This window comes from Pleurodeles waltl, chromosome 3_1 (genome assembly GCF_031143425.1).
Source record: "Pleurodeles waltl isolate 20211129_DDA chromosome 3_1, aPleWal1.hap1.20221129, whole genome shotgun sequence".
Classification (NCBI taxonomy): domain Eukaryota; kingdom Metazoa; phylum Chordata; class Amphibia; order Caudata; family Salamandridae; genus Pleurodeles; species Pleurodeles waltl.
The window spans coordinates 1,687,688,377-1,687,832,555 of NC_090440.1; the positions used below are offsets into that span (position 1 = coordinate 1,687,688,377).

The window sequence follows — 144,179 nt, forward strand, 5'->3', positions numbered from 1 at the left end:
TTTATTGATAATATTTCAGTCATGAATGAATATTCACTAGGCTTTAAATGTAGTAGAGGTGGATCCAATCAGAGAGCACCAAAGTCCATATAAAGTCTATGCCAACCCAAATCCAAGTCATTAGCTCAACAATATACATGTATTCCACACAGGGTTGTGCACTGGCAGATCTGGTAACAGAGGATGGTTACGATTGGATCCAATCAGTAGTGACAAAACCAGTTGGTCATGGAACTAATTACTGTACCTTTATGGTTCAGATGGTTTTTTCCCTAAAGATTCAAATTGACCCAGTCCCAACCCGATCCTGGTACCGGGAGATGGGGTGGCTCAAGAAGGACGATGTCAATATCAATAGGGATTTGCATGCATGCAAAGAATTAATTAACAGTGAAGAAGTGTGTGGTGGGAGTTGTAGTGGGTGCAATGTGGCGAATACAGTGGACACATTTTAAAAATAATTATTATGTGGCTTTAGCGGTCTGATTTGTATAAGTGATATTCATTGCATTTTTGATGATATTCTTTGGGTTTTGAAGTTGACAAATGTATGAGTTGTTATAGATCTTATATAAGAGCTGAAGCAAGGTACCTCAAGTTACAGTATGGAATTGTTGAACATGTCTGCTAGGTTAGGTGTCCTGGAGGTGCTATTACTTGCACCAAGACAGGAACGTAACTTTTCATTTGTATTTACATACTAATTTTACTGAGTAGCTGTTCATTCCTTTCTGCATGAGTATGAGCGCACTGAATACAGTGACCTACATTGGTCGAAGGTATACCATTGTGTAAAAGGAGGGAGTATTTTTGCTATTGTAGAAACTTCTGTTTAATTGGTGCAGGCAAACAAGGAATCATCATAAAAAGTGGTTCAGGATGTCTGACCAGATTCGAACATTGTATGACTAGGGTGCCAAATTGTTATAGGGTAAACTTTGACAGAGATGCACTAGTATTGGTGGACGGATTGTGAAAAAAGAGGAAGACGTAAATAGAGAGCAGAAGTCTCGCTCAGAAGGCACACCAGGTAGGCAAGTGGCAGCCAAGAAAGGGTTACACAAGTGCATGTGAGTTAGCCAATGGCACGAATATATGTCCAAAGACGAAGAATTACGATTTCCACTGAGCAGGAGTTTCCATATTCCTAGAATAGAAAATTTGAGGAGGAGGGTGTCTGATTTAAAACCTCAGCCGTGAGCCACACAATTTGAATCCCTAAATCTTTGGGAGCAATTGGCAAGCAAGAAGAAAAAGAAAAACATTTAATCAAAAATATGCCGTAGAGCTCGTGCTTAGAGAACTGCGCAGGACAAGGAAATGCAGAAAAAATGGAGGGAGGTAGTAAATGAGACACTCAGAGTCTATTCTTTGATAGAAAGCAAAGAGATAAAAAAGGAGACACCTCAGAAGGAGACAGAAACTAAGAAGCTGGGGATCCAGGTTTAGGTCTCAGCATTGGCTCAACAGTCTTTGATTCTGGGTAAATCACTCAACCTCCCGCTCAGTTAATGTATATATAAAAGGAAAGCATGTACAAATAAAGAGCTTACCTTCAAAACTGGACATTTACATTCTCCTCTGCAACTTCTAGTAAATTAACTTGAAAGTTCCACAGCATGCCACCTCTCCTTAATGAGAGAGCACGCCTGCACACACCGAGCAGCAGAGCAACCCTGTTGCAGCACTTCCGATTGGAGCACAACAGCTGGTCTTTTCCTGCTTGGGAGGAGGTGGGAGGGATGGATGCAGCAATAAAATGCAAGCAGCTATGGGCCTAAAGCACCCACAGTGTAACACGAGAAGGAATTAGAAAAACAAATAGTTCCCCAAAGGAACAGATAAAGAACCAAAGTGTAAAGATACAGTATTTGGTCCCTGCTCCGTGGGAGGAATGTAAGGCAAAAAGAGGGCCAAAGAGGAAGGATTGACCACCAGCAGGAAGGATTTTTAAAGGATACTGAAACAAACAAATGAAAAGCAGTGGGCGGGATGTAAGCCCACAAAGAAGTATATGCTAAAGTATATACACCAGGTCTTAGAGACTTGACCTAAAAATGGGGTGCCCTCCACTCACAACTGTTCAAACAAGAAAAACAACTCCATTCACAAGACCCCTAGAATAGTCATATAGTATAAGCCCTTCAAACACTTCTGAAATAAGGGCTCTTACTAATATATTTGCATTCATTCCACATGGGGGGTGTCTAATTTAGGGCAGAAGCAATGGTCATCACCCTAGCAAAGGGACACACATGCCCCAGTACACACGGTAAGAGACAATCAATGTCATACAAAAAGGACCACCTTGCTCCCGGGTCCAGCAGGCCTGATTTTACATCAACAAAAAAGGAGAAGGATGCAACACAGTGGAGGACCTGGGACTGGCTTTCTGTGTGCAGAATGTGTATGGTTGCCTGGTAGACAAAATAATCAAGGGTGTTTTACATATATTGGAGAGGCTTATGTGAGGCACAACTATCAAACTGTACATTGATGAGACAATTGGGCAAACAGCCCTCAGTCGCCATGGGTGCCTTTCCTTCAGCTGTTGGTAGAAGAAACGTTCTAGAGACTAGAACAAATTAGAGGTGTTGGGTCTACTCTGAGAGTGACACTAATGGTTTTCACCACAAAGGCAAAACAGCCAAAGGGGCATTAGGGTATGTACTAATATTAGGTTTCCCAATAAAGTCAAAGAGACACTTGACACCCATCACGAATGACATAATTGCTGCTCTCAATGGACTGTAAAGGTTCTCCAAGATGGTCCTGAATGTGGGATACCACCTGCTGCTGCTAGATAACGCAAGCAGGTATATCTCTATGTTTTCCACCCACTAAGGCTTCAAGATATCGCAACGTCTTAACTTTTGAATATTCTCAACTACCAAGGTATTTCAGAAAGCCATCAGGGAGCCATTAGCTGGTGGGTAGGGCACAGTAAATATCAGTGACAACATTCTGATATAGTCAACTACAATAGAGAATCTCCACCACCACCTGAGGTCAATGCTAACTAGGCTAGCAGAGCATGGGCTCACCCTTCAGAAGAAGAAGTGTTCATTCATTGAAAATCAGATTGAATTTTTGGGTATGTGTTCTCAAAACATGGCCTTAGAGTTACTGCTGCAGGGAAGAAGATATGAAGAATGCCAACAACCCTCAGAATACCACAGAAGCGATAAGCTTCTTAGGTATGGCTACGTACTGTGGTCTGTGTGCCAAGTTGGCTGTCATCTCTGAAACCTTGAGGCTTTATGAAAGTGAACACCTGATGAAACTAGAATACCCCAGCAGAGATGGCATTCAGGGAGATCAGGAACGCACTACTCAAGGACTCTACAATTGCATATTTCACCCCTGAAAGAAACACTGAACTCATTGTAAACACCAGCCCAGTTTAACTGAGGGACAATGGCGACACAAGAAACAGAAAGACATAGTGTGGCCACCTATTGCATATGCAAACAGGGCTCTGACAGTCATCAAGGCCCACTACGCACAAATAGAGTGGAAGAGCTGGCAATCAAGTGTGGCTGTCACCATTTCCCCATTACCTTTATAGGATGGAATTTTGAGTGGTAACAGACCATCAGCCGCTCCTGTTGATGGGCTCCACTTGACAGCCTCTCACCACGAAAAGAAAGATGGGCAGTACAACTTCAAAAGTGTTATTACACAGTGGTTTACAGATCAGGAACTGGCAACCAAGCGGATTGCCTGTCTAATCACCCTCAACCGATGGAAGGTGGAGTGATGAGGGCAGACAAGGATATAGAATACTTTTTTAGGCTAGTAACAAAAGGGGCCTGTCTGAAAGCAATAACCCTGAAAGAGATCTAGGCAGCATCGAGGCCATGTGACAACATGAATTGAAAATGTTCTTTACTGAGTCCAAGAGATAGGGGCAGACAGATAGGCTGATAATGACACAGTGGTGAAGAGTAAGACATGAGCACAGCACCACATGGTATGGCCTTCTCCAGCGAGGATGACACATTGTAGTGCCACATCCATTGAGGAAGTAGGTAAATAAGCTTAAGCATCAAAGGCTTAGACAAAACTAGGGCCTGACTAGGGGGAAAACTATGGTTCCCTGGGATGAGTAGTGCCGTAGAGGAGATCCTGAAGACTTGCCATGCCTGCCAGATAACCAGGGGACCTCCATGCCTGCTGCCTTCATACTAGAAGAACCATGCCGAACACCATGGACAAAGATCACTATTGGCATTGGCAGCTTCCCAGATACCTTAATGACAGTGGTAACGATGGATGGGCATTTAAAGTACCTGGTAGTTTAAACAGTTTTGGAGAAGACATTTCCAACATTTCAGCTGCCTTTAGAGACCTTAGCAGACAATGAACTCTTCTTTCAAGGAAAAGAGTTCAAAGAATATCTGGACCTTCTGGGTTTCGGCATAGGAAGATAATGTGACAGTGTCTGCAAGGAAATGGTGAAGCGTCCAGCACCTCTGGATTCATAAAACTAGGTGTGGGCAGAATCCGCTGGCAGAACTGGTGCAGTTTAGCAACTCGGCATTACTCTTGTAACGTGGAGATCCAGGCAATTTCTGAAAATCACCATGTGGCAAAAAAAATTCCCTCAAGGCTCCAGAAATGCAAGTGTGAGCGAGTAATGGCAACCCACAGTGTGATTTTATAATGTGGGCAGTCAGGGCTATCACTGTCAGAGGGCTGCTTCTCAAGTATACTTGGAGCCACGCGAATATATTTTCTACTCAAGCAGCAGCAAAATCGGCTTAAATGGCCATGTGCTCTTGCACACTGCCTGGTGCCATTCGCTCTGATTTTCTGTCCCTAAATTGATGCATGAGCAGCGCTACGGGCACATTTTCCACCCGCGGGTGGAATTCCAAGGCATCTGGCTGAGTTTATATGTAACTCTGCATACTTCCGTGGAGTAAAACTCTGCGAGTTCCGCACACCATTAGCAAAGACACACATGACCAAGCGAGGAAAGCCTGAAGGGCTCGTTCCTCAGCTTCAAGTGGGGGCCTGGTCCTTATTGGAGACTGATATCTAGGATGTTACATTTTGGACATTGTTCGAAAGTAGGCAATGGACCACTGAAAAATAAAAGGAATTATGATATCTGCAGTGGGGGGAGGAGAGAGGCTGGCATGGAACATCTCATGGTTTAAGAAAGTGTAGGGAGCTGAAGTTAGAGAAGAAGATGGGGAAGATTCACTAAACATTCCAGGAATGTCAATGACCACCTATGAATCAGAGAAAGGGTCTATGGGGACCCTGGGGCCAATGGGAACACAGATAAGAGAAAGTGAGGAACATCGAGGACCTATGAGGAAGCGAACGTGCTACGAAGGCAGAGATATGACTTAAGACCAAACCTTGCTCCAAACCAGACTCTACGAGATTACGTTTGTCATCTCAGACTAGAGAGTACAGATCTGCTCATTTGTGACCAATGATTCAAGTAAATTGGTGAGGGATGCAGGGAGCCTCAGTTGCCCGGCCCCATCATGTAGGAGAAACACGCACCCCTGAGGCATCACACGGCCGGGGAGTTACAGGGGAAGTGAATCGCTCCAGGTCACTCCCAGAATAGTACTACACTACACCCTGTAGTACTTATTGCGCACCGCTACTCCCATCACTGCGCGTATGTCACCCTTATTCCTCCCCTCCCATCCTATTTTCTTTCTTCTCCCTCCCTTCTCCTCGCGCCCACCTCTGTCTCACTCCCTCTTCTCGACGTCCTTCCCTCTTTTCCAACCGCCTAACACCCCTCACCCCCCCCCCGCCCCCCCACATACCCCCCAGCACCCGGTGGCTCCACCCTAACCCTCGCCCCTTCTTCTCTCCATCCTTCCCAATCTCCTCCCTGCTGCCGACCTCTCCCCCTGGGGTACTCTCCTCCCTCTCGCCTCTCCTCCCTCCGTTCCTCCCTCTTCCTTCTCCAGGTCCGAGGCTCGGCAGACGAAGTTAGTCCTGCCCTGCGTCTGTGAGCCCCAGACCCAGCCTCAGCTCTCTCCTATCCCCTGCCTGTGCTGTCCCTCAGCCCCATGCCAAGCTGGTGACAGCTTGAAAATGTCCCGGAAAGACTTGGTGTTGACGGTGCTGCAGCTCTGCCTGCTCTGCCAGGGCACCCTAGCTCAGCAGAGACCAGGCGGCCAGAAGCCGGAGGGGCAGCAGCCGGTGGGACCCTTTCAGCCCGGAACCGGGGGAGGAACCTCCATTGTCAGCCCCAGCAAGGGGTTCCAAGGTAAGAGCGGCACTGCCTGGCGCAGAGGTTGAGGGTCTAAAGAAGGGCCCCACAGGGCAGAAGCAGTTGAGAGGGCACCAGGTGGGCGGGGCACTCTAACATATATTGTAACCCGCAAGGGTGGGGTCCGTCAAGAGAATAGCACCACTCCAATCAACAACCCTGAGTTCTTCTTTCAGGGTACCCCATACCCCCCATCCCATGGTACCTAGGCCAAGTGTTCTCCTTTGTAGGACATGAGTCCCCAGAAGGTGGGGGCACCGCCACTGAAGAGTACCTCCTTCCCCGGACTGCCATGCCCGAGCCTGACCCCAGACAAGTCACCCCATGCCTGCAGTCATCCTCCGGGATATAGTGTAATAGGAGCGGAGCTTTCTGTGGACAAATGCTGAATACAGCCTTTACATGAGCAATTCTCGCAGACCTTCTTGGAAGGACTGTTGTCAGTATTTGGGAGAGTACCCGTACCTATCACAAGAACTGCTATTGGTTTATCGGGACAGTGCCGGCAGGTAGCAGGTTTTCTACCCTTTTAATGGGACTGCAGCAGCAATGTTCTGTTGGGGTGAATGTTTTCATGGGGCAGCACTAACACTTTCAACAGGACTGTAGTGTTTAATGTGATAACATACCTGATAAGAGTCCGATATATTTGAATGGGGAATTACAATGTCAGCTCAGCAGCGCTGTTACATCAGCTTTAGTTACTCTGCTATGCGGCTCGAGGTTACAGCGCTTCGCAGCAGGGCTTGCCTGCACTTAACGTGCAGTTCAGCACTTCCCAGAAGAACTGGGCCGGCACTTTTCGAGAGAGATCCTGCATTCTGGGGGTTAGTGTCTTTCTCATGTCCAACAGGATTGCAAACGACCAGTACAGCTGAAAGTGTAAGTGGGTGAACTCTTGCCCAGCAGGGGGCGCATGAGGCGTGCTTAGGGCATACTGTGAAAGGTGGGTGAACTCTTGTCCAGCAGGGGGCGCGCGAGGCGCGCTCAGAGGTTAATTCTTTACAGTTACTTCTACGCTAGTAGTACCACTGTAATTCAATGTGTGCCTCTCCCCAACCCTGGCCACAGTAAGCCAGTAGAAGTGATCAAGAGCTTTCGCCGCTCCATTTCCACCCCCCCCCCCCTTTAATGTTTCAAGGGGCGCTGTAAGCCCGTCCGCAGGTACTGCCTGTCTGCTCTGTCTCTCCACCGAGCTCGGCTCTGACTCTGTTTCATTCTCACATTTCTTCTTTAATGATTCACGACGTACCAGATTTCGGGAATGCTGAATATTGGGGAGCAGGGCAGTGCCAATTGCCCCGAGAGGCGCGAGGTGAAGACCCCACCCCCTCCTGCATTGCTCACTCAGAAGCACCGCCGCCCCTTGCATCACACGCACCACACCTGGCTCCGCACCCACTTCACGCCACCCTTTCCATCTGCGCAATTCTGGCACGTTATCCCCAGAGTGTTACGTGTTATCCCCTCGGCATGTCACTGCTGTCACGGTGCATGTTCCAGCTCTTTGCATGTCGCATGCTGGGCTTGTTACACCCATGGCATGTCGTGTGGCATGGCATGTTACACTATCTTTGGCCCACCAAGCGTGCAGTGCGCCTTGCAGCCAGTCACCGACGTCTAAGATCAGAAAGAGCACATGGTAGTAATAGTATGTAGTATGACTGCGGTGTGGTTGCGTGCACTCCATTGGCAGTGCTCGGTTGTGCAGCTGTCGTGCTGTTCTTCACATGACTGTACTGCTGTGCTGTGCATTCTACCTTTGTAAAGGGCATTGTGGAGTGCTGTGTTGGATAGACCGCCACGTGCTGGATGTTGTACCGATGCAGTGAAGTGCTGTACACCCTATACATCATGTTCTGCACCTTATCATATAGTTGCAGTGCTGCACTATATGCCGTATCCATACGGTACTGCACAGTTCCGTACAAGTGCAGTGGCGTGCCGTATTGCATGCCAGGTGGTGGTAGGACTGTACTGCACGTGGATTAGCATAGATGCAGTGTTGCGATGTATGTCGTGTGGGAAGAACAGTTATATATTGCTTCTCCATGGTACTGTATGTCGTATCGATGCACGTTCTATGGATGCAAAGTGTGTGATACACCCATAGTGCTGTGCTGCTTGTCATACAGCCACAACTAAACAATGCTGTATGCAGTTGATTAGCAGTTTCTCACTGCCTTATAAGTGTAGTGCTCTCCTGTACCTCAAAAAGATGCAGTGTGTATACGTGGCAGAGCCGTTGTGCATGTCGTATAGATGTGAGTGATGTACTGAATGGTGTATCGAATAGATGCTGTGCTGCATCACACGAAAACCCGGCTTTGCGCAGTAGTGCGCAATGTGTCTTATAAGTGTAGTATTGTACAGGCGTGCCGTGCTGCGATGTATGCCGTAAAAGTGCAGTGTCGTACTGTATGTCGTATTGATGTGTTGTTCGCACTGGTGTGTATGTCCTGAAACTCCTCTCCTGTTTGAAGTCCCTAAAACAAGATACAAAAGCTGTGAAAAAGAGGGCGTGATATTCGCTCAGAATTAGATCACATCAAGTTCAGGGGGGAAAAAACTGTCCACATCCTCAGCAGACAATCGTTTTAACGAACTTTCAAAGAATTTTCTTCTACAGCGCCTAGAAACTATACGAAAGTGACTGTGGCGTTTCACAAACACTCCTTAGATAATAATAACGGTGCCGTGCTGTGTGCTGTTCAGAGGTAGTTCCTCACTAGATGCCGCTGGAAGGTTGTGCTGTATTGTGTGCCTAGGGAGGTTGTGTTTGTTCCTTGGATGGAGTGAAATGCTGTACGTTGTGTGGGTGCAGTGCTAATGTCGCATAAACATGAAGTGATTATGTGGCCCATACAACTACAACGTAATGCAGCATGGTGTGCTGGTGTAATCCTTTGTGTGTTTTGTCTTACTGCACCCCTGCTAAATGTTGTGTAGTGAGAGGGCGTTGCTGCCTCTTGTACAGCTGCTGGGCTCTGCTGACTGGTGTGTGGGTTGTGCATCTTCTTTAGGATAAGGTGTAACGTTATGTCTTGAATTATTCTTTGGGGTTTCTTACAGTGAGTTTTGACAGGTGTGGTGCAGCGGTGTAATTCGCAGACAAGGCCGTGAAGCATGTTGTCTATTTTCAGGGTATGCACAATGCATTCGGTGCAATGCAAAAACAGGGCTCAGTTGCATGCACTACACAGTAGAATGGCACGTTTGTGTGGTTGCTGTGATGCATGCAGATACTCTGGTTCATGGTGTGATGGGGCCCGTTGCATGTTATATGATGGTGTTGGTCTTGTAGTATTGTCATGTGTCTGTGCTGTTTAGAAATGATGTGACATTTGTAAACACACAATCCAGCAACCGAAGATGACGGTGCAGTGTTGCTAGCAGGACACCGTCACTGGACGAGTTATTGGGATCTCTGTGTACTTACAACTCTCAGCATGGAGGAGATTCTCAGGTCGAAGAAGGAGATTCATTCACAGACTGAATCTCAGGACCTCCACAGAATCACCTCATCAATCACGTCTGCTTCCTCGCCTCTATCTGCCCATCACTTCATTACTCCACCTCACCCTATTCCTCTCCTCCCCTTCCCGCCTGGCTAACTCCAACTCCCTGGACCCCTCCTTGATGGGCCGGCCGGCCTTCCTTCCTTCCACTCTCCCTCCCCCCCTGCACACTTCCTCATCGCCCCACTTTCCCTTATTTCCTTCCTCCTTCCCTTCATCCACCTCGGTTCTTTTAATACCTTATTTCCTTCCTTCTTATGCCCGCTCACTTCTACCCATTTTTCCTTCCCGTCTTCTCTCCGCCTTTCACCCCTCTCCTCCTTTTCCCCATCGCTTCTCTCCGACCCCTCTGTGTCCATCTCTTTATTTCCTCCCTCTCTCAGGAGCCCCTCTGTGCCTTTCTGTCACCACTTTCCCTCTTCTTTTCTTCCTCCATCCTTCCATCCTTCCTGTTCCCCTCTCTTTTCATACTTCTTCTATCGTTCCTTCCATCCTGCTTTCCTTTATTCCTTTCTCTCCTGTCTTTCTTCCCTTTCCTCCTTCTTCCCACCTTTTCTCTTCTCCGATTCCATCCCTACTAACCCCTTGTGAGCACCTCTTCCTTGCTCATAACCCTGTGTGTTATCCTTTTTCAATCCCCCGCTTTTTTCCCTGTTCCCATCCTGCCTTCCTTCCTCCCCCTTCGCCATTCCATTTCTTGCTGAGCCACGCATCCTCTTTCCAGTGCTCCCTGAACCTCTGCCCCCGCAGGGCGGCTTACACCACCGGTACCCAACTGACTGAGTTCCCATGTCCCCTACATATGAACACGGAGGCCTAGTCCTGGATCCGGAGCTGGCATTCAATCCCCTTTGCCTCCGAACGGTGCTGGAGAATACCTCATACTCTGAGTCGAAGTCGAGTTTCACGAGTGTCCGAGACACCTCTGGCAACTGCAGGTCGCATTTGGGCTTAGACTCTACGTCAGGATAATGATTTATGGCTATATCTTGCCATGTGCTGTTTCATGAACTGTATTGTATCGCTGTGTTGTTCAGTTTGATGTGCGATTCTGAAGTGTTGTACTGCAACAGACAGCCAAAGGCTTTATGAACGAAAAGGTACCTTCTCGATTGGCCACCATCTTCTTCATGCTCCCAAAAGCCCCCGAAATGGCTAAAAACAATGCAAATGTGGAAACACCATCACACTATATGTAGTTCTGCACAGGTGCGTTGGGAGACACCATTTATTTAAATGTGCTGTGACCCTCCTATCCTGCGCCCACCTGAGGTTGTCTGCTGTATTGTGTTGAATTATATTCATGACGGCCACCATCTCCAGGTCACGTGACCACTTGCAGCCAATTATATTTTTGAGAGATGAGTAAAGTGAAAGTTTCTTCAGCTGTATCACCAGACCCTATGATATTATCAAACTTAAATCCAAGTTAAAGGTCAAACCACCCTGGCCTTTAGGGCTGGTGTCAGCAAGGGGGGAAGTCACTCAGTGGAACATCCCATAGAGGACCAAGGATGACTGACGTGACCTGAAGATGCGTGAGCAGCCGGGCTAAATTAACAAACTCCCTTCTGTTGTATTGTGTGTACTGACTCTGTGTTGCTATGTTGTGGCAATGTCATCTGTTGCAATGTATTATTGTTATATTTTTTCTCAAGTTGTTGATTGCTACCATTGAGGAATTGTGTGTTGTCTCTTTTAGACTGCCCTGTGGACCTCTTCTTTGTTCTGGATACTTCAGAGAGTGTCGCTCTGAGAGTGAAACCATTTGGCAACCTTGTCAAACAAGTGAAGGATTTCACTAAGAGCTTCATCGACCAGTTAACCTCCAGGTAAAGGCCACGTGTACATTAGCATCTCAGCTACCTCTTATTTGGAAGAGGTACAGCATTCTAGAAGATCGAGGCAACACGGGACGCTCTAACATTGCAACAAAAGTGAGATAGGATAAACCAACCCTGAGCGCTAATCCAGATTATAGCCATATACTGAAACATAATCTAAACATAATCCTACCTTCAACCCTTTTATGTCTACAATGCTGACCTGAAACATAGTCATAACTGAAAGCCTAACCGTCTCCCTCAATCTAAGCCTCACTTCAAACCTCAGATTAACCCAAAGCCTTACCCTAACCCTGTCATAAATCCAGACCGAAACCTAATCCTCTATCTAACACTAATCCTAACCATAACCCGCCAGCCTTGAGAGGAGGAATCACTAGCATAAAAGAGACCCCAGGCAATCTTGGGAAGATGTCCATGAGGAAGTGCAAACACGTATACAGTATTAGAAGATTATCTGCTCTCAAAGCTAGAATGCTTCAAAAATCCTTGTAAATCCTCACAAAGATGGGGCCCAGTTCTACTCCTGAACAGCTGACTGGATGCTCTCTTTACTCAAATTATGGCCACTAAGATAATGATGAGCATGGTTACTTCTCATGGAACTAACTTGGGGGTCTTTATTTGAAAATAATGGATTGCAAGCGCTATTATGATGCAATACATAATGTTAACCAATATGTGAATGAATTGAGTGGCCCATTTCTGCTAATGTTTCTACTGCCATGAGACTCTTATTTTGAAACATTTCGGAGAGACAATAATGATTTTATGAACCATACTTATAAACAAAAAGCAAGTCCACAAAACAGAAATATTTAATAAATGTGCCACTAAATGGATTTGAAATGAGGTATAGAAAGAAGATACAGAAGTTTATTGATGTGATTCACAAAGATTGCTAATCGAATCATAAGCAGACAAATACCAAAAGAGATAGTCTCCCCCAAATTTTTTCTAACAGTAGTTTGAGTAACAAGGGAATACGTTTGATCAATGAGACAAAGCCTGACTGATAAATGGAAATAAAAGAGTTGTGATCCTTATCTTTTCTTTCTTTCTTTTTTTAATAAAAATCAGTTTTATTCATGAATTTTCCTAATTTTGGATCTTGATTTTAATAACTTAATAAAAACAATTCTTGACAAACAAGTAGCCCTCACATGACAACAATGTCTGATGAAAATTAGGGACAGAAGTTGAACATGCATTTCTATGTTCATTATTTTTCCTCCAGCATCTGGACATTTATTCCATAACAAATGGACAGATACTGCATAATGTTCCAGGGGTAGAGGAAGGGGTAAGGGCACAAATAAATCAGGCAGTTTAAATAAGATTAAGTCAATTTTCTTGGTGGAAGAGATGATCTTCAAGCATGTACGATAATATCGAAATGTTGTCTCCAGATTAGGAGGCATTGGTAGGGAGTTGTAGAGGGGTGAGCCACAAGACTGAAATCCTCTTCTCTTCAGCCATTTGAGTCTCCACTCAATTAATGAGCGGTGGGCCCGGAAAGTCAGCGTTATGTATTTTGTTGGTTGAGATAGGTGTGACAGTTTAGAAAAGTGATCTGGAACATCAGTGTATAGTATCTTATGGATTGTTTGGTAGGGCGATCCAAATAAATTCTAATATAGTGGTCAACGAGCACCAAACTGTAAGGACAACACCAGTTGGAAAGCTTAGGCACAATAGTGAAAGAATTCCACGGAATTGGCAGGATACAAAAAAAACAGATGTTTCCATATTGTTTATTTGTGTTACGTGAGATTGGTCTTTGCTGAAGATTGATCCAGGTTTTAAAGCTCACTTCAGGGAGCTTCATGGGCTCCCAGCATATAAATGCATTCCAATGGGAGCACAATGGGATCTTCTTCTGTTTAATTTGACTAAGACATATCCACTTGTTAATAATTCCATATGGGAAAGTCATTATTTTGCCAAATGAGTATTTGCTCCATCCTTATTTTCTAGTATTGAGTAGGAGCGGCTCCTCCTCTAAGGTGGAGGTGCTTCGCCCCGCTGGATTTCCTAAAATGGAAAAATAAAATAAAAATAACGTACTTGTTGTAAGGGACGGGGCAGGGCTGGGCTGGAGGGAGAGGGCCGGAGGAGGGCTATATGCACACAAAGTGTGCATGTCTGTTTGGCCAGCCGTGTTGAGTCGTTAAATTAAAACGCCATTATTTTTTGCTGAAGTTTAAATAAAAAATCACACCTAAAGTAAAAATAAATATTTTTTATGTGTTAATAATTTCTTTAGAATTAATTAAAAGCTATTTAATTATAATTTATTTCAGATTGTTACATGAACATTGAAATTAATAAATGTTATTAAAATATGTTAACTAGAATAAAAACAAGTTTTGATTTCAGATAATTTTGTAAATATAAATCAAAACTGTTGATAGTTTACTTATGTTAAATAATTTACTTAAATCCCACATTATTTCCTACTGTTTTATTTTAAGTCCCTACCACCATTATTTTCTATGGAATGGTGTTGCAGTATCAGTGGTTGGCCATGTGTGGTGCTGGACATAATACTGTTCTGTTTTCGCAGTGGTAACTTTACACTGGTAAACGTAGCTCCTTCCTGTTTCAGGAGGAAAATACATATAAATCTACATGTTTGATTAGCTTTACATCTGTATTTTTTCAATAGCCCAAAGTAGTAAAGCGTAAGATTAAATTTACTAGTAGTAAACCTACACATGTAGATTTTCCTTTGTGAATAGGCCCTTGAGTGTGGCCAATAATGTGCCTTGTGGATAACAAATAGCATTCAAGGACATTGCACGTGATTTCAGTGAAGTCGAAGAGGAAGGGACTGAGTTTAAAATGAGTGATGTTATAGGATAAGACTGACAATCGAAAATCCTCAATTCACGAGAAAGCTCCCGGTTGAGTGAGGAAGTGAGGAATAATCTACATTTCAAAATGTGTGCTGTGTATCTGAATATATATATATATATATATATATATATATATATATATATATATATATATATATATATATTCCATAGGAAGAATGTTTTTTTTATTTTACCAATTACTGTGATGCAGCTTGCTGAAGCTTCTCGAAATTTCCAAAGCGTATACTTTAGTCAGTTCAGCTGTTGTCTTTAAAGTTTTGGGGTGATCTGTCAAGCAGGGGCAGTGAAAAGGCAGGGTTTAAAAATGCATTTTTCCCATACATTTTCCCACAGGGATTATGAACATGACTCCAGCCCAAACCACTGGGCAGAAATGCACCAAATTTGACTGAAAGCTACCTCTTGGTCCAGAAAGCATACTTTTTGTGATTTGGTGTAAATCAGTTGAGTAGGTTTTGAGCTATTAGAGTTTAAAAAATATAGGTGTCTAGGGATGGGGATCCTCCATGGATCCAACTGTCCCCAGGCTGATATCTGATTGGCTGACAACAATTCAACAAGGAAGAGTTGGCAGCCATTTTGGGACATGGCTTCAGACTAGTCCCACAAAAAAAGATTGAAAAAAAGATCAGGGTCCGTGGTAGAGACATCCTGAGCCCTTAGGCTTGGTACAGGGGTCCCCAAGGGATCTCGCCAGGGCTTAAAATCATTTATATTTAAAAATTTAGTAAAAATCTGTGACTGCATCCACAGATTTTTCTGAGATTTATTTTTAAAAAAGCATGGTCTCCTGTGCCCTTCTTTTCATTTGCCCCTTGGTGGGCCCCTGCAGCCCTGGGACCACCACCTCCCCGGGGCTGAAATAAAATAAGATAGGGTCCGTCACAAACCCCTGGGTCCGGGGACCACCACCTCCCTGGCCTAAATAGATACAATGGAGTGGGGCCAGGCAGCCCTCCCTCATGGAGCCAATAATGGCGTTTCATAGCACCACCCCTCAGGGCCAGCTCCTGCTATGTCCTGGGGTGCCCACCACCGAGACATAGCTGTTTGCTTTTGCTTGTGGGAGCTGACAGCTTCCAACAAGCAAAAGCAAACACCCCTGTTCCAGTGGGCGAGAGCTGTCAAAGTGCTTGAGCCCTCTGGAAGCAGATATTTCATCTCTTTCCCTGCCCACAATGATGCAGGCAGGGAAAGAGATAAAACATTTGGTCTTGCACAAAGAGAGCTGTATGTTTAGCAGCTCCCTGTGTGCAATAGCAATGCCAGCTCCTGCAGGAGGTCCGGAGCTGGCAGGGGCTGCGGGGGCCTTGAGGCTTCTCCCTGTAGTCCCATTCCACACTGGGTGCCTTGGGAGCACCCAGGAGACATGGCCAGGCCCCAGGGGATGGGGTCCCAGGGCCATAATCTGCCTGGGAGGTGGGGCCACATGGCGCCCTCCCATATTCAATGAAAGCCAGGCCCTAGGGGATGTGGTCCCAAGGCCGCAATCAGCCCAGGGAAGGGGGCCAAGTGGCCCCCCTGCCCTATTCATTGAAAGCCAGGCCCCATGAGATGGGGTCCCCGGTGCCGAGATTGGCTCAGGGAAGGGGGGGCACATGGCCCCTTCTCCATTAAGCACTTTTTCTTAGCGATTCCTTATTTAAAAAACAATCTGAAATACTTTGTGGAGGTGAATGCATCGGTGATCTAATGGTGTGCAATCTGTATGTGACTGTAACAAGTGGGTTCTTTCTTGTCTTCCCTTGGAGAGACAGAGTCCATGGTTCTCCATTTACATTACTACGACTATGCAAATGTGCAAATCACCTGGAAGATGCACCCGCTTGGCCCAGTACTGTCCACCTTACTAGTATGCATATGTCGTTCCGTCCTTTTGCCAGGATGATGGACAGCTTAACTGTGGACTCTTGTTGGACAAAAGGGCACGTGAGGTTCCTAGGGCACTAGTTATAGTTATTTGAGGTAACCAGAACTATAACTGCTGAAGTTCTATGGTTTTATGTGAGTAAACTCAGCTCCTAACTATAATGTCCCTGTAACCTTTGATTTTTAAGTGAATTAATATATGTAGATGTATATGTATTGGTATATGTATATCTATATAATATTCTTTAGTGTTCATAGCTGCATGTCTGCTTACCTTGAAGATACATACATATCTCCATGATAAAGAGATGTCCATTTAAGTATAGCAAAATGATACTTACCTATACTCACTTGTTATCATAATATCTTTTTAGTTAATCGCAATATCTTTCATAGTACAATATTTAGGCAGGTGAATATTAAAACCTTAATATTCTGATAGTGATCCAGGTAAGAGGCAAGACATTTTACAGAAATGTAGGATTCTGGAGTTTTTTTCAGAAGTGGAGTAGTGGCATGTGTAAGCTTCTGAGTAACAACTGTTGATGGTAGGGAAACACCGAAAAACTTGCTGATGACAGGCACCTAGGCCACTTTGTGTAGTTTAACGATTTTTGCAAGACTTTGTTAGTGAAACATGCAGTTCTACGTTGTGCATGGTCTTGTGAGGTATCATCAGTGATGGGTGAAATCTTGCCTACTGTAATGCAACTATACACTGATGTTCTGGGGTGAGGCAGTTTAGAAATATGTAAGAAGTGGCAAAGTGACTTTGCAAGAGAAGAAGGATATCAAATCATCACACACATGCTTTGAAGGTGTTACCTAAATGACTTCTGGTAATAATGTGAAAACATCTTGATAGACACATTAAAATTCTTTGCATGCATTATAGTAGGATATGTGAGAATGAATACAAGACTTTTATCCTCAGAGCTGGGTCAATTTGAGAGCTTCAGTCATGGATACTGTTGCAAATTTGTCAGAAGGATTGAACAAAGTCTTACAACATCTTTCAAGGGCCATAGCATTTTCTTTCACGAGTCAAAGCTAATTTGTGTATCATTTATTGTTAACTGATTTGTCTTACCTGGGGTACCCTTTATCAAAGGAACACTCAGATGAAGGGTGGTGATAATGGTCATACTGGCTGCTGTATTGGTTTATGTTTATGTTTAAGGTGGGTCTTATTACGTTCACACTGTGTTTTACGTCCAGCCATTATACTAGGTTTGTATCTCACAACTTTCTTTCTTGTTCTTCTTTCATGTCATGTTCCAAATGAGATGTTTACCTCATGATGTTTGTATTGGGTTCTGTAGGTCATCGTATTTATTCTCAGAGTAGTATCTTGTGATATCCATTAGAATGTCTTTGTATAGTGTTGTGTCGTTGTTTTGTAGCTCACCATGTCAATGATGGGACTTTTATATCATCAATATGTCAATTGTGAGTATTGTGCCTTCTCATTTTCATACTACTGTTGCACCATATCACGTTAACAGTGGATATTGCATCACATTATGTTAACTCTGGGTCTTGTGATTCCATTGTGGGCCTTGTATCTTATCTTTTTCACCCTGGTAATTGTGTGTAGTTATGTTTTTATTAGGTCTTGTTTACACTTGGTCTTGTATCTGCATGTGCCCTGTGTTTTTATCACTCTTTGAATTTTCTGGGTCTTACATACCATCCAATTCTGACTGGGTTTCTATCATCTAAGTCATACAGGTCTCTGTCTCTTATGGAATTAAAACTGATTCATGAATCTTATTGTATTAATACTGAGTCACGTTTTGGGTGTATGCTCATATTCAGCATTGCAATATAGCGTGTTCACAGGGACTTCTGCAAATGCCTATTTTCTCCTGTAATACATATTTTCTGTGTACTTTTAATGATTATTCTAGTTATTGTACTACACCCTTGTTGATACTGGGCTCTCAATAAGAAAAGTTATATATCCTGAAATTGGTATAGGGTCTTTTATCTAGTGATTCATGCGTTAAATGTTTCTGCGGATAGCCCTGAAACCCTGCAGCAGGAAGTAACACCGGTCTGTGGCTGCCATTGAAGGAAACCTTTCCTAAGGGACTAAAGTATTGGTGGATCCCAGTACCTCTGACTCTGGTTCCTCTATTGAATTCCATGTGACATTTTACCTCTTTTTGATGAAGTAACCTTTGATCTTTGTACTCTCTTGTTTGCCAATCACCAAACCTGATTCTTCATTGAAAAGCTAGTAAAGCCTACTCCCTGTCTCATGTTTAAAGATCATGTATCCTCTCCTTTTAGATCTTCATTGGAGTGATAATTAGTAAGCAAATGCTTTGCAGAATTGATCTGAAATCGTTTTTGAAGAGTGAGCAAAATCGAAATTATTTTTCTTCATTTACCATCAAGTAGCCCCTGATTAAATGTGTTGGATGAAGAGGTAAACTCTGGTTGTAATTTTAGGGGTGGATATCTCCTAACCATGGTCTGGAGTAGTAGTCTCTAATATTCTTCTTTTTTTAGCAAAAGGTAGCCTCCCTTGGATTTCCCCGATCCCATGTCTTTGTTAAAATGAAGGTACTCTCTATCCTCAGTTCATTGTAAAAGTGTAGGTTACCTCTGACTCCAGTTTCTTGTTGAATCATATGTATCATATAGGCCTGTTTTTTTGAGTAATGGTGGATATCCCTTACCTTTGTCTCTTGCTGTTCAACGAGAGGTGACCTATGATCCGTGTTGACTATGTAGTGAAACCCATTATCTGACTTTTATTAATTGATGAATGGCAAGCAGGCTTACTTCATGTTTTTATTGAATGGCAGGTATTACCGATGTGATCGTAATCTGGTGTGGAACGCAGGAGCTCTGCACTACAGTGATGAGGTGATACTGATCCAGGGTCTGACCCGTATGCCCGATGGACAGAGTGACTTGAAGAGGAGAGTGGAAGATGTCAACTACATTGGGAAAGGCACTCACACAGACTGTGCCATCAGGCGAGGCATTGAGGAAATCTTGATTGGGTCAGTATTGCCAATCCAAGCAGTTTCATTACAGGCGTAGTGAGAAGAAAACTGAGAGATTGGAGCAAAACAAGTAGCATACAGAGAAGAATAGAGACTGGACCGGGTAGGGTAGAAACTTGTGCAAAAGGGAAAGGAGGCACAATAAGACGTGGGTGACTGACCAGTAATAGTATGAAGAATAGGAGTAGAGAGTTAAGGGCGGAGGGGTCAGTCATAGGAATATTTGAGTGATGGTGCAAAAGGAAGATAAAGAGAGGATCAGAAAGGCATATAAAAAGTGTGTACAATAGATATGTTTTTATATGTATGCAAATGTGAAAGTGTGAAGAGTAATGTTTAGAATGAAGATATACATGTGGTGTAACAAGAGAGACAAAAGAGGTTGGACATAACATAAAAGAAGACAAGATTAAGGCTGAATATGAACTTAATCAAGGGAAAGGCTGAATAGAGAGATAAAACAAGGAGGTGGAGATATAATAGGATGAGAATAATAGAGACCAAGAGAGAGAGGGGCATTAGGCAAAGGGTGAGGGGGTGGATGGAATAAAGGGAGAAGACATAAGCAAACAAAAATGTGTTGGTAAAGTATAAGTAACTGATTATTTACTGTCCTAGAGGTTCACACATGAGGGAAAACAAGTACCTGATCGTAGTGACAGACGGACACCCCTTGGAGGGCTACAAAGAGCCATGTGGAGGGCTGGAAGATGCTGCCAATGAAGCCAAATTCCTGGGCATTAGAGTCTTTTCAGTGGCTATTTCACCAAATCACCTGGTAGGGTCCATGAGGCAATGTATATCCAATATTAGTGTGAATTTTTAATTTAATTTAAAACTATTGCAGGGTCTGCTATTAACTCCTGTGGTACTTCATGGACCACAGGTACTATTACTGACCCTGTGGGTCTCCAAGTAAGACTCCAAACTGTGTACTTTTTGTGTGACAGCAAAATAGGTACCTAATAGTAATATTTAACAGTAATTCTTGTACTGCCTCCCCTGCTGACGGACCAAACATGCACCAAGTGTTCTGGTACTAATGTTGGAGAAGCTCCATGGAATACCAGCCTAGTAGGTGACTCCAGAGGGAGGATCTCCACTCAGAAGACTGACCCCAGTAGTGTACATTGATGCACTAATTGCAACGCCACTGCTTTTACTTTACGCTAAAGAACTTCTCATGACACCGGATTTAAGTTTGCCAACCGTCTAAGGGGGTTATTTAAAGATTGGAGTATTCAGGCCATCTGTCAAACATGCCTGGACACCCCGTCTGTCCTATTTAGACTGTGTACATTGAATGCTGTTTAAATATGGTAGATTGGAGGGTTACCCAATGTCTGGAGGATGTCCTGCATCCCCCTCATTCTAAATAACTCCAAAATAATTCAACCCTGGTGGCTTTGTGTGAGACATTCATGGGAGACACCAGTCCTTGCTATTATTCCTAAATAGCATTGTGCTGCACCTGTCCTAAAACTGACACCTTTCTAAAAAGCTCACTCACATGCTAGTGTGCCTCACTTCTCTCTGTGTTTAAACTATTGCAGGACTCCCGCCTAAGTGTCATTGCAACTGATCACAATCATCGGCGCAACTTTACAGCCACAAGCTCATCCGGACTGTCAAAGGATGACATGCAGTATACAATCAACAACATTATTGACACTATTGTAAGTATCTCTGATCATCTCTATGGGTCGCTTTTACTCTTTTCATACTCTTGCCATCTCACAGTCACATTCATTCCCACTTCTGACCCATCCTTCCTTATACTCTTATTTCCTTTTCAAGTTCGACCATTCCTCATTCCAAATCTAGTCTCTTCATGACCTCTTACTTGATTTGCTCCTTTCTTGGCCATCCTTTCTTTCATGTTTTCCTCTACCCTTACTTCCAGATTTGTTCTCCTTTTCCTTCCCTTCTTCCTTACATACTTCTTTTCCCGTGGTCTTTGCTTTGCTCTACCTTTCAACCCCTTATTTTCATACCGACTACTTCACTTTGAAGGTATTCTTGAGTACCATAGGCCTCTAGTCTGTTTTAAAAGTATTGCTTACATTAAGATCCAATCTCATTTGATAGTCAGCACAGAGACTCATACATCTGTAATCTTTCTGTTTGTAACTTTTGTACTCTTTGCTTCCTTGAAAAATGCACTAAGATATTGTTTTCTATTTATTTATTGTAGAAAACTAATGTGGAACAAGTGGTAAGTTTCTCTGATTATTAAAGCGTATGATTTACTTGAGTATTCCTCCATCCCATAACTTATATCATAATGATGGGTTATAGATGTGCATGCAACCATCTCTTCCTTAACTTTCAAGAAAACTATGTAGCAGATATGTCTATGAAAAGATTTTGGGATTCTCCTACTAAGAAGAGGAATCCAGATGTGAGACCATGCCTTTATGGACTGGTCGTGTTTGGGGTGCCATTGCTTAGGGTTTGCTTGGCAATACCAATACTTAAACAGTGCTTGTTCTACTCCTTAGAGTCTGGCAAAGCTTGGAAGTGGCATTCGTTAGATTGGTTCGATTATGAGTGTCATCACTTACAGGATGTCTCTCTGTTTGTGTGTCAGCCCTAACAGTGGGTTTCTGTTTGGTGCTGCAGTGTTTCGATAGTGGAACTAATTGGGAATGTGATTATTTGGAAAATGTTTCTTTGTACACGTTATTCTCCTTTGACATCCATTGTTTTCACAGTGGTTCGTTGTACAGATGGCATTACATGTTAGGTGATTACGTTTGGTTGTGTTATTCCTTAGTAAAGTTTTATTCTGAAGTGTCATTCCATACTGTTAGGTTCTGGTGTTGACTTCAGTTGAGCAACATTGGCCTATTGGAGTCTGATCCATGTCTTATATTCAGAAAAAATAACCAAATCAATGTTGTAGAATTATACGCACATTTATCTTCGGTTATCTTCAAAATTGGACACATAGCATGGTTACCCATACCTCCATGGACCAGTACCCGCTGCATTCTGCCTTAAAAGAGTCATTCCATTTGGGTGTTTTGTACTTTAGAAAAAGATTCAAGTTGGGAGTGTCATTGGTTAGGGACTGGTCCTAGTTGGTATTGCTCAACGGAAATAGCTGGCAGGTTTGTTGGATTCACCATTTGTTGAAGATTATGTTTACCCGCTCTCCTTCTATCCCATCACAATAATTCTCCCTTGTAAGATTTCTGATTGTAAAATATCATCATTAAGAGCTTTCTTTTTTTTCTTCCCTAATTCTAGTGCTGCTCCTTTGAGTGTCAGGTAATTAACTAAAGTCTTGTCAAATATCTGTGCAACAGAAATGTTCCAAATCAGCACTATTTGTTGATTTCTGTTTTAGTACGTTCCATGTGCTTGCATTTGCTGGTATGTGTGTGGTAGCGATGTATGTGTATTTAAGTATATTTGTCTTTTATTTGTATATTGTGTCTTAGAAGTTTTATTGACACAGTATCTCTGGGTATGAGGGTTGCAGTGATCTAATTTACTGACAGAAGCACCAGCGTTTTTTGCACATATTGTTCATATGTGTTTCACTGTTTAGAGCTAAAGGGTAGTGGTGAAGCTCCCCATCTCCTTTCATTTGTTTCCAACATGGACTACTTTGGGAACAGAGTGGACGCACACTGAGAGGCAGGGCCAGTAAATATTACCCATATCCTCTGCTGAATATATTATCTCCAATCCTGTCTTTTACCCACACCACACGCTTATTCAGAGTAGTGAAGCGCATTCCTTCATTAGCAAAGGTAAGTTATTTTGGATGGTGATACCACACCAGCTTAAGAGTATACTACAGGGTCTAGTATTTACTGGGTGCAGTATTACCTCACCAGAATGGGACATAACAGGATAGTATTGCATTTTCCCCGTCCAAGGTACCAATGCAGAATGTTGCAGTTTTGCCCAGCGCACATTTGGCCAGATTTCAGCTGCCGAAGTCTGGGCAAGGAAAAGCTGCTGTATGTGCAAATATTATGCCCAATGTAATCCCGTTTCAGGTGAAACCTCCTTTTTGTACTGAGTCATAATTACAAAATAGCCTGAGAACCTTAGTGGGCCCTATGAACCCAAGATAGACATTGGTGTAATTGATGCCACTGAGTCTGAGCACCCAGAAGAGGGCCAGAACCTCCTTATGTTCTGAAAGATTGTAATTTGTAAACATTACAGCACAAATGCTATCTATTAAGAAACATTTACCAATTGGAAAGTTTTACAAGATATTTCATCTGTGGATCCTGAGAGCGTCATCATAGATTTTTTTGATTTAAGTGGCGAACTCAATAAAATACAGTCCTCTACCCCCAAAGTGTGTAGGTTAGGAGATATGTGTGTGCATGTGTCACATGTCAGCCTGTTCGTATGTGCTTATCTGTAAATGATTTTGGGCCTCTTTGAACATGTACTATTCTTGTCTATACACACTAGGAGCCTATCTGTTTGCATGTAAGCTTGCCTATGTGTACACAGAGCATGTACATTTCTGTCAATATATTTTGAACTTGTTTGGTTCACATGGGATATCTGTTTGTACAAATTGTCTGCATGTTCCTAGGTAACCAACAATCGTAGAATATGACATGGCTTATTTTTTATTTTCATATGTGGGAACAACTTAGTTTGCTTACATTTTACCATTTTCCTCTAAGACTATCCACATGTCCTTCTATAGACTTTGGTCATGTAATCTTACATATTGCGGCATGTGTAAATGATGTCCAAGTTGTAATTGCTGTTTTTAATGTTTTTCAGCCTGCTAGAGGTCCTCCTGGCCCTCCGGGAGATCCAGGCTATGAGGTGAGTGATTTATATGTCTGGGCCAAACGTAAAACTTACATTTGACACTATCAGAGCATATGGCCACCTTGAGAGCTTCCTAACATCTTTCCAACAGGCTGTTTATGTTAATAACACTTTCACTTTGAGACAAAGTGAGAACCCAATACTAAATCATAATTGAATTTCAATACTCGACATTCGTTCTTCACGAAATTTGCTTAATAATTGAACCATTCCTATTATACTTAAAGAATTGAAGTGGCCACAAAAGGCTCAATTTTAAAAGGACAAATTCCAAAATCTGACACAATACAAAGATTTTTTAAAGAGGCATCTTTTATCGATTAATGTTTTCCAGAGTTTTCCAGACCACGTATAATCTGTCCTAACTGTATCAGAGTGCTTCTAATTCACGATAGAGAACCCTCATAATTATATATTGTACATCTTTCCCACAATAAATCTCCCTACCAATGATATGTTTCTCCCAATCATGAGAGCATTCCTATCTCACTTAATATTTCTTAAACAATAAAAAATCTTCACCATTCGAGTACCTATTTTGCTAACAATGATTAATGTACCAAAAGAGCAGATTTTTTCTGGTAAATGTATATTAACCCGGAGGCTGTGCTTTGCCATATATACCTGTCTTTGCAGTGAGTTTACCATTCCATGGCAGATTCTCCATTTATGATTGATAAAACACAAGTCATGCTAAATCTCTCTGAATTATAAAAGGTCAACCTAGTCATATTAATTTCTTATCTTAAATGCTTCTTGCACATGCTACATATCAATTAAGCAATTGGAAATCTCTTCTAACAATTAAGACTCCCTTATATAGAATGTAAGACTTACCCTAGAAGATTTGTGGGCCATTTCTCCATTAAGAAATTATCTAATTAATGTCAATATGTTCTTGCCATTACCATGCAAAATACTGCCCTGCAAATGGGCCTTAAATGTAAACAGTGGTCATTCATCCTAACCATTTGACATTTTTGGTGTCTAAAAAAAACAATCACTGAGAATAATGATATTTCCCTTTAATCTAGTGTATGCAGAACGAAGAACCCTTGGATTCACCTTTTATTATGTATAATGCCCCATTCCACCCAAATGGTTATTCCACATTCATGAGAAATGTCTACTAGCTATGTGCCACTTGTAAGGTTTAATATTGACTAAATGTTTCATATGTTTCTGAAGCATGGGCAATCTTACTAATTATATATTGAGTATGGAATATTTACTAACCACGGGTGAGGTTTCTTGCTATCTATTGCCATATTCTATGAATCATCCCTTGATCTATATATCAAACCAAACAATTGCTCATTGGCCCCTCAAATGTTCAATTCTCCTTTACCATGGGAAAGCTAACATAACCAAGGGCAATCCTTCAAAGTATTCTCTATTGTTGGGAACCATCGAAAAGATCTCCTAATCAGGCAAAATCCATTTCACCCCAGTCAGATTTTCCTTAACAGTGAGAAATTTAGGCTAGATATTGAAAACGCATTGGCTAGATATTCTCTAAATACAAGATATATCTTCTCATTGCCTTTTCTTGCAAATACATATTGGCGATATTAATAATTACTTAATAAGAATCTACAAAGAATGTTTTTATTTGAATATTTCCAAGTTAGGTTCATATCTAGGAATAGTTGCTCTTGTCTATCCTGCTGAATATAATCAATATTGAATTAATCAGACAGTTCCTCTAACCAATAACCATGATCAACCTTTCTTAACCATAAAACGTTTCTCATATGCTTAATAAGTAAGTCCTAAAATAGGGATACATTTACTCTAATTCAGAGGGATCTCCCTCACCCTTGTATATCTCGTGTACCAAGGTAGATAATTGAGGAAGGCAAACTATCTCCTTTTGATAAACCTTTTAAAATTCAGAAAGATGCCTTTGTAATGGGAGAGCCCAATAAATCCTTGACAGTCAAAACATGCCCAAATGTGGAGAGGCCAAAACTGTCATGTTTAGCATGGGAACATAATTTTTACTAGGGGATGTGAACAAATCACTGCAGATCTCTTATCTACTCATAATGCAAAACTCCCCAAAATGTCATTTAAGGCTCATGAGATATGTCTGAGCCACAAGAGAGCATACTGCAAAGTGCAAACCTGTAGAAACAGCTTTCAAGTGTTTTTGGTCTGTCAAAGTGTATGTATGTGTGGGTCAGTCACTGCAGCTACATCTGTTTAAGCTTTATTAATAATTCTCTTCTAGGGTGAAACAGGAAAGACTGGTCTACCAGGAGAGAGAGGCATACCAGGAGACCCTGTGAGTATCACCACAACTGAAAATATAATGAACTAGAATCCATGCAAGACAATAGATGTGGCCAATTTGATAACATAGCATAACATGGTTTTCAAAGCTAGCTGTAGATTGAAAAGTAAAAACCTATTTATCATATGCTGTGTACATATGTGCTGTATTGTTTTGATGAGAAATATATCTGAATATTTATACAATAGTGATAAGAATAACCAGCAGCAAAGATGTTCCCCTACAGGGGACTTTAGTGTGTTATCAGCCATGTTACCAGTCCCTGTTGATCCTGAGTTGTACAACATTTAAATGGAAGGGCCTGTAATGCATAATATTTTGGTATCATTCTCACCTCAAATTACTATTTTTTTCTTTACTTATCCCACCTTTTCTTTTGACATCTCTCCTGTCTTTGCTCATACGGGTCTGTGTTAAGCAAATCAGCAAAGTGTTTTTGTGTTTTGACATTGTTCATTTCTTTTAGCGAACACTCTTAAAAGGTTATTCTGTGGCCCAAACAATTTAAGAAAGGTAGCACAGGTTGGCATGGAACTCTAGATGCTTGCTCTCTTAAGATGAAAAATCTTGCTCTCCCTACATGAGTTTATGCTTATCTGCAGTGGCAGAGAGCTCACAAAATATTTTGCATATGTTTGTATGTCGATGATAGGGGAAGCAGTAGCATAACTGCACAGGAAACATTAAAAAACAACTCTTTGTGATGTAGACAGCTCTTTTTTCCAGTTCATGGCACCTTAGGAGGGGAAGTTGCAGTTGCAGCACAGAGAGGTTGAGATTAGCCTAAACTGTAAAGCATTGAATATTTGCCCCTAGTTCACAGCAGTGCCAGCAGTCATTTTTATCAAAGATGCACCTTGTAGTGAAGGTTTATCAACACTGAAGGTCCCACTATTCAGACCTGCATTTTCCCTGTCCCAATACCTCAGTATCCTTTACCTCTACTGTACCTCTTGCATGACATTATTCTTAAATTCTTACATTACAGGGAGGAACTGCTGAGCAAGTGATCAGTAGCTCTACTGTCTATTATGAGTACAAAGAGATTTATATAATGCTATCACTTCACCCTAACTTTCTGTAGACACAGCATATATTTGGCACTTAACATTATCAGGATTCTGACCAACATCTTGTGTTTTTATAGGGAAGACAAGGAGACATCGGACCTGTTGGTTACCAAGGACCAAAGGTGAGTTCTAATCAATTTATTCTATTCCTGATATGTCATTGTATAGTATTGCAGTGTGTGAGATTCATGTATAACATTCTCTTTCTTTTACTATTATTCATTTATAGGGAGACAGAGGTGGTCGAGGTGAAAAGGTGTGTATTTATTTTGTCTTCTAAATGATGCATTTCTGTACAAAGCATGCTACAAGCAATCAATTAAATGTTGGCTTGTCAAGACAGTGTAGGAAGCAACAGATCATGCTATGGAAATCCATCATTGCTGCATCATATATCCGTTATTGCCTGGTGCACCGATGTAAGCACAGTCTCTTTTTACCCCTGAGTTGTAGATGAAGGAAGGAACAATTACAGATGCATGCTTTGCACTCCAAACATCAAGCACTTACCAAAGACACATGACATTTTTTCCAGACACTGTACACTTGTATTAGAAAATTGAACCTGACTATAAATGTCACAACCTCACAGTTGATACATGAAGATCACAGAGACATGGTACACCGAATCATAACGGGAGTTACCTAATCTAAATAACATAGGCTAAAATGGATAGTTAGTGCCCCGTGCAAGCTCTGAAAGCTCCTCTTATGTATCTGCTGTAAATGCCTCCCCAGACATAGGATTTCCACCTTATATGTGAGATATATTTACAAGACACCTGCTTAAGATTCTATATGTCATCCCTAGACAGGAGAGGCTTGCTCTAAATATGTTACCCTACTTAAATGTGGGATGCCTATCACAACCTTGGGTGCAAACAAACAGCCCTACATAAAAGATGTCCATGCTAGACGAGAGAAGCCATTTCCAGATATGAGCAATGCCCTCAAGATACAGGGTCATATCTTGTGAAAGACAGCCTCATAATCCTGACCTGACATCATCATTTTAGTTGCAAGACATTATTGCCACATAGATAACACTCTTTTGTTTCATTCTACAGGGAGGACGAGGATCAAAGGGTTCAAAGGTAAGTACTGGGGTGAACATATAGTTTGGGAATTGATATGGAATGTAAAAAATACATTCTAGAAATATTTAACAGTAGAGTACTTTAAATTAGCAGGGATATGCCATAGATGTGGGTGACTTTATTGGGAGTGGGTCTGTTTAAAGTGTGTGCTGGGGTGGATGACACAGTTACCCTAACTGCAGCATGGAATTCAATTCAATTGTAATAATTTTTGTTCAAGTAAGTTTACATGCCTTCTCTTTTGTTACAGGGGGAAAAGGGTCGCAGGGGCATTGATGGAATTGATGGACTGAAGGTGAGTTGTGTAAAAAAAACTTTATAGTGTGGAATTCACAGTCCTGCACTTAGTTCAACCCTCTTCAATCTAGACTACTTTCAGACCCACCTCGTCCCTCAACATGTAATCTTTAGTCATCAGAGTGACCACAAACTAACCTCATGTTCTCTGAACCTCTAATTCTACTACCACCATCAACCTAATTCTCAAAAACCCTGTCTCCATGCAGCATTGAAATCATCCACTTACTCTTCAATACCACTGTCTCCCAACTTCCAATTTTATGGTACACTTAATCTCCAACTCTATTAAATCTCCAACCCCACCCTAAACACAACATGCTTCCCCACTCTCATCCGCTCTGCATTACCATCTACCACCAAACCTACAGTTTACGTTGTGCCTAATCTCCGAATTCATTTATCCCCACTTTCTAATTTCACCCTCCTCTTTCCTATTTCCTCCCTCTCCACACCTTCAATCACAGTCTAACTTCAGCCTCTAAATCTGAACCTCTAACTTTCAATCTTTTAATTTCCCTAACATTTCATTTGAATCTTCCCCAAACCTACAATTTTAACTTCCTCTCCTCACCTTACAAATAAAACATCTTTTTACAATGCAATTCCATCATCCACGCAAATTCTGGATGGTAAGATTACACCATCTGCTCAACATCTCTATCCCTTCCTCTACTGGCCATTGTAGTCATTGGCCCAACTTCTTGAATTATATGGCTCCAATACAAGTGATGGATGACTGGTGTCTGCAGTAACTACATCTTATTCCTACAAAGAATTCTGGTGCCTGTGGTGAATGATTCTAGTCTTTTACATTACTTGGACTATATGGCTCTAACTGTATCTGTTCTTTTGCAGGGAGAAGTGGGATTTCCTGGGCTGTCTGGTTGCAAAGGATCTCCTGGATTTGATGTAAGTGTTTTGGATACAATGACGTAAAGATGGAGGGCTAAGAAACAGTGCAGTCCATGAGGGTCTGGGATAGAACCTTATCCAGCTGAGGAGTTGGTGATCAGAGATTTAATTTTAGCTAAGCCATTTGCCATTAAAAAGTTTAATGTTAATTCAAAGAATCTGTTTTTAATACCTTCCTGAAGCAAACAACATTGTCTTCAGTGGTCCACCTCTAGTGGTAGTACTAGTCTAAGTTAACATCAAATATCTGTTTTTACCTAGTAAATCTACTATGGGGCCTATCTTTGTCTAAGACTCACCTTGGAGAAGTGCCTGTAGCCTAGAACTATATACTCTGAGATCCAGGTCCATTGACTAAAACTTTCCTTGAGGATCTTACTTTTTTAATGAATACAGAGCCTTTCCACTGAGATTTATCTGTAGTTGATGAGAACTCAACCTTGTTCTAACAATACTCTGCTCAGTGATGTGCCTGTAGTTTTGAAGATGATACTGGTGTCAGGGGCAACCATTAGCATTCAATCCGGGTAGGGGTCAAGGGTGAAATGAGCATTTTTCTTTAGGTTCTAAGGATAAATGCTGGGGCCTGTATAATATTTTTCAGAGGGGGTCAGTGTAACATCTAAGAGGATTTTGAGTAGTGTTGCCTCCAGCCAGACGCAAGAGTCCTTCAGTGTACCATTACTGGCCAGGGAGGGCGTATTAAGCGAGCTGCCTCTTGAACAAAGCTTGTGTAATAAGATATTCTTCTGACTCAAGGAAGCCCTTGGGAATCTTACCTATAGTGCACAAGACTGTCTCTGGCATGATAGATTTAATACTCTGACATTTTGAGTAAAAAGGATTACCACCAGGCAATGGATAGATTTGTGGAAAAGAAACAATATATAACAGGAATGTTCCTAAAAAAAGATATGAAAACCCCAGAGGAATTTGACAAGACAGGTATTTCATTAATGAGGAAATAACATATGTGGCAGTAATCTTGCCAAAGGCGGGAGGTGTGTTGATTATGAGACAGATGTATTCATAATGGGCAACTCACTCAAGTTGTCAGCAAGACAGACTTCTAGATAACATCGGAAGGCTATGTGTATGTGTGGATAGCTGAGAAAGGCTGTTAAAGAAGTAATAGTTCTTTGGATGAGACGTAGCGAAAGGACTGGGCAGGGCAAGCTGAGGTACTTCCTTGTGTAACACAGGGTGCTGTCAGGAAGCACAAACATCTAGTATATTAATGACATAATCAATGACAAATATCTCACCAAAGATTAACCTCTTATGTTAACAGGGGGAGGCCGGCCCACCTGGCCCAAAAGGGGACCCCGGATTATATGGACCAAAAGGAGCAAAGGTAAGCCATTGAGGTTGCGTTCTCGACATTCTTAGGTTTTAGGTCTCATATGTGGACCCTATAATGAAATCTTTGATTCTTTTAATACAACCAAGACATGGGAAACAACAATGTTTCTGCAAATTAACTTTAGAACAATAGTTTCAGACGTCTGGTAGTTGCATCATAGAAGGCAATGAGTAGACTTACATTTAACTATCACCATAATAAGGATGCAAGTGCTAGAAAAGCTGTTAAGAAAAGTGTTTGAGTTTTGTTAGTCAGAATGGCTGATATCAGAATATTACACCTGTTCGAGGTGTTCTACCACAATAATTAGTTTTTAATATCGACCTTTCACAATATCAATTGCAGAACATTGTCTCGCACTATATAATCAGGATAAGTATACGTAGATAAGCATATATTTACTATCCCTAGCTCTAAATTGACATACCTTGACAATACATATATCTTCAAAGTACTACCTAGATATAGAATTAGCAATAATAAATCTATTCTTCTCTACATATAATACCTTAACAGTATAGTGTAGGCAATATTCTTGCTTGATTGTGTTGCAAAGGCATTATTTTATCACGCGATATTATGACATACAAGCTCGTTTGAACAAGAGGCGCCTTTCAAACATTTCTAGCTGTCAGAACTAGACATCAGACAGTGCACATGTATGTTATAACAGAGGTTAATAACATTCATGTATGAGTCAAACATATTACAACACATTAACATTAAATGTCTTTATGTTGTACAGTATTAACTAAAGGAAATACAGAACTGATGTGAGCAGCAACTAGAGGGATTTAGCAAGAAAAAGCAGGGAGTGCTACTACAGATCAGGGAAAGTGGTGAAGAGTGTCACTACTGAAAATATTATTGCAAGTGATAACTACAGCAGGTTCATTATGAGTGCACTCACTGTGTAGCACTCTTGTATGTTCTGTTAATGTTCTGGTTTCTCAGTGGTCTGGATCCTCTGTATTGCTCCTATCCTTTCTTAGTATGTTGTGGTGTGCAGAGTGTTTTAAGTATTTTAATGGGTTTGGCTGGAACCTGTATCCAGAGCATTTGTCAGGGGTTTACTGTGTTTAAAATCCTGGGTTTTGTGTTGGGTGTCCCTGATGTTCTTGCCCTTAGTGTTTTCCTGGGGCTTTGAGTGAATCATGTTATTTTTTGCTACTGCATATGGAGACTTCTTGGATGTGCTATTTTCAGGCCCCAGAATTAACTCATAAAATCTTACCCCTTTATTTGTATGCAGGGAGAATCAGGGGCAAATGGAGGCCCAGGCCGAGTTGGGAGCAACGGAAACCCTGGAGATAAGGTAAGAAAGAGGTCCTGCATTGAAGGGAAACACTGTTTTATTGGTAACAAGCCTTGTGTTGTTTCTGCTGCCCCGTAGTGAAAATCCATTGAAAACTTGGGTGAATAGGAGGCTTTGTTATCTGAAATGGAAAGCCATGTGGTACACATCTGGGCCTCCATTGCTAGAGCCAGCTGGCCATTGTCTTTAAATCATGAGTATCTAAATTATATGTCATATGCTTGCCCGTAAACAACCTCCCAATTGAACTTTGAGGACTATAGAACACATGTGAAGAGTATCAAAGAACTGAGGCCCAGATTTTACAATTGTTTTACTGAATGTAGGGTAGGATCCACATTTACCGTGATGCATTGCTTAGAAGGAAAACAGTGCAGTGCCATACCCACACAGACTGACCTGTTGCAGGTGTCATCCTTTGTGCTAGTGATCCAACAGGCTGCCTTGCTCAACACATAGCTTTGCACCATGGTGCAGAAATGACAGAATGTTGTCTAGAATAGGATTTGTACAGGAGACACACCTTTTGAGTACACATTACTGTGAGGAGACAAGCTCAGAAGGTTCCTCACGTTGGCTGTGTGCTGTTCATTGCAGCACACATGCAGTCGCCGTTTAATCCTTTTTTTTAAGTAGGTGTTAGTTTTTTATGCAAAGCCTAGTCTGGCTATCTTAGTAGATTAAGCTTGATTGTGTTGATTGGCCTCGTTAACACCTCTTTAATACAAGGTGATGCAAAGCAGTGTCTGTACCTTGGAAGGTTCACATTGCAGTGATAGACACCTTTTGCACTGGATAGTAAGTAGCATGTGTCACGACCCCAGCATGGATTGCAGTCCTCGGAAATGCCAGTAAATAACTGCATGACAGACAAACACCTGAGATCAGGATCTGTGTTTTACTCCTCAATGCTAATTAACTGCTCTATGGCAGCCAGTATCCTTGCAGAGGAGAGACTAAATGGTTACAACTTTATACAAGTCCTTATCTGTGTGGCATTTAGAGGCACAGCTTGGATTGATGGTGGTGCGATGTTCTCGCACTTTGTAGTTTACTTCTATACACTATCTTTCCCTTGGTGTTGTAATGTTTAGACAATTGCACTTGGTGTGACCAATAATTCAGAATTTATATATCATGTTTTAGGACAGCACCCATACTTAGATTCACATTTCATAATGTGAAATCAACATATTAATCTATTTCCTCTTGCAATGTTGCATCTGCCAGTTTCAAGTTTTGCTTTCTAATAGTAATTCTTGAACAAGTACATCTGCCATTAGCATGGCCCCTTGTATGTTTAATTGCCTTTAATTTGGTGATGTTCAGTTTACATGTTGAGGGATGACACATTGCTTTATTTATGGAATTACATACCATGGCGCTTGGACAAAAATGTTGGCATAAGTGCATTTCAGATGCACTACTGAGTTTGGTAATTTTATGTGTTGTGTGGTCTCTCCCGTAATACTAAAGTGTCCCAGAGGTGTCAAAATGGGTGTAAATGCCAGTTGCACCTCTGGGGATCTTTTTAGTAATAAAGCCCCAGGTGACTATAATTGGTTATGCCTCAAGCTCTCCCTAGACTGGTACCATTTGCATCCTGGAATGAGACTGGAAACTGCTGGTAGTCCACTGCAGTAGAAATACCAATTCTTCCTCTACTCACTCTACTGTCCTCCCATTTTTCCAAATTTCTCTACACGTCCCAAACTTCATTTTATGTTCCAGAAACCTCTCTTGTGACTTAGATAAATGAGATGCTACCCAGCTTTCCGACATACATTTCACCTCAAACATTTTCAAATCATTTTTGACAGAACGTGATATTTCAGGGAAAGAAAACAAAAGTAATTTTCCAGGGGACAAGCAGTGTTCTCAAGAGTAGCCTTTCCACGTTTCTATTGCTTTATCCGTGGTATGGGAATGGATTTGACAGATGACAGATTCTTTTTCAGTCTTAACGAACATTTTCTCTTCAATATTTAAGCTGCGAGACTTTAGGTGTTCAGATAATAGCAGGTCTTGTACAATATATTTTCTGTAGTCAAGCTACTCCCAGGCAATGTGTTTTCCCTGGTAATTACAGTGATTTCGGCATATGAAAATATTCTGTTTGTTCTTTTTCCTATTGTATGCTTCTTCCATAATAGGGATTCCTAATATTCAGGGCATGTCAATTGATCAATATCATGTTATAGAATGTTTACAAACTATCAGTTTCAAACTCTGAAGTAGTATTTCTATTATTACTTCTTATTTTTGGAGAGTGTTTGTCCATTGTCTCCCACTCTAAAGTGTTTCTCGATTTTTCACTTTTCCTACTGTCATGTGTTTATCTATTGCCCAGTTTTCTTTAAAAAAATAGTTTGTTCACTCTGTAAGTTGCTCTTACAGGGGTTTCTACTGTTCACTTTCCTACCATAATGTTTTTATTAAGGATGCGATGTACGACCATTTCTAGCAGTCACAAACGGCGAATTGCGACTGTTAAAAAGGGCTGTAGCATGTATCAGCCCTAGTGTGCATGTCGATCACCTGTTACTGACTCGCAAAATAGGGTTTGCGAGTTGCTATTTGGAAGGGGCATGCCAAGGGCGTCCCTTCCTAATAGCGAATTGCAGGGGAATGCATGATTATTTTGCGACCGGACTGCTATTGCAAAACAATCACAGTTTAGCCCCTGCTCCAAAAAAATGAAACTGAAACGTTTAATTTTTAGTTTTGAAAGGCATCCCGTTTTCCTGTAAGGAAAACAGCCTGCATTTTAAAAACAAACTGCTTTATTTAAAATCAGTCACAAATAGGTTGGTCTGCTGACCCCAGCAGACCACCATCCGTGTGAGTGCCAGCCATTCCCAACGGGTCGCAAATTGAGACCTGCCTCATTAATATTAATGAGACAGGTTCATTGCGACCCATTTGGAAATCTCAAACAGTGTCCCAGACACAGTTCTACATCAGAGTTTGTGATTCACAAATTGCGAGTTACTGAAATTCACAAATTGCAAGTCACAACCTCTAATGGTCATATATCAGGCCCTCAGTATCCAACTGTAAAGGATTTATTAATTGATCAGGTTCCCAACTGTACTGCATTTAACCATTCACTCTGTACGGTAACGCGTTTGACAGTAGTTTTGTTTCCTACTATAAAAGGATTATTCGTTGCTTAATTTCCAGCTGTAACAATTTTGGCCTGTTTTGTTCTGTAACGTATTAATTGAACAATCTCCTACTTTTTGCTTAGCCTGCTTCCAATGGTAACCTTCCCTTTGATACCTTTGTATCGCGTGGTGGCTATTCTTCAGCCTGCTTCCAGTGCCCAGTTTCCCACATGTTAGCATCACTCATATTTCCTGTGGAGATGTTGTATGTACTCTTTTATTATTTGTGTTGAACTCCCTGTTGTTGGGCCCTATCGTCAAGGTCCTCAATGCACTTTTAATGTGCTCCATTCATTATCATTGATCCACCATAGTCAATTCTTCACTTACTAGTGTCTTCAATTTGTTTTCTTAATCACAGGGTGAAGCTGGAGGACCAGGCCAGCCTGGGGATAAGGGCGAAGCTGGAGATGAGGTGAGTGAAGCAGACATTTTCTTTGTGTTGATTGTGAAGTGAGAGCGTCTTCACTGTTACCTGAATTATAAGGCTAATCATCAGTTGCTCTCCATTCTCTTTTTAGGGTGATGCTGGTCCAGATGGACCTCCAGGCGAGAGGGTAAGACACAGATTAACTCTTTTCTTTATGAAAATGCATTTCTACAATACTTAATAGATACCAATAATCCTACAACTGATAGAATCTAGAAGGAATAGTTCCACAATTTGACACAGTCTGACATTAACAACAAAATAGGGTGTACTGGAGCACATAAAAAGAATGGCTATGCCATTTCCTAAGAGGGAAGGTCACATCAAGGTTACATAGATGCCACAACCACCCAATACTTCAATAGACTATGAATTTCACACCATGCATGCCACAGCAACTTCCAGAATAGGAGTAGCATCACTGGCACACAATAGACAGGATCTGTTAATGCAGTGCTTACATCATGAAATAGACAGGGACTGGAAAGCCCACCAGTACAGGATGACTTCAAAGCACCTGATCGTTATGACACCATCCTGACTTTACTAATGACTGGACAGCCTGTGAAATGGAGATAATCAAATGTATTTCCCGATAATAACAACTTATCGGAAAATAATTCTGACACTGCAGCATTTTCAATAATAGAATGTCAAAGGAAATCCAGGATAACATCACAGCGCCTTCACCACTGACTAAGCAACAAAGGTGACATCACACTTAATGGAAATGCACAGAGAAATCATAGTGCATTAACCAATGAGTAGGATTCATGAAGAAGTCTCAACTGGGTGCATCCATATACAAGTAATGCCATATAGAGACATATATGAGTGAGCTCGTTGACATGTATTCAGCAGTGGCCACAGACACTGGGCCTAAGTGGCGTCACATGGAGGTCTGATGGAGCGAAATAAGTCTATGTGGCATCAGAGAGGAGTTTGAGTGGATTTACAGAGAACTGTGTGCAGTTAAAGGCGTGCCTTACAGGGGTTAAAAAGAAGTCTGAGTGGCATTAAATAAAAAAAGTCTTAAGTGAGGAGAGAGAAAAAGATACATAGTTCCATAGAGAAGTCGGAGCAGTAACACAGCAAATTCTGATGGCGTCAGAAAGAGATTTCAGTTCAATATAACTTCAGGATAAGTAGGGACTATACAGGAGTCCTGCAATACGTCAATGTATCAGTCCATTTATGTATTTCTAGGTGCACAATTAGCCATGTGGCAGAGTTGACTGTCTTTCAGTCTCAAGAGACTCTGCCAAAATTGGATATTTAAAATATGGCCTAATATGCTGAAGCCCTGACCTGACAGAGAGTATCTACTGTTTTGGATCACACAAAAGTTATAAATATATTTCGACAGACTTGACTTTGGATAATTGCCTTTCAAATATACAAAATATACAGGCTAGGTTGTACTTAAAGACCTCGGTACGAATGGAAGAAATAGAGAAAAACAATGAGAGACTAAAAGAGGCACGGTTATCTTAACTTTATAGTCAGCCGTTTGCACACAATAAAGGTTGTGATGAAGTGAGATGTTTATATCATGATTATTGCAAATCGAATTTAGGCTAATATGACGGACACTATAGGTATATCTTTGGCTACCATGCCAGGGCACATGCCTGTGGCTTATGGACTCAGTCAAACTGCACGTAGAATAAGGGATAGTGTTTATTTGAAAATATTGACCTAGAAATTGCATGTTTTCAGTTTAATACTTATATTAGTTACTCTTTGGAAAAGGTACTTTGTGTCAGTGAAATTAATTAAGAATCTTATTCTGAGGACCCTGGAGTTATGCTTCGGATACATTCCTTCTTTATGGCATCAGTAACTCCTTAGAGAAATTTAATGTGGGATCTTTAGGCTCTCCTTAAAAATGAGGAATTACCGGGCAATCAGTAATTGGGCCTCGATCCTCCTGGTTATTTCTCATTTGCCTCACTATTTTACCTTTCACGAGATGGTGCCATCTACTTATGCATATGAAGTCCCTGGAAGAAAGGTATCAGATCCATTAAGTTACTGTGCAACTTGTAATCGTGCTGCCAGCCATTCCCATTCGAATTGGGATTTACACTTAATGGGTGTTATTGCAAACTTTAAAAATTTGTCTATGCAAATAAACAGAATAAAACAATATTTGAAACACAGAAACACAACCGTATATAATGTTATTACATACTGTGACTTTAAAGAAATAAAAATCATATGCGTTGTCAACAGAACAGTGAAGGAGACACTCGCTACTGCCTGTGTACAGTTCATGGCAAAAAACTTTGCGGCAGGACACTTCACAGACATCTAAAATAAACAATGAAATTAAATGTCAAAATAGTTTCCCTCTCACACACACAATTAAATTAATACAAGAGAAATCATAACAGCTTTCAAACATTAAGAAAGATGTCAAAAGGAAAATGTTACTTTGAAAGAGGAAAGAACAAATATAAGACTGCAAAGTAAAATCTTAACAAAAACATCCAAGTTGAGTAGAAATGTTGAGAAATGTTGAGAAACTCATCACTTTACATCTATAGGTGCATTTACATTTCACTACCTTCTCAAAATTCAAAGCTGATGTATTAAAAACAATAATTGCTAAACCAGTAGTTCTGGCTCGCATTAGATGAACAATGGATATTGGACAACACAAGGTCCATACATTTTATGAGTGTTCCTAATGGATCGTTGTTGTTTGGCTTGCACCTACTACTCTAAAACTTCTGTCTGGAACTTGACTTTTAGTAGAAATTATGCCTTGATAAAGCCCCAATTTTTAAATTCCTCTTCCTAATGAACTTCATAATATACCTCTAAATCATATTTCATTAAAATGAAGAGAAGATACATTTAAAAGTGATGTCAATTTCCCAATAAATTGGGTGTCTGTCATAGAGAAGCAATAAGTAACAGAATCCTGGATAGTTCTGCAGTTGGCAACACTAAATACAGGCTTCAAATATTTCCTTCTTAAGTGAAGCAAAACCGGATACATACAAATAACGTGTTCTATTATTTCTTCCTTGTAACCACATAAACAACAGTTCTTAGACTTAGACAACACAAGTGTTCGAATTGACACAATAGTATAAGCATAAGACAGGACCTTAAATACTTTCATTTACAGTTGGGCACCAAATTATAAGTAAGATATTTTTGTTGTAATATAGTATATGGAATGTGCAATTAGAGGTAAGTAAACCAAAAATAAAATACCATGTCAGGTATATTAACCACACATGACAGAAAAACTCTGAATTAAAGGCTATAGTACATGGTGTACGATTTGGAGCAAAAAATAATACATAAATCAAGTGTAAGTTAAAGAGTACTACACAATGTACTGAATGAGTTGAAGTAAGTGCAACTAAGATGCTATGTGAGGGAAGGAAGTAATGCATGAAGGAAAATCTCAAGTAAAAAGGGCACATAAATACAATAGGAGGCAAATGAAGTAATTATAAAGTACCTTGTTGGGCACATAAAGGGAATATAGACTGTGTGTGGTGTAAATAGTTATAGAAATGATCAGGTGAGATTAATGAGGTACAAAAAGGTATCTTATGAAGGAATAATGTATTTTATGAAGTACCACCTGAGGTTAAAAAAGAAACATAACAAGTACTATGTGACATATATAAACGACATATTAAAAACCATGCAAGGTACCATAAAATACATGACGTTATATAAATGAAGTGCTCCATCATGAACAGCACTGAAGTAATACAGTAAATATAATGTATTATGTGAAGTAACTAATGCACTGCACAATGTCCCATGTGTAGTAACGTTTATGCAAAGCACCATTTGAGGAAAATAAAGTACCATATGAGATAGATGAAATATGCATAACATGACATGCTGATTAAATAACAGACCACAAGAGGTGAAACAAAGTGCTGAATAAAGCACACTTTGTGGTACGAAAACTACTATGTGAAGTAAATAAATGACCTAAGACAGCAATAAATAGTAGATGTTATAGTGCCAAAACACAAAGTCAACAAATGTGCAAAGTAGATGTTGTTTCTTATTGAACGTATGTACACATAACATAACCTGTATTCACACACATACTTCGACGCTGTTTTGTGTGCTTCATGTTGTTTGATCCTAGCTCTCTTCCCTTCTTATACAGGGTGGAGTAGGAGAGAGGGGATCGCCTGGAATTCCAGGGGGGCGTGGCCTCAGAGGAGACAAGGTAACATCTTTAAGAATATCTTGATCCTACATGTTGATCCAATTGTTGCTGCTTTTAGGTTGGCAAGCAACTTCACAAATACCCAAATACCTCTTAGAGCTCCTTGAGAAATGCATATAATACCAGAGACCCCCTGTGGGATGCGCTGTATCTTCAGAAAAGTGCTAGTGTTGTGTCTGAGAGTTAGGGGCAAAGATCAGTAAACTATGAGAGATATAGGAACACGTGGCCATGGAGAGAAGGTAGAATTACCTGCGAGAGACCTGTGGAGTGATAGCTAGGGAACAGGGGTGGGAAGGCCTTCAAGTGGGGTCTATGGGCATGGGAGGGAGGTAGAGTAGTCTTTTAGAGACCATGGAGCACAAGTGCATAGGTAGGTCTAGCTAAAGGCCTTAGCAGCAAGAGCTAGAGGACATATGCAGATTGCCCTAGAGACTGTGGGATCAAGGGCTGAGGATAAAAGTAGGATGACCTTGGTACCTGCGTACAAGGGCTAGGAATCAAATACTAAAAGGAAAGTAGAGTTTCTGTGGAGAGCAGGATCTAGGAGCAAGGGCAAAAATGGTTAGATACCACATGCAACATGGCTATGAGATAAAGGTAGAGTGGCCTTCAGCACTTATTGAGAAAAAGCTAGGGGACAAAGGTAAAGTGACCTAAGGATGCTGGAGAGCGAGGGCCAGAGATAGAGTAGTATGTCAGAGAACAGGCTGACTAATCTTAAAGGTCCAAATGTAGAGTACACTGTAAACTGTGAGAGACCTTCACGGACTAGAGTTAGTGGACATGGATAGATTAATGAAAAGACCTTGGGAGCTAGAGCCAGTATACGAAAGTAAAGTAAAGTGTGAGAACCCCTGGAGAAGCAGGGGAAAAATATAGAGTGGTCTCTGAGAGATCTGGAGGAGTGAGAGCAAGAGGCATAGGTGAACTGACTTAGAAACGATGAGAAGCAAGATGTAGGGGATAAACGTAGGGTGACATAAACTACAGAGCGTGAGTAACTTGTGGGCAACGACGAGGAACAATGGTTGCAGCCCTGGAAATCTTTGAGAGATCTTGGAAAGCGAGGATTAGGAACATAGATATATGTATTTAAATATCTTTGGATTGAGAACTAAGAAACATGGTATATTGACCTGTAGGCTCTTGTGAGTTAAATCTACTGGACAGCTGTAATTTGCAAGAGACTCTGTTAAGGCCAATGAATAACTTGTGAGGAGCACTGGGCAATGAGAGCTAAAATCACTTTGAGACTCAATGACTGAGTTCAAAGGTAGAGTGACGCACGGTCAGACTGGGACAGAAAATATGCCCAGGCACCAAAATAAAAGTAGCTTCAATGGCGAATCAAATAGCTAGAAAATGTGGCCCACATTTACAAATCGGGACAGCTTTGAACTTGTAACTACATGCTGAGTAGATATTTTGCAATGTATTGAAGACTGCATGCATTAGGGCTTGCTGTATGGAATGTCTGAGGCAATACAAGAGAAATCAGCTGTAAAAACCGGCCCATCAGACCATAAAACAGGCCCACACACAGACCTGTCAGACGAGGCCATAACCCATGACCCTATTGGCCAGTCTGCCACTGCCCATGAGAGGACCTGTGGACTGAGAACCAGAGGCCAAAGCTCATGCACAGCACATCAGAACCCTATTTCACATTGCAGAAAGCAGTATTTTAATATGGGCTAAATGCAGAACAAGGTTGTGACCATTCACAGACCTCCCTGGCACTTGGTCTAGGCTCTGCTTTGCTAACTTTTTTTCTGAGTGAATGTATTTTGTGCTTTGAAGTTTTGTATTTTCCCCAACACTGCTAATTGCCCCCATTACCAGTTCCAGTGCTTGTTACTGACTGCCAGCACTGAATGAGGTGTTTCCTCTCGGGTGGAGCGAATATTGGTGGGGGCTGGAAATAGAGCTTCGTTCTGACAGAATGCCCCTCTTTGTCCCCGTCTGAAGGGGACCGCCTTGCTTCATTCCACTCGCCTGACACACCTGGACGTGTCACTGAACATGTATTCCCACAATGCAGCAGCCAGGAGGGCTCCTCATGCCAAGGTCAACACTCGGTGGTTTCTGCGTACTGCCAGGACTGTGAGACATGATGAAGTAACGGGAATTCTAAGCCAGCTTTATTTGAATATCCAACCGTCATTGTGGGCCACTCCTTTATTCCAGGACAACTCCTGGAGAAATGTGCTCCACTTCGCTCCCGAAAGGTACACAGTTCCGCCCACCATGTAAGGCTCAGGGCCCTGACCACTGGGGCGCCCTTGGGGTGTTCTTGTAAGACGCACGTTCTGTTCTGGCGCCAGGTCACAGGAGATCGTAGTCCATTTGTCTGTCAGAACTGAGTCCCTGAAACATCTGCTTGGTCTGTGAAGGGCAGCTTCGGAGAACGGAAGTATCTGTGGGCTGGAAAAACGTCCACACTGCTCAGTGCAGCTATACCAGTAGGCTATAGGAGATATGCATTGACACACTTCTAGGAAGGAATACGGGCCACAGATGGGAAGGTGTCTCCAGAACGGGAATAAAAGCTTCGAAAATATGGAACAATTTATGCAGGAATATGCGTTTCAGAAGTGTAGGTGTGAAGGTTGTACTCTGCACAGGCGATATGAACACATCATTAGGAGTATAAACTATAGACGTGCGCTGGTTAACCTGGCACGAGTGACGTAATGTAGGGATTATTGACATAACGTTATATCTCTAGTAAAGCAGCTGTAAAAATAAACATGGTGCGGAGCACAGAATACGGAAAGCTATAAAAACATATGTAGGGATATAAGCAGGAGAAGTGTAGGGTTTAACATGGTGCGGAGTACAGCAACCCCGAGGAGACATGAAAGGTGCCTTCTCGTGCACGTTGTTACAGGAAGACCTAATCAGATCTCATCCAACATGGAACGTTCTGGAACAGCCGCTGCTGGTGACTGTTAGAGATGCAGGGCAGGGTAAAGAGAGATGTTTCATTCTGTATACCGGATGCCCCATGAACATATGTCAGTAGGGGCGGAAGTCACTAAAGTGTGAGTGTTAACAGGGTGCTGTGCACAGAGCACCGGAGGCGTGTGGACATATATCTGGAGCATTATAAACTATAGAATTGTAGACCCTTACGTGGTGCAGAACACAGCATCCTCCAGGGCACATGATCATATATCAGCTGTAAGGCATCGAATTGTGGGAGTTAACCTGATGCTATGCACAGTATAGTGAAGGGGAAAAAACACATATCTGTAACATTATACCCTGCAGAAGTGTAGAGTTTAGCGCAGTGCAGAGCACAGCATCCTGTACGGGAAGTGAGCACATAGAAAAGGAAATTAACAAAAGAGGTCTATGAGTTAAAATCCTAGGAAACTTGAATCCACATCTCTGGGAGTATGTCTTAGAATTGCAAGAGGTGGGAACAGCATAGTGTAGATGACGTCAACAAGTAGTTCTAATGAAATAACCTGTCCGAGAGCTAGAGTTAACGTCGTTGCTGAGAAAGGTTCAGAGAAGATATGAAACAGTGTGGATAGGAATACAGGCTCCAGCAGTGTGGTTGTTAGAGTGGTACCGAGACAGCATAGAGGACATGAAATGTATTTAGGAATATACATTAAACACTATCTGTAGGGAGCCAGGGTAACAAAGCATGTATTATCAGGGTTCTGAGAATTTCACCAAGAGCCAACATGATCATAGTACTAACAGCAGTCTACAGGACATGAAGAATAATGTTTAGAATTAGGTACTTGTGGTAACCTGGTGCTTAGCCTAGCCCTTTGACTTGGAGTAACAGCTGTGGGAATTTAGGTGAAAACTTGAAAATGCTAACAAGGTGCTACCAACAAATGGGGCTGGTGATGCCATATGTCAAGCTGTTGAGGGACATGGATGCTATTACACTGTGAGGTGACAAACACAGGAGACGTGTAAGAAGAAGTTTAGGCTTGCTGGCCATGGCCTGTTCTCATGGCACTTAAAACAGGGGATACGATATACGTCATAATATCTGTACAAACATATGGGACCGAAGGTCCTCAAGTTGATGGGGACTGTTGGGTGCCTTACACAGATGTTTAGATCAGATGTTACTTAGTTAAGAGGTTGCACTTCCTGGAATATTTGAATGGGGGTAGTTCATGCAGTGCCAAAAACAAGGCTTCTTCCCTACACTCCTACCCCCACTGAACAGCTGTTTGTGTTCAGTTCGATATCCGCTATTCTCTTTGGACCTCATTTGATTTCCCTGTTTACATCTTTATTTCCTGAACTCCTCCTCACATGAGCTTTTAGTTCTGCAGCTGTGGCCACATGTGGCAGGCAGTACAAATCAATCGTGTGTCAGTGACCAAAACCTTTTCCCAAAGCTGAGTAGCTAATTTCCTGCAGGCTGTCGGTGGATGTATTTTGAGGTTGGTGCTGAAAGCCCCCAGGTCTACATAAGCATTCCAGTATCTTTGCACTGCTCCTATTCCCTGTCTTAAGCTCCCACAAAGGCTTCTAGGCCGAGGCTATTATTGCAGTTGTTTTGACCGAGTCTTCATGGGTGTGCACGGTGTTTCATGGCGGTGGCTCGCTGTGTCCAAAATATATGGAGTCCCTCTGCTGCAATGTGAAGTGTGCCATGCATGAACAGTCACAGGGAGTCCCAAAAACTAAAAACATATACTCAACATGGAAATTTGCATAGTCTTACTTATTGTTTATAGAGACATAACGTAAGAATCTATTTATATGCTTAAGTATTCGAGGGATATGTTCCACGTCTTTACCAAGGATTGAGGGTATTAGATGGTCCTCGTCCTTTCTCACTGCTTGAGATTCGATAGAATTTAGATGTGCTCATGGGAGGACGTAGAAATGGCACAGAGATGCAGCCCATCTAAAACCTTAAGGGTCCTATAATCTGGGGGATGTTCTATATATTTCTTTGTACAAATGAACTGATGGGTGTGATGGGTCCATACTTCCTAAACTCTTGGAGAGTTGGAGATGATTATTGTCCCTTTTAAAAGAACGAGGCATCCTATCATAACCAAGGGGTGAGGGTATTCAAACCAGACAGCTGAGAAAGGCCATACTAATGACAAACCAGTGCTATATAAATCTTGTTAACATAGCATAACATAACGGGTTTTCACTTGGTCAATCAAAGCACTCCTCATCTTTCTTGAATGTGACGGCCCGGACAATTCACATTGTCTACACATGGTTCCCTGATGTTTGTCCTTCTTCAGGGAGTTTGTCTATAGAATGTGTGCCTACATCTTTGTCTTGTTTGAGGTAAGGCATAGAAAGTTCACTTTTTTGGCACTGCTGTGAGGCGTGTTTCACTTGTCCTCATGGCAGGATGTAGGAGGAACTCTCTGAGGTCTCTGCAGTCTTGTGTCACTCACCCATTCTCGGAGGAAGGAGAACCAAACCTTCTTTTTGGTTTGTGAAACCTTGGAGGTATTTCAGATTCTCCTTTGAGTAGTATATATGAGTCTATCGAGCTGTCAATGACACCTGAAGCCTTGGAGAAGAATGACAGTGCTCACAATGGCTAGATCTGCCTTGATCAGGAATATGAGGTGCATATGAGGAGAAATGAAGACCAGAAGCAAGTCCAGATGTGATGATCCACTAATTCCAGAGTGCTAAATGTAAGGATGACAGATCACCAAGTTCATCTCTGTCATACTCAAATAAGGTGATATGAGAGCTCATTCTATAGCACTTTCAATATATATGTAATATAGATAATGCTCTGTTTATCCACATTCTGAGGAATCACGAACCTAGAGTCTGCAGCACCCAGTAAAGCTGCTGAAAAACCTACATTTAATACTAGTGTACTTAGTCGTGCTCACAGAAATGGTGCACCTCCCTTGTTCACCTTCCAAGAGTCTATAACAACTTAGAGGAATGCTAAGCAGCTGAAACAAGGTCGGTCATCAAAAACACAATAGGCATGATTGTAGCGTAGCATCACATCGAACAATAAATGCTCAACAATAATAAAACTCTCTGCTACTGAACTATAAACAAAAGTACTTGAGATTATAACTTAAGGGCTCATGACAAGAGAAGTGCATGCTATAGAAATATCATGAGAACTATCTTTTTTGAAACACAATATCCAATATCCCTTTGTAATACACTTTCCTGAGCTCATACTGTCTCTTTGCTTCACAGGGAGAACCTGGCCTTCCTGGAGACCAAGGGCGAGATGGACCTGCAGGAACTTCCGGAGATCCAGTAAGTAACAATGTTATGTTCCTAATCGAATCCTGCACTTGATTGTGTGTCAGACTGCAGCAGGTTAGAGACTTAAGAAGGAGGGCCCAATTGTACTACATATGATGGATTTACACTGATCCTCACATCTCCACATTTACCACATTTGAGGTAGATAAGCATGCTTGGTCTTTGACAGGAGCATGTGGCCTAGCCGAAATCTGTTTGTGTTTCTGTTGTATTCCTAGGGAAATATTTCATGACTGGCTTTTTAAGGAAACATTACCAGGTTGTTGTGTGGAACTCATCTCCTTCCCATTGGTGCAGCTCAACAGTTTTACATGTTTTTTTCGCAACATTAATTGCATGCCAAAACCATCAGACATGCTATCCCTATTACTTAGCAATCATAAGTCAACCACTAAAGGACCAGTAAGACTTAGACCACCATTTTGTACACAGACCATGTCTATTAACTGACATTTGAGTTTGATAAATGCAGCGTAGACAGGCACAATTCATATTACATGAAAGGGCAACTAGCAACTGCTGCATCATGAGGACTGGATTTCTCCAGGAGCTCGTGAGGCAATGAGGCATGCATGATGGACAGTGGTTACTTCCTTTTATTCTGGAATTTGAAGTACATAAATGGCGTTATAAATATGCTGATGTCTCAGGAATTTCCTCTTGGCTGTAAATCCTAGTACGTATCACTGGCACTTATACATTAGGAACCCTTTGTGGACTTTCCTGTTAAATGAAACCCAATTAATTACCATTGGTCATTTTAAATCCTGCAACCTTGAAGACATTGTTTTTGGCCTGGAATTGTCTTCATATTGACCTGGAATCTCTCGTACAGATCTTTTTTTTTTAACATGTTGATGCCTGGGGTAGGTCCTTCATCTGGCCTGGAATCATTAATGTACAATACTTGTCTGTATAAATGCTGTTTCCTTGAGACCTTCCCCTCACTCTAAATTCCACAATGTATCATCGACCATTATGCTGTGATCCTGAGATCTCTCCCACAGACTCTGTAACAAGAGTCATTCCACACTTGCCCCACACCAGACTTTAGTTTTCTCTCCAATGCCAGAAAAGTATCCACATCTGTTTTTTCGTAGCGTGGGCTTGTACGACTGAGAAGTTACTGAACTTGGAAGACTTATGAATTTTCCTGGCCCAAGCAATAACCGAGTGAAAGTCACAGTAGTTACAGATGTATCTACAAGCCACACTGAAGGAACTGCCAGATACGTTTATTTTCTGAGGGGGTTTTGTAATGAAGTTTATATTGAAGTGGGCGAAAGAGAACAGACTGAGACAGTGTAAGAAGAAACAACGTGGAAACATCAAGAAACGAAGCAAGAGAGGGAGGGAGGGAGGGAGGAGACATAAAACATATGCATAGGGTGGGAGAGACAGACAGAGCTAGAGAAAGAAATGTCGAAGTGATTAAGGAATACAGAGCAGTATGTCTAAATGCAGTAAGAGAAACAGAGCAAGAGATAGAGAGCAAGAACACACTTTGGCAACAGTTGTAACTTGTCATGTCAAAAAGACTATTCATTTAAATGTAATAGTGACCGAAATAGGCAAGGAATGGTCTGTTGAAATTAGTTCCACACACTAGCTAAAGCAGCGCTATTTATACCTAAACAATTGGACTTATTTGATATTTTGTGGATCAATCTGGCTCCCTTTTACTGGTGGTGCCCTTGGTGGCTCCATAGTACTGCCCTATTGCCGTGTTTGTGGTACCCATGCGCAGATAAGAACATTTCTCAGAGTACCAGCATTGTTTTATGTGATCTGTGAGGTGTGTCTTCTCTCTCCCCATCAGTCTCTCCTCTTTATTCTTTTCATACCCTATCTCAATCTCTCTCACTCACTCCTCATTTACCTTCTCCAGCTTCCCCGTTGCCTCTTCTCCCTCTTCCCCTTTTTGTACCTCCCTGTGTATGCCCCCTCACTGACTTACCCACCTCCTCTTCCTTCTACATTATATTCCTGCTCTCCAACAACTGGGGATCCTTAGGAAAAAACTACATCTTCTAGCTAGACTAACAGAGAGCTACCAATCACAGGCATCCTCTGCTCTGCACTCTAGGAGGGCTCCAGTAGAGCACCATGAAGAGCGCGAGGCACATAGACGGGCCCACCCAAGACCACCATTTCATTTCCAGAGACATCACTCCAAAGTCACTTTGAAAAGGGATTATAAAGTGAATGTGGTGTATGCAGCGTTTTAAAGACCTGTTAAAGAGCGTGTTTGTATCTTGCAGGGCACAGGTTAAAATCCAAACCTCCACTTTTCAGAGCTAAAGCCTTCATTCCAAGAACCAGTTCAATTTGTTTAATAAAAAAGGCCAATTACTTTATTTAAATAAATATTTATACTTCCACTATTTCCCCATCACTATGTTGTGGGCTACGCTACCATAGGTAGAACAATAGGTCCTAGTGCGGTATGTGATTTCAGCTTCCCGGAAGTAAGAGTTTCAAGAGATCCCAAACTGGATTTAAGAATTCCCTAAAGAAGAAACTATAATCCAAGAGTCCATCCAATCCTAACATCTTTCTCTTCCTCTGTGTCACCATTCTCCAGCTCACTGACTTGTCGGAGTCACAATGTTTTATTAAGGGATGAAGTTTTACAGATCCGCTGCCTGTTGTAAGAAAGAGGAACCATTACCAGTTCATCATCAAATAGTCGAAAGTCTATTTATTAATAAAAAATACATTATTCCATTTAAAAACAATAATGTTTACAACTGTAGTTTTAAGTCTTTTTGCAAATATAGTGCAAAGAACAAGTACAAAGTTCGCTATTCGGTAAAGTCCTAACTGTTATCTCCGTAAAGCCGGGAAAAGGGTCTTTGAGAAAGCAGAGAGCTGGTGGTTCTCTGATCGTCCTACCTATCTGCTTTTTTCAAATTTGGCAGATGTATTCGTTCTAATCAGAGCACTGTATACAGTTTCTCAGTGACCTTCACACATGTGACCTTTGACTTCACAGAATGCTGTCAGAAACTATATCTCCCCAGCCTGTTAGTTTCTGCCTAACGTTCTGTGCAGGGTTGTAAGATTTATTTATTTTATATTCAGCTGTTTAATTATTTGTCAATCATGTGTTACACCAGAATGTCATCATGGAAGTATGACTATACATACACAGAGATCGAATAGCTCTTCGACTTTCAAAAAGGTCTTAATTTTGTGTTTTTCAAACACAAAACTAGCTAGGGATCTCCCGAGGCTCTGCCGTTGAGGTCCAAGGACCCATCAATCTCACCCTACGCTTCAAGCTTTTTTTAAATTAGCAACTTTAGCAGGAAAGGAAGGCTAGATCTTAAGTCCCTAATAAGGAAATATGGTGAAATCATGACTGAGAGGAAATGAAGGATTTACTGTGAGTAGCCAGTGAACAAAGCAAAGCACTTTCAACTAAAGTTACATACTCTACCACGTTCTGTAATTGCTGCAATTGTATTATTGATGGTTTGGGGAGCTTTTCAGAGACATTGACATAGTCAGCGTTGGATAAATAATGGCCCCAGTGACTGAGGCTTAATTTTCTAGCACAATAAATGGAAGGGTTTTCTCTAGTATGACCCTCAGTATAAAGTAAGGGGTCAGATATTTTGTGCATCCAAACTGGGAGGTAATCAGATGTTGTTTTATGGCACAGAGGCACGCATGCAGTAGTGAATGTGAGCTGGTGGTTGCAGGTGGGGCTCACCAGCACTCATTTATGGAGACTGGCACATACTTTTCCTCATCAGACTTTGACCCAGCAAAATAGAGAGGAAACCCCAAAAGGAGGTGGAAGAGAAAGGTGAAAAAAGTTACAAAGGAAAAGCAAGGATAAAAGGAACCAGTGAGACTGAAAAAAGAGGCAGGCATTGTCTGGTGGTGGAAGAAAGAGGCATGAGTTGGAATTCATAATGCACAGCTTTGATATTTGGCAATCCTGACATTTGTCAGCACTGGCTGCAAGCTTCTTATAAAAACTTTGGGCCCCTTCATTTATGATTTTTCCAAAACAGTTGGCCAGACTCTCTGTCACACTGAAAGGACTTGTCCAAAATCTATGATTCTATTATTTTCCATTAAGATTTAGAAAGTTACTTGTCATGCAATCCTGGATGATAAGATGACACTCACCCAAACATTTAATGGTGTTTGATGATCACATCTAAGCAAGAGTGTGATGAGGCTGGTTGGTTCTTGTTCCATGTCTGCTTATGTGTTTAGAGGGCTTTCTACATATCAATCGATGTCCTAGTGTGATGAGTGTATGTGTGTTTTTTTGTGTGTCAGCCATACCTTGGTGCGTGCATGTGCTTAATATCCTGGTGTGTGCAGAGTAGTGCTGTGATATATTAGTAGTGTGAGTGACCTGCAGAATTCAAAAACACAGGAGCCCTCTTGGTTGTATGATGCATCTAAGACATATTTCTGCCACAGGTGACATCTCACTCACTGGATAAAAAAAGTTTAATTCTCTGCAATATTTGTTTCTACTTTACAGGGAGAACTTGGGCCAAATGGACCAAAGGGATACAGAGGTGATGAAGGGCCCGCTGGACCCGAGGTGAGTGATAGCGTGCCTTTGCATGTGACCATTGCCTGACAATAATCTGTCTGTCCATCCATCTGTTTATAATTTAAGTCATTCATTAATTTATTCACTTACTAATTTAGTCATTCAGTTACTTATGCATGCACAGGCCACTCCAGAGTGGTACTAAGCTGACCATGCAAAGGAAACGTATAACCCTGCCCAAGAATAAGTAAACACCACCCCCTAATCAATAGATCAATCTAAGATGTATGTTTTGACTGTACTGACTAACTACTTCTTCTTAGAGTGCTTCAGCAGGCCTCCAGGCTTCCTTATTCCAGCAGTGTCATGTGGCTGTGTCACTAGGCATCTCTTCTCACTGACCTAGTCTGACATTGGAGTGTGAATAGCTCCTGCAACCTCTATGAGAGCACACTATGCAGAGTTCTAGCCAACAACACTGGGACCAGTGACAAATGATCACAGTGCAGAGGTAGCTGGCAATTTGGGGTATTAACCTTGTGCTGTATGTGGGGAGTAGATTACATAAGTGCAGGTAGGTGGGAGATGCTGTACCTATGCTTTGCTATCATTTGTCAATCAAGCCAATGCCAGAGCACACCCCAAGCTCAAGTTTGGAGGAACAAGCCCTGCTATTTAAAGAACAAAATGCATGTTTCAATGTGACCTCCTAGATCAGTCACCTGGTCAGTTAATTACGTGAAAGGTTCAGGTAACTCCTGCCATATACTTTTTAATGAGTCTCGTTCCAGGCTGGGAAAGATTGAGTGGCACAGTTGACCACAGCCTCACATACAATCATACACCTCCCTAAATTCCTTCTCTGAGAGATTAATTGGTGACCGAGAGACCCGTAACATTTGTCAGGAACTTTCCTCACAGGAATATATACTCTTGGTCCAAGCACTGGACAAGGTCAAATGTTAATTCAAAGGTGTCCAGTCACTCAAGTAGATTTTTGATCAAGCTGCAATACAATTGGTCCTTATTTTCAGCCCTCTGAAAACTGGGATCTCAGATTATGTGTGACACAAGCTCTGGGTTCAAATGAAATTTACCACTGACCAGTAATGATTTTTCTGGTTAGTAGGATTCCCTTGCTAGTTCAGTGCCATTGAGCCACACCACAGTTCAGTTCTGTAGTATGGGACTCATTCAGCGATCAAGGTGTGTTGGTCAGTCAGTGATCCAACCTTCTTGCTTTAGATCCATTCAGTCATAGGGATGCAGTAAAAAACAGTTTATTGTGCTCTCTAGTCTAAGAACTGCTCAATCATGGAAACTTTATGCATGGCCCAGTGGTCATGTCCTGGGAGCTCATGCTTTCTCCACATTGCTCTTTTTCAAATGAGTAAAACTGCTGCAACATCCTTGACCCTCCACCAGTAATTACATTGGTCTTCCTCATAGTGACATTTGTCAGGATCTGTTTTCCAAGACTTCCAGCTATTGATTTAAGAGCCTAGAAGACAAAAACAGTGGCTGTGTGATAAATTGGTGCACACTTCCACAATGTGAGCTGAATAATCAAACGCAATGCATATTTGAGAATGTCCACAATTTTGTTCAAAAGAGTGCCACAGTGGTTACACCCAGCCACAAGGTGTAAGGGCCAGATGTATCATCACAGCCCTTTGCGATTCGGAAATAGCGATTTTTAAGAAATCGCTGTTTCCGACTCGCAAAGTGCCATGTATCACATTTGCGATTCGGTAATAGCGATTTCTCAAAAATCACAAATGCTATTACCGAATCGCAAATTGCGATACCGGCCCCATTCGCAGCTATGAGCCTGTTGGCCCATATCTGCGAATTTTTTGCATTTCCAAAATTGCGATTTCTGAACCAGAAATCGCAATTTTGGAAATGCAAAACCCTGGGGTGCTGGGGGACTAAGGCCCCCTCTGCTGCACCCCATATTTTTTGGGGGGAACATGTAAAGAGTACACATGCCAAAGGGCATGTGTGCTTTACATGTACAATTTAAAAATGCATTTTAAATGCAATTTTAAATTTTGCACATGGTTACCACCAAGTTCAACTTGGTGGTAATTAGCGATTCCTAAATGCCAAAATCGCATTTAGGAATTGCTTCATGCATGTGCTAAGAAATCGCAAATAAGGAATCCTTATTTGCGATTTCTAATTTAGAGAGTCACAATTTGCGACTCTCTAAACAGGGTCGCAATTTTAAGGAATTGCTATTTTAGCGATTCCTTAAAATTGCGTTCAGAATTTATTTCATACAATCTGAACTGCCATTTTGTATTTACAAATGGGCATTTGCACCGTTTGCGAATGCAAAATGCTTTCATACATCTGGCCCTAAATTCTGGGAACCCATATGGGTTAACAGTTGCTTAAAGTCCACGGATAAACCACAGCACATCACAACTTCAAATTTTTTCGGGTTTATTGTTCCATAGTATATTAGTGAATGTCCAAACATTGAATGTTCATATCTATTCTTATATATTCAAAACGTAGAACAACAGCAAAGGCTGAAGTAATTAGAGATAGTCCGCAGCCACAGATGTAGCTGTTCAATACACTCCAAGAGCCATTCACAGCCAAATTTAATACACTGAGGGCTGTATCTATAGGCCCCTATCACTTTTTGTGACGCTCCTGTAGCGCTAAGCACAGCTCTGTATTTACAAGGTGGCGTTAAGACACTTTTTGTGGCTTAACCACATTGTAAATACAGCCCCTTCCCACACAGCACTGTGTGTGGAAGGGGTGTGCAATGGGTGTTGCTGTGGGAGTGTCACAGCAACACTCATTGCATTTTGATGCTGCCTCCGATTTATACAATTTCATAAACCTGAGGCTGCGCCAAAATCTAACACCACCCCCAGGGGTGGCGTTAGCAGGGCGCAACAAGGAAGAGTACTTTTATTCCTCCTTGTTTTTTGCTTTTTCTATCAATGCTGCATTCTGCCGCACGCATAGAAAAAGCAAAATGTCATAATTGATTGTTTATGTGCGGGAAGGTGTCCCTTCCTGCACATAAACAATAATTTGAAAATGACGCTTTGGCACTTCTGTGTGTGCTGCAGAGTGCAGCACACACAGAAGTGCCAAAGCGCCATTAGTGATTTATTATGTGCAGGAAGGGACACCTTCCCGTACATAAACAATCACACTCGTCAACACAGACATCCTTGCACGGTGGTGCAAGGATGCCTGCGTTGGCAGCTAAATTTAACGCCAGCACAGGGGGAAACGCAGGGGTGCGCCGTATTCCTTTAAATACAGCACATCCCTGTGTTTCTAAAGTGACGCTGTGCTGCACTGACAATTTTGGCGCAGCACCGCACTGCACCACTTTTCTTTAACTCTGGCCCTGGGTCTTTCTCCTGAGTACATTAGGATCTCAGATAGTTTGTGGTCAGTCACTGACCTTATTCAGGAGTGACAAGGACCACTTGTGCTCGTGAGATAAATCCGCCACTGAAGGGGAATTATTGTGTTTTTAGAAAGCTTTCCTTGTGCTTTCTGTGTCACCGAATCACATTAAACTCTAAAGATTGCTCATAAAGTAAAATAGGAAAAAAATGTCTGTAAATTACAGAATGGGTCTGATTTAAATGTTGGATGAGAGGAAACTCCGTCACTCCTACCAAGATTATGGTCCATCCTCTTTTAATTCAGGTGGACCATAGTCTGACGACGATGGAGACAACCCCATCTCTGTTATGGTCAAACCTGTCCAAGGGCCCAATGGAATAAGGGCCATCTGACATTTGGCTGGATATCTGCCCACCTACTTTAGATAGGTGAACATATAGCTGTTTTTCAATGTCTGTCATAGCCAGGACAAACTTTCCAGTAAGGGGCACTGAAAAGTGCTTAATGCCTCCCTCAACAAGGGAGGAAACTCTCATGGAGAGGGGGGCATTGCTTTTTATTTAAAAAAATGATACTTCTTTGCGATTTTCTTTTTGAAAATAAAAAACTGTAGCTTCGCTGCACAGTTCTGTTATATTTGACACAGCCTTCTGGCACAGTTACAATGCATTGGCAGGAACCACTTTAAAGACGGTTCTTGTGAGTGCTTGAAATTCCCACTGGGCTGATGGACATTTCATAATTTGCCTGGCAGGTACTTTATAAGGGTGATGGAGAAATATACTCTGTCATCTTGATGGAGATTACTCCATCCACCAAATTATAAATCGGCTCAATGTTTGCAGTCTTAATTTGAGAGAAAAACATACACAATTAATATCACTTAATGAATGACTGGACAAGATCAAAGTGATTAGTGACAAAGGAAACACATCCCCTGCTCTCTTCCTGCTCTTCTGCTGTATTTTAACTGATGATTGTTTTTTTTTACTTCCTAGGGTAGTAAAGGACCAAGAGGTGCAAAGGGGCTCCCAGGAGACAATGGCCCAATGGGTGAAAGGGTGAGTGAAGCTCTCACTTCAGAGGCCCCTCCATTTCATCCAGTGCCCAGTTTGAGGAAGGGGGATTACTGGGAGCACAGCAGTTATCACAGAGGTTACAACCATAACGGGATGGCTCAGAGTCTGATTAATCAGTTTTTAAGCATGGAATTTTACTCTTCTCAGCTGTGGTTAGTCAGTTGAGGAAAAATCTGAATGTCTTGATGTGGTTGAGGATATCGTGGGTTAGGCGTGAGTGGTGCATGTATTGCCTCCTGGCTGATCAAATGATTTGAGCATCTGCTTGTATTGGGATTACTTGTCTAAGAGTAGGACACTTTGGATAGTTGATTGTCAGTTGGTTCCTGTTTTTGTGATAATTGGCCTATTAAATTAATTTAATTGATCAACTTATAGTACACTGGTTCATCTAGGTTGGATGGATTTTTGGCTTTATTTTCAAAATGGGTTTTGTTTCATAGATAGATAACATAATTGGATATATTAAATGACTGGGCAGATAGATTTACTATCTTCATGCTACTTCGTATAGTCATTGGCTAGTATGTAGTTGAAACAGGTTGGGTACTTGCTTGAGTGAATATTTGACTTGGTGGTTAATGTGTGGTTGAGAGGTGCATAAAACTCTAACTGGTTAAATGTATGAGTGAGTTAGTTTTTTGATAGGTACCCTTGCTGAAAGGTTAGCGTAGTGTATGTTTTATTGGGAAGTAAATGTTTAATCAATCGCCAAATGGATTGTTCAGTAAATGATTTAATGTAACATAGGTCCATATTTAATGGTTTTGGTGGAATTATTGCCAGCTACTTGGTTGACTAGTGGCATGAGTGATGAAAAGTTATAATAATAGTCAAAGTAATATCAATAACCATAATAACAATAATGACAACATGTGATATAAATAAATATATATATATATATATATATATATATATATATATATATATATATATATATATATAGTGCTCAATCCAGCAGGTGTGAAGTTCCTGAGTGCCTGAGTGCTGCAGAAAACGCTATAATTTAGTGGCTGGTTAGTAGTTGTGAAATAGGGTGTCTTTGATGAACGACATTGCTTGCTTTGATTGCCAAACATATACTCTGTTGTCTAGCTATGTGAGGTGCTAATTGCTTGATTGGCTAGTTGACTGTTTACGGTGAATGGATGATCGTCAGTTAATGTCTGGTTAGTTGTCTGGTTATCATGTTCCTTGGTGGTTGTCAGGTTTGTGATTAAACAGTTCATTGGTGCTCTAGCTGCGTGTTAGCAGGTGTTGAATGGTCATTTAATTATTTGGTGTTGATTGAACATGTCACTTAGTTATTCACTGTTTGGCTAATACTGATAGGTTGGTTAATTTACCCTTTGGCTAGTTACATTTTGATTGGCACTGTTGGTTTGTTGCTTAGTTAAGTGATTTGCTTTTGCCGTTTACTTATTTTGTAATAGGTTAATTAGTTGGTTGATTAAATAATGCATATTGGTCAGCATTAGAAGCTTTGTTATCATGTTTAATGGTTTTGGGTGGTAGTGGGCTAATGGCTATACGGTCAGGTAAATTGATTAGCTTGTAGTGTTTGGATGTTTAATTAGTAGGTTGATTTTCCTTGGTTGATGCTGGCTGTTTAAATTTAGTTGTTTTTTGGCTTGTCCTTTATGTTTGGCTGGTTTGTTGATTTTGTTTATTTCTTTTGTTAGGGTGATGATGGCGAAGCAGGAATTGGCACTGAGGGATTTCCAGGATTTCAGGTGAGTTGAGGATTAAACATCCTTTATCTATACTTTAAAAATAATCGCACTGGCTTCAAGATTCTGACCTAAGTCTCACTCCTTCCTCCTCTCACCTTCCAGGGATATCCGGGAGCCAGAGGAGACCCTGGGTCCAAAGTAAGTCCATTTGTCTTCATAGTTAGAGTTGGAAATGAACTGTTCCCATCCGAACATAATTTTAAATACAAACACGTTTAAAACCGTTCTCAAATTGCACAATACACATTGACAAGAAAAATACAAGTAGTCTCTTCCCGCTGCGAGAGAGGACCCTGCATTGGTGTGAAAAGAAGAGCTAGATTGATGGACCGTGTCTTTATAGTGCATAACTACCAACAGCGAATGCTAAATACCAGGTCCCCCTTGCATGTTTGGTCTTTTATAAAAATAAAAAAAACGAAATGCAAAATAATAATATACATCTACCAGAATGAAGTGCTGAAGGAATCACGAGCAAGGCAGAGATATATCAAGATGTGGGAAGTACTCTTGCAATACCTGAAACGTGAAATCTCAGCAGCTGGTGAGGTAAAACGCAACAGATTGCAGTGAAAATTGTTTATCTGGGGTTGCACATCAAATAGGGAAATCTAGATCTTCATAGCACGAAAGAAGAGAAAAACCTCCGTCAAGAAGGAAATCCCCAGACTCTAGAGAGGGAAAACACAACAGCTTGGGAGGGTGTGTGAAATAAGCTACAAATATAAGAAGCAACACAGAGACTGCAGTCCTATAGCTGTGGAAGAAATCAACTACAACAAGGTTGGGGAGTGACAACAGCCGGAGATCCAAGAAATAATTATATCGAGAGACTGCGATTGCAACAGCAAGTAATGAAAGCAACTTAAGCTATGGAGGAAAGTGATATCAGATCAACAGGGAACGCAGAATACTTACTGAGGTAAATCAAGAGATCTATAGAGAGGAGTAACGAAATCAAAATAAATAATATCAAAAACCTGGGGAAATCATGGCAACTATAGAGGCACATTTCAGCAGTCAATGTAAAAGGGGATCAAATTTGTATCAAAGTGTGTGACTGGAAAGAATTAACTGATGAGAATGTATATTCAATTGCCATAATTGTCCAATTCATTGCAGGGTCCCAAAGGTTACCCTGGCCCCAAGGGAGATGAAGGGGAAACCGGCGATACAGGAGATGATGTAAGTCACTAATAGCTCTTTTTTATGTGTAATGTTGAAAGGTTATCTTTGTCATCTCTTTGACACTTCACTCTTGTATTATTTTGTCTGGATGCTTTCTAGATGCATTTTGTTAAATAGAATAAAGTCGGAGCGTAGTGAGGACATCCAGGACCATCGTTTATCATGTGAAGATAGCAATGAACAATGGCTGGCCCCCTAGCAGTGGACTGTAGTGTCACTGTGCACTGACCACTCCTCTATGCCGAGCATGTTTACTGTCTCATTGATCCCCTTTAATAGACACAGGGCAGTGACACAGTAAATTGGCACCAAAGTCTGTGGTTGGCAAAGAAAAGCTATCTAACCATACTTACTACACCTTCACACAATCAATCATCACAAATCAAAAACATCACATTAGCATGTTACACCAGTTCATCACATGCGTGACACGTCTCCAAAGCTGAAGTTCTGCTAGACCAGGCTCTTTGCTCAACCATCCCACCAAGACCCAAGAGCATGTGCTAGTTGAATTATGCAACAACATTTGAGGAAAGCACGGATCCAAGGCTAAAATGTTGATACTATGTCTCTCAGAGCCAGTGAAAACCCACTGATCAGACCCCTCCACGTGTAACACAAAACCAGCCATATCACTGGCAACCCCAATAACACAACATATTTATCACACTCACCTACCTCACATGCTCATCTGCATGTGCCTGCCCATGAACAAAAGAGCATAACTTACAGATGGCAAAGTGCTGACACCCCAACAGCAACTTGCTCTCCTCTTCTCTGCCATCCATCGCTGTTAGTGCCAACTTAACTCCCTAGTCGGACGATGCCTTTGCACATAACAGAACACCAAAGACAAATTGCTGACAGATGCTTATCTCCTAACAACACAACTCACCACTTCTGTTCTGGCATTGGGCAAACACTTGTTTGTTCAGTACCAGGGTTTGCCCCTTTCACACAGTTCTGAAGCACATTCTTTGAGTGCTGAAAATGAAGAGGTGGAGGAAGGGAACGTCCATATTTGTATAAAAAAAACTACAGAATGTATATCTATCTACCCCGCTAAGAAGCTCAAAGACTCTGTCCTCTGTTAAGTGCAGTTGGGTGTGATCTGTGGTGGGTGGTGACTGTGACCAGTGCAAACAGGTTGGACGTGATTCGGGCTGAAATTAAGGAAGGGACAGAGGGTAATACCAGTCTGCCACACTTAATGAGTGGGTATGTCACTGGCTTATTGAAGGATAATGGTACTCTCACCCACCTACAACCCTAAACCTTCAGTACAGAACAGACAGCTTCTTGTGATGTGTGTAGCACTCAAACACATTTATGCACGAACCACCCCGGTAATGGTTTACATAAGTGACATGAAAGTTCTGCAACAGGCATTCTGTTATAATCAGTTACATAGTGAAAGACATGAAAAATGCTGCGAACAACAATTTCTGACCTTGCATCCTTGACGTTGAACCCAGTGGCCGAATCTCTTTAGTAAACCGTAAGAATTCCCAGGGTGTCAGCTATGAGACATGCAATATTCCTCGATAATAGGATCTGCATCTGTCCACATGCAACAAAGCATATTATAAAATCCAGATATTCCTGTGAAGGAATAAAGGGCCTTGAATGAAGGCTGGCGGGATGGAGGGTTGAGGGTGTCTTCCAGACTCTACAGGGCTGTGAATATGTGCAACAATGTTAACTCAGAAACGGGATCATGAATATTGCAGAAGAGGGAAATTAATAGGGTAAAGGAAAGAAATGTTTTTTACCAAAAATATTTTATTTCCATTTACACAGTGTATATAATTGATTGAATTAGGTCTTGCAATTTAAATAATAGCTGTTATTGTGCAGCGGTACCCGTTTTATTGATATCAAGCATCTGCAAGACATTGTGCCGTGTCGTGATATAAATCTTTGACCTGTACCGTGTAGGGCATAAAAGGTCATCACAGCAGAGTTGGACGTGAAGAACTGAAATCAGTATTCAAAAGTAGGGTATTCTTACAGGGAAACAACCTGAACAACTAGGTTATAAACAACTACTTGCTTAAACCACTACTGCTAAACAACTAAAAAGTCTCTACAACGAAGTACTGAACAAATCCTGTCTAAACGATTTTGCCTGAATAACGATTGCCTGAACAACAAATTTTAAGGTAAGTTTTTCTTTTTTTTATGGTTTATTCGTTGTTTAGAATATATATATATATATATATATATATATATATATGTTGTTTAGAATTGATATATACACATAAATTATAAACAACGAATAAACCATAAAAAAAAGAAAAACTTACCTTAAAATTCGTTGTTCATGCAATCGTTATTCAGGCAAAATCATTGTTTAGACAGTAGTTATTCAGTACTTTGTTGTAGAGACTTTTTAGTTGTTTAGCAGTAGTGGTTTAGGCAAGTAGTTGTTTAGGACCTAGTTGTTCCATCACATGTTCAACTGTATTCTGAATGTGTAACCCACCTTACCTCCTTGAGTAAGCCTTGGGAGAGTTAAGTGCTGGAGAGGAGCACTTGATTATCCAGCTTGTGAACCAGTAGTACTGTGGCCCAAGGACAGCAGTAGAGAACATTACCAATTGATGCAAATGGAGCCCAGTAACCCCTGACTGCCATGGTGCCCTAGGAAACCGGTTGTCACACTGAAATTCTGAATTGTCAGAGAGAAATAGGTGGATGGGCTTGAATGCACTTAATTGATACAGTTTGATTTACTTCTGCGGAGTCCAAAATGTAACTGCCTGTGCTTCCTTTTCAGAACCGTACCCCTGGTGCCCAGGGAACTAAGGGAGCCAAGGGTCACAGAGGCATAGAAGGGCCCCCGGTGAGTAACCAACCCTGTGTGTCCTCATTAAAGAAACAAAGAACATGTGTAAACCTTGATGCAGTATCTAGTCCTTGATAGAGAGTGGGTATCATGGGTAGAAATGGTGATTTCCAAAGCAAAATGTGAGAATGCTTTTAAAAAAGGGGCAGGGAAGTGAGGGTGTAGATTAGAACTTTAGGAAGAGAATAGAGTAGCATTTGGTAGAAGGAATAATGGGACAGCCTGGAGGACTTTAGAGACCAATTGAGCAACTTCAACAGAAGGCAGGACTTGTTTAAGGAAGAGAATAGCAGAGTATATTGGCAAAGTCAGAAGACTTCAGGAAACAGCGTAGTAAAGATTTCATAGCACATTATATACTTAATCAGCAAGATAGGAGGCTTTGAATTAGGTCCGAAGACTAGCGGTGTGATAGAAGTGTTTCAGACGTCGGGGATTTGAGGGGAAGAAAGAAGGAGGATGTTAGGGAGGAAAGCTAGAGACGCAACTTGAGCAGAGTAAACTTGCAGGGCAGAAGGGCTTTTGGGGCGCGTTTGCAGGGTAGGATGCATAAGGAGAAGTTTAAAGGCAGGAAAAGATTGCAGTGGCAGGGTAGGAATCATTAACAGCAGGAGGAAAAAATATTAGAGAAACATGGCCTAACGCATGAGGCAGCATTTTACATTCTTCAGTGAGGGATACCCTCTGGATGGAGATGGGATACTATGGATTGTTTTGAAGGAATTGCAGGCAAGGTGGTCATTTTTAGAGGATAGGCACCCAGGCATATGGAGAGTGTAGAATGACTTTAGGTGCAAGGTGGATGACTATGGGAGGTTGCTGTGCATGTATTAGGTCAAGTGAAGCAATATATTATTGTCAACACATGAGTGTCAGCACTGGAAGATTTCAAGAATAGGGTGGGAAGCTACTAGAGGCAGAATAGTAGGAAATTAAGAACAGGGCTGGAAGATTTAGTTGGAATATGTGGCCAGTATTAGAACTCATCTCACAGTTTTCCTAAACCCAGGCCAAGGAAATACTACAGTCTCAAATGAGAAAAGTGAAATAACTTGGAAACTTTGACATTCCAAAGCGGAGTGCTATTACAAGTCTGTGGAACACATCTACCTTCTGGAACTGCACCTAGAGCTACTTTTCCCAGACCCAGCACGGTGTGTAAAGTAGAGTGTGTTTCATAGGATTTGGAAATCAGTAGGGCACAGCTTTGGAGTTCCAACTGACGTGTGCGTCTCCTAGACTCTGAGGACGGGATACTTCAGGAATGGGTGTCTTTTTCTTGTCGTCTGCTGTGCACCCGATGTAAATTCTGTAAACTGTTTTTGTTGGAATGGAGCTTTGTTTGGATCTTCACAAACTCCACATCCTGTGGATGCAAGCCAGCAGACTTTGGCAAATACCAAATATGGAAATCCTGGTTCTCTCATAAACCAACAGTGAACCAGTACAGTCAGCTTTCAGAGACTGTATTCTGCATTATAGCAAGCAACTAGCTACCACTTCAGAAATGGAATGGGAAGCTCTTCACATACACCAGAAAATGGATTGTTACCGCAGCCTGCGATACAGTGTTTTCTTCTTTCCGGCCTTAAGAGGTTTTCTAGTTATATTCCTGACATGATGCATTCACATCACTGAGTTTGCTAGAGAAATCTAATAGCTGAAACCTCAGTGCTACAGTCCAGTACTGGCTCCTTCCTATCACGTCTCTGCCTGTGACTATCACAGCACCATGCTAATTCTCGTAATCAGTGTCTTTATGTCCATTCGACTATAATAATGGTCCCAGTCTCAGGCCTTTAAAATACCAATATTAGTAGCATTTATGGGATAATGGGCCAGATGTATCAAAGCTTATTGCATTCGCAAACAGTGTGAATGCCCGTGTGCGAATGCAAAAAGCCATTTCAGAATGTATCAAAGGCATTCTGAATGTAATTTTAAGGAATCGCTAAAATAGCGATTCCTTAAAATTGCAACCCTGTTTAGAGAGTCGCAAATTGCGACTCTGTAAATAAGAAATCACAAATAAGGATTCCTTATTTGCGATTTCTAAAGCACATGTAAGAAGCAATTCCTTAATGCGAATTGGGCATTAAGGAATCGCTATTACCACCAAGTTGAACCTGGTGGTAACCATGTGCAAATTAAAATGTTGTAAAAAAATGTTTTGGGGTGCAGCAGAGGGGGCCTTAGGCCCCTAGCACCCTGGACTTTGTATTTCCCAAAATTGTGAATTCCAGTTAGGAATTTGCAATTTGGGACATACAAAATATTTGCAAATATGGGCCGACAGGCCCATAGATGCAAATGGGGGCTGTTTCGCAATTTGTGATTCGGTAATAACATTTGCGATTTTTAAGAAATCGCTATTAGCGAATCGCAAATGTGATACATTGCATTTTGCGAATCAGAAATAGCGATTTCTTAAAAATCGCTATTTTCGATTCTCAAAATGCATTCTTGATACATCTGGCCCAATGTGTTCTACTTTTACACCCAAATGTGCAAAATGATCATTAGCAGCATGTCTCCTGCAGTCTTCTTGTCTGTCAAGGATAACATGTCGCTGAGTTTGACCAGAATAGGTCAGTTGCACCCAAATGTGCAAAATGATCATTGGCAGCATGTCTCTTGCAGTCTTCTTGTCTGTCAAGGATAACATGTGCCTGAGTTTGACCAGAATAGCTCAGTTAGGTCCATCAGTTCAGCAAAGGGAGCATCAGTCCCCATATGATCCTGTATTATGTTCAGGGTTGAACAATTTTATGCTCATATCAGAGGAAACATCTGCTCTTTTGGAACGAATTTGATTAACATGTCTTGCTGAAATACAGCTGCTTTACCCTTGAAAATGTGGGCAGTTCTGATAGTTCTTGACCTTTGAGCTCAACAGTCATATGTGCTATATTTTACGTAATCCATCAGAGCTGGTTCCGATGTCAAGGGGGCATCTTATGTGAAAGTCACCTTCTGGGATTGCCTACTACAGTCTCGGTTGAAGCTATGACAGGTCATAAGTGAGGCTAGAATTTTGGAGAGACCTGCACTTCTACAAAAGAGTGGCCTAGCAGGTCCTGCCATATGTATGGTTTGTCCAGTCTTTCAGACCTTTTTTTCCATAACCTCTGGGTCGTAAATGAAGGTTACCTGCATGCGCGTGGTTGTTCATGTACGTCCCTCTGTATGAAAATGATGAAGTCCATTAGTACGTACGTGTGGTACTAGATGACAGTCGTATTAGGCTGCCTGCACATAGTGACAGCTGCCTCACCATCTTTCCTGTTCGGAATCTGCATTTCTTGGGGAGGCAGCCTTCTATTAGAGCCATTTTGCACTTCATCAAATTTAGGAGGGACGGCAAGGCACCATGACTGGGACATGAGGTCATCACCCCAGAAACATGTCCCACAGGATTACAGAGGCTGCTACAAATGAAACATAAAAGGTTTGTCTCTGAACAGGAATTGAAATGTGTCTTGCTTTGTGTATTCCTTTTACGTGAATTATGCAGGGTGCCAAATAACATTTGTACTGATCAGCTCTAGCAGCCTCATAATTCAATGCCTAATTCTCAGTGGCAGGCAGTCACTTCTACCGTTAGTAAAATACCCCACTTGGAGCCTGGCAACCGGCAACCCTCCAGCTATTTCACAGGAGATGTGCATATTCTATTTACCCCCTGATATGCAGTGTCACCTTGGGTAACATAGCCTTGTCTTTCCCATCATGCTTTCGTAGCCTAGAGAGGGAAATACTCTAAAATGCATTATCTTTAGTCCAGCTGGAAGATGTCTTCCAGGCGAAAAGTGATCACAAGCACATCTTTCAGACATGCGGCCAGGCTAGGAGCTGAAGTGTGAATGCAGCTGCTCTGCTGACCCCACTGGTGGTTACCCACCTTTACATTTAGCATTCATCTTGGGACTCTTGAGGAAAGGCTAACGCCTACAAGAGAGTAGAGTCTATCAGTGAAAAAAATATATTCCTAGCACCTGTCACACAAGGTCCCACATTTACTAAAGTTTTGTGTGGGTGCTCATGTGAATCAGAGTGATGGTATTTAACTCTAAGTGAAAATAATTGAACATTAACTGATGCAAACATTAGAGAAGATAAACTAATGCGTGCAAAAGGATTTTTCTGTCGAAAGTCAAGACAACTACAGTTGTAAAAGGCCTTGTGCCACACACGGTGAAACCCCTGATAATCCATCCAAAGTAGAGTTGACTGGATGGCAACAGCGTAAACAGCCATATGGTTGAAAGCTATGTTATACTTACTAAGTTCATGTAAAGTAGCATGAAAAACTGTTACACTGAACCCTATCAGTAAATGAACCTAACAACTAGCAATGTGCACATCCACATCACATGATATTTTTAACTAGAAAATGTTATATTATTGCCTGTAATAACACGTATTACGCAATTTGACCTTGGACATTCATTTGCATGAAGATTTTGTACTCAACATTGGTCCCAAATTACAGGGTCACACAAATTACTAATAGCTGTCAACTACTCTGCTTGTTCACCATTGCTCAACACTGAATGCTGTTACACGAATATTAATATTTGTGTATGCATCACCAAAGACATCATTGGCATGCTACACTTTGTAAATATGAAGTTGTGTTATTTTTGATTGATAACTCAAAAATGCTGATTTTCACACAGCGTTGTGCCATGTAATCTTTACTAGATCTTCCACAGGGTGTTGAAATACACACATTATAACAAACACCAAGGAAATAGTACCATTTTTTAGGGTCCCATCTCACATCCAAGACATTTGACTCATTTAGATTTCAGTGTTAAACCATTAGATCATTTAATTATTTTCTTTGGCATGTCAAAGTGAGTCTTGGCTAAGAGTTCTTCCCAGGGTGAGGACATGTAAAATTCAGACAGTACCTCTTGATCAACAGGGTAAATGCCTACTAGGTGTATGGTAATTCTGCCAGGTCAGAGTGAGATCAAGGCAGTGGGTATGTTTCCTGATGAAGGGTGAATTAGCCCTGGGTAGGTAGAGTATACAGTTATAAGGATAGGATGAGCATACTCTACAAAAGAAGCTTTCACTGATGAGGACAGATTGGGGAGGCAGCTTGCCCACAAACATGACACACTAAGTCTTGTGTCCAAGACAAGCTTGCTCACTGAAGCACAATAAGGCCCAAAAAGTGGGTGTGCACCACGTGGTGAGGCCAAGGCACCAAGCATATTCCAGGATAGCATTGAAAAATAAGAGCCAGGGAGAATAAATACCTCTTGATTTGCAGACAGAATTTGTCATGGCAGGCAAAGCTTTTGCTAACAATGAAAGGGTCTCCAGATTCATAAAGATTATCTGACAGGCAGCTTGCAGAAATCATATTTTTTGTGGCATGGCAGAGATCAGGTGACGACACACAATCCAGTGGGCTGACCTGTCTTTAAATAATGTAGATACTATGCGGATGTATTAACAATATAAGGCAGCATAATATTAATTTAATTCTATTCTTTGTCAATTCATCTGATTTCTAGGGTAGCCAAGGCCCACCAGGACCACCAGGACCAGATGTAAGTAGTCCATTTTTTCTGGTGTCTGAATTAGAACCCCACTGTGTCTTCTTGGTTTCTTTTCTCTTTGCCTTTCTTCTTCTGGCATGCCTACTTCAGCTTTCGTCTTCTAGTCTTTTTATTCCAGCCCTTGTGTTGTGAATTTTGGCTTAATTATACCAAACTTTGTCTTCCAGATTTCACACTTCACTCGTGTTGTGAATTTTGGCTTAATTATCCTAAACTTTGTCTTCCAGATTTCACACTTCAGCCTTTGTTTCTGCCCTTCTTCTTTCAGGTTGATTTCATTTTTTCATCCTCTCACTCTAGTTTTAATCCTATTCTCCAGATCTCCTCTATCCAGTCTTCCTCCCCTAGTCTTCTCTCTGAAGATTTAGGCCCTCATTTCAACTTTGGCGGGCGGCAGAGGCCGCCCGCCAAGGTTGAACCTCCAAACAGCCGCCTATGGGGCCGCAAACCCGCCAGCTGCATTTCAACATCCCTGCTGGCCCAGCGGGGATGTGGGCCGTAACATTGTAGCCGGCTCCTAATGGAGCTGGCGGCAATGTGGCGGTGCAGCGGGTGCAGCAGCACCTGTCGCGCTTTCCACTGTCTGCTAAGCAGACAGTGGAAATCGCGATGGGGCTGTTCCTGGGGGGCCCTGCACTCCCCATGCCAAGTGCATGAGCAGTGCAGGAGCCCCCAGGGGCCCCGCGAGTCCCCTTAACACCAGCCTTCCCATGGCGGTGTCTACCGCCATGGACAGGCTGGCGGTAAGGGGAGTCAAAATCCCCAGGGCAGCGCAGCTTGCAGCGCTGCCCTGGCGGAATGAGACCACCGGGACCTCCATGGTGGTAAACTGCTGGTCCCGGCGGTGTGACCACGGCCGTACCGCCGCGGTTAAAATGTGGCATTTTGTACCACCAGCCTGTTGGCAGTACGAATGGCACTTTATGAGGCCCTTAATCTTATTACTGTCTTTCTCTCAGGTTTTTGCCTTCCCAACTCTAGAAGCAAGAGACCAGCTTAGTTGAAATATCAGGGCATGTGGGATGGCCTGCTGCCAGCATCTCTCTAAATGACTCTTTAGGCTTCTGGGCTATGTTTATCTATTAACTAAATTATATTTTTGATATTTTCTACTCCATCTTCGTTTCTATGATCTTTTTCCAGATAATACTTTGTCAGCCATCTCTTCTTGTCTTTCTGTCCTACAGCCCTTCTCAGACCTTCTCTTTGGTATTTTCTCTCTTTGACAACAAGGATCTTTCTCTTGTTTTCTCACTAAATCACACTATCTGGTATTTTTGGTGGCATGGTTCTCAAATTGCTCTTGAAACGTCATCTGCCATTAACGCCTTCTTTATTTTAGGATTGTGAAATCCTGGACATCATCATGAGGATGTGCTGTAAGTCGACAATATTTTCAATTAATCTATTCTTGGGAATGAAGACATCCCTTAAACTCTGCTAGTCTGATGTAGTTGTGTGTGGATGGAAACAGTGGTGTTCGGCTAGGTAGAGAGAAGGCAGATAAATCTGAAAATGGTGTGCACACTGGCAGACAGCATTGTTAATGGTCTGACCCCTTGTAGTGTAAATGTGTCTCCCAGTGCCAAAGGACACCCCAATTACATGTCCCTGTTTCCATTGTCGGTAACTGTACTCCCCTAATGCAAGCACCTCAATTACCTGCCCCATTGCTGTATCACACCTCCATTACCTGTTGAGTCCTTTCTGCTGTACAGAGCATGCATATATTAGTTCTGCTTTCACCTTGATGCAGAACACCTCCATGGGTTTTTGTGTTTTGTCTAGAGATTAGCAAGTCCTAGAAAGTGCATGTGCAACTAGTAGTTTATAAAAACACACATGTAAGCCCAATGAAGATCCTTTAAAGTAAAAATCAATCGTGTTCATAACATTTGTATTTTCATTTCTTTTTAAATCTGACATCTGTCTTTTGTTCTAGCTTGCTGCGGTGAGTACCTTTTTCTATTCTTCAATGGTGAGTTCCCCATCCATCCTCAATATGCCCTCTGTGGCGTGAACTACCTGATCACTTTTCACTTTCTCTGGTAAGTACTATGCTCTGTTAGTCTGAGATGAGTAACCCACTCCATGTTATATTTGCTGAACCTTTTTTGAGCCCTGTGTCCCATGATCTACTTGCTCTTTGTAGTAAGTGTTCCTGTGACTGGTCTATTTCCTCTTTCTGTGGTGAGGAATTTGCTCCCAGCACCATTTCCCTCTCTCAGTCTCAATATGCGTTCCCCGTATTTAGGCATTGTAATTATGTGGCTGAAATCTCATATATCAGTCTGTATCACCAGACAGTTGAGACCGTTGGTATGGGTGACTAGGGTGTGGAGAGGGCAGAGCAGGTGAGATGAAAGCTGGGGGAACATTTGTATCTCCTCTAATTTTGCAGGGTGGTTGAGGGCCAGATGCAACGGCTTCCCACAGCCCCCAGAGGACCCTCTGAACCTGGACATTTTCTGCACATACGTTGAAAAGCCCCAACTTCAACCGTACATTATTTATTTATGAAAACCTTTATAAACTACAATTGGGTATTATTCCTTAATCTACAAAGACACAGGGGGTCATTCTAACCCTGGCGGTCCGCGACCACCAGGGCTAAAATGACGGAAGCACCGCCAACAGGCTGGCGGTGCTTCCCTGCCCATTCTGACCGCGGCGGTAAAGCCGCGGTCAGAAAAGGGGATCCAGCGGTTTCCCGCCGGATTTCCCCTGGCTGGGCTGAACCTCCATGGCGGCGCTGCAAGCAGCGCCGCCATGGGGATTCCGACCCCCTTCCCGCCAGCCTGTTCCTGGCGGTTTTTACCGCCAGGAACAGGATGGCGGGAACAGGTGTCATGGGGCCCCAGCATGATTTTCACTGTCTGCTTAGCAGACAGTGAAAATTGCGACGGGTGCAACTGCACCTGTTGCACCCCTGCAACACCGCCGGCTCCATTCGGAGCCGGCTTCTGTGTTGCAGGGCCTTTCCCGCTGGGCCGGTGGGCGCTCCCTTGGCGGGCGCCCGCCGGCCCAGCGGGAAAGTCTGAATGGCCTCCGCGGTCTTTTGACCGGCCAAATGGCGGTAACCGCCCCAGTCTCTATCTCTACAGTGTGTCTCCATGGACAAACATAAAGCTGTAATTCAGTTATGGTGAGCAGTGGCAAACTTTATGTGCTATTCCGTCCTGCTCTATACTTCTCCGGTGGTTAGTATTTAGCCGGTCTGTGTGCTCCTGTGGTTACACAAGAAGGTTGATAGAGGCCGTAAGCGGTGACTGTTGTTTGGCTGCTCATTCTATGTTAACATTCACTGCTGGTGACATATGAAAGGAGACCATAGACAATACAGTGTATAGAAAGCCTATATTTAAAGTTTGCCTCTAAGATGGTATAAGTAGTGACACAGATTGGCAGAGTATTTAAAATCAGTAGCTGATGTAAGTGGAAGGAGGCCATGCAACAAATGTCAGGCAGTAAGCATGTATCACTGTAAGAATGAAAAGGAGAGAAGTACCCCACATACAGGGCGTGATTTAGATCTCGGTGTATGGAATATTCCGTCACAAACATGACAGATATCCCATCTGCCATATTATGATCCCCATAAGATATAAAGAGGTCCGTAATATGGCGGGTGGGATGTTCATCATATTTGTGATGAAGTATTCCCCTCAGCCAAGTTCTAACTAAGGCCCATAGTGTGGTCAAAATGAAAAGAAAAAGGTTGAAGGTTATGTTGGGAATGCATACTTGCTATCAGCTGACATTGTATGTAAGGTCCCTGAGGCCTGGGTAAAGGGAGCCCTGTCAGTAAAAGAGTAAGGGGTGCACATCTGAAAACTGGTTTTGTCTTCCAATTGCAGAGTGTACATGTGGGCCAATAGATGTCCTGTTTGTGGTGGACAGCTCAGAAAGTATCGGTCTCACCAACTTCCAGATTGCCAAAGACTTCATCATCAAGGTTATTGACCGGCTCAGCAGAGATGAGCATGTCAAGGTAAGCGCTTATGTAGGACATGGTGGCTTCAACATTCCCTTCGCTCCTATCATTATCCAATAGGGAGGCTGACCTACAAGTAAACAGGCCAGTTAAAGTGCCACAGGAATAAACGCGACAAGGGTGCCACTTTCCATGCTAGAAATTAAGGCTTACCAATGGATGCCTAGTAGAGACAAATCTCAGATCACAGGAGAGTTGGGGTACACAGTTTCACATAAACTGCAAGGGGTCAGGACCAAGGGGAGTCTAGGTTTTCATGGAGGCCTAGGCAGTACATGACAGGGCATTAGGGAGGCTTAAGCCTTGAATTTAAGACGTTTTATCAACTTATATTAATAGCATTTGAATAGTTAGACTGCCATTAGTATGGCATGCAAGCGCTTTCATAATCTGGACGCCCTTTTCATAGAGTGCTGGAATTTCTATCCATTAGTTCTGTGTGGTTGTGAGTTTACTAGAGTATGGTTTGTGGTGGTAAATGTGAAAAAGCAACACGTTTAATCCTGCTATAGAACTTGTGTAGTGTGTTATGTGTATGTATTATCATGCAAAAGGACTTTGCAATTTTTCATTGAGGTGGGTTATTTGTTACCCATTGCCTACTATATGCAGTTTGGTTTCTTCACAGTACTGCTATAGTATTGTGAGTCTAAGGGACTGTATGTTTAAGCTGACATTTTCTGATTGGCTCTACATTATACTTTGTGTAGTGTGCAGGGAGTGCTGTTGAGTTGGCAGCACTTTGCTTACTAGGTAGCTTAGGTACTGTGTTCTGCACATGAGTGATGGAGATATTTTTGAAATGTTCTGTTTAAGAAAAGTGATTTCAGGAGCTGCTCGTGGGGCACGAAAGGGCCGGGTGGCGCAAGGGAGGGGTGGGGAGAAATAAACATGAAATTTATTAAATAAAAAAAAAACACTTGCCTTCTCCACTGCTCCTCTTCTGCAGGCAGGCACAGGCTCCCAGCCTGCCCTGCGGCCAGTCCTGATGCTGCTCAAAGCAGTGTTAGGATTGGCTGGAAACACCCAGCCAGGGTGCTCCCAGGCAGACTGGGAGCCTGGGCAGGCTCTCTCCAGCCAGGCAAGTGTGTTGCTGGGCTAGGAAGAGCCTACTGCGCATGTGTGTTTGGCCGACCCGAGACGGACAGCCAAACACACATGCACTCTGAGGGGGAGAAACTGTTTATTATTGTTTTCTTTTAAAGGTTTTTCAGCTGCCACTGCTGACGGGAGGGAGGGTACGCTCCTCCGCCCTAGCAGAGGAGCTGCCCCTCGGTGATTTGTAAGAAAGACTCTGTGGAGTTAGTATTGTTAAGTGGAAGTGAAGCGAATCTACGCACGCCATACTGGATGTGTGTTAGGAGTTGTGACAATGTATGCACATATGTACTTTATGTTGATCATTGTTGTATGTATTCCATGAAAGCTTTTCCTAGAAGGATGGCTGTTTCATGGGGCTGACTAAAAACACAGTTATACTCCTGCTGTTCCACTATCATTAGGCCCATCAACTATTACAGTTTGCAGCAGTGGATATACCCACCCACACAATCCCTCCCACAGAGTGTGGTCAAATTCAAGACATACAATTCAGGAAGGAAAATGGGTGCTACACCAGAAACCACTCCTGTTGCACAAAAAGTGTAAACATTGGGAATTACAGCAGTAGCCAAATAAAACGGTTTTATAGAGATTTGGAGCACACCAAATAGACATGTCACCAAAGGAATGTTGTTACAAAAGGTATCACAATTTTATTATAGTGCAACAACATTAATTCTTTATTGGTTGTATATGCACAGCTGAATATAAAATATAGAGATCAACTATCCTATTAGAGGTCCAATACAAAGAGAAAACATCAAGAGATTTCATAATACAAACGTGGATCAGAAAAGCGATGGAAAGTACACAGAGAAGGAGTAAATAAAATTATGTGTGATGTCTGATCCACATGAATAGCCAACTCGTCCCCTAGACTTCCTCGGGGCTTCTCTAAGTATGTAGTGAGCAATTTAAATAACGGCTGCCAACAGAGCAATTCAGGTGAAACGTAAGCACATGTTAGTCATATAAATGGGATGGTCTAGACCACTGACAGATTTGGTTTATAGGTGGAGGTTCATTCTGACACCCGTTGAGTTAATGATGCTTGGCTGGCATTGCAGTATATAAATACCGTAAGCGGACGTGTTCTTTCTGACAATAGTACAGTTTTTCAAAGGGGACCATGTGGATCTGTATATTTTAAATTCTGCCATGTATATACAACAAATAACGCATTAATGTTGTTGCACTATAATAAATTTGTGATGACGTTTGTAAAATTCCTTTATGTGACTTGCCTATTCGGTGTGCTCCAGATCTCTACAATACAGTTATTATTAGGCCCATCGCCTGGTGACTGTAGACCATGACAGACTGGAAGCATGGTCTAATATTAATTCCAAGACATAAGACATTAGTATTGCACATGAACTGCCTACTAATTCTGGCACATGGACATCATACTGGTGGCGAAAAGAACAAAAGGGAATCAATAAATAGATGGGACCAGTTATGCAGTGGTTTTCAAAATTGAATTTGTGGTTGGATGCATCTGTGGAAGTAGTATTTTGGTCAGTTGATGGATGGATTGGTCATTGGCTGGATGGATGGATGGCTGCATGCGGCAAATAGTAAAAAGCCACTAATGATATGTCGTTGTGTAGAAAAGCTCAAGTAGCCATCAAAAGAAATCTGTTGTGGTGGCTGATATCTGATGCCTGGGAAATGGTCGACAGTGGGTATGCTCATCATGTCTTCATCATGTCTTCCCTTTGGTGATTATAAGCTTTTCTGACTCCTACTTTGTTCTTGCAGTTTGACTCCAAGGAATCACGTGTTGGAGTTGTGCAGTACAGCCATGACAATACTCAAGAGACTGTGGCCATGGGCGATCCTAATATCCAAACAATTGGCCAGCTGAAAGAGTAAGTATGCACAAAGCTGAACACAACTTCCTGTGAGAGTATTTGGCACTATCTTGAGATCACATGTGTAAGAGTTGCCATAGATGTCTGGGTGGCATGATTCTGAAATGCCCCAGAGAAGCTACTGGGGCTGTTGGAGCACTGTGACATGGTTATTTACTGTGTAGGGCAATTGATATTGTACCAAAATGAACCTGTCGAGCTAGGGAAAGTTCAGGCTCCAGATATATCCAAAGATCTTTGACCATCTTAGTCAGGGCAGCCACGATAAACCAGGAAGGAGTCCAGAAGTGTGTCTGCAAATGGCTCGGGATGCAACACTATTTATACTAAGCAACTCAGTTTAGTCTGAAAAAAACTCATTGCAACCAATCTGAGACTACCGCTGTAAACTGATGGAAGTGTTCAAAGGGGTCAGCAGCCGATATATCCCATGTGTTGATACGTTGGGTAACATCAGCATTTCACACACCAGAGGCCAAAATATTTTACTAGTTTCACCAGGTGGCATACTTAAAAATTGAAAACCGTTGGGCTAAATGCTGACCCCTGGGATACACCTTGTAGTAATGTCTTACATTTTAGCATGAACAAACGAAGATATACTTTGTCTCTTCTACACATATGATCAACACTACACTAGGGCCTGCCCTCCAATACTAATTTCCGGCAGCTTGGTTAGTAAGATACTATACAATATTATATCAAAAGCAGTGGGCAGCTCTAGTAGCTCAAGGGCTGAAGGATCAGCTTTGTCCGTCAGCATTTGAAGGTCATCATCCAAGGCTAGCATGGCAGTCTCTGTGATGAGTAGTGGTCGAAACACTGACTGTGACAAATCTAAGATTTGGCCATTTACCACCACCTCACATAAGAGTTGATTGGCATGTTGCTCCAAGCTCTTGGCAGCAAATGGCAATAGTGATTGTAAGGAAATGCCTCCTTGGCATGGTTGCCCCCTGACTTTTTGCCTTTGCTGATGCTATGTTTACAATTGAAAGTGTGCTGAGGCCTGCTAACCAGGCCCCAGCACCAGTGTTCTTTCCCTAACCTGTACTTTTGTATCCACAATTGGCAGACCCTGGCATCCAGATAAGTCCCTTGTAACTGGTACTTCTAGTACCAAGGGCCCTGATGCCAAGGAAGGTCTCTAAGGGCTGCAGCATGTCTTATGCCACCCTGGAGACCTCTCACTCAGCACAGACACACTGCTTGCCAGCTTGTGTGTGCTAGTGAGAACAAAACGAGTAAGTCGACATGGCACTCCCCTCAGGGTGCCATGCCAGCCTCTCACTGCCTATGCAAGTATAGGTCAGTCACCCCTCTAGCAGGCCTTACAGCCCTAAGGCAGGGTGCACTATACCATAGGTGAGGGTACCAGTGCATGAGCATGGTACCCCTACAGTGTCTAAACAAAACCTTAGACATTGTAAGTGCAGGGTAGCCATAAGAGTATATGGTCTGGGAGTCTGTCAAACACGAACTCCACAGCACCATAATGGCTACACTGAAAACTGGGAAGTTTGGTATCAAACTTCTCAGCACAATAAATGCACACTGATGCCAGTGTACATTTTATTGCAAAATACACCCCCAGAGGGCACCTTAGAGGTGCCCCCTGAAACTTAACCGACTGTCTGTGTAGGCTGACTAGTTCCAGCAGCCTGCCACACTAGAGACATGTTGCTGGCCCCATGGGGAGAGTGCCTTTGTCACTCTGAGGCCAGTAACAAAGCCTGCACTGGGTGGAGATGCTAACACCTCCCCCAGGCAGGAGCTGTAACACCTGGCGGTGAGCCTCAAAGGCTCACCCCTTTGTCACAGCCCAGCAGGGCACTCCAGCTTAGTGGAGTTGCCCGCCCCCTCCGGCCACGGCCCCACTTTTGGCGGCAAGGCTGGAGGGAACAAAGAAAGCAACAAGGAGGAGTCACTGGCCAGTCAGGACAGCCCCTAAGGTGTCCTGAGCTGAGGTGACTCTAACTTTTAGAAATCCTCCATCTTGTAGATGGAGGATTCCCCCAATAGGGTTAGGATTGTGACCCCCTCCCCTTGGGAGGAGGCACAAAAAGGGTGTACCCACCCTCAGGGCTAGTAGCCATTGGCTACTAACCCCCCAGACCTAAACACGCCCTTAAATTTAGTATTTAAGGGCTACCCTGAACCCTAGAAAATTAGATTCCTGCAACAACAAGAAGAAGGACTGCCCAGCTGAAAACCCCTGCAGAGGAAGACCAGAAGACAACAACTGCCTTGGCTCCAGAAACTCACCGGCCTGTCTCCTGCCTTCCAAAGAACTCTGCTCCAGCGACGCCTTCCAAAGGGACCAGCGACCTCTGAATCCTCTGAGGACTGCCCTGCTTCGACGACGACAAGAAACTCCCGAGGACAGCGGACCTGCTCCAAAAAGACTGCAACTTTGTTTCAAGAAGCAGCTTTAAAGAACCCTGCAACTCCCCGCAAGAAGCGTGAGACTTGCAACACTGCACCCGGCGACCCCGACTCGGCTGGTGGAGAACCAACACCTCAGGGAGGACCCCCGGACTACTCTACGACTGTGAGTACCAAAACCTGTCCCCCCTGAGCCCCCACAGCGCCGCCTGCAGAGGGAATCCCGAGGCTTCCCCTGACCGCGACTCTCTGAAACCTAAGTCCCGACGCCTGGAAAAGACCCTGCACCCGCAGCCCCCAGGACCTGAAGGACCGGACTTTCACTGCAGAAGGGACCCCCAGGAGTCCCTCTCCCTTGCCCAAGTGGAGGTTTCCCCGAGGAAGCCCCCCCTTGCCTGCCTGCAGCGCTGAAGAGATCCCTTGATCTCTCATAGACTAACATTGCAAACCCGACGCTTGTTTCTACACTGCACCCGGCCGCCCCCGCGCTGCTGAGGGTGAAATTTCTTTGTGGGCTTGTGTCCCCCCCGGTGCCCTACAAAACCCCCCTGGTCTGCCCTCCGAAGACGCGGGTACTTACCTGCAAGCAGACCGGAACCGGGGCACCCCCTTCTCTCCATTATAGCCTATGCGTTTTGGGCACCACTTTGACCTCTGCACCTGACCGGCCCTGAGCTGCTGGTGTGGTAACTTTGGGGTTGCTCTGAACCCCCAACGGTGGGCTACCTTGGACCAAGAACTGAACCCTGTAAGTGTCTTACTTACCTGGTAAAACTAACAAAAACTTACCTCCCCCAGGAACTGTGAAAATTGCACTGTGTCCACTTTTAAAGTAGCTATTTGTGAATAACTTGAAAAGTATACATGCAATTGAAATGATTCAAAGTTCCTAATGTACTTACCTGCAATACCTTTCAAACAAGATATTACATGTTAAATTTGAACCTGTGGTTCTTAAAATAAACTAAGAAAATATATTTTTCTATAACAAAACCTATTGGCTGGATTTGTCTCTGAGTGTGTGTACCTCATTTATTGTCTATGTGTATGTACAACAAATGCTTAACACTACTCCTTGGATAAGCCTACTGCTCGACCACACTACCACAAAATAGAGCATTAGTATTATCTCTTTTTACCACTATTTTACCTCTAAGGGGAACCCTTGGACTCTGTGCATGCTATTCCTTACTTTGAAATAGCACATACAGAGCCAACTTCCTACATTGGTGGATCAGCGGTGGGGTACAAGACTTTGCATTTGCTGGACTACTCAGCCAATACCTGATCACACGACAAATTCCAAAATTGTCATTAGAAATTGATTTTTGCAATTTGAAAAGTTTTCTAAATTCTTAAAAGACCTGCTAGGGCCTTGTGTTAGATCCTGTTTAGCATTTCTTTTAGAGTTTAAAAGTTTGTAAAAGTTTGAATTAGAACCTAGAACTAGTTGTAGATTCTTAAAAAGTATTCCAACTTTTAGAAGCAAAATGTCTAGCACAGATGTGACTGTGGTGGAACTCGACACCACACCTTACCTCCATCTACAGATGAGAGAGCTAAGGTCACTCTGTAAACTAAAGAAAATAACCATAGGCCCCAAACCTACCAAAATACAGCTCCAGGAGCTTTTGGCAGAGTTTGAAAAGGCCAACCCCTCTGAGGGTGGCAACTCAGAGGAAGAGGATAGTGAATTGGAGGAAGATTCCCCCCTACCAGTCCTATCTAGGGAGGACAGGGCCTCTCAAGCCCTGACTCCAAAAATACTAGTCAGAGATACTGGCTCCCTCACAGGAGGGACCAGCAACTCTGAAATCACTGAGGATAACCCCAGTGAAGAGGACATCCAGTTAGCCAGGATGGCCAAAAGATTGGCTTTGGAAAGACAGATCCTAGCCATAGAGAGAGAAAGACAAGAGATGGGCCTAGGACCCATCAATGGTGGCAGCAACATAAATAGGGTCAGAGATTCTCCTGACATGTTGAAAATCCCTAAAGGGATTGTAACTAAATATGAAGATGGTGATGACATCACCAAATGGTTCACAGCTTTTGAGAGGGCTTGTGTAACCAGAAAAGTGAACAGATCTCACTGGGGTGCTCTCCTTTGGGAAATGTTCACAGGAAAGTGTAGGGATAGACTCCTCACACTCTCTGGAAAAGATGCAGAATCTTATGACCTCATGAAGGGTACCCTGATTGAGGGCTTTGGATTCTCCACTGAGGAGTATAGGATTAGATTCAGGGGGGCTCAAAAATCCTCGAGCCAGACCTGGGTTGACTTTGTAGACTACTCAGTAAAAACACTAGATGGTTGGATTCAAGGCAGTGGTGTAAGTAATTATGATGGGCTGTACAATTTATTTGTGAAAGAACACCTGTTAAGTAATTGTTTCAATGATAAACTGCATCAGCATCTGGTAGACCTAGGACCAATTTCTCCCCAAGAATTGGGAAAGAAGGCGGACCATTGGGTCAAGACAAGGGTGTCCAAAACTTCCACAGGGGGTGACCAAAAGAAAGGGGTCACAAAACCTCCCCAGGGGAAAGGTGGTGAGACAGCCAAAAATAAAAATAGTAAAGAGTCTTCTACAGGCCCCCAAAAACCTGCACAGGAGGGTGGGCCCAGAGCCTCTTCACAAAACAATCCTGGGTACAAGGGTAAAAACTTTGATCCCAAAAAGGCCTGGTGTCGAAACTGTAGTCAGTCTGGACACCAAACTGGAGACAAGGCCTGTCCCAAGAAAAGTTCCACTCCAAACTCCAATCCAGGTAACACTGGAATGGCTAGTCTCCAAGTGGGATCAACAGTGTGCCCAGAGCAAATCAGGGTCCACACTGAAGCTACTCTAGTCTCTGAGGGTGGGGTGGATTTAGCCACACTAGCTGCCTGGCCGCCTAACATGCAAAAATACAGGCAGCAGCTCTTTATTAATGGGACAAGTGTAGAGGGCCTGAGGGATACAGGTGCCAGTGTCACCATGGTGACAGAGAAACTGGTTTCCCCTGGCCAATACCTAACTGGAAAAACTTATACAGTCACCAATGCTGACAATCAAACTAAAGCACATCCCATGGCAATGGTAACTTTAGAATGGGGAGGGGTCAATGGCCTGAAACAGGTGGTGGTCTCCTCAAACATCCCAGTAGACTGTCTGCTTGGAAATGACCTGGAGTCCTCAGCATGGGCTGAGGTAGAGCTAAAAACCCATGCAGCCATGCTGGGTATCCCTGAACTGGTGTGTGTAAAAACAAGAGCACAATGCAAGGCACAGGGTGAAAAAGTAGAGCTGGAGTCTGGAAAAATGGCCCAGCCTACCAAGAGAAAAGGAAAGTCAGTTGGGAAACCAACTGCAACACAGGCAGAAAAAGAGAACCTCTCTTCTCAGGAAGAAGTTCTGCCCTCTGAGGGAACTGAGCCTTTGGAACTTGAACCTTATCAGGTTGAGCTCTTAGGCCCAGGGGGACCCTCAAGGGAAGAGCTGTGTAAAGGACAAGAAACCTGTCCCTCTCTTGAAGGCCTTAGGCAGCAAGCTGCTGAAGAGTCCAAGGGCAAGAAAAATGGAACACATAGGGTCTATTGGGAAGATGGACTCCTGTACACTGAGGCCAGAGACCCCAAACCTGGTGCCACTAGGAGAGTGGTAGTGCCTCAGTCGTTCAGAGAGTTTATTCTGACCTTAGCCCATGATATTCCCCTTGCTGGGCATTTGGGACAAACCAAGACGTGGGAGAGGTTAGTCAACCACTTCTACTGGCCCAATATGTCCCAGAAGGTTAAGGAGTTTTGCCTCTCCTGCCCCACCTGTCAATCCAGTGGTAAGACAGGTGGGCACCCAAAGGCCCCCCTCATTCCACTTCCAGTGGTGGGGGTCCCCTTTGAAAGAGTGGGTGTGGACATAGTTGGTCCACTGGAACCTCCCACAGCCTCAGGAAATATGTACATCCTAGTAGTAGTGGATCATGCTACTAGGTATCCTGAAGCTATTCCCCTTAGGTCGACTACTGCCCCTGCAGTAGCCAAGGCCCTCATTGGTATCTTTACCAGAGTGGGTTTCCCTAAGGAGGTGGTGTCTGACAGAGGTACCAACTTCATGTCAGCATACCTAAAGCACATGTGGAATGAGTGTGGAGTGACTTACAAATTCACTACACCATACCATCCACAAACTAATGGCTTGGTTGAGAGATTCAACAAGACATTAAAAGGCATGATCATGGGGCTCCCAGAAAAACTCAAAAGGAGATGGGATGTCCTCTTGCCATGTCTGCTTTTTGCTTACAGAGAGGTGCCACAGAAGGGAGTAGGATTCTCACCCTTTGAACTTCTGTTTGGTCATCCTGTAAGGGGACCACTTGCTCTTGTTAAAGAAGGCTGGGAGAGACCTCTTCATGAGCCTAAACAAGACATAGTGGACTATGTACTTGGCCTTCGCTCTAGAATGGCAGAGTACATGGAAAAGGCAACCAAAAACCTTGAGGCCAGCCAACAGCTCCAGAAGTTTTGGTATGACCAAAAGGCTGCACTGGTTGAATTCCAACCAGGACAGAAAGTCTGGGTTCTGGAGCCTGTGTCTCCCAGGGCACTCCAGGACAAATGGAGTGGCCCTTACCCAGTGCTAGAAAGGAAGAGTCAGGTCACCTACCTGGTGGACCTGGGCACAAGCAGGAGCCCCAAGAGGGTGATCCATGTGAACCGCCTTAAGCTCTTCCATGACAGGGCTGATGTGAATCTGTTGATGGTAACAGATGAGGATCAGGAGGCAGAGAGTGAACCTCTCCCTGATCTTCTGTCATCAGACCCAAAAGATGGCTCAGTAGATGGAGTGATCTACTCAGACACCCTCTCTGGCCAACAGCAAGCTGATTGTAGGAGAGTCCTACAACAGTTTCCTGAACTCTTCTCCCTAACCCCTGGTCAGACACACCTGTGTACCCATGATGTGGACACAGGAGACAGCATGCCTGTCAAAAACAAAATCTTTAGACAGTCTGACCATGTTAAGGAAAGCATCAAGGTGGAAGTCCACAAGATGCTGGAATTGGGAGTAATTGAGCGCTCTGACAGCCCCTGGGCTAGCCCAGTGGTCTTAGTCCCCAAACCTCACACCAAAGATGGAAAGAAAGAGATGAGGTTTTGTGTGGACTACAGAGGGCTCAATTCTGTCACCAAGACAGATGCTCATCCAATTCCTAGAGCTGATGAGCTCATAGATAAATTAGGTGCTGCCAAATTCTTAAGTACCTTTGACTTGACAGCAGGGTACTGGCAAATAAAAATGGCACCTGGAGCAAAAGAGAAAACAGCATTCTCCACACCTGATGGGCATTATCAGTTTACTGTTATGCCCTTTGGTTTAAAGAATGCCCCTGCCACCTTCCAAAGGTTGGTGAATCAAGTCCTTGCTGGCTTGGAGTCCTTTAGCACAGCTTATCTTGATGATATTGCTGTCTTTAGCTCCACCTGGCAGGATCACCTGGTCCACCTGAAGAAGGTTTTGAAGGCTCTGCAATCTGCAGGCCTCTCTATCAAGGCATCCAAATGCCAGATAGGGCAGGGAACTGTGGTTTACTTGGGCCACCTTGTAGGTGGAGGCCAAGTTCAGCCACTCCAACCCAAGATCCAGACTATTCTGGACTGGGTAGCTCCAAAAACCCAGACTCAAGTCAGGGCATTCCTTGGCTTGACTGGGTATTACAGGAGGTTTGTGAAGGGATATGGATCCATTGTGACAGCCCTCACTGAACTCACCTCCAAGAAAATGCCCAAGAAAGTGAACTGGACTGTAGAATGCCAACAGGCCTTTGACACCCTGAAACAAGCAATGTGCTCAGCACCAGTTCTAAAAGCTCCAGATTATTCTAAGCAGTTCATTGTGCAGACAGATGCCTCTGAACATGGGATAGGGGCAGTTTTGTCCCAAACAAATGATGATGGCCTTGACCAGCCTGTTGCTTTCATTAGCAGGAGGTTACTCCCCAGGGAGCAGCGTTGGAGTGCCATTGAGAGGGAGGCCTTTGCTGTGGTTTGGTCCCTGAAGAAGCTGAGACCATACCTCTTTGGGACTCACTTCCTAGTTCAAACTGACCACAGACCTCTCAAATGGCTGATGCAAATGAAAGGTGAAAATCCTAAACTGTTGAGGTGGTCCATCTCCCTACAGGGAATGGACTTTATAGTGGAACACAGACCTGGGACTGCCCATGCCAATGCAGATGGCCTTTCCAGGTTCTTCCACTTAGAAAATGAAGACTCTCTTGGGAAAGGTTAGTCTCATCCTCTTTCGTTTGGGGGGGGGGTTGTGTAAGGAAATGCCTCCTTGGCATGGTTGCCCCCTGACTTTTTGCCTTTGCTGATGCTATGTTTACAATTGAAAGTGTGCTGAGGCCTGCTAACCAGGCCCCAGCACCAGTGTTCTTTCCCTAACCTGTACTTTTGTATCCACAATTGGCAGACCCTGGCATCCAGATAAGTCCCTTGTAACTGGTACTTCTAGTACCAAGGGCCCTGATGCCAAGGAAGGTCTCTAAGGGCTGCAGCATGTCTTATGCCACCCTGGAGACCTCTCACTCAGCACAGACACACTGCTTGCCAGCTTGTGTGTGCTAGTGAGAACAAAACGAGTAAGTCGACATGGCACTCCCCTCAGGGTGCCATGCCAGCCTCTCACTGCCTATGCAAGTATAGGTCAGTCACCCCTCTAGCAGGCCTTACAGCCCTAAGGCAGGGTGCACTATACCATAGGTGAGGGTACCAGTGCATGAGCATGGTACCCCTACAGTGTCTAAACAAAACCTTAGACATTGTAAGTGCAGGGTAGCCATAAGAGTATATGGTCTAGGAGTCTGTCAAACACGAACTCCACAGCACCATAATGGCTACACTGAAAACTGGGAAGTTTGGTATCAAACTTCTCAGCACAATAAATGCACACTGATGCCAGTGTACATTTTATTGCAAAATACACCCCCAGAGGGCACCTTAGAGGTGCCCCCTGAAACTTAACCGACTGTCTGTGTAGGCTGACTAGTTCCAGCAGCCTGCCACACTAGAGACATGTTGCTGGCCCCATGGGGAGAGTGCCTTTGTCACTCTGAGGCCAGTAACAAAGCCTGCACTGGGTGGAGATGCTAACACCTCCCCCAGGCAGGAGCTGTAACACCTGGCGGTGAGCCTCAAAGGCTCACCCCTTTGTCACAGCCCAGCAGGGCACTCCAGCTTAGTGGAGTTGCCCGCCCCCTCCGGCCACGGCCCCACTTTTGGCGGCAAGGCTGGAGGGAACAAAGAAAGCAACAAGGAGGAGTCACTGGCCAGTCAGGACAGCCCCTAAGGTGTCCTGAGCTGAGGTGACTCTAACTTTTAGAAATCCTCCATCTTGTAGATGGAGGATTCCCCCAATAGGGTTAGGATTGTGACCCCCTCCCCTTGGGAGGAGGCACAAAAAGGGTGTACCCACCCTCAGGGCTAGTAGCCATTGGCTACTAACCCCCCAGACCTAAACACGCCCTTAAATTTAGTATTTAAGGGCTACCCTGAACCCTAGAAAATTAGATTCCTGCAACAACAAGAAGAAGGACTGCCCAGCTGAAAACCCCTGCAGAGGAAGACCAGAAGACAACAACTGCCTTGGCTCCAGAAACTCACCGGCCTGTCTCCTGCCTTCCAAAGAACTCTGCTCCAGCGACGCCTTCCAAAGGGACCAGCGACCTCTGAATCCTCTGAGGACTGCCCTGCTTCGACGACGACAAGAAACTCCCGAGGACAGCGGACCTGCTCCAAAAAGACTGCAACTTTGTTTCAAGAAGCAGCTTTAAAGAACCCTGCAACTCCCCGCAAGAAGCGTGAGACTTGCAACACTGCACCCGGCGACCCCGACTCGGCTGGTGGAGAACCAACACCTCAGGGAGGACCCCCGGACTACTCTACGACTGTGAGTACCAAAACCTGTCCCCCCTGAGTCCCCACAGCGCCGCCTGCAGAGGGAATCCCGAGGCTTCCCCTGACCGCGACTCTCTGAAACCTAAGTCCCGACGCCTGGAAAAGACCCTGCACCCGCAGCCCCCAGGACCTGAAGGACCGGACTTTCACTGCAGAAGGGACCCCCAGGAGTCCCTCTCCCTTGCCCAAGTGGAGGTTTCCCCGAGGAAGCCCCCCCTTGCCTGCCTGCAGCGCTGAAGAGATCCCTTGATCTCTCATAGACTAACATTGCAAACCCGACGCTTGTTTCTACACTGCACCCGGCCGCCCCCGCGCTGCTGAGGGTGAAATTTCTTTGTGGGCTTGTGTCCCCCTCGGTGCCCTACAAAACCCCCCTGGTCTGCCCTCCGAAGACGCGGGTACTTACCTGCAAGCAGACCGGAACCGGGGCACCCCCTTCTCTCCATTATAGCCTATGCGTTTTGGGCACCACTTTGACCTCTGCACCTGACCGGCCCTGAGCTGCTGGTGTGGTAACTTTGGGGTTGCTCTGAACCCCCAACGGTGGGCTACCTTGGACCAAGAACTGAACCCTGTAAGTGTCTTACTTACCTGGTAAAACTAACAAAAACTTACCTCCCCCAGGAACTGTGAAAATTGCACTGTGTCCACTTTTAAAGTAGCTATTTGTGAATAACTTGAAAAGTATACATGCAATTGAAATGATTCAAAGTTCCTAATGTACTTACCTGCAATACCTTTCAAACAAGATATTACATGTTAAATTTGAACCTGTGGTTCTTAAAATAAACTAAGAAAAGATATTTTTCTATAACAAAACCTATTGGCTGGATTTGTCTCTGAGTGTGTGTACCTCATTTATTGTCTATGTGTATGTACAACAAATGCTTAACACTACTCCTTGGATAAGCCTACTGCTCGACCACACTACCACAAAATAGAGCATTAGTATTATCTCTTTTTACCACTATTTTACCTCTAAGGGGAACCCTTGGACTCTGTGCATGCTATTCCTTACTTTGAAATAGCACATACAGAGCCAACTTCCTACAGTGATATTAATAAAAAAATAGTGAGCGGTCGGCACTAGCTTTTTTTAACATAGGCACTATGAGCACTTTTTTCACAAGCCTTTTAAGCATTACCATTAATAAAGGAAGTATTGCAGACCTCCAGTAAAGCAGGTCAGAGGAACTCAATTGCTGCTTTCCAATGCAGAGGAAGCAGAAAACCTAAACGTGAACTAGATTTTAGTGAGGTAGCACTTGAAATAGATTTATCCAAGGACAAAGGCTCCCAAAAGACCAAAATATGTCCTGATCTGTATTATCTAATGTAAAAGGTACATCCTTGCCCTCCTGCTCTACCAGGCTGAGCATGACAGCTGCATCAGTCTCTCCTGGTGACAAGTGTTCACTAGAGGGAGTTAGTGATTTAAGGATGGTAGCAATCCTAACCTATCTATCTATCTATCTATCATGTTAGACTATGTATTCACCAACTCCTGGGTATTTCTAATTGTTTTTGCAGCATATTTATGGAAGGAGAATTCCCATAAAGTTTAGAACTTCTCTTTGACTGAATCTTCCGTCCCCAAAGTTTTATGGGTGTATAAAGCAGGTATTGCAGAGACAAATAATTTCTTATTCTTGAAAGCCTTCTTCAGCGCATCCCTAACCGGGATGATGAGATTATTTTTAGCAAGATATAATATGGGAATTAAATAAATAAGATGTTATGGCTTGGAAGTGACCAGAAATGGGGCTAGTTGTGTGATTGAAGAGTTCTGGGGCAGTCTTAAAGATGATGTTTGACGATTAAGCACCATAACTTGGCAATACAATTGATGGTGGTAGTTAATGCTTTAGAAAATGGTCTATGGTTGAATGGATGGTTCTGGTAGCTATGTTCTCTATGGCTGTATTTTGGCTGCAGAGATGGTGTTTAGGGGTGCAATGTAACTGTGTAATGTTGGTTAGGGTGTCCTGTGGCTGCAGAAATGCTGTGAAGTAATGTGATATGACTGTAGTGATGCTGCGCACAGCTGGCATCTTGCTGTAGGCATTTATAGAGTCAGGTTGTGTATGCATATGGACTTTGTTGACTCAGGTTCTGTCCTTGTACCATTGCGTCCATAGAGCTGTGAAGAACCTGGGGTGGATTGCAGGAGGAACATGGACTGGAGAGGCCCTCTTGTTTACAAAGGAGAACCTTTTGAAACGTTTCTCTTCTGAGAAGAGAGTGGCCCTGGTGCTGACAGATGGTCGCTCAGACACCCTGAGAGATCTTACACCTCTCTCATCACTTTGTGAAATCAACACTCAGGTAAGATGAGGTGACATACCCAGTGTTTGATACATGGCACCTGCAGGAAGCTGGCCTGGTGTGTGGTGAGTACCTATGGCATTATCACCTTATACAAGGCCCAGGAATCGCCTTTAAGTGAGGTGTAGTCAGTGTCTAGAAAGTCAGACTCTCTAGAGGTAGCTGTGGAGGAGGAGCCAAGACTTTATCTAGGGGACATGCTAAGCTTATGCTATACCACTGTAGTCACACAGCACATGCACACATGAAAGAACCACACAGTTTACAAAAAATAAAGGTACTTTATTATGGTAACACAAATACCAAAATACTATGTAGGCAATACCCCAACTGGAGGTAATTAAACACACTATTATATGTACATTAGAAGTCAGGAATTAGCATAAAATGCAAAAGAAAACAGTGAAAGCAATTGTAAGTACTGAAGGCCTTGGGGGGTTCAAACCATATACAACGAAAGTGGGATGCGAAATTCAGCCCCCCACCCAAGGAGGTGGAGCGTAGAGGGGAGCTGGAGGAACTAGGAAACCTGCAAGGTAAGTACCAGAGTGCCCCACCAGAGTCCAGGTGAAGAAAAGTAAGTACCTGGTTTTCCCCAACTCACCAAAAGGACTTCAGAGAAGGATATTGCAGGACCCAGACAATACTGCAAGAAATGAAAGGTGGATCCTGGAAGAGGAAGAACTAGAAAAGAAGGGGACCAAGTCCAGTTCACATTGGAGTGTCCGGTGGTGGCAGGAGCCACTATCCACCTGTCTGTGGATGCAGGACCAGGTCGACGGTGAACAAAGACAGTCAGCAGTGCAGCGCTGGAGCAGCTGAAGAGTTCCTGGAGTGATGCAGTTAATGTCCCACACTGGAAGAAGGATTGCAGTTGGTCAGTGGTGTGGAAAAATCACCAACAAACCTTGGCAAAGACAAATGCCATCAATGAAGTAATACGGAGCTGCTGGGGACCAGCAAAGTCCAGGGGGACTCAGCCCTTGGAGGGGAGTCACAGGTGACCCTCAGCAGTGAGGAGAGTCACAAGAAGAGAAGGCAGCCCCACAGGGGACCACAGGCAGCAAGCACAAGATTTGCAGAGAGGCCCATGCAACACACCTAGAAAGGAGTCCGACATTGCAGGAGAAGCATGCAGAGGGCTGTGCATCGCAGCCAAGAGTACTGGGGGCTGGGGCTACACAGAGTCTGAAGATCTCTTGGAGAAGATGCCAACAAGCCTTGGTAGCTGCAAGAGATGCAGTGCATGGGGGTACTATCCTGCGTGGAAGGCAAGGACTTGTGTCTCCAAAGTTGGGCAGCTGGCAGAGAGGACCAAGGAGACCAGTCCAGACCACCACCCATGATGCAAGATCCATGCAGCTCTAAAAGAGAGGAAATCCACACAGATGGTCTACATTGCAGTTGGTGCATGCAGATGCAGGGGAATGACTCTTTCACTCCGAGGGAGATTCCTTCTTGCCTCTTGGTGTAGACTGAAAACTTGCCACCCTCAGAGGATGCACAGGTTGGGAAATGTTGCAGTTGCTGGAAGAAGCCAGAGAAACAATGTTGCAGAGAAGAGTCGTCACTGAAGCTGCAGATTGTAGGTTCCTGTGGAGTCCAGTTGTGGTTTCAGTGGCCAGAAGTTGAAGTAAACATTACAGAGGAGACCTGCTGGAATCTTGCACATTGAATCTGAGGACCCACCCAAGAGGGGTACCCTAAATGAGCCCTCGAAGGGGAATTGGTCACCTAGCAAGGTGACACTTATAAGGAAGGAGCTGTGACATCACCTGCCCGACCTGGCCACTCAGATGCTCCCAGAGGCCTCTGCCCATCTTGGTTTCAAGATTGCAGAATTAAGTGGCCATCTGATGGAACTCTGGGCACTAACCCTGGGGTAGGGATGGACAGGGGAGTTGGACTGTGGGCCCCTGAACCGGTGCAGACTGGTTATGCAAGGAAGGCGCCAAATGTGACCTTCAAAGCATACCAGTGGTTTGGGGAGGCTACCGCTCCCAAGCCATGTAGCACCAATTTCCAAAGGGAGATGGTGTTGCCTCCCTCTCCCAAAGGAAATCCTTTGTTCTGCTTTCAAGGGCTTGAGCTGGTCAAGCAGCAGGAGGGCAGGTTACCTGTCTGAGGGTTGGCAGCACTGTGGGCTGCCTGGAAAACCCTAGAAAGCTGGTAGGAGCAATGCTGGGATCCTGCATGGAATCATATTTCCAATACTTGCAACAGTATTAGAGTATGATTCCAACATGTTTGATACCAAGCATCCCTAGGTTTGAAGTTACCATTATGTAGCTGGATATAGGCTGTGACCTATGTCCAGTACACGCAAATGGCGTCCCTGCACTGACAAAGTCCTGGAGAACAGAGATGGAGTTTGTGGGGGCACCTCTGCTACTGCAGGGGTGCCCTCACACACAGGTACTTGCACCCTTCCCTTTGGGCTAGGAAGGCCTGCCATAGGATGACTTATAGTGACCTGGTGTAGTGATCTGGTAGTGAAAGTGCAATGGCAGGCCTGCAGAACACTTTGCATGAGCTTCCTATGGGTGGCACAATACATGCTGCAGCCCACATGGATCCCCTCATACCCCAATGCCCTGGGTACCTATGTACCATATACTAGGGACTTACATGGGGGTACCAGTATGCCAAATGTGGGGTGAAAATGGTACAAGTTACCAAGTTAGAAGGATGAGAGCATCATCACTAGGGGCCTGGTTAGCAGGATCCCAGTGAAGACAGTTAAACACACTGACAACAGGCAGAAAATGGGGGTTCCATTACAAGATTCCAGCAGTACTCCTCTGCAACCTCCACTTAGACTTCTAGCCTTTGGAACTGCGACTGGACCCTCAAGGAACCGCCACTCTGCATCCACGAAAAAGACTCTTCTAGCAACATTGTTTCCACGGCTCATTCCAGCTTCTGCAACATTTCCTCGGCTGTGCATCCACTGAGGGTGGCAAGTCTTCAGTAAGCATGAGAAGGAAGAAGGAAGAAGGAATCTCCCTTGGAGAGAAGGAGTCACTCCCTTTCATCCCCAGGCACCTGCTAAAAGGATGACCAGCAGTGTGGATCTCCTCTGATCCTGAGCTGCGTGGATCCTGCATCATGGGTGGTGGTCTGCAGTAGTCCCCTTGATCCTCTCTGATAGCTGTCCAACTTTGGTGGAAGTAAGCCCTTGCCTTCCCATGCAGGACAGTAACCCCTTGTACCACGTCTCTTGAGGCTGCCAAGACTTGTTTGCATCTTCTCCAAGGGATCTTCAGGCGACATGTTGCTCCTGCCCCCAGCACTCCTTCCTGTGATGCACAGCACTCTACATGGTTCTCCTGTGGCGTGGGATCCCTTTCCGTAGTGCTGCATGGGCTCCTTCTGCGACTTCTGTGTCCCCGTCCTATGGGACTCCTGTGGTCGCTGCCTCTGCTCTTTTGGGCGTTCTCTGTCACTGAGGGCCCCTCTGACTTCTTCTCCTGGGTTGAGTCCTCCTGGGACTTGCTGGTCCCCAGCAGCTCCACGTTTCCACTAACCTTAAATTTGCCTTTGCCAAGGCTTGTTGGTGGAATTCCTGCACCAACACCCATCTGCAATCTTCATTCCAGCGTGTGACATCTTCTGCATCTCTCAGGAACTCTTCTCCAGCTCCAAGGCGGCAGTGCTGACCTGATCTTTATCACCATTGACCAACTCCTGCAAGTACAACTGGGTTGGTAGTAGCCCCTAGTCCTCCTGGACTCCACTGTGACTTGTGGACTTGGTTCCCTCTCTCCACAGGTCTTCCTCTCCAGGAATCCACCACTAGTTTCTTGCATTCTTGTCTGGGTGCCCTCTTTTCTTCTTTTTCTTTTTCTTTTTTTGGGGTGGTTTGTGATTTACTCCTGCTTTCCTGGTCGCTGGGGGGTACTGTGTTGCTTACCTCTGTGGTTTTCTAGTACTCCCAGCTCCCCTCTACACATTCCACTTACCTAGGTGGGGTCCTGTGTTCGCATTCCATTTTTTTAGTATATGGTTTGGGCTCCCCCTGGGGTCACAATTGGTTATCTACATTTGCACTGTTTGCTAACCTTTTCTATGCCTATTACTGTTTACTAGTGTATATAATTAGTGTACTACTTACCTCCTATTGGAGTGCTGCCCTTCTAGTACCTTGTCGTATTGTGTGACCAAAAATAAAGTACCTTTCTTTGAGTACAGCTGAGTGTTTTCTTTCGTTTGTGTAAGTGCTTTGTGACTACAGTGGTTGTGCATGTGCTTTGCATGTCTCCTAGCTAAGCCTTGGCTGCTCATCCACAGCTACCTCTAGAAAGCCTGGCTTCTAGACACTGCTTACACTTCACTGATAGGGGACACCTGGACCTGGTATAAGTTGGAAGTACCTTGGGGACCCACCACACACCAAGCCAGCTTCCTACAGAATATAAATGAACAGTTTAGTGTACATTTTCACAAACATCACAGAAGAGAGATCTCTAAAATCCACTATAAAGTAGTATTTACATTTTGTACTGTTTTGAAAAATGTTCCTCCTCCAAAATGACTGCTTCCCACTCCTTTCAACAAAACACAATTTGATGGAGACCTCCAGTATTTTCTTACAAACAAGCATTTCACTTTTTTCAGCTTTCATCAATGTTGGTGGCCCATATTTGGTGGTTTAAAAAATAAGTTGTGTTACAAATTTCCCCAAAATTTCCAAGGGTATGCCCTTACATCCACCTACAAAATGGTGTTCTCTTTTCATCAAAGCTCCTAGCCTGCTGTGCTTTAAAATACTCACGATCCTACTATTTTTTAGATATCTTTCGGCATAGAATATTAAAAATAACAAATTTAATGTAAAGCTAATCTCACAATTCAATATATATTTTCAAACACAATTCCGCTGGGGATCCCACTCTAATCTTTCCCCAAAATTCCTTCTAAATTGTTGTCATTACTGGGATCATGCCCCACAAAACATGTACTCCAGGCTCTGGGCCCGAGTAGGCATGGCAAAGGTGATGCCTTCACGTCGCCTGACTATACAGTGCCTGATACACCAAAGTTTGAATTACCTTTAAAGACTTCTATTCAGTGTTCAACTGACTGCAGGATTCCTACAGTATCGAAGATTAATTCAAGGCTCTATTTAGAGCCTGCAAATGTCGGCAATACCTCAGTTCAACAATCCAGGAAACAGCATAACCCTTATTCATATTCAGCTACAGATATAATAGAGATGAGACCCAAGACCCAGAGTGTACATGCCATCAGCCTAGTACCTATGCAGAGTCCTTTATACAGCGTGTACAAGCTGTTTGCCATGCCCCTCTTGAGATTTATCTTGGCAATCCAGAATGTTCAACCAACAGCTAAGACCAATCAGGTGCCTTCAGGTTAGCTGAGAAGACTCTGTACAGAGAAATCCAAGATATCCCCAAGGCCCATAGTTAATAAACAATTTGCCTGCAAACTCCCTAGTCAGATCTTTAAAGCCAGGAGCTAGGCCCACATCAAATGTATGTAAGCCAACATCAATATCTATGTACAGTAACCAACCTACAAACAATCTCAATCTAGGGTGACATAACTGCAGAAAAGCCTTTCTCTCAACTAATGACTCAATTAGGACCATGTGACATTAAAAAGTGTGCCCAAATTGATCTTTCATTATAGACCTTAGACATGAATGAATATTTTGAAGGGTCAAAGAAGGAATTGCTTCATTTGTTAGCTACTAATGGGAGTGTGCTTCACTTGAGATCTGTGGTAACCACTGCTGGATGATTTCTTTGAGCAAAGAAAGCGAGACAGCCCCAGCAGGCATTCACAATTTATCACTCGCTCCTAACAGCATATGTTAATCTTTGAAGACATCTTATCAGTACTCACAATGTACTGAATATATTGTACTTATGCAAACAAGGCCCAACAGGAAGTGCAGACAACGTATCAATATCCAGCTAAACCAGGGATGAGAACTCATTTATTGTCCTCCGATACAAGACAGCCTTCTAGTGGTGCTCAAATTGCAACAAAAACACACCCATTTTTGACTTCTGATCATCAGAAAGTAGAAATCAATATTGTACAGAGTTATGGATGTGGGCAGACACCATCAAGAGATGGATCTGCATTGCCAAGTGTTGGGGCAGTGGCTCTGATCTTAAGCATTGTGCCAGTGTGATAGACATTCTAAAGGGTCTGGCAACATATTGTTACAGTGTTTCAGTTCATGAAAAGATTGCAGTGCATTATATCTCCACAGCCCAAATGTTCTTCATGTTTACCATGCCAGATATCACAGTCTGCTAAAAGAGGCCCATAACAGTTCTGCACTTTACCTGATATCTGTGTGTTGTTCTGTTCCTCACAGGTAGTCTCCTTGGGAGTGGGTGATATTTTCCGCGCTCCTCCAAACCCAGAGCAGTTGGACCAGATTGCTTGTGGTGGCACATCATACAACCAAGGGATTTCATTGCAGAAGGATAATTATGCTGAGCTCCTTGAGGATGGATTCCTGGAGAATGTTACTGCTCATATCTGCAAAGGTAAGAGACTAGGACAGGTAAGTGGTTCCTGAGAGGAACCCTGGGAGATACAAACGATGTTGAGGGCTTGTAAGAATTAGAAAGAAGTGATGGTGTTGTAATAGCCAAAAGTATGGATTTTGCGTAGACTCACCTAAACAGGGTGTTTAGTCTTAAAAGGTTTGAGAGGTTTAAAGCAGGCGGAGTGCGGTTGAAATTGGCTAAACATCTAATCATAATCAAAACAGAAGATTAAACATCACAACTTAGACAGAAGATGTGATGCAACCTTACACCATGGACTAGGGAAGTGGAAAGCTGCAAAAGTTCCAACAGTAGCAGGAGCGAATACCACAGAAAGCACTACTAAGCATTACAAAGCATTTGGTCACAGATACAATGGATAGAGAACGTCATACCACAGACAGAACCCACATAACATCACAAGACAGTGAGAACAAACTACAGAACATCATATCACAGATGAAAAGGGCAATAGGACTTCACATATACCAGAGAGAGAGAGGGGTTAGAATAAATCTGACAAAAGACAGCAGGCGCTATAGGTTTAACGTTCTTCCTGACACTTAGGCCCATATTTATACTTATTTAGCGCGGCATTTGCATAGTTTTTTTACGCAAAAGCGGTGCAAACTTATAAAGTACAATTATATTTTGTACGTTTGCGCCACTTTTGCATAAAACAATTACGCAAATGTGGTGATAAAAAAGTATAAATATGGGCCTTAGAGTGTTAGAAGTACTTTTGTTTCAATTGTTTCATAGTTCAGATTGCCACCTTCTTTTGTAACATATTAATCTCTGTTTTCCACAGACAAGAAATGCCCAGACTACACCTGCCCAAGTAAGTAATCCCCACATCCTGCATCCTTGATTGGGTGACCTATGCAGCCCTGACTCTGAATGACAAGCTGAGTGATATACCCTTCCAAGATTCACCCTATCATTGATGTGCTCGGGTACCAGAGTACCAGTTTGTGATCTGCATGCTTCTTGATCACCTGTGATTATATTGATGTTTTGTTTTCCAGAACCTATATCTCTTCCTAATGAGGGGCAAAATTTGTATTATGTATGCATTGTATTGCTTAGTGTGGGGTTGATCAAGAGAGGCTGGGACTCCATTATTGTTCTTCCACTGTATATGAATGATCCAAGGTAGCCCAAGCTGACGGATATGCATACTAAGAGAAAGCCATAGTCTTAGAAAAGATGGCTGTTATACGCCATATTTCACTTGCTAGCAATATTTTTCATTCAAACGTTATTTTACCACACAACAGTCCCAATTGCAAACAAGGAGCAATGTAAATTAATTTGCTATTTAGAATCCTGCGTTAAGCTCTTATTTTCTACAGGCTGCTCTTTGTTTCTTTGAGCACATCATTTAAATGTACTGCTCTGAGATTTGCATCCATCATGTGGAATGGTTAAATGAAGTTAGAAAACGAAACAATGTCCACTGCGTCATGACGCATATTTGTGCATGCATGGTGAAGAACAAGCATGTATATGTCATCACACTGCAGTGGCTTGTTTTTGTTTTTGTTGATGCTCTTCCACACCAGCAACAAGCATTTCTTTCTTTTGCCGATGCGGAACAGCACGAGCAGAAAACATTGGCAAAGTTAAAGGTTCGGGTAATGCCATTGAAATGTGAGACCTTTGTGCTTTGCCATTGCATGTTTCTCTGCCTTTCTAAAAATCATCAACCGCCTGCCTATCTATGCCTGAACGTCTGTGGTTTGTTTTCTCCTTGCTATCAAATGGGGCACACAACCTTTACATTGAAAATACACATGGATCTTTCCTCTTTTCCAGTCATCTATAAGACTGCATCATCCTTCTAAAAGTCATACACTTTGACATTGTCACACTTGAATGTGTGACCCCTTAGATTCTTTATCATGGCCTGTCTAGTCAAAAGACCTCACTCACCAATAGGCAATTCTCCCACTCCAGATTTATTTCGAGGGCTTCTATGGGACCCCCTATGCCTCTAAAAATAATCCATGAGGATTTTTATCAACTTCTCATTGATAGGACCATACTATTCTTCAACACGTCCCACTAGAGTCCTTCAGTATGTCTAACTTCCATGTCGTCCTTAAAGAGCATTATGTCCTTCCATAGTTGATCCTCTGGATTATAACTAATATGCAGAAGACCTGACTCTACAGTAGTCAGTGCTTATGGTTCCGTGAGATTTTTTTCCTCGCTCATTAATTACCTAGGAGATTAATCTCAAAGTAATCAATAAAGAGATTCCCCTTAAAGTTGTTGTTCATTGTTGGATTAGTCCTTTTATTTTACTCTGACATTAGTTTTGCTATTTTGTTACTACTATATATTTTATTTAATCCTTTCTGCACACCAACCCTGCATTTTATTTTTTAATATGGGTGTGGGCAAGAACCCTGCCCCCCTTTAATCTTTGCATTTTCCCACCTATTCCCTTTTCTCCTTTCCCTAATGTAACCCTTGTCCTGTAATCCATACTAGTTATCTCTTCTCTTCCTGATTATTTTATTACCAATATTTTGGTATCAACGTCTTTTTTTTCCAATTGTATTGTCTACCAAAATGTAATTTCCAATTTAATGACATCTTAGCACTGATTAGGTCAAGCTAAGAATATTTCGATCTGTGAGTTGTAGAGGAGGGATCGCAATACTGCAACAAGGCCCACAACTTGGCAGGCATTTTAGAGTGGAGGGTTGAATCTGGTGACCCTTCGCTCAAATGTCTTTTGTTAAAATAAGTACTAACATTTAATCAATGTTTTAAGAAAATGTATAGGGTTCCTTTATAATAAAATCAGTATTTTACAGGTGTTTTTGCTGGTTAGATGTTTTGGGAACTGGTCTCAAAAGATCAGCATTTGTACAGAGCTCTTCCAAAATACCCAGCATCTTTCCGTGGCTTCCACTCAGCTCTATTTTCTTTCTGACCAGCCACAACTTTTCTCTACCCTCGCAGTGTTGATCCTCTTATCTTTCTTCCATGTACTGACAATCCAAAAAAACAAATTCCCTGCTATAGTTTGGATGTGATCCTCTTATCTGCTGATCATCCTTCTCCATAAAATGTCCTCTTATAACGTATTTCCACAGTTCTGTCTTCTTTCTCAGTTACTCTCAAGGTCCTGTTATCCTCCTGTGAAAGACCCTTGTATAGTGTTTTATAAATATTTGTGCCTATGGCCGTACATGACTATTTTTCCTAGTTGTGTCACTGTTATTTCATACTTCGTATTTTACATTTTAAGTAAACTAACATACCATTTTCTCCCCAGTCTCATTTACATCACCTGCTGACATCACCCTCCTTGTGGACAGCTCCACCAGTGTTGGGAGTCGCAACTTTGAAACCACTAAGAAGTTTGTGAAGCGCATGGCAGAGAGGTTTCTGACAGCAGGGAAGACCGCAGATGATGCAGTCCGCTTCTCTATCATCCAGTACAGTGGACGGAACCAGCAAAAGGTGGAAGCACAGTTTCTGTCCAATTACACCTTGATTGCCAATGCCATTGATAGCATGACATTCATCAATGATGCTACTGATGTCAATGCAGCTCTTCAGTCAGTTATCAGCATGTACCGCCAGAACCCTCGTGCTGGAGCCAAGAAAAAAGTGCTAATCTTCTCAGATGGAAACTCCCAAGGGGTGACCCAGAGCATACTTGAGAGAACTGTGCAAGACGCCAGACAGGCAGGCATTGAAGTCTATGTGCTAGCTGTAGGCAGCCAGACCAATGAACCCAACCTACGTGTCCTGATCACAGGGAAGACCGCAGACTATGATATTGTTTATGGGGAGCGCCATCTCTTCCGAGTGGCAGACTACCCCTCCCTGCTAAGAGGGGTTTTCTATCAAACAATCTCCAGGAAGATATCACTTGACTGAGGAGCTGGAATGAGCCCGACATGGCAACCTCAACTGTTCACTTATATTGTTTGAGCACACTTTCCATATCCAATGACTACCCAAATAATTTCATGGACCGTGGGAAGAGTGCAACCCTTCTGATTGTGCATTACCTCTCCTTGTGCGTACAAAATGCACAGGTGAGCTAGTAATGCATTCTCTCAATGCAGACCCTCTGTATCACTTATCCCATATTAAGTAACCCAGCAGGAATAGCATGAGTGATTATCAGTGCCTATCATTTCCTCCCAGAAGAAGCACCCACCAAAGTGTAAAAGCTGAGCTAGAAGTGAACTTCCCTGGTTTAGTCTTTTGATGTCTTTGTTTTGTCAACAATATTCAGGATTCTTCTCCTTAGATGTGATGGTGTTGTCATATGAAAGGGGGGTGGGAGGATGCGATGCCACATCTTATCTGTAATGCAGTGTCCACCCATTTTGTAAACTGATCTGAGTGCCAAGATACTTTTGGGTAAGAGAGAGTAAAGAATTGCTTGCCTATTCATGCACAATCTCATCAAATTGTGCAGTCAATGAAGGGCGGTAAACTACAATAGGGAGCAGGCAGTGTAAGGCTTTTGGCTCACCTTAGTTTTCAAATGAATTAGTTACTGGCCAAGCTGGAAGGAGAGTATTTACTTCAGCTTACGTACCTGAATTTGCTGTGTTTTTGTTATAGTTGGGTCAAAAATGTTATTGGTATGCTACCATTTTATTTCCTGGAACCCATTTTCCATGTTGCAGGGAGGGATAGGTTTTTCTTCTGTCTTTGTCTGAAAACGAGACAAAAAAATATTTCTTGAACTCTATTTCCATTTTTGGAAATGTTGCAAATACAAATGGCTGTTAGTGGTATTTGGTAATATACAAATCACAAAAAAGTAAAACAGAGAACCATAAAAAGATTACTAAAACCAGCAGATGTTATAGAATGAAATATGTACCTGGTCACCCTATCCCCTTGAAAGCTCTTCTTTCATGTACAAGGTAGAGCATTAAAATAATGATTTGAGTTCACAAGCACAAAGGCTCTAAGTGTCTACATACTCTGTTCATATTTCAACATCCACCTCAAGGGAGTAGAAGCTCCTTATGCTCCTTAGGCTTGTTCCTCTTTGCTACTGATGATTTCAACTCTTTAGAGAAAACACCATGTTGATGGACATTGAGGAGGTGCTATTCTATTGGATGTGTAGGAAAGAGTAGATTAAAGCAAGGCTGGCAACTCCTGAAATGAGGGAGTAAATGTGAAGCTCTGTGTGCCATGAGATCGAAATGGGAAAGCTAGCAACCACTGGCAGTTCGGTTTGCAGGAAAGAGCTCAGGTAGCATCTGTAAGGAAGAAATAACTAGCTGGCTTGTGAGTTACATCAGGCAGGTGAAGAGTGACCAACCAGGGAGGTCCAATGAACCTTAGGTAGAGATGGTAAGCCTTCTCATGAGCACTTTGTGTGAAGAGTGTAAATGGGAGGTGGCCACTTTTCGCTCTTATGATTGGGGCAGTTAACGGCACGCGTTACTACCTACAGGATATAGCTGTCTAAGGAGGAATGAGCATAAAAGGAGTATGATGATTGATCATTGTTTTTTACTGCGAGATTCCTAATGCCATGGATTTAGTAGTTGGCAATCGCCGCTGTTTAAAGGATTGGGTGACACGATGCGCCAGGTGTACTATAATAGGTGCAGGTTAACCGTATCAGGCCATGAAAATCTATAGTTACAAATGGTGCTCTCCCTATCACCCGTACTCAGATGGATGTCTTATTGATTATGCCAGTATTATTTGGTCCCAGATGGCACTTCCCATTACGGAGTTCTCATGATGTTCCTGCTGCATCCCCCGACAGTCTGCATACTCCATTGCATGCATTGAGGAACCCTCCACTCCTCAGATCATCACTTACGCTGAGATCAGACAGTGCCACTTACAATTCCTTGATTGGTTATTTGTTCTGTTGTATTCCGAGGAAAGGTCCCAGGACCAGAAATAATGGTGCTTTTAATAACTGAATGAGGTGCTTTTATCAATGGTATTTCTAGGTTCTTTTGTAATCCAAAATTGTGCAGGGTTTGTATTTTTGTGTTTGACTGAACCATGTTTCCTTCAACCAAGTGTCAATAAAAGAGTTCCTCCCACATCTAAGTTTGGTGTATTTTTTCTTGAGTTCTACTTTAGCAGGTGCAGAGCTGACAATGAATATTAGCGTCTTTCAAGCAGATATTACTCACAGTGCTTTACAGTCACTCATTTCCGTGGACACTTACTTACACACACACACACACACAAACACTATTTCTTTTCTAACCATAAGCTGTGTCTAAAAAGTACTGACTTTTAAAAATGGACAATACATTATAAGAATAATGAGGAGAAAATACTGGTTGAGAATTAGATTCAGAGGAGCAGCATATTTAAAGAGACTAGCTAACAGAGGGCAATAAATAAATACTTGGCACTAGCAACATCAAGTACAAAATGTATAATAGGAGAATTCTAGCATCTACCAATTAATTATTTAGCAAGATGACCTGTAAAAGGAAAATATATCTATAGCTGAGAAGACTCAATCTAAACCCTTCAGTTAAAGCATGTACAACACACTAAATATTCCACACAACCCTCCTAATTTCAGGGTGCTAGCACTCTCCTTAACAAAATACTGAGCCCCTCACTCGTTTAGTGTCCGTTGTACTCCTTATTCTGTACTGGAGGCAACACCCTGATGCGGCCCGCGCTAGTCCCACACTCCCAAAGTCTCAGCTTTGCCTTAAGGGTTTGTTAGCAGCTCTCGGGAGCTACATTCATGCAAGTCCTAAGTGGCCCACCAGTCTGAAACAGTCTTACAAGACCCAAAGACAGCTGGTAGTCCAGGGAGGGCTGGGATGCTCCTACAGAAGTGCTGACCTTACAAATCTCAGGGCAGGGCTCAGATCCCTTTGACATCTCTTCTCCAATGATGCGGTGGTCTCCACAGTATCCTAATGAATTACTTTGATATTGGCTTGGTAAGTGTTTCTCCTGACTGCGTTGTCTTCACAGCACTGCCTCACCAGGTGACACGGGGGTCGTCACCATGTACTTACCACGGGGAACAGCCAGCACTTCACAGTGGCCGCCTTCTCAGCTGCACAAGGTCCTAACTTGGTCTCAGTCACAGGTGATGGTCCGAACTTCACAGTGGACCCTCTCCTCCGCGCACAGGGGTCTCAACCTGCTCTCCTTCACAGGTGATGACACCCACTTCACTGTGGTCCTTCCTCTGCAGCACCAGGGTCATGGGCGACCATCTGAATTCATGGGGGCCCGCACCTCTCAGTCCTGGTCATATTATTAATAATTTTCTGCCCTACTATCCCACTAAAAATATAGAGAATATTAAAGTGCTGCATCCCTCTGGGAGGTTGAGCCCACCTGGGGGTGGACCCGATGAAGCAGCGTGACACATATTAGCATGTGGGTGAGGATTCTAAGAAAACACATGTTGTGTGCCTGGTGAGTTCATAGGAGAAGAGTATATTGACTGCTTTTTGTGGGAGACATCCTCCACTTTTGGTTTATATATAACAGTTAGGGGAACCAGATGGCTTTTCCCATCTAACTGTCCTCCCGCATCATTGGTTTTGATATGTTATTTAAACAGCAGCCCCAGGAAAGTTACAAACACACAATTCATAACCATCAAATTAACCTTAATATTTGGAATGCAACTGTCCACAAAGTATCTTATTTCATTCACAACAGAAGCTTACATAAATGTATATATATGATTTGCATCCCATAGACTTGCTGTTTAAAGAAACAGTACTGTTATAATAGTATATTTTTAAATATTTCCCTGTTGCTTTCAACAATTTTACTACATTACAAATTCTCCCCTGCCTCCCTCCCTCTCACCCACCTAATCTGAAGAGGAGCACGCAGTCGGCAATTACAGCATACAAAAATTACAGGAGTAGTACATAGTGTTTGTATGGTTCATCACCTCTTAAACACGGAACACCTCGGCCCCTCAAGCACCTCTTCCCTCATACTATCTCTCTTCAGGTTCTGCATCATGCCCTGTCCTCGAGTCCTCCTTAACTTGCTGTAAACCCATTCCACCCGGCCTCCCTGGCCTGTTCCTTCATACACCAATCTATGTCGTACTCGAAATTCGGCATGCACCCAAGGGGCAAATTCATTCAACCACTGCTTCCGAATAAGCAACCTGGGATTCATCCACCTCTGTGCTAAACATTTCTTGGTGACTGCCAGTCCCAGTTCAAATATTTTCTCATGTTTGGTCAGGTCACATTACTCTGTAAGCACACCTGGGCCTTCAGCTGTACTGCTGTTCCAGTCAGATCCCTCAATACTGCAATCACCTCCCCCCAGAAATCCTGCACCCCTTGGCATGTCCGCCACATATGCAGGTAAGTTCCCACCTCTGCCCTATATTTTAGACACACCTCTAGCTTGGATGGCTCTATCCTATGCAACCACTGCGGAGTTGTCAATGTGCACGCATTTTTATAGGATTAATTTCAATTTCACATTGCGAGTCACCTTTCTTGACTTGCCCAGTGTGGTGCCCACTCATGCTCCGTTCATTCCATGCCCTCATCCATCTTCCACTGCAGTTCCAGCACCGTCACTCGATCAGCAGTGCGGTGTATCAACAGTGTGATAAGTTTGCCTTCTCTGCTTATGTCCGGCAGCATCTAATTGTAAATTTTACATGTAGCCAGCAGTAAAATGATACAATCGACGTGGGAAAGGAGGTTATAGTACTTTTTTTTAATTTCACATTCTCATTGGATCTATTACTGTGAAGAACAATGTTATGGCAGTAAATTTGAGAGCAGCTGATAAATCAAAGAATACTAAGGATTTCATAGAAGAGATTCTTGTCTATTTCTAAAAATCCCAGAAACCCAGACATCCCAGAAGCTAGACTCCCCAAAAGGTTGAACAAAGTCTTCTCCTATCAAGCACCAAGGTTCTGAAACCATTCACCTGAGGAATTCTGATTTAACCCTATCCTTCTCTCAACCTAGAAAGCCCCAAATCACCTATTAGAAACCTACCTTAAAATGTATGGGCCTCATTTGAAATTTAGCAGAACATGAGCACTAACCTGAATTGCCAGAGTTCAGGGCCAACCAATTTTTTGCTTTCATCACATCATTTAGAGTTACTATTACAATTGGCAGAACCTCAGCTGACACTGAGGTTAAAAAACTTAACTTGACTATCCAGCCACCAGGTCACAATGGCAAAAGCCAACCCCTATTTAAAAGACGAGCTGATGTTGATTTTCCCTGCCTGAGTCATACATGCCACATGTGGTAGACCCTCACAGGGAAGTCAAACAACTGCCTTGACGAACAAGGCAAACGCTTCCTGTACATCAGGGCCAACATTTCTTTTAAACCAAACTCTTTGGAAGTTGGTTTCAGAAAAACATTAAATGAGCGACAGGGAGGGGGAAAACAAACTTGGCATCTCCTCAGCATTCATCTGTGACTTCAGTGAATCAAGTTGATTGGTGGTAGATGCACTGAACACAGAGATCCCTGCAAAGCAAGTGGGAAGCTCGTAACATGGCAAGCAATCCTCCAACAGTGTAGCGGAACTTAGGGACTCCGCTGACCTAGCATACTACCAGGCCACCCACCACACCTTGAAAGAGGACCTGGTTCTATTTTTCCACTATCTTTTAGTTAAGCTCGCATTTCCTGTTGATGGTGGGTTATTTCATTTCAAGGGCTCACTGCCTGTGTACGTTACAAAAATATCTTTTAAAAATAAATACATATATATTCATTTGGCTTTAGGAATAACATTGAATAAATTGTGACACAATAGAAACATTTGAGGAAAAATGCTTTAAATACATTGGTACAGACATATATTAGTAGTTGGCTTTAATACAAGTATCTCAGCTGATATGGCTACAGCTGACACTACTGCAGCCTGGGCAGCAAAACCAAATTTTACGGCTCTGATAACAGAAGAGTCTAAGGTGATAGTTTGGCTGGGTACATGCAAACTACAAATAGATCATGTTTAATGATAGATTACATACTGATGAATATTGGAGATTTTTAATGCTGGATGTTTTCATCGGGACTCCCAGCATATTTTTGTAATCATAATTTGTTTTCATAATTCACTCTATCCCATGTAATGTTTCATAGTGTAGAGCATTTATTCGCAATAACTTTACTAAAATTAGAAATATTCAAGAACATAATAGACAACAATTCTATGACAATTTCAACACTATTTGTGAACAGTAAACAGATTTACAAACAAAATGTATTTCAAGAATTTTAAAGTCTTGTTTAGAATCTGTTGATATAATTTCTTTTGTTCTAAACATCAAATCTTTCACAACGTGTTTGGCAGTGTTGAAGCCATGCTTTCTTGGATACATGAACAATTTAGTATGTTCACATACTACACTCTCAGCATAGTATTTCCTTGTTGTTAAATTATTGGCTTTCTATTTTTTGTTTTTAAACCATCAGTTGATCATAGTAGCAACAATGATATATAGAACACATCACCAAACCATCATAAAAAAACACAATAAAAACATTTTTAAACATGATGTACCAACAAAGAACTTCTAAATAGCCAACTGAATAAGAATATTTAAAAAGTGGATTGCTAGGTAAATTTTATCTAAGAACAGACAAGGAAAGAAATAGCCTTTGTTTCATTCAGACTTTAAATTCGAATCTCCCTAAGATTACATCAAAAACTCCACATGAAAGGATAGAATACAAGAAATCTATAGTACAATAAAAATAAATAAAATGCATCAATGTGCCCTAGATTTGACCTATGGGGAAGGGTACACCTATTTTATTTCTATGTACTGACCTTTGTTTGTAAAAAAACAGATTACCACTTTATTGAATAATTTTAGAGTATCCATATCTTACTCAAATTTAAGGAATTGAAGACTCTTAAACTTCTTTTTCAGGCATTCGAATGTTAAGCCTATGATAGGGCCATCTAAGGAAAGGATATATGCACATTACATTAATCTCAATGTTGTTAAGAAACTAGATATTTAGCAAAACTCATAAAGTTAGGGATAAAGTTACCACTGACAGCAAATATCGCGATTCTTCGAAAAAGACATCCCCACAATATTTAGAGTCATCACATTTTGTGCCCATATTCATACTACCTTCTAATAGTTTGATGTTTGAAATCACTCATGCCAAAAATAGCTGTGAAGGGAAAAAATTACAGGTGTATAACTAACCAAAACTATTAAAGCTTTAATATACTGTCTATGTAACTCTCTGTAATCTCTTGTACCACTTGGACATAATCATAATTCATTGTAGAAGTTCTCTTGACGTGAATAAACTCAGTTTAAAGGATTGAGGTTACAGTTATATCTGGGAACAAATTGTGACAACCAATACCAAATTTGTGGAAGTATGCCTCCTAAAAAATATTAAACTTTCAATGTACGATCTGCCACACATGTACATAAACTATGAAAATCTGTCTAAAATCACACTCCTGAATTTGACACTCCCAAGAGTTATCAATTAGTATACAAATAGAGTTTGATGATTTACTCAAGGGGTCAAGTTTATAATGATATGTGGGAACAGATTATTTGAGCGTGAAGTCCCTACAATCCTTAGCACCATAATGTTTTGAGTCCATATTTATACGACCGTCAAATGGTTGATGTCTGATGTCACTCATCTCAAAAGAAGAAACAATAACTTGCATAAATAACTAAAATTATTAAGGCTTATCTATATTTTCTATGTAACTCTCTGTAATCTCTCCCGCAACGTGGATATAATCAAGATTCATAGTACAATTTCTTGTTTTGTGAATAAACTCTAGATCTGCAAAACAGTGAGTTTGCACAGATCATCAATAAGATAATACATGTGTATGAGTGAAAATATATATCTAAAATCAGACATGTTAACTCTCCCATGAAGCTGTCACAGGATTCCCAAAAGGAAGGTGGTTCAGATGGCATCCTTCCCCCTGTGCAAATCTGTTACCATCCCAACTTGGGAGTCTGTTACATATCTCCATTTATACATAGGATATCAAACCGAAATTTGAAAGGGACATCTTAAATGCTCCCCTTCCAAATTGCTATTTGGGATGCATTTGTAAACCCCATTAGTTATTTGGAATAACTTGCTCAATGGGTTTAGTACATTAGAAAATTAGTTTGAGCATTCACTGACATTCTAATCTACCAAATTTAAGGGTTTGGAAACATTAAAATACTTCACACATCTGGCCCAAAGTAACTCCTCTAAGCCAGCAGAGGTGTCTGAAACATGTTGGTATCTGAATGATGTTCCTGGCTTGGGGTCAGCAGCTCCTAACCATAATCACTTCCCTTTTGACCACCACAGCGTGTATATCCTCCTCTAATGCAGATGTTTGAAGGCTGGCATTGGCAGGATCAGATACCTTCTGAAAAATCTGATACACATTACGCTGTTTGCTTATTTAGTTTGTTCCTTTGGCTTCCAAATCATGACAGATGACTCCAAAATCATTGTGTCAATCTTCGAAAAATATTAATTTACTCAAGACAAATTCCACCCATGCTGCTTGAGAGGCGATTCCACATCTGGTCTGGCCATTCAAACCAGGTCAAGTTTTCCCTCCTTCCACCACTGATAAGCTAAGCTAAGGACTTTCACTCACGATTCAGACTTTTTCCACCCAAGTCAACCAAGTTGCTTTTACATATTTTGTATTACTTAGGATGATCCAGAAAGTTATTGCTCACTTATTTACATCTGTATGAAAGACCGTGGTTCAAGCTCTGGTTAGCTCCCAATCTAATTACAGGCGCTCCATATATCAAGGTTATTCTAGGAATTTATCAGATCATCGCCTCGGCACTCAAAATGCTGCAGGCTAAACAATTTTAACATCGCTCATCGCTTGTCTGTATCTTCCCATCTTAAAGACCTCCACTGGCTTCTTGTTGGCAAAAAGTATTTTTTTTATCACCTTTAACTCTATCCAATTATCCAATCAAGGTTCCTCAAACATTCTGAAAAATTCCAACCTCATTGTCCTGTATTGTTAGCTCCATTCAGGGCCTTCTGCAATTGCAGCAACCGTTATTACAACTGAGAAAATCAATAGCTATTTATAGAAAATATAAATTCAGAATTTAACTCGTAAACTATTGTTCTGCCATAAATCGATTGCTTCAGATGGGCATTTTAAGACTTACATGTTTGTTTTACAGGTGTGAACGAAGTATTTACTTTGTAAGCTGATGCAGAATATGCAAACGGTTTTTAAAATTTTAAAGAGTAATTTCGTTGCTAGCCCTGTGGCTGACAAAAAGTGTTACTAATCGTAAATGTAAAATGTTTTAATGAAATAAAGGCACGTGCTCTGTCTACTATACATTCGGTGTCTGCAAAAATGTTTCAAGCAAAGGCTAATGGTACATAAATGCAGGAGGGTCTTCCTAAATTGTGTCTATAAGTATTTGAACACTCAGAGATACAATGTGCTTTTCAGGCAAACTGAATCCCAGACTCAAGGCATTTTTTACAGGTATACATATTATATGGATGTCCCGGATGAGATAATTCATATTTATTTATTAAAAGTAGGACCTAGGTGACATGCTCCAGGAATTATCTTACCTTCGAACTCAGAGGCTTCATCTAAAGAATCTGGATTGTCTTTAATTTCTGTAGACCTATTGGTTACCAGTGCAGATGCCTTGTCTGGGAGACCCAGAAGAGTATGGGAATAGGCTGGCATAATAGTGAAACTCCCAATTTGCTGTATGCCCTCCCTGGAGCAATTGGCCCTATTCAACCAAATGCACCCTGCGAGTGATTGTTGTCTGCTGTTGTCCACAAGCAGGGAGAATGGAAACCTTCTTTAGAATTGACAAGGTAGTACCTACAGCATGAAGAAAGGTGCAAGGTACAAAGTACCCTTTCTCATGCTTCTCTGTCCTTAGAGTAAAGATCTAGGTGGAAACAGTGAGTAGAGTAGAAGGGAGTAGAGACTTCCACTGACCAATATGCATTCAGGCATTGTCAGGGTGGGAGCTCTCTCTGTCGACGTGCTAGGAATTGGTGAATATGCCGGGGGCAAATGGGCAGGGGTGAAGTTTGTGATAGCTCTGTAATTGATGCGCCTGGTTTTGAAAATGGTGCACACCAGCAAAAGTAGTGCAACATGTTACATCCAATGGGGGAGAAGGGGCGTATTGTGACCATGTTTTAGCCCATGGATGGGAAGTGTTGTGACACATAACATGCACCTAATGGGGGTTAGTGTGGAGTGAGCCCATTGAGCAGAGGGACTGTACTATCCAAATCCGAGAATACAGAGGCTTGAACAGATGTTTTGAAGTTGCTTTTTGGGAGGAATAGTTTCCCTTCTTTAGTACAGAACTGATTCCTCATCATATTTGTTTACTTGGCAATATGTTATTTAAGGATAAGATTGGTGACCAGTCCATGTGACTTACCAGTGTATAAAAGTAGGGGGTTCAAGACATTAAGGTTCATGTAAGCTAGCCACGTTTGAGCTACGTCTTGCTTGCTGTTCTTGTCAAATGATATGAATTATGGGCCTGATCTGGAGTATGGTAGGCAGGGAACTGAGATAAGCCATCCAACCATCTGCCCTACTTAGAATGGGCAGTCAAATGGTTGGTATTTTACTGTCCATCACAACCAGGAATAACCTGGCAGCGAGGGACAGTAAAAATAAAAAAAATGTCCTCCACACCACTGGAAAACGATCCTATGGTGTTGAGTTGAATTAGCACTGGAAGTTTGTTTTTGGAAAAGTAAAAATTTGTAAAGGTTTGGTGTGAGTCTCTGTCAACAACGACGGACGCATATCAAACTTTTAAATGGCTTTGTTTGAACCACCATGATATCGATTCACACAAATTCATAGAGTTCACTGTACGACTGGCAGTAAACTGAATTTCGCAGGCAGAATAAAGGCCTTTACTGCATCTGCCAAATTGTAAATCGGGCTCGATGTCTTGGTGAGATTGAGCTTTAGGCAGGCACTGGACAGTCCGGTCTGGGTGAAGTGTAGGCATTGTTTGAGGCATAGGGTAGCAGGAGCATAGAGTACTCAAGTAAAAGAACACAGAGTAACTCAAGCATACTTGTGTATCTTCAACATATTGGTGAATTTTATAGGTTCCTAGCAGCCATTGACAGGTAACAGGATGAAATCCTTGCAAACGCCGCTAGTATAAGGAATCTTCTGGGACCTGGAAGTGTTGGTGTGAACTCACTCATGTGATTTGGAAATTATGTTTTTTTGCTTGCTTTGCTATTACAAAGAAGGATCATCCATAAGGAAATCAGTCTTCGGCCAGTGTCTTAAGGGGCAGTCAGCTCCTACACTCCTTCGCAATGGTAACACAAGCAACCTTAGTGGGTGTTAGGCCTCATTAGACCTTGCCAGTATCCCAGCAGCTTAGCACAGTCCCGGGTCATATGGATAAAGGACGCCTGGGCCAACCCACTACAGAGGCAGGCTACCGTGCAAGGCCAATACATCCTGTGCAACTGCTGTGGGGTCCGGTAGGCCTGGTGTAAGTAGTCAAACTGTGTAAGTTTAAACCTCACATTGCTTGCCACTTCCTTAAATTGGGCAGCTGCTTTTTTCCAGTCTCCTTCTGCAAATTACATTGTCAGTGTCCCCGTCCACCTGTCCTGAACCATCTTCACGTCGACATGCTGATCCTCTTTAAGAGCTTTATGTATAGGCAAGGTCAGTCCACAAGTCGACCTCGGGTCCAGCAGAAGCTGTAGGGTGTGAGACTCTGCTGGTTTCGCAGGAAAGGTCAGACAGTTCTCACAGATCATGTGGGATATCTTGGTATATTGGAAGAACTGGCCTCAGTGGAGTTCAAACACATCTCTAGCCTCCACAAATGTGAGGAGCACCCCATTAGAATACAGGTCCCCAACTGCGGTACAGCCGCCATCAAACCATTGGGTTAGGTCCATCACTGATCGGATTGCCCAAATGGGTTCCAACCTGGTTAGAGGCAGAAGTCTAGCATCGGGGGGGCCTGGTGCAGCACTTGTGTGACCGCATGCTCACAGACTTTAGCCACTTGTTTAACAACAAAGGGATGATCAGCCGGGAGTCTCGCTTCCCCAGCAGTGTGGGAGGTCCACTGTTGTGTCCCATGTGCCCAGCAGGTTTTTCTCTCAGTCAGAATCATCCGAACATCACTGAGGGGCAGGCTGCCGTAGTAATACATTCTCAGATATCAGGTCTGGCAGGCCTAGCCTACCTTGGTCGGTGTCCAGCTTTAGGAGATCCAGTTTGACCCTGCTTTGCTTACCTGCCCACACCAGGGACACCAGCAGATTATTGAGTCTGGAGAATGAGGATAGTGGAACGTTGAACATGGCATTTTGTACGGTGTAGAGACAGTGGGGTGGCAGAACTATCTTGCTCAATGCTACCCTACCCATCACCGACATTGGAAGGTGGACCCAAAACTGGATGGACTCCTCCAAGCCATTAAGGACCCTACCCAGGTTCAGTTGATATCTAGCTATCAGGGCATTTGCTATCTGGATCCACAGGTATCAAAAAATGGTCACTCTCATACTGAAGCCCAGTTGCTGGGAGTGCAGCCCGCTGTAACCAAGACAATGCTGCAAATGGGAATAATACTGCCTGCTGTCTATTGGCATGGAGTCCGGACAATGCACTGAATTCAGACATGATTTGCAAAAGGGTCCCCACCGACCGCCCAGGGTGGGTAACATACACCAACACGCCATCCACATAGAGCGAGAAAACATGTGTGACGCCACTCACCGGACCTCCCACTCGGCCATATCTCGACGAAGTTGTATGGTCAACAGTACCATCGCCAAGGCAAACAGGAGTAGTGACAGGGGGCAACTCTGTCCGGTACCCTCTTCAATAGGAAACACTCTGATACTACAGAGCCCGTCTGAACTCGGGCGACCGAGCCGGCACACAGCAGCTTCACCCAGGACAGGACACACTGGTCCAAACCCCATTCTCCTGAAGGACTTCCAACAGATACTCCCAATGTAGTGTGTTGAATGCCTTTTCGACATGTAAAGCTTTTAAGGTTGCTTCCATCTCACTATCAGTGACAGAGTGCATCACATGGGCCAATCTCCTCAGGTTCATCTTTGTCCCTCATTCTCGCATAAAGCCACATTGGTATTCGTGGACAAACTGTGTGACCATGCCACGCAGTCTAGTGGCAAGCACCTTCGCCAGAATCTTGACATCCACCCGGGCATGGACAAGGGTGTATATGAGCTGGGGTCTGACACGTCTCTACCCAGCTTGGGGAGCATGACTATTTGTGCTTTGCGCATTGTCTGCGGCAGAATCCTGTGTTCCCATGCGTCATGAAATGTTTCTAGTAAACGGGGAAGAAGTAACTCTGAGAATGTGCAGTAGTACTCCACCCCTAGCCCATCAGATCCTGGTGCTTTTCCCCAGGCCATTCCACGAAATACCCCTCCCCCACAGCTCCTCCATTGAGATGTGCCTCTCAAGTGCCCTGGACTCCTCAGCTGTTAGCTGAGGCAGTGACAACTGATCTTGTAAATCTGGGCCTATATCTCTTCACATAGGAGTTAAGGCCCTGCACATTCCACGTTACCACATTTACTCGTGTAGCCATAACAGCCCGTATAACATCCCGCCATCCCTCTGTGTGATTGTGCTGCAACACAATAACATGATAAGCAGATAGAACAACCCATACAACCCACCAGGTAAACACCCCAGAATAATTTGTGCCTCCCCAATCATTGCCAACTTGCAAATATCCCCCCAAACTCACTTCACTATGTGTACACTTTCCACCGGTTACATACTACTTCTATCAACTCTCAACTATAATGATATAGAGGGGCCGCCTAATCTGGGGACCAAGGCTAGCGGTCAACACCAGGCCCAGTTGACCCAAATTACACACCCACACCACACCAAGTTCAGCCACTCACTACTACACATCCATACTCCCATTTATACTGTCCCTATTTGTAAATGAAGATAGACTATAGCAGGGGAACACAGTTTTCCAAAAACACTTCCTCTTTATTAAGTCACTTTTATGCTGAGAGAGACAATGAAGTAAACACACCGCCAATACGAAGGTCCCCCACATGATTTAAATGCGGGCAGACCTTCGGTTTGGCCAAGGCACAAGCTATTCTGTCTTCACCGAGGCCAAACTTCTCTGACAGCCCTGGGGAGTATGGGCTGTTGGAGAAATGGATATATGTTCATCCACCTAATTTGGATGGGTGGACATGTAGTCATTATTTACTGTAAGGAACAGTAATACAATTGTAATGCTTTCCCACTTTTTTTTTCAAAAATAAAATCCAGTTCCAGGATTTACTTTATGAAAAGAAAAAAGAATAGTGTTTACTATAGGGCTGCTTCCTTCCGATGCAGCCCTGTAGCAAACATTAAAATGCATTGACAGGCTGACCACGGTTCCTTCAATGCCTTTATAAATACGGTCTGCTGCTTTGTGTCATTTATGAATTAGGTTAACGGCCTCTCCAGCATGGGGACGGAGTAATTTACACTGTTCCCATGGTGGAATGGAGATCAGCTGCCCAGATGTAAATCTGGGCCTACGTTGAGGTTACAAGTATCCTGGGGTAGGATATCAATTTTCGGACTTTCTCTGCCTAGTGCCTTTGGTTCTGAACAGGTTATGTTAGCCCTGCTTTTGACATACTAGATAAGGTGTGGCTGATGGTACTAATTTTACTAAAATCAGTTCTCATGTCTAATTGTTTCTTGGTGTATGTTATCAGATCAGCTACATTGCAATTCAGCCACATATCTGGCATCTCCAAAGTTCTAAAGTGCCCTTAGCCCCCAATATCACTGTCTTCATACTGGCTCATAAAATACTTAGGCAAGTGACTTGAAAAAAATGCCTCTGCATCTAGAGGTCAGGAGGAATCTCTATCCTCAAGCACTTATATTTATTTTCCAATATGACCCATGAAGGTATGAAGGTAAACCCGCATGTGTATGAGGCAAAACAAGCGATGTGGGCGAGAGATATGTGTGCTCCAATGTAATTTACTCTAAAACAGAAGCTGTCGCTTCAGTGTGCCTTGTCCATTACCAATTAACTCATCAAAAAGGCCACAGACACATGTATGTAATAACTCGGAAGCTGCGGACACAAGCTGAGCTAACCTCTGCAGAGGCCTTGATAAATGCTAACACCCTGGACAGCCCAGCCAGACCTCAACATATTTCGACCTGCTGACCACTTCTGCTCATGTGGGTGCCTAGCTGAAGAACGTTAGAAGCACAGAGCTCCCAAGAAGAATGCCACAGCCAACCATGACCTGAGCAGGGTTGTGGCTTGGTCAGTAAGACTGGCGGGGAATGATCCCCAGATTTTCCAACAATCACACTGGCATGTAATGTTAAAATACACTATACGACAATCAGGGAGGATGAGGGGGCTGAAGGCGCAGTGTAAAGGACAAAAAATGCGGATTGGTAGGGGTACTGAGAGAAACACAATATTTTATAAAAAAATCAACATTTTTAAAGACTTTCAAAACAGAGAGGGAGAGAGAGTGTGTGTGTTTTTGTCTGTGTGTATGGAAAAATCTCTGGTGAAATCCAACAGGCACCTCTCCATATCCGGCTGAAAGTACCTGTACCCAACTATTTACCCAACAAATGGTCGCAGCTCAACCACTCATAGTAATCACCGGTGACAGAGGAGCACCCAGTGAGCTCAGTAGTACCCCCTAAATTAAATAACAAGACCCCTCCAGTTTAGAGATAGAATCCAGCCTTAGCGGTGAGCTCGATGGGGAGGACTTTGACCCGATGGTCGCTGAACCTCCTGCCTCACCTTCAAAACCAACTTGACTAACAAAATCCTGCACCCTCTGCTGCAAAAGACTGATGCCAGAACAAAACATTCCAGAAATGTGACAGATGGCCACAGTAGCAAGCTAACAACACTTTGATCTGAATAAGAGAAATAGACTGTAGGCCTAGGAGTGATGCACATCTGCTGATCTGATTGCATTTTTACCCTTAAACTGGAGGGTAAGAGAATAACACAGACATTTGACCTTCCTCAAAATCTCTGTTGTATGCAAATCTCCTTTTCTCTATGCCTTTAAGACAATGGGACTGATTTGGAGTTTGCAGATGGGGTTACTCTGTCAAAAACGTGATAAATATTCCGTCTGCCTTATTACGATTCCATTATTTCCTATAAACATTATAATATGGCGGACAAGAAATCTGTCATGTTTGTGAGTGTGTAAACCAGCGGCTAAACTCTAAATCAGGCTCAATGTTGTTAATCATCAACCGCACAAGCCTCCAACAGGGTAGTAGTATTGGCTGATAGTTATCAGAGTCCTTCTTTTTAGTACTCCCATTCTTTCTTCCCTCCCAATTCTGTCTTGCACAGTCCTAGGTGTGAATAATTCCTCCATCCACAACCTGAGAGCTGCCCTCAGTATAGAGAGCAGCCCCCACCGGCATTATCTGCTGCCCGATTCCATGTTGCATTTGAACATCGACTCCAACCAAGAGCTGCAATCTCACTGGCCCTCTTGGCACATACCACCATAGACTGAACCAATTTTCCACACTTGCAGTCTGCAGTCTGAACCCAGATACCTATGAACCAGGTGATGCAGCATGGGCAAGAACCAGGCACCAATACCTTCCCAATAGAGCAAAATGGACAAACATACCAAACCATGGGTGGACGACTGTCACCAGCAGATTAAACTAGAGACAAAACTGCAAGCCCAGATCCAATCTCCATTATCCCTGGGAAGATCTTTCAAACAATCTATAGCAAACACACAGCCCTACAGGACAGGAACATCCTCATCAAGACCTAAAGAAATTAGGAGAACGTGTAACCAACGGCGAAAGCCGAATCTCTGAAGGGACATTTAAGAACCTGCAAATGGATGTAACCAACCTAACAGACAAGACAACACAGCTGGAGAATAGTGTGGAAGACGGAGATAGCAAGCCAAGGCAATCTTAGTGGGAGTACCGGGGGTCTGGAGGGGCTACACCGTCAGAAGTTCCTATCTAACTGGCTGTCATCCAGGATGCCCCCACCAGTATGTCTGACTGTTTCATAATCGAGCTAACATGTTGCGCTCTCAAGCCCACATCTCCACCTGGAGCACAATAGAGGCCCATGAAAACTTGCATATTGAAATATCATGGTCGAGGTGTCATACTTCGTACCACACGGAGCAGATCTGTCTTTAATATTGAATCTTTTAAGCTTATAGCCTTGGCTAGGTATCCCTGGTCCAACTGTGCAGATCATCTGCTGCCATGAAGCAGATATTAAAAGTGATGCAATTTACTTAGATACTTCTTTCTCAGTTAAGTTAAAAGTACTGCACCAAGGAACGCCTCACTTCTTTGAAAAAACACCAGTGGCTTGAGCCAAGGTGGAAAAGAGAACACATTTAAAAAATGGTGTGACGTTTTGATTTGCATCCTCAAAAAAGCTAATTTTTACCACTGATTTTTTACATACAGGATTCAGTGATGCAGTGATACTCACCCATCAAAGTGGCATGCATTATCTTTGGGCCATGCTTCACGGTGGATGTGCTGTGTCATAACCTACAGGCTCTGAGGAGGACTCTTATTAGAGATAATTTTTTGATCCAGAAAGCCTCCAAGATTGTGGTACACTTGATTTTTTTTAATCTATTTTAATTTTTAGATCAAGCACTTTTTTAAATGAATTTAAAATTACCCGTTTTAAGGGTATTTAAACATAATTTTAATCTTTCATTTTGTTCCTTCACCACAGTAAGATTGAAATAAAGGATAGGAATTCACAGCCCTTTTTATGGTACCCTGGACCTAGAAGACAGAGGAGAAGACAACTGCACTTTGGAAAACCTGTAGCTGGAGATGTATACCAGGCCCTCTTGAGATACGGCGGGTACCTGGGCGCTGCCCAAGAACTTGGGGTTTATGCAATCAACTTGTGCAGCATGATTGGGCTCGAGCATCTCCATAGAGCATTCTACCAGCCCTGGAGAGTCCTGGTCATGACTTACTGTGATGACCCTTGCACACCTCTTCCAGTTTAGCGTTGAAGGATACTTGTATTGGGGGGGCGTGGCCTATGGGGCAAGATGGTAACTGCAAATTTGCAGGTTCCGCACCGCTTGCCCATTATCCTGAATCTCTTCTTTCCCCCCAGGCCCATCCACCGGGGATCATTAGTCAGATGTGTAGTCGCCACAAAACAGAGTTGGATGAGCAGTTGTTTCACCAATCAGTGCTGCAACGTCTTGGAGAGGCATAGCTCGAGAGTGCGACCTGCATCTACAGTGAGAGCACAGTGAGCCTTCTGTTAAAGTATGTGCGTGACCCCCCCTCCCTGGGTGCACTTGGAGATTGGCAGGGGTGTAGTGGGTGGGGGGGAGACCCTTTGCCCTATGCAGTAAAGAGTGGCCCACTCGGAGGCCTGGATGCCGTGTATCAGTGTGCCGCCCTGGGTAGGGCCTCTGGTGGGAGCAGGCCTGACAACCGACATGTGGACCCCCTCTACTACTCCTGTGAGCCCGTAAAAAACAGGCTGGAACTCACCATTAGACCCCTCCTGCACATAGCTCCCCTCCTGCCCCTGCCCCATTAGGATTGATCTGCCTGGTGGCCCTTGTTGAAGAGGCCATGGGCTGTAATTGAAGGGGGATAGGCACCCAGCATCGTGTGGCATGGGACCACGGAGACCCCCCCCAGGACACACCAGAATCTCTACCAAATGACCGGCTACTGCGTGTAGCAGGGATCTTATGGTGATTGCTACCTCCCCCCAACACCCAGGACTGCAGTCTCTTCTGACTGGTCCCCTGACCCCAGGGGACCCAGTGGGGGTGCCACCATGGGGTGTCAGACGGTTGGAGCTGCCCCTACTGACAAGACCGAAAGGCATGCACTGACATATTGCCTGCTACAGCTTTTTCTCCCCCTGCTGCGCTATGGGAGACCCCCCTTCTTCATACTCACAGAGCTGTGTATGCTGCACTTCACCAGGGACGCAAGTGGGCTCTGCTCTTCGTGAGGCATACTTCCCACGCTTCCGATGGACATGACGGACTTTCATAGGGACCTCTTGCTTGCCATTGCGTGGCTGCTCGTGCTGCACTCACCCAAGGGCCAGGGAGCGCAAGTGGGCCCTCCTCACAGTTGGTGCCCCTGCCGCCTGGATCCACACAAAAATAGAGGCTGTTTCCCAGGATGTGGGCCTATTGCATGTGGATCTTCACGGAGTCGCGGAACACGCCTTATTTACGGTGCAGGAGGTATCCAGACTACAGGGGGAAGTTGCCTCCCTGTGAGCTGGCGTCTCTAACAACCAGAACAACCACACTAGAGGCGAGAGCAGAGAATGCAGAGGGTCTCTCATGCCATTGTAACCTCCGCTTCATTGGTTTCCTAGAGGGTGTGGAAGGCCAGGGCCTAGAACTTTTCCTTGAGCACTGGATAAAGACGACGATCCCTTCAGTCCGACTGTCCACCTGCTTTGTGGTCCAGAGAGCTTACCACGCTCTGGTGTCTAAACCCCCTGTGGGTTCCCCTTCATGCACAATCATAGCAAAAGTGCTTAATTATAGTGACAGGGATGCTATCTTAAGGGCGATCCGTCAGGATAGAGACCCCAAATTTGAGAACCATGTGATCCCTATCTTCCCTGACTACACCAGTCAGGTACAAGCATTACACCAGACTCTTGGGGGAGTTGAACAAAAGCTGAAAACTATTGGACTTCGCTATAAGCTTCTTTACCTAGCAGAGCTAAAAGTGTTCCAGAATGACATTTCACATTTCTTCACCAGCCCTGAGGCAGTGTAGGCCTGATTGGAGATCCATGGAGACGGTAGAAATACAATGCCATCCTCCTGAGGATCTGACAACAACACGGAGGGCTCCTAGTGTTTACGGCGTTCGGGGAAACAGAGAAGAACCGGTTGGCATGACTTCCAGATCTGCCTCTTGAGGGGTAGTCCGGTGTGATGGCACACTGGATTTGGAAGAGCAGAGATTGGAACAAGAGGTGGCAAGGCCATAGGTGAAGACGGCAACAGCCTCGAGCTTGGACTTCACTGCCGCAGATGTGGTGGACGAGACACCAGGCATGGGAGAGGTCTGATCCTGGTGATAGGCCTGACCAAATGGTTGCCCAGGAGATTCCCTCCCACCCCCCAAGGGGAGCGTGTACTCAAACCCGGAACGAGATGTGGGGCAGAGGATGCCCCGGGGAAGAGTCCACAATGCCATCAATGGGCTCCCTTTGCTGACGGTTGGTTGAGGCCCGGTAGGGGAACATGTTGTGTCAGATGGGACGAGCTGGACCCACGCTTCCCCCATTCGCTCTTTTTCCTTTGCCTATTTTCTGTATTGTTTTTCATGTACCATATATAGGAGTGGGATGTGTGTGTGTGTTGTTTGTGTGCATGAGTATAGATGTGCTGCTATGCGTGAGTGTGTTTGGTGGAGTGAGTACATGGTTACTGAGTCCACTGCCGACAGCCAACCGGGATTGATGAGCTGTGGAACCCCATTTATATCACTGTGGTTGTGAGTTGGTTCAGTACAGTGAGTTGTTTAGGAGACAACACCTTTATAGTGAAGTGAGTCTGTGTGGGTGTAACAGGATTGGGGTGCTTGGGAAGACACATGTTGCTCTGGAGTGTTTACCCGGCAGGTGGGAGGGGTTGTTCTCTGACTAGATTTTTTGTTGCTGCAGCGGCACAGCAGTGGGAGGTGGGGTGGGTTGGGCGTGACACATAAAACACCATGACTACACACTATAAGGTGGTGACTTGGAATGTGAGGGACCTCAAATCATATCTTAAAAGATACAGGCTCAACACATACCTCAGAAAGTAGGATATTCAGATCGCTCTGCTGCAGGAAACCCACCTTTTGGACAGCAAAGTTCAGAAAGTGCAGAGGAGATGGAGGGGGCAGTTTTACTCTTCATACTCTGGGCCCGTGGTGTTTCTAACTTGGTCGCTCTGCAGGTCCCCTTTCAGATGCAAAGATTTAAGGCAAATGTCAAGGGTAGAAACCTTTTGTTGGATGGCCTATTAGATGGCCTGAAGTGTGTCTGCTGAATGTATACGCGTCCAACACAGATGATGGGGTATTGTACCTTCTTCTCGAATAGGAACTCGTCCCCTACCTCTGAACCCCCCCCCTACTTTGAGCTGGAGATTTTAATTGTGTGCTGGGTGGTGGTTCAGACCATCACCCTCCCAGACTGGGCACAAAGCCCAACATGATAGCTGCAGTGCGTGGGATGATGGACTGGGTGGGTTGTGTGGATGTCTGACAGACAATGCACCCAGACATCAAGTAATACACATGCTATGTCCAGACACATGACACATAAAGCTGACTAGATAGATTTCTTACCACAGTGGATTTAGCATCTAAAGTGGTGCAGTTGCAGATACTTGGTAGATTCCTTCAGACCATGGACCGCAACTGATGGAGTGGGAGGTGGGTGGCGGCAGACCCTTAGTGCCCTTGTGGCACCTCTGCCCGGAGGGACTTATAGATTCTCTATTTCATGAGGAGCTCAGATCGGAGATTGCTGGCTATTGCAACTCCAATTGGTCAACATTGACCCATAGGAGTATAGAGTGGGATACACTGAAGGCAGTGATGAGTGGGGAGTGTCTGTCATGTATCAGAAGCTCCAGTTGCTGGTTAGAGGTGCAGCTGCTTGAGGGGGAAAGATGATTTGCAACCCTCCAGCAAGACACTTCAATACTGGGGGCCAACATAGGACAATGCTGTCAGCCCGGAGAGCGTGGAAGAAACCTGGAATAGGCTGGACCACCTGGTGCGGGTGACTATCGTCAGCTATTACACCATGCAGGTGATAAATATGGATGCCTACTGGCATGGTTGCTCAAGAGGGAACGTCCACCCACAGTGATTCTCTCCTTGTGACGCCGCAATGGCACTCTTGAAGGATCACAGGGTGCAATTAATCTCCTCCTGCAGGACAACCTTGCATCAGCAGAGTGGTGATGGCACATGAATTCCTCATTGCCTTTCCCTTGTCTCATGATCAAACAAGCTGAGAATTTTAAGGTGGAGCTCACATTGAAGGAGCTTCATGCAGCAGTCTGGGAGATGGTGCGTTATAAGAAGCCTGGCCCAATGGGCTACCAGTGGAATATTACCAGACTTATTCGAAATTGCTTCTCCCCCATCTGTGTGAAACTCTTCTGGAAGCACAAGATTGTGGGATACAGCAGAAAACCATTAGGGAAGCACAGATTGTCATGCTCCCCAAGCCAGGTAGAGATCCTTTGGATCCAAGCTCCTACAGTCCTTTGTCCATGCTGGGAGTTGATGCCAAAATTCTTGCAAAAGCTCTCATTACAAGATTATGTGGCATGGTCACTTTTTAAATCCACAATGATCAGTGTGGTTTTGTGCAAGGGCTTGGGACGCACATGAACTTGCGGTGGCTTTCCATGTCTTACACTCTATCGCTGACAGTGGGGTAGCGGCAGTGGCGTTAATTGTCCTAGATATTAAATAGGCATATTCGCACACTGGACTGGAAGTACCTCTGGGAGGTACTACAGAGCATTGGGTTAGGGCTGGTCTTTCTGTCTGTCCTGGGTGAAATTGCTTTACACTGATCCAGTTGTAAGGGTCTGGATAGGCCCGGTGGTGTCGAAATGCTTTCCCATAGAATGGGGCACCAGAGATTTAAGGCTTTAGCAATGGAGCCTCTGGCGATACGTCCTCGACTGACATGGTCGAGTGGGGGGTAAAACTGGGGGGCATCACACATGTTGGCTCGATCTAGGTGGACAGCGCGTTGGTGTATGTCACACACCCTGAGCAGTCAGTGGAGATACAACTACTACGCAATATGCCTAAATATGGAGATGCATCAGGCCTTCAGATTAATAAACAGAAGTCAGTGTTGTTTCCATTGACTGCATTGGTGAGGATGCAGCCAGTCGAGCTTTATGTGACTGAGCTACACTGGGATATGGATCACTTGCGGTATCTGGGAATCCAGATAGTGACTTCCCAGGTAGCCCACTATGACCTTAATATGGGCAGGGTCCTACAGGGATTGGAAAACTCCACACGATTCTGGATATGCCTACTGCTCTCAGTGATTGACAAGGTTGCACTAAGAGGAAGGTTTTTCCTACCCCAATGCCTCTATGCTCTGCAAAACATTATGTACAACTTTCCACCATCTACCTTCACAACCCTCAATAAACTCCTGGTGTCCCTGGTGTGGGTGGGTAAACGCAGCAGAGTTAAGCTGGATCTACTGAAATTAGACACTGAACTAGGGGGCCTGGCCCTGCTGGATCTTAGACTGTACCAGTTTGTGAGCCTCTTGAAATATGCTGCTCGATGGTGTTCAGACAGCCTGAACATGGAAAAGAATCTGCTGGGCGTATGGGGCACTGAGGCAAACCTCCCACACTGCCTTATGCTGTGGCCAGGCAACCCCGATTGACCACCCCTTCATTGTCCGGAAGGTGGCAGTAGCATGGGAACAGGTGGCAAAATAGGTGTTGCATTGGGCACCCTGGGCTAAACTCTTGCCCCTTCGGTGGCTAAAGCCCATATGAGACATCAGATCAGTGGTGGACCTGACTCAAGTGTTTGCAAGCAGCTGTAATACTGTTGGTGATTTATACTTCAACTGTAACGATGGCAGAAACTCAGTATGTATTTAGCCTACACCGAAGTCAGTTTTTACAAGACAAGATGTTCCACGGTGAGCCACAAGAGTCTCAGACACTGCAGGTGATACTGAACTCTGGGTCATCCTGCGGCCTGATCTTGCACTTCTACAGAGCCCTTAAGGAGGATCATGATATTGAAATGTCAGCGGTCCAGGACAGGTGGGAGGGGGCACTGACGGTGCCCCTCATGGACGGTGCATGGAAGAGAGCGTTTGCCCAGGTCAGAGAAGTCACAAGCAACTCACACAGTTTTATTACCTCCATCAAGCCTATCTGACCCCAATATGCTTGCACAGGATTAAAAGATTAGTCCAATTGGAGAGCTGTCCATGTTGTGGGGTGTCCCCAGCAAACGTTCTGCATATAACCCGGGATTGTAGTGTGTTGCGAGGGGAGGACATCCTGAACACATTACGGGGAGTCACACAGGTGTCAGTGGAGGCCTCCGTGGAGGACTGCCTGCTTGGAGTGCTCCTAATGCCTAAACAAGGGGCCCTACAATGGACGCATGCAGAGACCCCGGCTAGTTGTAGATGGCTAGCTGATGTGCAAGAATGAGGTAAGGCAGAAGAGAGACCTTTATGAGCTGTGCGCACCGATGAGAATGCTGAGCGGGATCTGGAAATGTGGGAAGATATGCTGAATACCTTGTCGGAGATCGATCTGATGGTGGCCTGTCTCTCCCTCATGGCCGATTTGAACAATAAATCGGATTCTGAGCCTAGATGAGCCCCCACATGAAGTGAGTTTTTGATGGGTAGTAGATAATGGGTAAGCGAGGGGAGTGTTGAAGCTACATCTACCCTGATGTGGCCCTACCTCACCTCTCTCACTCCCTTCCCCCTACTCCCTTACTACCCCCCAAGAACAGTTCAATGTATATCCATCACTGTTTCTTCCTCATTGTTTTGTGGACCATATGGGAGAACCCCATGCACTATGCAGCACCGCTTGTTCCTCTGCTTGTTGATTTCTTCTTGCTGTATTGTTTAAGTTTTGCATTTGATTCCTGGCCATTCTTTAAACTGCTGAAAGATGCGCCCAGCACGTGATCGCCCTGTGTGGCTCCATGATGCTCAGGCTTCACATGTGTCCTACATTTGAACCAAATGCTAAATAAAAGCATGTTTTAAAAGGATACTGATAGTAGCCTGAAGTGTGCTACGCTGAGCTCCCCCGCCTACTCATCCAGTCCTTGCTTGTTGTGACACTGACTACCTGGTAGTAGTCTATAGCTCTCCCAGGGCCTGCTTCAAAGTAGGTGTTCTCTGGGCCTCCCATGCTTTGCACTCTGCAGCACTCATGACCTATGCACAAATGGACCCCAGTCACTCAGAACTTCATGAGCACCCTACTAACTGTTGATCCATATACCTATAGGTCTCATGCAGTTGTTACTTCATCACAGTAACTGATCACGGTACAATAAGGCTCAACAGCAATGCTATCATAAGAAATGACTGCTCCGCTTCCTCACATGCACAAACTAAAATGGGGAAATACACTTCCAGGAGATGCCTAAATCTGTGCCTACCACTGGGTCACTCCAGAGCCGGTTGACTCCTAATGCATCCTTTACTGACATTATACTCTAAGCAATTCAGCCAAGATAGGGGACATGGGGATGGATGTCACATTGCTCCAGGAGGATCTGACTAACATGTTTGTCAGAGTTTCTGAGTTTTTGACTCAGAAGTGCACATTGCTGAACTAGAGGATGAGTCCTTTAAATTTAAGACAATCGCGTCCTGCCTCACCATGGCACCCAAGATTCTAAAGAATTGCACTGAAGAGGCTGAGGTCAGGGCAAGGAGAAACAACCTGTGATTCATAGGTTTAACAGAGGGAGATGAATGGCTCCCAAAACGTTTCTGGAAACATGGATCACCTTACGGTTACCACTGGACAAGCTCTCACCCTGCTTCAGCTTAGAGAGGGCTCAGGAGCCCTTGTTGCACCACCCTCCTCTGGGTGCTCCTCCCTGTCTATTTATCGACACAGTCTTCAACTATAGAAGCCATGATGCAAACCTCAGGAGCACTAGAGCTGTCAAAACCTGCCAGTTAAATATGTCCAGATCTTGGTTTTCTTTGACTACACCCAGTCAGCCCGAAAACAAAGCAAGTCTTTTTTTGCAGTCAAACACAAATTACAAAAATGAACCTCAAATATATGCTTTTGTTTTCAGGCATACTCAAAGTCATCTACAATTCTTGCTCCACCTCCTTTGATTCACCAGAAGTGGCACTGAACTGGGTGACGGAGAAAAAGGACTTGACACAATGTTCCATTAATCTAACTGGACACTCCTCCTGGGGTAGACATGGGTCTAGGGTCTGTGGCAGGTATGCTGGAGTCTTCTGAAACTGAGAAAGGCCACGTTCTGAGAGGGTTGTCACTTGTGGGGACTCTGACACTTCATCCTTCTGACTTGTAGGCCATGCACCCAGATGGGGTTCTCTACTTGTCCATCCATTCAAAACATGTTGTATTTTCAAGAAGGCGCCACTGCTTTCTCCCGTCTCTGTCCCTAGTCTCCTTTACCGTGATGTACTGGAACATTAATGGCCTTAATGACCATAATAAAAGTGAAGCAGTCTTTGCCAAACCCGACTCCGCAGCAGTATTTTTTATTCAGGAGACCCATCTGCTTGGCACAAAATGCCCCTGCCTTGGCAGATTCACTTTTGAGATGGTGTTCCATGCAGACAATATCAGGGGCTCTAAGGCCACGCATACTACTGCACATAACCTTCCCCTAGTCTGTCTGTCAGGTCACTGCTGTTGCAAATGGTAGGCACTAGAGAGAGGGCTGAATCAGAAGGAGTATACCTTCACTAGTGTTGGCATTTTCACACAGATCCCCCGAATGATCCTTAATGACCTGAAGAAGGTAGTGATAGGACTGCCACAAGGTCTATTTTAGGAGGGAATTTAAGACAATCATAAACCCGGTGATAGGTATAGCAAGTGCCCAAGCCACTGGGCCCTGTGGTAAAGACTGCCCTAGCTGACTGGAAGAACTGCTTTGAGTTGTGTGCTGTATGGCGGGATTTGCACCCTTGTACTAAAGAATACACTCAACGCTCACAAAATCAAGTCCAGAATTGATTTCTTTTCTCCGGACAATGGCAGACATGCTGAACACGGCAGCAGCAGCGCATAGCCTCCCCCGGGGAATATTTGACCATTCACCTTTAGTAATTAGAATCAGGGCCTCTAGGGAGTGGTAAACCACATGATACACCTGGTGCTTGACAGCATAAAACCTGGTCCAGAAGAGATTCTACTCAAATACTATAATACATTTATCATTCCCCCCCCATTTGTGTATGGACCTGCAGGCCCATGGATTAATATGTTTGGAGGGATGTGAAAAATCACCCATGGGAACTTGGTATTCCATTTAAGCTGTACCTCATACTGCCAAATTACCTACACATTACCTACTTCACTACTGAGAAAAGTATGGAATGCCGATAAGATCTCCTTGCCCTCCTTTTTCAATACACTGCTATGATAGAGACTGTTTCCATCTTGTTTGGAACTGGCATGTCATAAAAAATCTCTCTAGATTAATGGGTCGGCCCATGGATCACTCTCTCTGCATTGCCCTCCTTGGTAGTATCCTGGAAGAAATGAGGGGGGACAATAGCGGATATTGTTCCCTGATGAAAATCAATACAGCAGTTGCTCAGAAGGATATTGCCTGGTTTTAGAAATCCCCACTGGACCCTCCGACACTCCTATAACTGAGTGTGACAAGCTGTGTTATGTTGGAAATGTCAATCTATAAAGCTAGAGGCTCCATACATAAATACTATAAGATTCGAAGGAGGTGGTGGGATCATTAAGGCATAATTGATGGATAATTCTCCATGTTAATGTGCACAGTCATTTCGGTTGACTCCAGATACACAAGTCACACTATGTACCTTTATGTTCAGATATGTCAAAACCTAAAACAAATTGGTTCATATAAAAGAGAACAAAGCCTAATAACTATTAGCACCCAGGATGGAATGATGGGACCTGGCCAGACAATCAGATTTCTTCCTTTATGGGCTATTATTACCATTATGGGCCCGCTCAGAGAGCATTCTGTGGCTGCCAACTCTGTTTCTCCAGAGTGCTGGTGTACTGGTTGATCACACTCCAACCCACCAGCAACTCAACCCCACCTACAAATGGCTCTTACATGGAGAGCAGTCAAAAACTGAGCCGTTGCCCTTGCAGCGCTTCTGCTGTCAAGGTTTCCATCAGGGGTGAGCGGTGACCTCCACTCCGCTGGCTGAGTTAACAGAGTTTTAGGCACTCCGCACTCCGCTTGGAGCGTGGAGTTCAGCCAAAATATCTGCTAGCCTGTCAGCCTAGCAGAGCTCACTGGCATGCGTACTGCAGCCCAGTGATGGGCCACACAGCTCAAGTGCAGACAGCCTGCATTTTATGCTGTGTGGCCCATTACTGGGCTACACTTTACACTCAGCCCAAACTGAAGACAACATTTGACCAGCTATGGCCGAGTTTGCTTCCTGCCAGTCGGCGGCATGGAACTGCTGCAAGCTGCTGCTGAGGGGCGGCACTAGCACCAGTTCTAGATCAAGGCCTCCTATATTTCACTGTCTTTAGCAGCCTGGGAGCAGAGGGTAAGGGAGGCAGAGAGCCAGGCCGCTGGCAACAGAGACCCTCCTGGACCCAGGTCAGACCCTCGTTTTGCTTTCTCTTCTATGTGCACATGGGAGCCGGCACAGAGCATGGACAGGATTTGCATATGAGGGGGGGGGGTCTGTGCTTGGGAAAAAGGAAACTTGCAGTCAGAACTCCACTTGAAACGAACCTCTGTCTCCTCAGAGTCCCTGGGAAAGGAAGTGTTGCTATGGGGTACGGTGCTGAGGCCAGCAGGGAGAGCTGGAGACCGGGTGAGCATCAGATGCTTATTGGTAGTCCAGTAGCCCCCTCCAGATAGAGATGTTTGTGGCCTGAGAGAGTGCCCTAGAGCCCACTTGCAAGCAAGGCTAGGCACTTTGTGAAAATAACAGGGTGCTGGTGGTGACCTGGTTTGCTGCTGCTAGTGCTGGGCCCTAAAGAAAAGGCGGTCTGAGGCTGTGTGTAAGCGCAGAGGAAGCAATTGCAAGGCTGGTGCAAGGCAGGGGGTATGCATGGCCCTCCGTAGCAAGTTTGTGAAGGAGGGCAGTTGGTGAAGGGAAGTGTGCAGGTATGGAGAGCAGGAGGCTCCAGGCTGGTGGGCTGTGTCAACACAAAAGGCCTGAAATGGCAGCTTTCGCTGCCTGCAGCATATTATTCTGGCCTGAATGTGCCCCATTTCGGAAGCGCTAAACAGGGTCAAGCCTGGTTAATAGGGTTGGGCCTGGTTAGTAGCTCTAACCAGGGCCGACCCTGCTTGGCCCTTCTGAGATCGGGCGCGTTCAGGCCAGGGTGGTAGGGCAGACAGAACTCCGCAGCATGAGGAACTCCACGGAATTCCATGGAGTTTTTAGACAACTCAGCAGAATTCTGCAGAGTAAAACTCCGTGAGCTCCACCCACCACTAGTTTTCACCAGATGCTTTTCAGAGGGGGAAGCCCAATCGCCCAAGTATAAACAAATAAACAAACCACTGCACAGTAATCAGGCTCACATTTAACTTCTTTTTCTAAAAAAATGTATTAAACAAAAGGGAAAGTTTACATCTTCAAATCAAAACATCCGTAAAGCCCATTAATGAATGACCCTCTTTCCAGCCTTCCATCTTCTCGATATAATCCCAGACCCTTTTTACAAGTCCTATACAGCCAATTCCCCTTTTTTACAAAGTTTTTACCTTTTCCAAACCTTCCCCTTTACCCACCCCCCCCACCAAAGGGGCACGAGAGCCCAATCACCCTGAGGAAACAACATAGCTCATTGCCTAATATAAATTTTCCATCCATCACATAACTGCCTTTAACTAAGGAGAGTATGTAAAATAAGAAACACCAACGTTAAACCGAAGGAGAGAAGCACAATGAGGACACCACTAATCAACCCAAGGCTCACAAATACAGCCCATGTCCCAGTTATGAAAGACCCCAGCCAGTGGCTTCATCATCGTGCACTGGCCACCACTAGCCTCCTCCCTCCCTCAAACTCCAATCACCACAGGAGTCTGGCTATTCCCCAGTGATGTGAGAGGGGTCCAGATGCCTTCCCCTTTATGCCTTGACTTCGCAACCCTTTTGGAATACAATGCAGTTGCCAAATTATCAGCTACCAATAACCTAGTAAGCCATTGCTGGTGAGTTGGGGGCATTTTAACAAGCAAACAAGATGTTATGAGCGATCACCACAGCTATAAATACAAAGTTTTGGATTGGACTAGGGACTTTATCACTCTGGACCCCAGCAGAATGAGCTGATGAGTTAGTGTCACCTTTCAGCCCGCACATTTATCATTTATCAATAGTTTTAAAGATCTCTCCAAAAACTACTTAAGGAGGGACAGCTACTAAACATATGGACTGTACCAGCCTTGCAAGAACTGCACTGCGAACACCTGACAGCCAATGAACCACCCCACTTCACAATTCTAAAAGGCATGTAATAAAGGTTGAATATTGTCTTAAAATGTTGGGCCTGCAAGTTAGCTGATACAAGAATAGCATTAGCAAGCTCAAGAGACTCCAAAACCAAGAGCTCAGACTGCGCTAACCCCAACCTGGTTGCCCACCGAGCAGCCTGTCGCTCAAGAGCGTCGGGTGTAAGTATGTTCAACTTCTCATAACAGCTGGTCCACCACTTTTCTTGATTAGAAAGGCACACAACTGCAGAGATTAAAAAACTCCTTCCATGATGCCCCAAATCTCCCAATGCAGCTCCTCAAAAGAAACTATTACCCCCTGACTGAAGAAATCCCCCAACCTAAGAATGCGCTCAGCCTCCCAATCCTGAAAGACTGGCCCCCTGAAGAGATACAAGGTAAACGAGGATTCTGGTACAACAGAGTGTAAGAGTGTAATTAACCAAGCCCCAGTTTCTTTCGGAGGATGACCCAGACCCTGTATGCCCCTTTAAGAACCTTGAACTGTGTCTTTTAAAAGTAGCTAGGTTCTACCTGTTGCAGCATGAGGTCCTGTGCCACTTCCCCCAGCAGTATATCATAAATTCTGGGGATCCTAGCAGCCTGTCCGTTGCCCCCTGAATCCAGAAATAAAGGACCAATAAATTGGAGTGTCTCAACCCAGTAGTACAATTTTAGATCTGGCACAGCAATCCACCTTTCCCTTGGGCAGAGTCAGATATTTGGGTGCCCTTCTTGGCTTTGCGGATGCCCATAAAACATGTGTTATGATTGCGTCAAATGTTTTAATCCAAGTATCTTGAAACTCTAAGAGGATGACCCAAAACAGGTACAGAACTTTCGGAAGAAACACCATTTGAACTCCGGTTGACAGCAGTTACGTGTAAATTATTCCACCTTAATAATCCTTAGCGGCCCTTCGAATCACCGAGGTTAAGTTACACTCTACATTGATCTAAATCGGCTGTTATATTCACCCCTACATATACCGCACTCTCTACCACCCTTTTGTCCTGTACTTGCAGATTTCTATTGATGACCCCCCTGGGTTTTATCAGTGGTCATGAGCCTCACGCTCTATTTGTTCCAAGGCCCTATCACCGCCACAAAAAGGCCCATGATACCCTATCAAAAGCCTTTTTGGCATCTATAAAACTCAAGGCCAACATACCCCCAAAACAGCTATGGAGTCCAGCAAAGCAATTACTCTTCAAACATGATCCATAATGCCACTGCCCGGTGAAAATCCATGCCGACTAGGAGAAACAAGTCTGCCAATTACCGGGCTCAGGCATGAGTCTAGAATCTTAGTAAAGATCACTGTTCGGCAGTTATCAGCCTATATGATCCCATCTTCTCCTGGGGTTTACCCTTTTTCAAGAAGACACACATCCTTGCGGAGAGCCAGGAGTCCAGAGCAGGTGACCCTTGCTGCACCCACTTGAATAAAGCCAGCAGGTCCACCTGAACCTGTTCCTGAAAAACTTTATAAAATTCAAGCTGGATTCCATCTCCCCCTATTGCTTTCACCGCCGTTAAGTTAGCAATTGCTGCTAGAACCTCCTCCAGACGGCCTCCAGTCCGTCCCTGTCAGTAGAACACAACACGTCTGAAGGAACTAAATTTAAAAAGCTTCTCCAGTCTTCTTCAGAACTTCCTGTCTCATATCCGGCGGAATAGGGCAGTTTATAAAACTCCCGAAATGCCTCATGAGTATTGTTGGGATCTGAAAATATCCTGCCCTGATCATCCATAATCCTCACTATCGCAGCCTGTGTGGCCCGCTTTCTTGCCCGAACCTCCAAGGTATACCCCACCTGCTTACGTATTAATAGCACTCCTGCCTCCACGCCATATACTTCTCTGCTGCCTTTTGGTCTGACAGCTTGGTAATATCCACCCGGGCCAGTGCAGCCTTAAACTGAGCAGCCTCTACATCACCCTTTGCAGCAATGTCCACCACGAGCCACTTTTCAGTGTCTTCCAATGCATAATACAATTTTTTGAGTTGAAGTGTGCAACTTTTCTGATGATTGCACTCACAACTCATGGTCTCTCCCCTTATCCCAGCTTTAAAAGCATCCCACACTACCTCTATTGGGGCGCTGCCTCAATTGATCTAAAAAAAAATCACTATTCCAGCTCTGTATAGGGGCTCTGTAGGCTTCATCCCCCAAAAGGGCACTATCAAAAGTCCAGTGCGAGGCAGGAGGTCTCAAATTCTTCCCTGTGAGCTCTAACACCAGCGGGTTATTTTTCAGACATGACCCAGGGGTACTTTTCTATACCAGCACTGTTTAGTAAAACATGATAAATAAACATATAGGCCCTCATTACAACCTTGGCGGTAAATGCCACCTACCGCCGTGCTGACGAGTGCCAACATACCGTGACCGCGTCGGTAATCCGCCACGGGTATTATGACCCACACAGAGAATACCGCCACAATACAGACACCCACACAAGTCCGCTAGACCAAAGGTCAGTGATAAACTGGCGGTACCAAAACCCACACCGTCACGCCAACAGGAACACGCCCACAGTATCACGACCCACGAATCAACACAGCGGTCTTTCAACCGGAGTAAATCTTTGGCGGTACACACTGCTGCGCTCAAAATACACACACACTTACAATACACCACCACATTGGACAATTCAAACTACACAACAAATTCACACACCACACACTCACAACACTATAAAACACACACCCACATTACCCACAACCCCTTGCAACCAAAAAAATAGAACAAGCACAGAGAGACAAGCAAAGAGCACATATACACTCAGAGGCACAGAACACCATCAGTCACACACTATCCATGCACATCACATAATACATCACAAAAGATCACCCCACACATCACCTCACACATATCACTCACACCACATCATGGCACCTCAAAGACACCCCAGGTTTTCTGAGGAGGAGCTAAGGGTCATGGTGGAGGAAATCATCCGGGTAGAGCCACAGCTATTCGGATCACAGGTGCAGCAGATGTCCACTGCAAGGAAGATGGAGCTATGGTAGAGAATCATCGACAGGGTCAATGCCGTGGGACAGCATCCAAGAACCAGGGATGACATCAGGAAGAGGTGGAATGACCTACGGGGGAAGGTGCGTTCTGTGGTATCAAGACACCAGATTGCTGTATAGAGGACTGGCGGTGGAGCCCCACCTCCTCCCCCACAACTAACAACATGGGAGGATCAAGTCTTGGCAATAATGCATCCTGAGGGCCTCGCAGGAGTAGCAGGAGTACTGGACTCTGGTAATTCAAATCTTTACTACTGTATCCCCCCCACCCTACCTGCATGCCATCACTAACTCCTACCCCTACCCTTACCCCATCACTCCAACACCTCACATATGCCCCACTAGCACAACCCACACATCCCAATACCAAGCCCTGGATGCTACACCAATGCATCGACCCCATCACAGACCTTCATGGACCCCCATCATCACAGCACGCCCAGTAGAGAGACTCACCCAGCCCACACAATCAGCAATCACACAAGTCCAAGGCGACAGGAAAAGCACAATTCTAGAAGGGAAACACACCCATTGCACAAGATGGCGCACACAGATACAATAACAATGCATTTGCATCCCAACAGGACCCCTTTCCAACATCACCAGACAGGAGGTGCCAGCTACATCCAGTCCCCCCACAGAAGAGGCCCACAGTGATGACAGCAGCTCTTCATGCCTGGATCAGGATTACCAACCTGGCCCATCTGGGACCTCCGGACATTCGGTTCCCATGCCACAGTCCCAGCCCACCACAGAGCCTCCCCCCTCAGGAAACACCAGCACAGCACCCACCCAGTGGGCCCATGCCATTGTCCTCAGGACACGTCAATCAGCAGGGTGTCCACCACTACAGGGACCCCAGGCAACCCCACAAACACAGGATGATCATGGACCTGGGGTCAATGGCAGTGGGCACACGGTTCCGGGGACAGAGGCACAGGACAACAGGGAAGCTAGGAGGACTGCTGTTTGACAGGGGGAGGACAGGCCCAGGAAACCGACCCTCCACAAGGCACTTTCCAACATCATGGGAGCATACCACCATTCCCAGGAGACCAGGGGCACGGTAGTGGCCAGGTTTCCGGAGACCCAGCGGCTGCAGGAGGGACAGTACATGGGGATCAGGGATGATCTCACCAAAATCTACACCATCGCTAGCAGGGGTGCTGGCTGATATGGGCAAGACCATGAGGGAGCCAGTGGCTCAACAAAGGGCCCCTGACACTAGCCAAACTGAGGAACAGCCTTCCACTTCCGCTGGCGATAGTGGACAGGAGGCCCCGCCACACGAACAACAGGCCACCAGCACCCCACCCCCTACAGAAGGAGAACCACCCCACAAATGGTCCCTGAGATCTAGGCAGAAGACAGAGAACATTGCCAAGACCCCCGCCAGGAAACAGGACCCTCTTGATTGTCACCCTTCTGTCCCACTTTGTTACCCTGTCCACTTTGAACTGACATTGCTCTACTGCCTATGCCCCCTTGCACAATGCACCTGTGATGCCACGAGACTGGACTCTACCATGGACCTTCCTCCACCATCACCCCAGCCCCTTTCACATACCCCTATACTTATGAGCACCTATATAAACACCCTTGAATCAAATACCAATCTGGAGTCAGTCTGATGATTCACAAATGTATTAGTATAACATTAGCAAAGCATTGCAAGGTATATGTTCATGTACTCATACCAATGTATGACAGTTGTTGAGCAGCAGTACACATAGCAGAAACCAGAATGGGGTACACAGATCTGAAAAAAGGAAATCCAAAGGGAACAGTCAGTGTCCATAGACAGAGGTTAAGAGGCTGCCATGTACAATGTCCTAAAGTAAACTGAAATGTCAAGAGGAGTTACAGTGTTTAACCTGTGTGTCACTGGAAGTACTGCAGGATACTGTTTGTTCTGTTGTCAACATCTTCTTCCTCTGCCTCCTCTTCCTCACTGTCCACAGGCTCCACCGCTGCCACAAGACCATCACCAGGCTCATTTCTTCAGCAGAAAAGGCACCTGGCGTCTCAATGCCAGGTTGTACAACATACAGCATACTATGATGATCTGGCACACCTTCTTGGGTGAGTAGTACAGGGAGCCACCTGTCAGATGGAGGCACCAGAATCTGGATTTCAGGAGGCCGAATGTCCTCTCAATAATCCGCCTAGCTCGCCCATTTGCCTCATTGTAATGTTCCTCTGCCTTTGTCCTGGGATTCCTCACTGGGGTCAGTAGCTATGACAGGTTGGGGTAACCAGAGTCACCTGCAAATATCGAGGGACAATAGTGAGACACACACTAACTTAGGGACAATTCCATACTCAGACACCTACTTATACTGTGTGGGGACCTTGGGCTCACCTATTAGCCACACCCGGTGCCTCTGGAGTTGGCCCATCACATAAGGGATACTGCTATTGCGCAAGATATAGGCGTCATGCACAGAGCCAGGATACTTGCCATTCACATGGGAGATGTGCTGGTCCACCAAACACACCATTTCCACATTCATCGAATGGTTTATTTTTCTTTTTCTGTACACCTGTTCATTTCTGCGAGGGGGGAAAAATGCCACATGTGTCCCATTAATGGCACCAATGATGTTGGGGATATGTCCCAGGGCATAGAAGTCAGCTTTCACTGTGGCCAAATCCTCCCGCTGGGGGAACACAATGTAGCTGCACATATGTTTCAGCAGGGCAGACAACACCCTGCTCAACATGTTTGAGAAAGTTGGCAGAGACATCCCTGATGCCATGGCCACTGTTGTTTGGAAGGAAGCACTTGCAAGGAAATGGAGCACTGACAGGACCTGCACAAGAGGGGGGATACCTGTGGTCTGGCAGATAGCCGATATCAGATCTGGCTCCAATTGGGCACACAGTTCTTGAATTGCGGCACAATCAAGTCTGTATGTGATTATAATGTGTCTGTCCTCCATTGTGAACAGGTCCACCAGGGGTCTGTTGACAGGAGGATGCCGCCATCTCATCATCTGCCTCAGTGATTGTAGCTTATGGAGGAGAACGGTGAGCAGAAGGTCATTTACCACATAGAGAGCACAACTGTGTTTGAATTAATGTTACAGAAGCCGTGGGTTAAATCGTGAGTCAGTATGTGTGCCAATATGTGCTGTGACGCAGTTAGGTGCCATGCGATGTGCACCCCTGAAATGGCGGCTGCCTAACTTGTGAGGAGGGACAAGGGGAAATGAGGTAACTGCGCTGGTGTTGTGCAGCTTCGCAGTAGGTAGTCGAAGACCGCTGCGCAGCTCCGCATTGGTTATCATTGGGCCCTATGGGTCCCAGGAACCAATGACGATGCGCGCTGGTGGTGACGGTACGCACCGCCCCGGACGTCACCGCCATTTTCTACCCATTCACTCCCTTGATACCTGACCATTAACAGGAGAGGACCTACACTGCAAGTGCTGCTGTGACCTGAGTCTGGAAGCGACAATGGCTAGAGTGTTTTGGGGAAAGGGCCCCCGCCTTCATTGTGGAAGAGTTGGAGAAACTGGTGGATGGGGTCCTCCTCCAGTACACGCTACTCTACGGTCCTCCAGACAAACAGGTGAGTACACTGTGAGCATGATGCATGGGCAATGCCTGTTTGGAGTGGTGTGGATGTAAGCCACATGTTGAGGGGTGGCCTGAGTGCTGCATGTGAGGTGGTCAGTGTATGTGCGTCAGGGCATGGCTGGGAACTGGTGGGCAATGAGTATGATGGTCCAGACGGGTGAGTAATTACATTTTTCCGCTTTCTTTACCCTCTGGGTCAGCACCCACCAGAAAAAGGGTATTTGGCGTGCCATCGCCAAGGAGGTGCGGACCCTGGGGGTCTATCACAGGCGGAGCACCAACTGCCGCAGGAGATGGGAGGACCTGCGCCGCTGGACCAAGAAGACGGCGGAGGTCCAGCTGGGGTCACAAGATCCTCGGGGTCTGTGCACGTTCCCAACACGTTCACCACTGAACAGCTCCAAGACTCTGATAGATAAATCACAGAGACTGAGAGAGTTCAAGAGGGGAAGAGTGGATTAGGAAGGGCACAGCTGGGAAGGAGACCTGTATAAGAAAAGGTTAGAACACACGATATGAAAATTATATCTCCTGAAATCAATACGAGACTATGATTCTAAGCCTAGTCACTATGAAAACATGAATAATCTAAGAGTTAAGTTTAAAATGACTAAGTTTCAAGATGGCCGGATACCTGTAAGGGAATCAAGATGAATTAAATGAAAACTTTCTTATTCAAGTACTTTCCTTTACATGAGAATCAGAAAAAACATTCTGACTAAATTTTAAACCAGTCATATAAATCCTGTTTTGAGAATGTATACTAGGACCATACAATATTGCATCTAGAAACCCTGGCCTTCTGTGTTTCAACATAAATTGCGCATATTGCAGATATATATATATATATATATATATATTAAACACCATAAAAGGATTGTGCACCATGAAAAACATGATATGGATTCAGGAAACAAATCACATAACTTGTCAACTCGAATATTACATAATAAATATCTTAGAATAGTGGCATACAATAAACAACATGAAACAAACTCGAGGAGAGAATCGTGCGTCTTGCCGATTCGAGTGTCACCATGTAAAATACCAAGAAATGATAGCACGCAATGAATATCAAAGTCAAATCATAATTAATCGAATCACGCGTCTTGCCGATTGGTAAAACATGATGTAAATGTAAAGAAATAACAGCTCACAATAAATAACAAGATCAAAGTACAGTGAAACAAATCGCGCTTCTTTTGCCGATTCTTAAGCCACCATGTAACTGTCAAGAAATGGTAGCGCGCAATGAACAACAAAGTTAAATCCTCATGAAACGAGTTGAGCATCTTGCCAATTCGTAAAACATCATGTAAATGTCAAGAAATAGTAACGCGCAATGGACAACAATGTTTAAACACCATAAAACGAATTGCGCGTCTTGACGATTCTTAAGGCACCATGCCAGTGTCAAGAAATGGTAGCACGCAATGAATAACAAAGTCAAACCTTTATGAAACAAATCACGCTTCTTGCCTATTTGTAAACTACCATACAAATGTCAAGAAATGGTAGCGCGCAAGTAATCTGTTACTCATTTAAGAATTAAACCAAGAATATGAAAATTCTCAGTAACTGTGTCGGAACAGTCCAACCACCGTCTTACCGCCTGGAACAATGATCAACAATGAAGGATGAAGGGCAGAAGACTGGAAGATCCAAATAGGCCGCCGGGACAGGAGCTCAGGAAGAAGCTGCTGCTCTGCACCAGGACCTCTGAATAGTGAGCACTGGGAGTTGGGCTGGCTCTCTTTTATAGAGTTTTGGCCCAGCCCAGAACCACGCCCAGGCATGTTGCAGGGAAAGTCTCTGGAAGGCCCTGGAAAAGGGCCACACCCTAACACACTCTGAAAACCTGCAGCAATACATTGCAAAGGAACAGTATTTGTAAGCATATTAAAAATATTTTTTCAGGATTGAACTCTCCAATGCAAAAGGTTAAACCACAACATATCAGCACAATGCATAAATTATGTTGTTTTGAGAGGGCTGTTTTTTTGCATTTTTGTCGCCAATAGAGCGCGTACTGCTCTGGTGTTGACAGTACTCCCCTCTCCCAGACGCGCTCTAGGGCCTGGTTTGCTTGAATTAAGACGATGAAAGCATTTCACAAGTACTGGAGCATGAACATCAGATGCGGAAACCCATGAGTTACTTTCAGGACCATAACCTTTCCATGAGATTAAGTACCATAGATTACGCCCTCTTAGTTTAGAATCCAACACTTTCTTGACTTCGTATTCTTCTTCCCCTTGTACTAGAACAGGAGCTGGATGAGGGTGGACCTTTTGGACTGCCTTTTTCAAGAGGGAAGTGTGGAACACTGGATGAATCCGTAAGGATCTGGGCAATTGTAGTTTATAGGTCACCGGATTGATTTGCTGAAAGACAGTATAAGGACCTGTGAATTTGAGGTTAAACATGTGCTTCTTCTTGAAGTCTATATGTTTTGTGGAAAGCCACATTTTGTCACCCGGTTGATATTGCGGTCCCTCACAATGTTTCTTGCCATAATGCCTTTTATATTTTTGTTTGGCTTTTTCTAAATGCTGTTGAATCAGTTTCTGGGTTTGATGTAAATGCTGAATGGTTTCTGACACATCTGGAGTAAGAGAACTTCCTTGAGAAATTGTGATGGGCAAGGTGTCAGGATGATAGCCAAATAAACCAAAAAAGGGTGTAATGCCAATAGAAGTGTGGAATGAGTTATTGTAAGCTAACTCAGCTAACCAGAGCATAGATGTCCAAGAATGAAGTGCCTTTTCAGCGTAGGCATATAGGTATTGTTTCAAAGTCTGATTGAGTCTCTCGTTTGACCATCTGTTTGAGGATGGTGACTAGTAGATAGCGTAGATGTCACTTGGAGTGTTTTACACCATGTCTTCCAGAAATTGGAGGAAAATTGTGACCCCCGATCGGAGAGGATAACCTTTGGCAGTCCATGATAACGAACCACTCTGTTCAGTAAAATAGTTGCCAATTCACTAGAAGTGGGCAATTTTTTACAGGCGATGAAATGTCCATATTTCGTGAGACTATCTACTACCACCAGAATTACTGAATGCTGTTGAACCACTGGCAGACCAGTAATAAAGTCTAAAGAAATGTGCTCCCATGGGCGACTTGGGGTTGGAAGTGGATGTAACAACCCTTTTGGTTTTGAATGACTTGTTTTAATGTGAGCACAAACTTCACAGTTGTTTACCATTGCTTTTATATCTTTTGTTAGGGTAGGCCACCAAAAATAGCGTTGGATCAGTTCAAGAGTTTTAGGAGTACCTGGGTGACCTGCCGTAGGTATAACATGCAACCAATGAAACACTATCTTGCGAAGTTTGGTAGTGGGTACGAACAAACAAGCATCATGAAAGGGTGAACCATGCTTGATTGACCTTTTGGGATCTTTTTGGGCCCATGTTTGCCATTTTTCAACAGTGAAAGAGTTGCGAATTTCTTCAAAGAAATCTTCAGTTTTTATGATACATAGAACCTTGTCAGGAGCAATGATAGCTCTGGAGGCTTGAAATGCAGGCAACGTGGTAGACTCTTGACGGGACAAGGCGTTAGCCTTGTGATTATCTTTACCAGGCCGGAAGGTTACTACAAAATCAAATCCGGCAAAAAAAAGCATCCAGCGTAATTGCAGAGGGGTCAAAAGTCTGACGGAACTCATGAATTGAAGATTACGATGATCAGTATAAACTGTGGCAGTGTATTTGGCACCCAACAAATGATGTCTCCATTCTTTAAAGGTGTCACGAATCGCCAGAAGCTCTTTTTCAGCAAGTCATAGTTCTGTTCAGCTTCGTTCAACTTCCGACACATATAAGCTACAGGATGAAGTTGACCAGTGTCTTTATTTCGTTGTGATAAGACGGCTCCTATTGCTACATCTGAAGCATCACCTTCCACTATGAAAGGTTGATTTGCATCAGGATGAGTCAAAACTGAGGCAGTGGAGAAAGCTTCCTTCAAAGTCGAGGAGGCTTGATCCACTTCTGGGGACCTTACAAACTTTTCTTTCTTTCTTAGTAGCTTAGTGATTGGAGCCACTGTCTGGGAGAAATGATTTATGAACCTCAGGTAAAAATTTGCAAACCCCAGGAAACATTGTACATCACGAACAGTCTTTGGGGTGGGCCAATCAGATCCGGCTTTTACTTTCTTTTCTGCCATCACCATACCTTGAGGGGTAAGAATAACCCCTAAAAACTCAACTGTGGTAACATGAAACTCACACTTGGTTAGTTTGCAATATAAATGGTGTTTTCGAAGGGCTGCAAGAATGTTCTTGACATGTTGGACATGTTCGTTTTCATTGTCTGAGTAGATCAAAATGTCATTGATGTAGACTATGGCAAATATGTCAAGGTACTCTCTAAGAACGTCATTCAAGAAAAATTGAAATGCTGCTGGAGCATTACACAGACCAAAAGGCATGACAGTGTATTAAAAAAGGCCATATCTTGTCTTGAACGCTGTTTTTCATTCGTCACCCTCTCTCATTCTGACCAAATGATAAGCACCTCGAAGGTCAAGCTTCGTGTAGATTTTTGCTGTCTTTACTTGTTCCAATAAGACAGGAATTAGGGATAAAAGATATTTATTCTTGATGGTGACTTTGTTCAAACCCCTATAGTCGATGCAAGTTCGAAGTTCTCCATTAGCTTTTGGAACAAAAAACAAAGGCGAAGCTGCAGGAGACTTAGGGCCAGATGTAGGAAGAAAACATTTTGCGAGGTGCAAATTGCGAGTACCAGCGACTCGCAATTTGTATCTCGCAAATTGTTATGCAGAAAGGTGTCTCAGACACCTTCTGCGACTCGCTATGGGGTCACAAAGACCCACCTCATGAATATTTATGAGGTGGGTCGCAGTTTGCGACCCCATAGCGAGTCTAGGCACTCACGTGGATGGTGGCCTGCTGGAGACAGCAGAGCACCATGTCCGTGACTGCTTTTAAATAAAGCAGTTTTTTTTTTCTCTTTGCAGCCCGTTTTCCTTAAAGGAAAACGAGCTGCAAATAGAAAAAATACCAAAACCTTTTTGTTTCGGTTTTTTTCAAAGTAGGCAGTGGTCCATAGGACCACTGCCTGCTCTGAAAAAATATATTTTTTTGCATTCACAAAGGGGAAGGGGTCCATGGGGACCCCTTCCCGTTTGCGAATGAGTTACCATCCACTTCAAGTGGATGGTAACTGCGAGTTGATTTGCGACCGCTTTCGCAGTCACAAATCAACTCTACATCGTGATGCGGTCACAAATAGGAAGGGAACACCCCTTCCTATTTGCGAGTCGGAATCACATTTTGCGAGTCGGTACCGACTCGCAAAATGTGATTCTGCATCGCGTAAGGGCTTTTGCGCCTCACAAACTGCATTTTCGCCGTTTGCGAGGCGCAAAAGCCTTCCTACATCTGGCCCTTTGAGGGGCGAATGAAGCCATTCTCCAAAAATTGATCTAGGTATTTTCGTAAATGTTGATTTTCATGTTCTGACAGGGCATATACACGACAGTTGGGAAGTATCGCACATGGGGCTAGATCAATTTGACAGTCATAAGAACTATGAGGAGGTAGAGTCTCTGCTCCTTTCTCATCAAATACATCTTTGTAAGATGAATACTGTTTGGGCAGCTGAATTTCTTTCTCCGCTGCAGTAGCTATGTAAGAGTTGCAAACATTTGGTACTTGAATCTTTTGGAGACATTGTTCGTTACATAGCGCAGATGAGAACACGATTTTTCGTTCTGCCCAATTGATCTCCGGATTGTGATGAGTTAACCATGGCAAGCCGAGGATAATCCCATATTGGGAGCATGGATCACGTCAAGGATGATTTTCTCTTTATGTTTCTTTCTTTGATTCTTATCTTCACAAATCATCGACAAGGGGATAGTCTGAAGAGTTACCGGACCTCCAGTTAAGAGTTTTCCATCGACTGCCTGGATGATTTCTGGGGTCTTCTTTTCAATACATGGGATCCCCCATGCACAAACCAATTGGACATCAACAAAGTTCCCAGTAGCCCCAGAATCGACTACAGCTTTTTTTAAATAGATCTGTTTCTTGACCTGAACTCTTATTTCCAGTTTAAGATGTCTAGATTGTGAAGGGTCCACGGTGACACCCAAGAGCAACCCTTCTCTACATCTTGGGTGTTTTTTGGGACCTTGCTTGTTCTTTGGTTTGATTGGACAATCTTTGGCAAAATGACCTTTTCGCCCACAATAAAGACATTGTCCATTTTTTCTGCGTAGGTCCTTTTCATCTTTGGTCAAAGGTCTTCTGATGGTTCCAATTTCCATCGGTTCTGGCGTTCTTTCTTTCGGAGTTCTTGAGTCTCTGTTATCATGAACGAGACATGAATATTTTTCAATCTTTTTGCACGTTCCTTTACGTTCTGCTAAACGATGATCAAGTCTCAAGACAAGATTTATTAATTCTTGACAGTCTGTAGGTTGTGGGTTGATTTGCGCTAAGATATCTTTTAGTTCCTCTTTGAGTCCCTTGTAAAACAAGACCGCTTGTTTTTCTTCAGGCCAGGATGTCTCGGCAACCAGCCGGTTAAAGTTGGCTAAATACGACAGTAGGTCTTGATTCCCTTGGCGTAAATCTAATAATTCAAGATCTGCTGACTGTGTTACAGTTCTACGATCAAAAACTCTCTCAAATTCACAAACAAAATTTCTCCAGTTGTACAACAAGGGACTATTTTCACGCACAAGAGGAATTGCCCAAGTAGCTGCATCCCCAGACAGATATGATAACAAGAAAGCTACTTTGGACTGGGCATCGGGGAAAGTATTTGGTCTGCAGGTGAAGTGTAGTTCCACTTGAACCAGGAAAGATTGCGCTTTCAAAGGGTCACCTGAGAAATGTTCTGGGGGAGCTAAAGGAATTGCAGAAGGAACATTTAGGGAAATCGGATTACTTCCAGAAGCCTGAGAAGAAGTAACTGGCCAAGACACACCTGTGGGACTTTGTTCCTTCTTCTCTACCTTATCTTGCAACTGACTCACTCTCTCTGCTGCTGTTGTCAATTCTTTGGATGATACCACCTCTGCTTGGAGCTGGGTGATAGCCTTGACTAACTCGTCTAGCGTGGCCATGCTGAGAACATACACAAGCCAGGAGGATAATAATTTGTGGGCTCACTATTCTGTCAGAGTCACCAGATCCTCTGGGTCTGTGCACATTCCCAAAATGTCCACCACTGAACAGCTCCAAGACTCTGATAGATAAATCACAGAGACTGAGAGAGTTCAAGAGGGTAAGAGGGGATTAGGAAGGGTAACAGCTGGGAAGGAGACCTGTAGTAAGAAAAAGGTTAGAACACACAATATGAAAATTATATCTCCTGAAATCAATACAAGACTATGATTCTAGGCCTAGTCACTCTGAAAACATGAACAATCTAAGAGTTAAGTTTAAAATGACTAAGTTTCAAGATGGCTGGATACCTGTAAGGGAATCAAGATGAATTAAATGAAAACTTTCTTATTCAAGTACTTTTCTTTACATGAGAATCAGAAAAAACATTCTGACTAAATTTTAAACCAGTCATACAAATCCTGTTTTGAGAATGTATACTAGGACCATACAATATTGCATCTAGAAACTCCGGCCTTCTCTGTACTCTTAAAATGTTTCAACACAAATTGCGCATATTGCAGATATATATATATATATATATATATATATATATATATAGTAAACAGCATAAAAGGATTGTGCACCATGAATAACACGATATGGATTCAGGAAACAAATCACATAACTTGTCAACTCGAATATTACATAATAAATATCTTAGAATAGTGGCATACAATAAACAACATGAAATAAACTCGAGGAGAGAATCGTGCGTATTGCCGATTTGAGTGTCACCATGTAAAATACCAAGAAATGGTAGCACGCAATGAATATCAAAGTCAAATCATAATTAATCGAATCGCGCATCTTGCCGATTCGTAAAACACGATGTAAATGTCAAGAAATAACAGCTCACTATAAATAACAAGATCAAAGTACAATGAAACGAATTGCGCTTCTTTTGCAGATTCTTAAGCCACCATGTAAATGTCAAGAAATGGTAGCGTGCAATGAACAACAAAGTTAAATCCTCATGAAACAAGTTGCGCGTTTTGCCAATTCGTAAAACATCATGTAAATGTCAAGAAATAGTAGCGCGCAATGGACAACAATGTTTAAACACCATAAAACGAATCACGCGTCTTGACGATTCTTAAGCCCCCATGCCAATGTCAAGGAATGGTAGCACGCAATGAATAACAAAATCAAACCTTTATGAAACAAATCGCGCGTCTTGCCTATTTGTAAACTACCATATAAATGTCAAGAAATGGTATCACGCAAGTAACCTGTTACTCATTTAAGAATTAAACCAAGAATATGAAAATTCTCAATAACGGTGTCGGAACAGTCCAACCACCGTCTTACCGCCTGGAACAATGATCACCAATGAAGGATGAAGGGCAGAAGACTGGAAGATCCAAATAGGCCGCCGGGACAGGAGCTCAGGAAGAAGCTGCTGCTCTGCACCGGGACCTCTGAATAGTGAGCACTGGGAGTTGGGCTGGCTCTCTTTTATAGAGTCTTGGCCCAGCCCAGAACCACGCCCAGGCATGTTGCAGGGAAAGTCTCTGGAAGGCCCTGGAAAAGGGCCATACCCTAACACACTCTGAAAACCTGCAGCAATACATTGCAAAGGAACAGTATTTGTAAGCATATTAAAAATAAGTTTTCAGGATTGAACTCTGCAATGCAAAAGGTTAAACCACAACATATCAGCACAATGCATAAATTATGTTGTTTTGAGAGTGCTGGGATTTTGCATTTTTGTCGCCAATAGAGCGCGTACTGCTCAGGTGTTGACACTGGCCTCCCAACGTGGAAGGGGTGCCCGTCACACCATGACACCCCTGATGTTCCGCATCCTGGCGGTGGCCTATCTGGATTTGGATGGGCACTTGAGGGCATCACAGCAGCCGCAGGGGGGTGAGTACAGTTTCAGAAAGCTGACTTTGCGCTCTTTAGGGACTAGCTGGGTGGGGGATGTGGGCTGTGGGTTCCCCTAGGCCAGGGCGATCATGCCAGGGTAGGTCCCTTGTTTGCAGGCTCTGAAGCACCCCTACCCCAATGGAACAAGTGGGCAACTACTAGTGTGCAGGTTCCTGTGGGTGTCAGGTGTGCAGGTGCTGACGTTAAGCATTGTACCCCATGGGCTGGTGACTACCTTATTGAGTGTTTGGGCAAGGCCCAGTACATAGGACAGCTCAGTGTGTGTTGTGTCCACCAACAGTAGTGGTGTTGCTGGCATTGACCCTGTGTGACCTCTGTCTTTCCCCCCCTTCTTGTTTTGTCACCCTGGCCTTGTGTGCATTAGCATCACCTGGCGGAGGAGCAGAGTCACCGGCGACAGAGGGAGCTGCATCTCACATGGCCCATGAGGGTGAATACACAGAGGGTGAAGGCACCAGAGCGACAGAGGGCGAGGGGAGCTCCACGACGGGAACGGGAGGGGATACCAGTGACAGCGACTCTTCCTCTGATGGAAGCTCCCTGGCTGTGGCGGACACCTCTGTGCCCACCCCAACAACAGGTACAGCCGCCACCCCCGTACCAGCACTGCCCTCCCAGCAGCCCCTCAGCATGTTTCCTGTGCCTGCTCACCCAGGAGGGTGGGCATCTCCTTCGCCCCACATATCTCAGGCCCTGCCCCAGCCAGGCCTGCTGCCCTCAGTGAGAAGGCTATTGACCTCCTGAGATCCCTCACTGTTGGGCAGTCAACCATTCTGAATGCCATCCAGGGTGTCAAGAGGCATTTGCAACAAACAAATGCATGTCTGGAGGGCATTCATTCTGGCGTATCGGCCCAACAGAGAGCATTTCAGGCTCTGGCCTCAGCACTGATTGCAGCATTTGTCCCTGTGTCCAGCCTCCCCCCTCCAACTTCCACTAGCCAGACCCAATCCCCTCTACCTCGGCCTATCCCAAGCACACCTTCAAACCAGCATGCACACACATCAACACACAAAAGTGGCTCAGGAAAACATTAGCGCCACATATCATCCCACAGGCACTCACACAAGCACCATACCCATGCACACATACCAACA

General features: G+C 43.7%; 1 protein-coding gene across 1 annotated transcript; it reads left to right on the top strand.

The window, feature by feature from the left end:
• The first annotated feature begins 5,884 nt into the window (after nucleotides 1–5,884).
• On the top strand, nucleotides 5,885–99,176 carry COL6A1 (collagen type VI alpha 1 chain). Its single transcript, XM_069225482.1, has 36 exons — nucleotides 5,885–6,247; nucleotides 7,506–7,565; nucleotides 11,471–11,600; nucleotides 19,177–19,377; nucleotides 19,999–20,158; nucleotides 20,934–21,056; nucleotides 21,575–21,595; nucleotides 22,633–22,653; nucleotides 24,148–24,192; nucleotides 26,432–26,485; nucleotides 27,642–27,686; nucleotides 27,794–27,820; nucleotides 28,632–28,658; nucleotides 28,912–28,956; nucleotides 29,817–29,870; nucleotides 31,165–31,227; nucleotides 32,489–32,551; nucleotides 36,080–36,133; nucleotides 36,240–36,275; nucleotides 40,302–40,364; nucleotides 46,554–46,616; nucleotides 51,136–51,198; nucleotides 55,539–55,601; nucleotides 57,302–57,352; nucleotides 57,455–57,490; nucleotides 58,475–58,537; nucleotides 61,320–61,385; nucleotides 66,920–66,955; nucleotides 68,307–68,343; nucleotides 68,907–68,915; nucleotides 70,822–70,955; nucleotides 73,821–73,930; nucleotides 86,396–86,582; nucleotides 92,935–93,109; nucleotides 93,924–93,953; nucleotides 96,405–99,176. Exons 1-36 carry the CDS (start codon nucleotides 6,073–6,075, stop codon nucleotides 97,013–97,015), a joined length of 3,201 nt encoding a protein of 1,066 aa, XP_069081583.1. The 5' UTR covers nucleotides 5,885–6,072; the 3' UTR covers nucleotides 97,016–99,176.
• The last annotated feature ends 45,003 nt before the right edge of the window (nucleotides 99,177–144,179 follow it).

What these genes read in the sequence shown, in the direction of transcription:
- COL6A1 (XM_069225482.1), top strand. Translation starts at nt 6,073, where the DNA reads ATGTCCCGGAAAGACTTGGTGTTGACGGTGCTGCAGCTCTGCCTGCTC. An exon ending in CTATTTCACCAAATCACCTG is followed by an intron (nt 20,159 to 20,933) that starts GTAGGGTCCATG and finishes AAACTATTGCAG; the next exon opens with GACTCCCGCCTAAGTGTCAT. An exon ending in GAGGTGGTCGAGGTGAAAAG is followed by an intron (nt 27,821 to 28,631) that starts GTGTGTATTTAT and finishes TTCATTCTACAG; the next exon opens with GGAGGACGAGGATCAAAGGG.